General features: G+C 40.0%; 1 protein-coding gene across 2 annotated transcripts; it reads right to left on the minus strand.

Moving 5' to 3' along the window:
* Nucleotides 1–8,732: 8,732 nt before the first annotated feature.
* Nucleotides 8,733–100,422, minus strand: mtmr2 (myotubularin related protein 2). 2 transcript variants are annotated; one of them, XM_078545801.1, is made up of 15 exons: nt 100,089–100,422; nt 83,877–83,952; nt 75,131–75,225; nt 69,050–69,160; nt 54,511–54,612; nt 51,271–51,354; nt 47,857–48,006; nt 42,741–42,929; nt 35,648–35,833; nt 34,620–34,826; nt 26,758–26,850; nt 19,648–19,761; nt 17,090–17,266; nt 10,368–15,229; nt 8,733–10,217 (listed from the first exon to the last, which is right to left on the minus strand). In XM_078545801.1, the coding sequence occupies exons 1-14, from the start codon at nt 100,131–100,133 to the stop codon at nt 15,068–15,070; spliced, it is 1,791 nt and encodes a 596-aa protein (XP_078401927.1). In that variant the 5' UTR covers nt 100,134–100,422; the 3' UTR covers nt 8,733–10,217; nt 10,368–15,067. The 2 variants fall into 2 exon arrangements, with proteins under 2 accessions (XP_078401927.1, XP_078401928.1); XM_078545802.1 differs by lacking the exon at nt 26,758–26,850.
* Between the last annotated feature and the right edge of the window lie 9,546 nt (nt 100,423–109,968).

Here is a 109,968-nt window from a genome sequence, read left to right on the forward strand (position 1 = left end):
GATGGTAGATAGGTTTGGGGAGTCAGGAGATGAGTTACTTGCTACAAAATTCCTTGCCTCTGACCTGTTGTTGACTCCTAGGATATTAGTGGGTCGGGGGGTGGGGAGGATGTGGATTTAGGGATGATAATACTGTTGAATGTCAACAAGAGATAGCTAGGTTCTCTTGGAGATGGCCATTGTGAATATTACTTACTACTTATCAGTCCAATGTTGTCCTGGTCCTGCTGAACGTGGGCGTGGACTGTTTCGGTATCTGAGGAGTCACAAATGGTACTGAAAGCTTCAATTGTCAGCAAACGTCCCCACTTCTGACATTATCTTGGAGGAAAGGTCATTGAGGTAACCTAAGATGGTTGGTCTGAGGACACTTCCCTGATGTCCTGGGGTTGAGATGATTTCCCTCTGACAACCACAACCATCTTCTTTTATTCTAAGTATGATTCCAAACAGTGGAGAGTTTCCCCCCTGATATTCCGTTGACTTTGTAGCAATTTGGATACAACTGAATGGCTTGCCAGGCCATTTCAGAGGGTAGTTATAGTCAACCACATTACTGTAGGTCTGGAATCGTATCACATGGAGGCCAGACCATGTAAGGATGGTAGATTACTGAACCAGATGGGTTTTATGACAATCTGGTAATTTGTCATTATTACTGAGGTTAGCTTTTTATTCTATATTGACTAATTGAATTTAAATTCCCCAATATTGTTGGGATAGGATTTGAACTTGTGCTCCCAGAGCCCAGAAATCCAGGCCTATGGATATTACCACTATCCTATCATCCCCCTCAGAAATTACATAGAAATGTTGGTTTGTAAGACAATCCGTATTGAAACTATACATATTACATGAGTCAGTTTTTTGACTATGAAAGCTATGACCATCTAACTTCTAATATCTCCTCAATTAATATGAACTCTCATGACTTTTTTCCCACATGTCATTTAGGATGGTAGCTGAAACCGTAGTTATGCTCAAACTGAGAAATTCCTATCTGGTTTAGAAAACTTATTCCTTGATTAAACCACCTGTATTAAGAGGGTGTGACAGATGTCTTTCCTCTTTGCCCTTTCTATTGCTTTTGTAATGAGGATGCATTCTCAAAGTTTAAGTTCCTGCTTCAGTCCCTAACTGAATATTGAAGCTTTGGATGCCTCAGACTTTTTTGTCAAATTTTTTTGAGACTGCAATTGTTTTTTGTCTTTTTGAAGTATGCTTCTCAGTTGAGTGAGAAAGGAAATGGAACCTTACTCTGCCACTACACACAATATTGTCATATGTTTTGGGGTATGAAGAGATGACTTTAGGGTATGAATTTTCAATAGATGTGCAAAAATTGTTTGGAATTGTTGTCTTGTGATTATCATGTCTGAAATAACCTGGGTTTTCTCAACTAATTATATAGCCCTTCAAAATGTGGAATAACCTAGTCCCAGTAGGTTCACGTAATTGATCTATAAAGACATTTTGGCTTTTTTTTTTGAACAAAGAGACCAATCTTACATCAATTGTAAAATAGATGAAGTTGATTTCTAATGGAACAGGTCACCAGCTGTTAAAATCTGCAGGGCATTCCCAAACCACTGCTGTAAGCGTGCAGTTATTGTATTTAAATAAAGGTCATTGTCAGCTAAACCTTTTATCCAACTATTTTGCTCAGTAGCATTTTGAACTGTGGCAATGTTTCACTAGCAATGCTAGGTTTGGGTTGATACAGGATTATAACCTTCTGTTTTTCTGAGAGCAATGCTCCAATTTTGGTTTTAACAATGATTAGAAGAGGCCCCTACATTTTTTATGGTGACTCAGTATTTCTGATCATGTTTTAGATGCACGCTTTTCTGAACCAGCATTGTTTTAATATTCTTCCAGGGAATGTAGGTGTCACTGGCTAGTCATGGATTGTTTATTGCCCATCCCTAATTGCCCATGAGAACCGCTGCAGTCCATATGGTGTAGGTACACCCACTATGCTGTTAGGGAAGGAGTTCCAGGATTTTAACCCAGCGACAACCAAAGAACAGCATTTATGGTTCCGTTGTCCAGATCTTGCTGCTTATGGACACGGACCGCTTCTGTATCTGAGGAGTCATGAATGGTGCTGAACATTGTGCAATTGTGAGCGAACATCCCTACTTCTGACCTTATGATGGAGGGAAGATCATTGAAGCAGCTGAAGATGGTTGGTCCTAGGATACTACCCTGAGGAACTCCTGCAGCAATGCTGTGGGATTGAGATGATTGACTTGCAACAACCACAACCATCTTTCTTTGTGCTAAGTATGACTCCAACCAGTGGAGAGTTTTCCCCCTGATTCCCATTGACTTCAGTTTTGCCATGCTGCTTTGATGTCAACGGCAGTCACTCCCCCTCACCTTTTGAGCTCAGCTCTCTTGTCCATGTTTGCAGCATTGCTGTAATGAGGTCAGGAACTGAGTGGCCTTAATGCCAGAACCCCAAACTGAGCATCAGTGAGCTGGTTATTTCTGAGTAAGTGCTTTTTGATAGCACTGTCAGGAACCCCTTCCATCGCCTTTTGCTGATGATCAAGAGTAGACATGGGATTTGCCCTGCCTTCTGTGGACAGGACATACTTGGGGAATTTTTCCCTTTGCCTGCTAGCTGCCAGTTTTGCAGCTGTACTGGAACTGCTTGGCTAGGGGTGCAGCTAGTTCTGGAGCACAAGTCTAGTAGTAGTGCTGGAATGTTGCCAGGGCTCAAGCCTTTACAGTATCAAGTGTCTTCAGCCATTTCTTGATCATGCAGAATGAATCGAATTGGCTTTTAGCCTGGCAAAGCTATTATGGTGCTGAGGACTTCAGGAGGAGGCCGAGATGCATCATCCATCTAGCGCTTCTGGTTGAAGTTGGCTGAAGTTGATTGAAAATGCTTCAGCCTTGTCTTTTGCATCATTGAGGATGGGGATATTTGCAGAGCCTCTTCCATTAGTTGTTTAATTGTCCATGACTTCGTGACAGGACTGCAAAGCTTAGATATAATCTGTTGGTTGTGGGATCTCTTAGCTCTATCACATGCTGCTTTTGCTGTTCAGCATGCAAGTAGTCCTGTGTTGCAGCTGCACTGCCTAATTTCACCTCCATAATATTGCCCAACTTTGCCTGTGTCTGCTCATCTGCTGTCTTTGTTACCTCTTGACTATTCAAATGCAGTCCTGGCTGATCTCCCACATTCTACCTTTTGCAAACTTGAGGTCATCCAAAACTCTGCTGCGTGTCTTCAGTTGCACCAAGTCCTGTTCCCCTATCACCCCTGCGTGATGACCTCACCGCTCCCCATCTCTGTAAACTTCTGCAGCCTCACAAACCCTCCGAGATCTGCACTCCTCTAATTCTAGCCCCTTGAACGTCATGCCTTTATTTGCTCTACCATTGTGGTCATCCTTCAATTGGCTTGGCCCTAAACTTTGGAATAGCCTCCCTGCCTTTCTACCCCACTTTCCTTCACTGAGACATCTAATGTAATATCTCCTCGTGGGGCCTAGTGTCATTTTTTTGTTTTGCAATGTTCCTGTGAAGAGCCTTGGGGCATTATATAATGTTAAAGGTAGTATATAAATTGTTGTTACAATATGGGATAACAATTAGTTATATTCTATGTGAACAGAGAACATAGTTGTTTTCTGTGCAGCCATGGCTCAGTTGGTAACACTTACCCAAGGCAGAAGATTATGGGTTTTAGGCTCATTCAAGATCAAATTCCCCTCGATAAATCCCTTTAAAACTGGCCATGCCACCTAGGTCTAAAATGCAAGTTTCAGCCGATTGTGCTGATTCAGGAAGGCTCTTCAATTTGCATACATTTTCTAAAATGCACAGGCTTTAGTCAAACATCATTAATATTTATAGCAAAACTACTTACTAAGAAACTGACTAGTGTACACCAATGAAATTGAATTGTTCACAATTTTTGTAGGTCAGTTTCCATGTTTTTAAATCAGGTTAATCAAGTTGGAGGACTGGACACCTTTATTAAAATGCTTATTTTTGCTGATCATCTTTCAATAAAGTATATGCCCAATGTTTAATAGATTTTTTCATACAGCTGAGAACAGTTTTAAATGTATTAGGAATACTTTTTAATGGAAAGAAAAAGAAACACTGCCTGATTAACATTTGTGATTATGCTTTTAAAAGAAGATTGAAATGTACCTTAAACTTGCAATTTCAAGCACCGTTTTGGGAACAATTTCCCAATTGTGCCAAAAGTAGAAACTGACCATTAAACAGCCGTTGTGCAACAGATACTGCGGCTGTTTTAGTAATGTACTGGTGCTTAATGTAGATTTAAATTAATTTGATTTTGATAGATTGATTTTAATATATTCCTTAGCTTACTGCAGGCAATGCTGCAGGAAATTTACAAATATATATATTAGAAATAGCAAGTCCCACACTTAAATTTATATTTACTGCCTGCAATATTTTTAGGGTAATCATATGTTTGAAAGATATTAGGAGGAATACTATACATTTTTTATTAACTTTCTTTTGCGGTTTCTTTTAGCATATTTGTACCTCACAAATAAACTCAATTATTTGTTTTCTGCACATTGAAGACTGTATTCCATTAGCCTGCCAAAAATTGCACTTTTTCAAGTGACATAACCCATCGAAAATAAGTCCATTTTAAGGAAAGTAAAATTTGCTCTCTGCTTAGAGTGCCAGTGCCAAACCATCTATTTATACAATTAGTGCAAGGGCTGACAAAACATCAGTTTTTCAGTGATAAAATTCGCCTCAAAATAACATTGTTAGCTATTATGTTGGATGCTCAAAAAGTTAAAGCACTTGAAGTGATGTGACCTCAGGGTGGTTGTATGGACATGGAAACACCATAGTAATCATGAACTCGGGTCTTCCCAAAGTTTTTCAAAGTCAACATATTATTTGTTGTATAATCACAGTTTTATGTGCGAGTGCAGGATGTAGCTAGCTATGTGTCGATTTTAGTACAGAACTCAATTGCAAGATGAGTGTGTAGTGAACTTTGTAGAAATTATGTTAAGGCTGATGAAAGATGTGCTAATGAAGGGAGACTTAAATCAGTAGTGCTAATCGTGGGATTAGGGTCATGAACAGAATAACAATCTCAAAAGAAATTAAATGTTATGCAGAACTAGTGATTTTTTTTGCAGCATGAAAAGATTGGGCAGTTATTGACTCAAGTGAATAAATTGAGTATTAAGGAGGCAGTTTGCTTTGTAGATAACCTTTCCATAGAGAATGAACATGTAAAGGAAACATAAACATGCCTTGAAAGGAAGAATTGTGGGAAGTGGATTTGCATGTTCCATAATATTGGCCCAGGCTTTACTGTCAAAGTAATAGTGAGGCTAATGACACTTATTTATTTGTAAATGGTACAGCAACAAGGGGGGCAGATGTTGGCAAGGTCAAATATCAAAATTTGCTTCAAGTTAGCTTTGCAAAAACTTGTCTGGCTCATCATTGAAATGGATTGAATGGCACAGTAGATACAAACTAAATTTGCCACTGACAATTTTCTGACCCATTTGTCTAATTATTCTTAGTCATTTGGTAGTACAGAACTTGAGTATTGCTGAAAAAGACATGTTGTCAAAGCTTTTTGTCTTGCGCTCATCAGGACAATTTGCAAGAATACCAAATGTTAAAGAAACAACAATTTATACTGCATGAGAAGAATGCTGATTGGTTAGCAAGTGGACTCTGCTGGAGGCATTGCCATGGAGAATGCAAAATTAATCTTTTAAGATGTAGCAAGTGTTAATTACTACCAACTGTTCTGGCCCCAAAAATTAACTCTTACAAGTGTGGAGTCCCATTCCTCCAGGTTTTAATGATTGAGATTTTTACAATGTACAATTTTAAATTACATTTCCTTTGTGTCTTTTTTTAATTTATTCACAGGATGTGGGTGTTGCTGGCTATGCCAGCATTTATTGCCCATTCCAATTGCCCTTGAGGAGGTAGTGGTGAACCACCTTTTTGAACCGTTGCAGTCCCAATCTTATCTTTCCTTATTTCCTTCTGTACTTGAATTTACACTTCCTTCTTAGTCCTTGTACTGCTATTTTCACAGACCTTCAGTCTCATTGGTTGAGGAGATGCACAGTTACTTGCCCTGTTGACTAAGATTACAGGTGCTATTTCCCTCACTGACTTTACCAGCAAGCACTTTCAGCAACTTGCCACACAAAACTGAAAAATCTTCTTGTGCAAGGGCAAGTCTAATTAACAGTAGACGTCATTAAGATTTCTTCTGACAGCAAAATCTGGTCCTCATTTATTTTTTGTCATTCTTTTCAACACTTTAGTCTTTTAAAAATGTATCTTTTTGAAGAACAGGACTAATACCTGAATAAACTTATGAAAACAGATGAAGTACAATTTTTTTTTAAACTTATTGAATGTCCGAGATTGTGTTAATTGAGGACTCTTTAAAGGATATATTGAACAAATGTATTCATGAGGATTCCAGTTTAGTAAAAAAAGCGGAGAGTTAATCTTTCCTATTTTGTCAGAATAAATACTCCATTGGTGGTACTAACTGCTTTTATTTCCTGACAATCTAGAGCATTCCAGTCCAATAACAAAGGAATACAAAAGAAATTTAAATGCCTACTCACGCTTTCAAGACCTAGGCTAATTACATTGGATACAGTTGTGTAATGATTGATAGTGGGCTAACAACCCAGGGCTCAAGAATTCAAATCTATGACAAGTTAAAAGAACTGAATTCTTGAGCTGGTAAATCATGCTAGCACTAGAAAATTACCACAAATACAGAATTATTGTAAAACTTCAATTAGTTTAGTAATGTTTTTCAGGAAAGGGAATTTGCTGCCCCAGCCCATGACTCTGCACTAAGTGGTTGTGCGTAATGTCTTCTAAGACCTAGCTACCCACTCAGTTGTAACAATCACTACAAAAAGGTGGTAGCTCACACAACCATCTTCTCAGAGCATCCAGATGCAGCTATGCCAGTCTTGCCCACATCCTGAGGGGAGGATTCTTAGTCTCTGACCTGCTCTTGTAGCCACAGTTCAGTCTCTGGTCAATAGTAACTCCCAGGATGTTGATAGTGGGTGATTCAGTGATGTTATGCTATTTGTCAAGGCGAGATGATTGGAGTCTGCCTTGTTGAAGATGGTCATTGACTAGCACTTCTGTGGCACAAGTGTTACTTGCCACTATCAGCCCAAGCGTGAATGTTGCTCAGGTCATGTTGCATATGAATTGCTTCAGTATGAGTTGCAAATGGTATTGAACATTGTGCAATCAGCAAACATCTCCAATTCTGACCTTATGGAGGGAAGGTCATTGAAGTAGTTGAAGATGATTGGGCCTAGGACACTAACCTGAGGAACTTCTGCAGCAATGTCCTGAGACTGAGATGCCTGACCTCCAACAAACACAACCTTTGTACTAGGTATGACTCCAACCAGTGGGGAGGTTTCCCCAATTCCTGTTGATTTCAATGTTGCTAGGACTCCTTAATACCACACTCAGTCAAATGCTGCTCTGATGTCAAAGACAGTTACTCTCACCATCTCTCGAGTTCAATTCTTTTATCCATGTTTGGACCAAGGCTGTAATGAGGTCAGGAGCTAAGTGGCCTTGGCAGAACCCAAACTGAGAATCAGTGAGCAGGTTATTGCTGTGCAAATGCCACACGGTACCAGCGTCGATGACACCTTCCATCGCTTTGCTGATGATTGAGAGTAGGCTGATGGGGCTGTAATTGGTCAGATTGGATTTGCCCAGCTTTTTGTGGACAAGACATACCTGGGCAATTTTCCACATTAACATTTGGTACTATCTTTCTCAGTCTTTGAATATAGTTCAGTATTCATTGACTGCACACTCAAGGCTAATTTTTAGTTTTAAAATTCACAATGGGAGGACACTGAAGGAGGATAGTGGAGCTGTCCTCTGCAGCTGATCATGGTTGCTAATGACTCTCCACACCAAAGTCCTTCAACTTGATTAACAAAGCTGAAAAAGGGAGCAAAAAAACCTACAAATCATTACTTCTCTCATTCACACTAAATAGGAAATTTTGACCACAAAAACTTGCTTTATTATAAATCTATAAAAAACCTCTGCAAAAACACTACTAGATAATTATTTATGGAATTTGCACACGTATTCCAAGTACAACTAGCTTTCAAGTCTTACTAGGTTGGATTGTCAACTTGATCATACATTTAGTTTATTAGAGGACAGAACTTTAGTCAGGTTTTTTTATTGGGTCAGTTTGTTGAAAAGAAATGTAGCAAAAGACACCGCATTATCTACCACCTGCAAGTCTTTATTTGAATACTCTAGTAGCACAAGGAAATGCAGTTTAAAAATATACAGTGCACTTTTTAAAATATTTCCTGCTCAGATAATTCATGGATATCTTAAACTCACCAATGGTATTAGCTTTATTATCCTTACAGCTCTTGATTTTGGGAACATATGAAAGAAAGACCTGCATTTATATTGCACTTTTCATGATTAGCAGGCATCTCAAAGCACTTTAAAGTCAATGAAGTACTTTTCAGAGTAATTTCATCCGTAGCCAGTGGAATTCTAATGATATATACTCAAGTGTTAAGAACGATGTGTAATAAACTAGAAAAAACTAAACAGAAAAGGTGATTTTTTGCTTCTAGAACAGTCATAAACATCAGCACAAGTGTATCTAAACTTTCCATATAAGCCCCCAAAATACACAATGTTGCATAAAGATTTATTTCCATCATTCGTGAGAATTTACCATTCAGCATACTAAGTGGAATAAAAAATGTTAATCCTGAACTTTACTTCATTAAACATAACCGAAGGATGAGAGAACAGTGTGCAAACTGATAAAAGGCAATTTTGAGTCTAATGAGGGAAAATGCTTCATATAAATTGTGATTAATAACTGGATTAAATGTGCACTTATGGCAGTGGAGAACTTATTCAAGAGACAGTTGGGCAGGATGATCGCAAATTTCTATGGCAGGTTGCGCAGAACTGAAAGTAGCAACTTTCAAGAATATTTAAGATGATACTCAAACAATGCCCATTTTGATTTAGCTGCAGCACAATTAAAGGGCTAATGTTTTATGAACCTACAATGAACCTACAGAGATCATGGCCTCAGAATAAAAATATTTTGGCACAATGCATTTGGTTAGGATTCAACTATACAACAAAAGACAAAAGAGTAGGCTTTACGATATGACAGCACTAAAAATTTAGATAGAATTCAGGTTCAATTTAGGTAATTAAGTAGCCAGCACAGTAAGTGATGAACTTGAACTTCATGAAGGATTATTGTGGAAAAAATGCCTGGACTAAGTTTCTGTCTTAGAGCCAAGACAACTTCTTAGCTCTTACTAAACCTGCATGTTCAAGGAAAATTCAAGAAAAAACATTGCTCTACATTAATTTTACTTTTCTGACAATACATATCACACTTGCACAGATGAAGTACGTGTTTCTTATTTAAATGCATAGATAATTACCCAGGGCATTACTATGAATCACATCAATCTTACACTACATTACAATGCAAGAAGCCAAGATGCTATTTTATGTCCATTCACCAATTAATGACAGATGATGTTTTACAGGTGAGATTTTCAAACTTAATTATGCAATTTTGACAGGATCAGACATGTAACAAAATTATTACTTTACTGCAATATTTTGTTGATAGAATAAAATCCATGTTTTTTATCTTTTTCAAAACTCAGTTTCTATTTTTAAATTATCTTCCATTCTCTACAACCTGCATGCCCATGTGTAAGTTGTATAACTGCTGCATAATTTTCAATCATGCTCTTGAAAAATAAATCCATGGATTTAGTACTGTTTGATATGCTAACATATGACAAACTTCAGTGATAGCTCCCCCAATCCCCAACAATTTTCTTGCCTCTATTAACATTTCCATCGGCCAAAGTGACACTGCTTTCCCTTGTTCAAGAGATTATTCATTTGTGTTGGCAAACTATCTGTCCATCACAATCAAATGCAGGTTCTCACACAGAGTCTACTTATGTGCAGTTCTAGTAGGGATCATTGGGTAATGATTAGCAGATGTGATCCTGACTAATTTAACCAACATTAACTCGAGGATAATTGCAATCACTTCAATGTTCTGCGTCAAATCAGACTAAGAGCAGACAAGGGATTATCCTAGTCCATGTGAATGCTACTCAAGGATGAAACTCTTTCGAGTTATCAACAGTCACAGATTGCAACTCTTTCGAGTACAGTTCTTGGTTTCCGGGAGTGGGACGTGAACCCACAACCCTCTGATTCAAAGGCGAGGGTGCTATGAACTGAGCCACAGCTGACACCTCTACTCAAGGATGAACTTGCAGAGTAATCAGTGGATTCTTTTTCCATAGATACATCTAATTAATTAGAATTGATCATTAATAAACAAGTACATTATATTGACTTACTGCAGATTCCTTTCAGGATTTCATAGAATATTAGCAAACCTTCAATAGTCCTTTCATTTGAATCAAATCTGTAACTTACGGGTCTTTCACATACACTTTTGTAATGTGGAATGACTGGATGGATATAAGTTTAGGAATATTAAATTAGACAGGTCTTAATACTCTGCATAGTATTAAATGATATTAATATAGTGAGTTCAAATGAACCTTAAGTCTTCCAAATATATAATTTAAGTAAATGTTGTGGCATTTACCTGGAACAGTATTTACTCAAAAGCATCAATTGCCTAGAAATTAGTTTTGATCCAAATCTTAAATAGTAAAGCAAAGGAAATTTGATTTGTTTTAGTATCATTAGCAATGTTGATCCAGAATTAATACATCCAAAGGTACAAATCATTAATAAATAGCAACTGCAAACTGCAATATGCCAATAAAAATGCCAAACACTTTACAACATTGAAAATTGGATTTAAACTTATTTCCATTTAGCCCTGCAGTCAAGGAGTTTCATTATGTTTGTAACCACACAGAATTGTAGGAGATAATTTTAACCTCCAAAAACAGTAAACTTGTGTCAGCTGGAGTGCTAAAATGTAAAAAATCTCAAACCTAAACCCAAAAGGCCTCAAACTACGCACTACTGGCTTTAAGAGGCAGACAGCCAACCAGCTTCCAGGAGGGAAATTGCTCATTTCAATATTTTAATGGTGTTCCATGGCTCAGATTTGATCTCTCTTCTAGCTTTAATACTGGCCACCTGGGTTTCTTGGGTCTTAAGAAACATGGCAGCTATAGGGAGGTGAGGACCACTGTGGATCAGAGGCAAGTGCTTTTCCAGCACTCCTTGTGAGCCAAAGAGGAGCAGGAGTGCTTTTTCCTGGCCCACCAACTAAACCTGTTCAATCGTAACATCTGGCAAGCACACCCTCCTCCCCCACCTGCTCACTGCTCTCTTTCTGAATCCCTGACCATCACCCCAACTCTGACCCTCCAAATCATAATGTTCCCTATCCCTCCTCGCAATCTCCACCTAAACAGAAAGAAAGCTACCTGTTCGTTGGTCTCTTCTGGCACGATCCCTACCTAACAAGGAGCCAAGCCTGTCAACAGGCTGGCTTCCGGTTGGCAAACCTGTTTAAAAAAAAACACCAACATGCTATGGAGTTAAAATTCCAGCGTTGACCAGAACGTCGCCCCCGCTTGGAAATCACATCCTACTAAATATTGGGGTAGCACTTGCCAACACCAACTCAAACTTGATGCCAGGGTTCAAGTTCAGTTTTCGTCTTTTCTCCTTCCATTCTCCTTCTTCCTATTATGTTTAAAGATAGCTTTCACTGGCAAAAAAAAAATTGAAACACGTTGACAAGAACAATAAAACTAAATAACAAAGTCTAATGCACGGGGATTTGTGAATCTTTCTTGCAATATTTTAATAACACAACACAGTATATCTACTAGCATCAGGTGCGCTTAACTAAAAAGTGTAGGAAATGAAGTTGAAATGTTTCAAATTTTTGACCCTTCATTCAAATACTTAAGTGAATTACAACAGTAATAATAAAAAATTTGCAAGGCTAATGGGAAAAGGTAGCAGTGTGAGGCTAATGAGTTGCTCTTGTAGAGGGCCGACACAGACATGACGGTCTAAATAGCCTCCTCCTGTGCTGTAACCATTCAATGCTTCTATATATTCTATAAGTAGTTTAGAAGACACAGCTGAACTAATTTAGCACATTTGTAAGTTTTTTATAACCCTGAAATGTTCTGGTTAGTAGAGTGTTTTACCAAGGCAACAATAGAAGTTATTTGATACATTAAGTGTAACATCTTCACAAAAAAAAAGGAAACTTTTGATAACCTTTAAAGAAAAATACAGATGAATTATAAATGCAAGTGTTTGTTAGTGCTTGCTCCTACAAGGTATAAATACAAAAGAACTCCTCCACCTTGGATTGTGTAATGAACCTCAGTCCTTCTATTTTAGAACAGTTAAAATCAATTTCTGGCACAAGACACATTAGTCTTCCAAATATATCATTTAAGTAAATGTTGTGGTATTTACCTGGGATAGTATTTACTCAAAAACATCAATTGCCTAGAAATTAGTTTTGGTCTGAAAAATTTCAATACATTTCCCCATCACCTGCCAACCAATAACAATGCATGTTGAATAGCCTAATCTATATTGCAACATGCAAATTATGTCCTGAATATTGCACTCTTTGAAAATAAAAGGCTCATCTAGCCAAAAAATATCAATTTTGTTTTTCCAATTTTAAATATGTTTTAGCATCAATAAAAGGCAAAATGCAGGAAGCCTGTACTTCAAGTATCTTAAGTTATTTCTTTGCCACTAACAGCACACTAATACAGCTTGTATTAATCATCTAGCTAATTACATTGAATTACATTAATTTGAACCATTAGAAAAGCCTGTATCCCTGAATCACTCAGATATAATCCTGTCTGAGTAAGATCCAAGGGAATGGATACTTAAATGTTTTTTTCTGGTCTAATTTAGCTGAATAGCGATTATAATCCTTGCATCCATGTCAATGAAGTAAAATATTAATCTGACTAAAAATTTGGATTGAATATTCAGAGAATTTTAATATTGTTATAGCAATTAAAATGATCCTAAAATGTAATTAGTGGACCTGCAGAGAGGATACAGATAGATTACAACATATATTTATATAGTGCCTTTTATGTAATAAAACACCCCAAGGTACTTTAAAGTAGCAGTATAAAACAAAATTTGACATAGAGGCAGGCACATAAGCAGGTATTATGGCAGGTGACCAAAAGCTTGGTCAAAGAAGTAGGTTTTAAGTAGCGTTTTAAAGGAAGAAAGAGGTAGAGAGGTGGTGAGGTTTAGGGAGAGATTTCTAGAGCTTCCAGTTGCTAAACAGCTTTCATTATTACTAAATCATCAGCAGTGTAATGATTAACCTATAAAATTGGTAACAGGTTTCACAACAGACTCATACCAGCTGACTAAATGCCAGAATTATGTAGAATATACAAACTTAAAAGAAAACTATGCTAATCAATCTTGTACCTAAAATGTGAAATTAATGTTTTTCATGAAGCAAGCATCTGTAACTTGGCATCAATTTAATCTGAAACCTAAGCATTTGGAGAAGGCATAGTCACTCAGTTCTAACATAGACTGGTTTGATTTGAATAGTTCCGAACAATTGGATCACTCACCAGTGCCCCACTTTTTTGAAGTACAGTACAGATGCACACAAATGATACAATATTGCATTGGATAGGTTACTAAATTTCATCAATAATCCCTGAAAGCATGATTTCTGCATATGGTATTAATCTGGTTAGAAGCTGCAATATGTTATGTAGTCTTTTTGTCTTTGTTGTGCCTGAAAAATTGTGTTCCTGAATTTCAGGTTTGGCTTTAAGATTTTGAAGGTAAGTAGTGATGAACCAGTTAGACTTTTAAAAATACAAGCAGTTTACTTTCTATACTGAAAGCTTTGTGTTCTTATAAATTTTACTTCACCATTTTCCAGTTTATTCAGAAGATACCAAAACACAGCTAAATAATTTTCTAACTTCAAAATGTATAATTGGAAAACTACAGATAACAAGAAAGCGCAAGTCTTTTTTTAAGCCTTGCTTTAGAAACACTTCTGTTCAAGCATGTTAAATGCTCAATGCCAGATTAAATAGAGGATTCAAGGAGACTGGCAGTTAACAGAAATAAATTATGAAACTAGTTGCATACCTCTAGAGCACTGCAACCATAACAAGCAGCTTACTCTGTGAAAATCCAATCTGCACTATTTATTTTTATAATATGTTTACACTGTTGATTAGAAAAATAGTATACTTTGTCTTTCATCATTTCAGCTGGATCAACCTTACCAGTGCAGATTTGTTGCAGTGCAAAATTGGTGGCAATATTTAGTGAGAATACCAAAGTGGAAATTTGATTTGGATAAATATAAATTTAATAATGGCCATATTAAAATAAGTTCCAGTGAAGAAAACAAATCTATACAGCACATATTGGGTAAATGACCATCTCTAACCTCAATTAATTGCCCCGTTTAATAGTCATTCCTGTCCTTTTTAATAGCTTTTCATTTATATTTAATCGAATATATGCATCAATAATTTCTTACCCAGCAAGTATTTTAATATCCTCCTGGTTAAGGGGAGGGAGTGGGAAGAAACCAAGTAAATGCAGCTGACTATTAGGAGCTGTAGTAACAAATTAAAGAAAGCTAACCAGTTTAAAACATACAAGCATACCGGTTATTTCCCTGTAAGGTTTAGTGTTAAACCCATAATTAAGGTCAAGAGTAGTTAAAATTTATCAGTGCAATAAATAATATCCATTTGCAAATGGACAAACTACGTCATAGTATATTCATTTGGAACAGTTGAATTACTTGCCTACAATTGGCAAATAAGTGTTATAACTGCTGATACAAAATAAAGTTGTAAATACAAGTTATAGTAACCGGTTTACATATGATTGCCTGTGTATACAAATGAATTTTTCTTCAAGCATGAGAAAACATTGGCTAAAATTGTCTTTAACAGCTATTAAATCCTTTAAAGAATGAATCTGATTTTCAGATGATAGTCTGTACTGGTGTAACTGAACGTGAAGGCGAGCCAGCTTTCTCTGATGAGGAAGCTGACCTGTTAGAAACTTCTCGCTGTAATTCTTCCACCTTTTTCTGAAGCTCTGCTCGTTTTGCTAAAAGTTCCTTGTAACGTTGATGAATAGGCTCCTGCATTCAGGAAAAAAAACAATTAAAATGGAATATAACTTGGTTTTATAGTCACCTTTTGATAATATAAATATGTTAATCATTAACCAGAAAGGCCCTTTTTATCCTTCCAAAATTAAGAGTGTGATGTATTGTTTAAATGAGAGAGATTTAAAACAGCTTTTTATTAAAGGTATTCCATCACTCCAATCATAGCATATTTTTGCTGTAAGCTATTCAGTCCATCAAACCTGTGCTCATTCTTTGAAAAAGTTGTCTAACCAGTATCACTTCCCCATAGCCCTGCAACTTTTTCCTTTTCAAGTAAATGTGCAATTTCGCTTTTGAAAGTTACCAACAAATCTGCTTCTGTCATCTTTTCAGGCAGTGCATTCACAGTGTACTCTCCTACACTATACATGCATGAATGTGAAAATTGCTGTAATATTTTGGGCTACAAGACATTCTAAATATTTAAAAGTTTTAAGAATATAATTATTACGCTCAAATAGGAAGTTCCTATATTTAATATCAAATTCCGTGAGAAAATCTTTGACCAAACCATATAGGCTTTTCTTAAATTTAACAGCAGGCTAGCTTGTTAATTTAACCAGGTCTGATGAACTTAATTCATTCGTAGTTCATATTATTTCCAGTTTTCATTCCAAATAATTAGTATTAAGTTTTACTGGATTATGAATATATTAAGTTACAATGTTCTATCTTGGCCTCAAACTAATAACTGGCTACCAAACTAGCAGATTTGAGCACAAAATTGATTTTTTTGCCAGTATGTACAAGTCGTAATGTGAATTTAAGTAGCACCTTTAAAGAAGAAAACCGTCTCGAGGTGCTTCACAGGAGTACAATCTGACAACTGCAGAAGGAAGTGTCAGGGAGGGACTAAAAGTTTGGAAAAGGAGGTGGGCTTTAAAGGAGGAATGAGCGATGGAGAGGTTTCAGAAAAAATTCCAGAGCATAGGGCTTAGATGGCTGAAAGCAAGATTGTCAATGATGGGGTGAGATAAGTGGGGGAACGACAAAGGCCTGGAGGAGATTAGATACGGAAAGGCAAGGTCATGATGAGATATAAATCTGTGGATGAGAATTTTCAAGTTGAGGAGCCAACGTAGCTCACCGATCACAGAGGTGATGGATAAAAGGAGCTTAGTGTGGGAAAAGATTAAAGCAGTATAACTTTGGATGAGCTAAAATTTATGGGGGATGGAGGATGGGAATCCAGCCAGCAGTGTTGGAATAGTCAAGTCATGAGGTGACAAAGGCATGCATGAGAATAACAGCCGTAGATGGGTTGAGGCAGGGCGATGATAAATGATCTTATAGAAGTGGACGTAGTTGATCTTTGCATGGGGTCAGAAACTCAGCTCAGGATCAAACTGGATGCCAAGGCTGTGAATGGTCTGGGACGATGGCTGATGAGGAGGATGGAATCAGGGGTGTAGAATTTGTGGCATAGCTTAAAACGATGGTTTTAGCAAATTGTACAGCTATTCTGCCATTGTTTTACATATTTTAGACTTTTTAAAAGTTGAGAATTTAAAAAAAATTATTTGTAACATCTACCATTTGGCTTTAAATGTGTAAAATGCAAAATGCCTTAATTTGATGATTTCCCTTTAAAAATGAAAATTAGATCAATAATTAGGATCCAGTTTTTGAAATGCTTTTGAACATAAAACTCTCAATTTTCAAACCTTATGTATCTGCTTTCATACAGCACTCTGTTTTTATAAACATTCCAGATAGAAAATGGTTCAAAATAACTTAGAATAACCTCCACAAGAAGAACTGAAGTATTTTTGACTTGTGTTATCAGTTTCAATATTCACACAATTAAACCAATACAAGCAAAATGATTACCTGTGGTCTCATCCTTGGGTTCCAGCGGATGTAATAGCTAATCCAGAGCTCTAGGTGGCGCATGCTTGCCACAGGATACAGCACATGGTTATAGTAATTCACATAGAGGGGATTGACAAACTCCTCCAGCTGGCTGTTTATGTAAGCCCATAATGAAACAGTACTTCTTTGCAGTCCCTGTAAAATAAATTCAGGTTAAATATTGATTTTGCAGGAAATAGATTTCATATTGTATGTTTACATCACATATTCCCTTTGTTTCTTTATAGACTACTGCTATCTCAAATGAGAACATTGTAACACTGTTGCACACATTAGTCACCAACAGAAATTTTCTCTGCTAATTGGCTGCTATGTTCCTACATTTCTAAAGTATTTTGTTGGCTGTGACTCATTCTGGGACGTCTTGAACACATGAAAGGATGAGTGTATCAATGCATTTTTTGTTACACAATAGTCAGCTCAGTATCCAAGAATTAACTTGCAATTTTCTTCTCAAGTCAAGTGGTTACGCCTCATGAAGCAGCATGGACAGTGAGTTGAAACCAATCATAAACACGCCTGCCATCCACACACATGCACTTTCTAGCAGAGATCAACAGGTGGTGACCAGCAGAGTTATACACAATGGCAAAAAGAACAAAAGGAACGATAAATCGTAATAAAATGTTAGGTAGTCCACAGCTAGGGTACTGGATGCAGTTTAGTTTAATTTACTGCATCCATTATAGAATGGGCAATAAAGCCACAGAGGATATACAGCATAGATGCACAGGAACAATGCCAGAGATCAGAAACTACAGTTATGAGAAGTGTTTTGAGATACTGGGACTATTTACTTTGCAGCAGAGAAGATAATGACAATATTTAGAGGTTTTAAAAATGTAAAGGTTTTGATAAAAGTAATGGGAACCTATTTCATCTGGCTGGGGAGTCAACAGCAGGGATCAATTTAAACTCATCACTTTAAAGAGGAAAGACCAGGAGTAAATTCTTTATGTGGGGAATTTCTGGAGCATGGAATGCTTTGTCATAGGGAGTGACTGTAACAGAAACTATTGCATCTTCCAAGGGTAAATTGGAAGTACAGGAAGGTACAAGGCTATGGTGAGAGCAGGATTAGTTTTAAATTGTTCTTTCAAAAGAGCCAGCATGATGGGCCAAATAGCCACATTCTGTGCTGTAAATCTCTATGATTCTATTGATGTTGACTGATTTACAAACCAAGGTCAGCAGGAATCAAAACTAAGATATGGATCTGCAGTGGTAATTGGCTGAAGGAAAGGAAGCTTGGGTGGTTTAAAGGAAGTTAATGAATGGGGTCCCCCATGGTCCATGCTGAGATCCCTCCTGTTCTTAGCACATATAAATAACTGATTCACAGTCACAATGCAAGGTAATTAAATTCATAGGGCCACACCCTCCCAGCTGGGTGGGAGGTTGAGTGGGGGAGGGGTGTGAGGGCAGTGTGGAAGACTGTGGCTGCTGCTATTAGTATCACTCCTGTTTTCCTTTTACTATAGGATTATAAGTATAAAGTAATTGGGAATCCCTTGATGGACTTCCTCAGGGACATGTACAAATTTGGATCTACAAAATCAGGGTTCAACAAATTATTTAATGGATGAATGAATAAAAAAAAGCATTGTTCTATTTTTGTAAATAGTAAACCTATTTTGGAGTATTGTATTATATGCCATAGTGGGACTATCTGTGATAAATGTTACAAAGAGGAATCCAGTTAGAACGGGGTTGTCTTCATAGTATGGAATTCCCTCCATGAGAGTGGCGGCTCCATCGGTGCTGCAAAAACAATCTATCAATCAGGATTTTCCACGGGCTGAGACACAAAAAAATCATGATTTCTTGAGGGCAGCCATTTCTTATTCTTGGCATAATATTTTAATTAATCTAATGACTAAGCATATTCCTTCGAGTTTATGGTGACACAGTTTGGAAATCCAAGGAAGTGGAAACGGAGGGTTATTGCTTCTTGTCTAAATGAGTAGGGCAATTTTCAACTATTTTCTGTTTTACTTATGCTGGAAAACAAGGTAGAAGAAAATTAAACAAAACTTGTCTACCTGTTGGCCACACAAGGCTAGCCCACCCACCTGAAGTAGGTAGTAACCTTATTAAAATATTTACATAAGGATCCTATCTGTGTCAGTTGTAGAATCCATAATGAATCAAAGGGAAATTGGATGGGTATTTGAAGGAGATAAATTTGTGGGGTTATGGGGATAGAGTGGGTTAATGGGACTGACTGGATCACTCTACAAACAGCCAACGTGAACTCGATGGGTTGAATAGCCTCCTTCTGTGCTGTAATAACTCTAAGAAAAAAGACCAAATTAGTTATAAATTTATACATGATGAACTTGCATAGTAGTTATTCAAGAAATATCAAAAACCCAATACAACTGAATACAGTATACGGAATTTTGGTTTATATTATTATATAGTCTACGATTTCATTTTATCACACTATTACAAAGATCAACAAGTATTACATAACTAAACAACACACAGAATTTGATTTTACTAATCAGACTCACCTCTTTTACTCTTTGCTGTTCACTGTTAAAAAGGAATGTTCCAAACAAACAGCTATACAGATGGTCAAGAATGGTTACAAGGAAGAATTCATTAAACTCAAAGGCTGTTGGGAACTGAGGAAATAAAAAAATGATCAGAAATTCATTTAAATTTGCTAATCTAATGGACAGCAAAACAAGTCTGTATCACACTATTATTGCATTATCCTTCTTCTGTTTGCTTCAGAACAAACACAAAATCCATTTCAGGTTAAGAAATCTCAATCATCTCTAAAGTTCCCTTTCAAGTTTCAGGTTTTTAATATTTTGTTCCATTTAGCTGTTTGTTTTTTCAAACTAGTTGGGACAGTTCATAGATTACAGCACGAATAGATACCCGGCTTTAAAGAAAAGGGAGAATATTTTGCGTACAAATGATTTTCCTCCATCTTTTACCATAGCATTATATCTTATAAGAATTTTACACTCCCCCCAGCAGGTTCTGATGCAGGGGTGGAGGCAAGTGTGAAATTGCATGGACGGGATTCCCTCCAGGTTTCCAACCGTCCTGACCTTGGAACAATTTTACATTGGGGCAGGCAGGATGACAGCTCGGGGCGGGGAGGCCAGAAATAAAGATAGTTGGATCTCGGGCAGCAAGGGAGGGTGCGGGGGGATTGCCTCTATCAGGAGGCCTATCCCAGAGATCCCAATTGCCCCCTTTGCGATCCCCCAGCTGTTCCCTAATGTCCCTGCCCTGGGACCCCTGCCACTTACTTTGTCCTCCAGGTCCTGAGACTTAGTGCCAGGCAGCTCCCTGCAGTGCTTCTTCCAGACACTGTAGCACTGTGCCTGGAGGGACTGGAGAGCTGCCAACCAATCTGATTGGCCTGCAGCTCTCCAAGGTGGGACTTCCTCCTAAATGAGCATAAGAAGTCCTCCCTTATGCCAAGCAATACTCGTTAGAGCATAATATTGCATCCAGGCTGCTGGAGTCAGTGAGGATGTGTTCCCCATCAATTCTTCGGATGGCGGGGTCTTGCCCCCGCCATCCAGAAAATTCAGGCCGATGTCTACTTTTACTAGGTTAAAAAGCCATAATTTCAAGCTGCTCTTGTCATATGGGTTCCATCAATTTTTACACAGGAATATAGGAAATAGGAGTGGAAGCAAGCCATTTGGCCCCTCCAGCCTGTTCAGCCATTGAACTGGATCATGACTGATGCTCTACCTCATAGCCAATTTGCTGCACTATCTGCATACTCCTTTATATTTTTAATATCTAGAAAGTTATCAATCTTTATCTTGAACATACTCAATGACTGAGCCTCCACAGCCCTCTGGGGTAGAGAATTCTAAAGATTCACCACCCTCACAGTGAAGAAATTCTTCCTCATCTCAGTCTTAAATGGCCTAATTCTTATTCTGAGACAAAAGCAAAATACTGCGGATGCTGGAAATCTGAAACGAAAACAGAAAATGCTGGAAAAAATCAGCAGGTTTAGCAGCATCTGTGCCGAGAGAAACAGAGTTAACGTTTCAAGTCCATATGGCCCTTTTTCAGAGCCTCTGTCTCCATTTCTAGTGATAGACTGTCCACCAATATTCATTACAAGTCCACCAACTCCCAGGCAACTTCGACTACAGCTCCTCACACCCTGCTTCCTGTAAGAACTCCATTCCATTCTCTCAGTTAATTCACCTCCGTAGTATCTTTCCAAAACGGCACTTCTGACACATCGTCCTTCTCCCTTAACGGAGGTTTCCCCCCCACTGTGGCTGACAGGGCCCTCCACCGTGTCCGACCCATCTCCTGCACCTCTGCCCTCACACCTTCCCCTCCCACCCAGAGCAAAGGGTACCCCTTGTCCTCACCTTTCACCCCACCAGCCTCTGCATTCAAAGGATCAGCCTCTGCCATTTCCAGCATGATGCCACCACCAAACACATCTTCCCTTCACCTCCCAACGCCCCCCAAACCCACACATCAGCATTCTGTAGGGACCATTCCATCCGGGACACCCTCCTCCACTCCTCCACCACCACCCCAACACCTCATCCCCTTCCCACACAGTTGTAGAAGATGCAACACCTGCCCCTTTATTTCCTCCCTCCTCTCGGTGAGGGCCCAAACACTCCTTTCAGGTGAAGCAGCACTTCATTTGCACCTCCTTCAATTTGGTCTACTGCAGTCGCTGCTCCCAATGCGGTCTACTCTACATTGGGGAGACCAAACACAGACTGGGTGACCGCTTTGGGGAACACCTTCAGTCTGTCCGCAACCAGACCTTCTTGTCGCTTGCCATTTCAACACACCACCCTGCTCTCATGCTCACATATCCATCCTTGGCCTGCTGCAATGTTCCAGTGAAACTCAACACAAACTGGAGGAACAGCACCTCATCTTCTGATTAGGCACCTTACAGCCTTCTGGACTTAACATCGAGTTCAACAACTTCAGACCATGAACTCTTTCCTCTATCCTCTCCCCTTTTCTTAATCTCTTTTCTCAACATTCATTTTTATTTTTTTATCCACTTCTTTTTATTTATTTATTCATTGTTTTATCCCCTTTTTTTTTATCTCCCTTCCATCCCATTTATCATCCTTTTCCCCCCACCACTGCCCCACCAAACGGCCACTTGTTATTTGTTCCATGCTGTTCCTTCACACAGTGCTTACTCTTGTTCTGCAATTTTCCCATTATGCCACTATCAGTACCTTTTTTTAGTCCTTACCACTACCATTAACACTCCCTTTGTCCTTTTGTCCATGACATCTTTGTCAATCTCTCCTTAGCACCCACCTATCACTGACCTTCTATCCAGCTTCACATGCTCCCCTTAAACAGTATACATTTCAATAAATTTATTCTCTTTAGCTCTGAAGAAGGATCATATGGACACGAAACATTAGCTCTGTTTCGCTCTCCACAGATGCTGCTGGACCTGCTGAGTTTTTCCAGCATTTTCTGTTTTTGTTTCTTGTTCTGAGACCTTGTCCCTGGTTCTAAATGCCCCAGCCAAGACAATCATCCTTCTTGCATCTACTCTGTCGTGCCCTGTGAGATTTTGTATGCTTCAATGAGATTCTTCTAAACTCTAGAGAATATAGGCCCCGTCTCCTCAATCTCTCCTCATAGGACAATCCCAGAGATCAGTCTGCTAAACCTCCATTGCACTCCCTCTATGGCAAGTACATCCTTCCTTAGCTAAGGAGACCAAAATTGTACACAATACCCCAGATGCAGTCTCACCAAGGCTCTATACAATTGCAAGACTTCTTTATTCCTGTACTTAAATCCTCTTGCAATAAAGGCCAACATAGCATTTGCCTTCCTAATTGTTTGCTGCACCTGCATATGTTCGCTTTCAGTGAGTTATGAACAAGGACACCCAGGTTCCTTTGGACATGAACACTTCCCAATCTCTCACCATTTAAGAAATACTCAGCATTTCTGTTTTTCCTACAAAGTGGATAACATCACATTTTTCCACATAATATTCAATCTGCCATGTTCTTGCCCACTCACTTAATCTGTCTAAATCCCATTGAAGTCTCTTTGCATCCTCTTGACAACTCACATTCCCACCTAGTTTTGTGTCATCAGCAAACTTGGAAATGTTACATTTGGTCTCCACATCCAAATCATTGATATAGATTGTGAATAGCTGGGACCCATACACTGATCCTTGTGGTACCCAATAGACGCAGCCTGCCAACCTGAGAATGACCCATTTATTCCTACTCGATTTTCTGTCCATTTACCAATTCTCAATTCATGTCAATATCTTACCCCAATCCCATGTGCTCCAATTTTGCTCACTAACCTCTTGTGTGGGACCTTATCAAAAGCCTTCTGAAAATCCAAATACACCACATCCACTGGTTGCCTCTTATCTATTCTGCTAGCTACATCCTCAAAAAACTCTAACAGGTTCGTCAAACATGATTTCCCTTTCATAAATCCACGTTGACTCTGCCCGATCCTATTATTTTCTAAGTATCCTGTTATCGCATACTTTTATAATAGATTCTAGTATTTCCCTCCTTATGATGTCAGGCTAAAAGATCTGTAGTTCCCCATTTTCTCTCTTCCTCCTTTCTTAAATGGTGGGATTACATTTTCTACTTTCCAATCTGCAAGAACCATTCCAGGATGTGGGTTTTGTGCCTCAAAGGAATGTAAATTTGTTGTCAACCATGTATTAATGCTTTAAATTGCCTGTCTACCATCATATCTTTTAATGCAGTTTCCCAATCTACCACAGCCAATTTGCCCCTCATACCTTTCATAGTTTCCTTTGTTTAGATTTAAGACCCTAGTTTCAGATTGAACTATATCACTTTCAAACTTAATGTAAAATTCTATTATATTATGGTCATACTTCCCTAGAGGCTCCTTTACAACAAGATTACTTAGCCTTTTCTCATTGCACAATACTAGATCTAAAATAGCCTGTTCTCTAGTTGGTTCCTCAACATACTGTTCTAGAAAACCATCTAGTATATAGTCCAGGAATTGTCCTCCACAGCATTAGTGCTAATTATGTTTACCCAGGCTATAAGTAGATTGAAGTTCCCCATGATTACTGTATTACCCATCTTACATGCACCTCTAATTTCATGATTTATACCATGCCCCACATTACTACTACTGTTTGGTAGTCTATAAATAACTCTACCAATGTTTGTTGCCCCTTGCTGTTTCCTATCTCCACCCAAACTGACTCTATCAATTTAAATGATCTTCCAATCCAAGATCCTCTCTCACTAATGCACTGATCTCGTCTTTTATTAACAATGCTAACCAACCTTCTCCTCCTTTTTGCCTATCCTTCCTAAATGTTGAATACCCTTGAACATTCAGTTCCCAGCCTTGGTCACCTTGCAACCATGTCTCTGTAATAGCAATTAGATCATACCGGTTTACTTCCATTTGTGCCTTCAATTCATCTACCTTGCTGCGAATGCTGTGTGAAGTCAGATAGAGTGCCTTTAATTCTGTCTTTTTATTATTTTCACAACCTCTAGCCTTATCTGCTGGCGCACTCAAGTTTGAATGCTCTGTCCCCTTCTTGCCAGTCAGGTTATCAATTCTCTTATTGCTACCTTGCTCTCTTGCCTTGACTTCTCTCTTTAATTTACCACATCTTCCTTCGTCTGCTCCCTCGCACTCACTGTTTAAATTAAAGCCCTCACTAACGCCCTAGTTATACAACTTGCCAGAGTCCCAGCACAGTTCAGGTGAAGACCACCCCAACGGTATGCTCCCACTTTCCCCAGTACCAGTCCCAGTGCCCCAGGAATCGAAACCCATTTCTCCCACATCCAGCCACGCATTTAACTCTCTAATCTTATTTACCCTACTCCAATTTGCTCGTGGCTCAGGTAATAATCCAGAGATTTTTACCTTTGAGGTTCTGCCTTTTAATTTGGCTCCTAGCTGCTCATACTCCCTAAACTGAATCTCTCTCCTAGTCCTACCTATGTCAATGGTACTTATGTGGGCCATGACAACTGAATCTTCCCCCTCCTACTACAAGTTCCTCTCCAGCCCAGGGCAGATGTACTGAACCTGTCACTGGGCGCGCAATACAGCTTTCTGAACTCATGCTCTCGGCTGCAGAGAACTGTGTCTATTTGGCTGACTATAATGTCCCCTACTACCACTACATTCCTATTAACTCCCCCTGCTTAAATGGCTTCCAGGACACAGTGCCAATGGTCAGTTCGCTCATCCACCTTGCAGCCCCTGCTTTCATCCATACAGGCCGAATGAAAGGACCTTGAACCTGTTGGACAATTGCAAGTGCTGAGGCTCCTCAACTTTCTTTTTCTTTATTCTTTTATGAGAGGTGGGCATCACTGATTTTGTAACCCATCCCTAACTGCCCTTGAACTGAGTAGCTTGCCACACCATTTCAGCGGGCAGCACTTTTACCTTCTCGTACCCATACCTGCTGCACTCGTAGTCACACCCTCCTGTCCCTGACCATGGACCAAATCAGATGACCCTATCCTAAGCCACGGATGATATTATCTAAGGAATGTGATAATAAACGTACATTATCACATTCCTTAGATAATATCACCAGCTTCAACACCTCTTTGTCCTCTTGTCTATGACATCTTTTGGTTATCTCCACCTATCACTGGCCCTCTATCCAGCTCTATCTGTCCCACCCCCTCTTAAACCAGCTTATATTTCACCTCTTTTCTATTTTTCCTTAGTTCTGTTGAAGAGTCATACGGACTCGAGACATTAACTGTGTTCCTCTCCGCAGATGCTGTCAGACCTGCTGAGTTTTTCCAGGTATTTTTGTTTTTGTTAAAGAAACCCTTTGTTCCCTAAGCAATAAAAAAATTTAGGGAATGGACTTAAGCAGAGGGCAGAGAGAAGAGAGAATATCATCAGTCCAACATTAGAGTCTGAGAAATAGGAAACAGTAGTAGAATGAAGTGTTCTTATAAACAAAACAGGGAGGAGGAAAGTTTAAGACAGGCACCAACCATTCAATTTACTTCAAATATGTTTAAAATTCTGCAGACATGACTTGCTAAAAATGGAAGCAAAATTCAGAACTTAATGAGGCAACAGTAAAGTCTTCAGGGGTATGGTTTCCATTGTTTATTTAATCTTGCATACTGTTTGACTAAATACTGATGATAAATCTATACACAAGGGAGATAGTGACAGTCATTGGACTGGTAATCCAGACGTCCAGGTTAATGCTCTGGGGACATGGGTTCAAATCCCACCATGGCAGCTGCTTGAATTTAAATTCAATTAATAAAATCTGGAATTAAAAGCCAGTCTCAGTGATAGTGACCATAAAACTGTTGTCAACTGCCATCTGGTTCGCTAATATCCTTTAAAGGAGGAAATCTGCCGACTCTCAGCAATGTGGTTGACTCTTAACTGCTCTTTGAAATGGTCTAGCAAGCCACTCAGTTCAAGGGCAATTGGGGATGGGCAACAACTGCTGGTCTTGCCAGCAACACCCACATCCCATGAAAGGATAAATTTTAAAAAACACATAATTGAAGAAACAAAAGAAATCTATAGGTAACATGATTGCCAAATTCTTCAAATGGTTCAATTATTGAATTATGAAATAAAAATAGCACCTGTCTTGTCATCTGCCACACAGAGTCAATGAACTGCAAGAAGACCGGTGACCTGTCAGCATCTGTATGGTTCTTATCTCCATGTCCGACTCTCTGTAAAAAGATGTCTGCACTAAGCATCTGTGTTTCATTAATGTAGAAACATAATGGAATACATGCTGTAAAACATGGCGTGTAAGTCTACCTCGCGTATTAGACGACCCCGTTTTTCCAGCCCCAAGAAAACATGTTTTTGCATATTGTTACGATCTTATTAGGGATCGTTAATGTTTAAAGAAGAAATCAAATCAGCAATTAACCAACAGTACTATGCCACAAGATTTCAATTTTTTTTTTAAACAAAAACAAACTTTATTGTATACATAAAGAGAAATTAAACAAAGTAAGCACTATTAACAACAATATAGCTTATAGAGACTGATGCTATAAACTCAGTTCTACTTTGTTTCCCCCAAGAGTTTCTTTATCTTACAAAACCTTTAAAATTCATTCACTTTCCCTGGGACCAACTCAAAAATTATATCACTGCTCTCCAGAATTCACTCTGACTTCTCTTCAGTGTTCCAGCTCTTCACCAAAGGTACAAGATTTCATGGGGGCCCTTCCATTAACTTTTGGCTAAGCGACCCTCCAATTTCCTTACCGACCTCACAATTCTGGATTCCTCAGCTCCAGGACTGGCCTTCCTGCAACTCCTGCGCAGGGGTTTAAGACATCAGAAAACATCCTTGGTTTCCAATAGCCTGCTGATGTGGTTTTAAACTACAACCAAACTGATTACTTCAGTTTGCAACAGGTTTAACTGTCTTTTATTGAACATTACTGCAGATGTCTTCCTTTAGCTTCCAACTAAACAAATCTTTGTCATTTTTCCCCTTTCCAACTTCGTTTCATACTGAATACCAACTCCCATTGGTAGACTGTACCATGGATGATAGATCCAGCATTTCCCCTACTTCAGGTGTAGGTTTGGCTTATCTCTTGACTTCCAAGCAGCTACAAGCTACACAAGACCAAAGCTGACACAGTCTCTCAGCTGCTTTTCCAAACATCAACCAGTCTTGACTGTTTGCTATGCCCTAACTGAATTCAGAGATAAACTCAAAACAAGAATCTCACTAAGCTCCACCAATCTCCATGGCATTGTGATACACATGGCCTGTTCCCAGGTAAAAATGCAAATTAAGTACCTTTTAAATCCAAAGTTTTCCTTAATTCTGGGAAACCACATAAATAATTTATCCTTTCCAAGATTAACTACAAATGTCATGTTTCCATTTCTTTAGCTAAGTAAGGCCACTTGCTGTTTATGATCTTAACTTTCTAGCTGTTAACCTCGCTAGTCAATATGGCCTCAACCTTGAAGTGTAATAAACTCCAAACTTGTTTGAATTGCATTTACTTCAGGGTTGCTTTTACCAGTTTCTCAACTCGATAGCCCTATTTTCTACAATTAAATTTTTAACTCAAAACTAATAGTTATATTCTAAAACATGTGAATTATGAACTAGATATTCACAATATATTCGGTGCATAGGTCGACACCCCCATTTTCAGCCATAACATGCAACACTCACATTAGTAGTCAACCTCAATTTTTCAACCCACAAATCTGTGTTTTATTGACTGGCATTTTATAATGAGGTGCAAGGGATCAAACAGACAATACAGCCTGGGTTGGGAAGATGTGCAAGAGTTTAAGGCACACCCAATCTTTGCATCAGATGCCAATGCCATTTTAAAATTGCGACCACCCAAATTTACACCAACCATTCATTTTACACTCAGTATACAAGTCGACAAGTTTTTGAAAGGATTTTGAGACTTCAAAGGTCGACTTATATGCTGACATCTATGGTAAGTTTAATCTAGGGCACTATTTCCAACAGGATAACAAGAGGACACAGATCCAAGTTGTGAGAACAAGTATAAGACAGATGCCAAGAAATATTTCTTAATGGAGAAAATATTTAACAGTTGGAACAGTTGCCAGGGAAGATGGATGAGGCAGCAACATGGTATTTAAGAAACAACCAAACGGGGAAACATGTATTTTTATAGAATTTTTAACATAATAAAACATCCCAAGGCTCTTCACAGGAGCATTATGAAACAAAATTTGACACCAAGCTATTGTATGAAATATCAAGGTCAAGACTGAGTCAAAATCCTGGAACTCCCTTCCTAACAGCACTGTGGTGTACCTACACCATATGGATTGCAGGGGTTCAAGGAGGCAACAATATATTCTCAAGGGCAATTAGGGTTGGGCAATAAATGCTGGTCCAGTCAGTGAAGCCCACATCCCATGAATTAATAAAATAAAATGACCAAATGCTTGGTCAAAGAGGCAGGTTTTGAGGAGTCTCTTAAAGGAGAAAAGAGAGGCAGAGAGGTTTAGGGAGAAAATTCCAGAGCTCAGGACTTTTGAAGGAGTTATTTAAATTGGGGCCAGAAGAGGCCAGAAATGGAGGAACACAGGCATCTCTAGGGGTTGGAAGGCTGGAGGATATTAACGAGATGGGGAGAGGCAAGGCCGTGGAAGGATTTACAAATAAGAATGAGAATTTTAAAATCAAGGTTTTGTATATTGTTGAAAAGAGAGACATGTTGCCAAAGCTTTTCATCTTGCACTCATCAGGACAAACGCAAGAATGCCAAATTTCAAAAGATCAAAATTCATACTATAGGAGAAAAGAGTGCTGATTGGTTGACAAGTCGACTTTGACTGGACAAGGCATTACCATGGAGAAAGCAGTGGGGAACTACAAGCTCCCCAAGTTCCTGGAATAGTCAAGATTAAGACTTTGTTAACCAGGAACCTGTGTAGGTTAGCAAGCATAAGGGCAATGGGTGAACGGGGTGTGGTGCAAGCTAGGCCGCAGAATTTTGGATGACCTAAAGTTTATGAAGAGTAGAATGTGGGAGACCAGCTAGGAATGCATTGGAATAGTCAAGTCCATAGTTAACAAAGGCATTGATGAGAGCTACAACTGCAAAAGAGCTGAGGTGGGGAGGAGTTGGGCAATGTTATGGAGGTAGAAGTAGGCAGTCTTAGTGATGCCACGGATATGTGGTTGGAAGCTCATCTCGGGATCAGACATGACACCATGGTTACATACAGTGTGGTTCAGCCTCAGACAGTTGACAGGGAGTACGATGTAGTCAGTAGCTAGAAAACTGAGTTTGTGGTGAGTACCAAAGACAATGCTTTTGGTTTTCCCAATATGTAGCTAGAGGGAATTCTACTTATCCAGTTCTGGATGTCAGGCAAGCAGTGTGATAACTTATACACAGTGGGGGTACCAAGAGAGGCAGTGGAGTAGAACTAGGTGTCTTCAGCGAATATATGGAAACTCACTCTATGTTTTCAGATCATATCGACAAAGGGCAACATGTAAATGAGATATGAGGGGTCCAAGAATAGATACTTGGGGAAACCAGAGGTAATGGTCCAGAAGTAGGGAGAGGAGCCATTACAGGTATTCTCTAAGATTGGATAAACAGGAATGGAAGCAAAGTGCAGTCCTACCCAGTTAGATAACAGAAACTAAAGAAAATAGAACATAGGCAAAAACGTTAATTAAGCCACTAATAGATGCTCCAAAGATAGTATGCAAGATGTATTCAAGATAAAACTCTCCCTTCTAGTTAATCATTTTACAAATCTACTCTGCAACACTTAGTTGCAACTTAATGGTTTTCCTCGGCATTCATTTGATGTCAGCAGCAAGCAATTCTACTCATGTAACATGAACCAGCATCAGTAAAATTTCTAATCTTATGCAGCACTTCAAGTAGGCATCTGAATGCATAACACTCTGTGCCCTTGTTGAAAATAGAGGGCCAGGAATAGTTGGGTAAATTATGACAATATAAACTGCACTCATCAATATCCATTAATAATAAATCCATAATAATCCATAAAAAAATCCAGAAATACCCCCACCACCAATTCCAATTTTCCCCAAACAGAGCTGTACGATTTGCACTACTGTCAGCATCACCAAAACCGATAAAATTACTTGCTCTGTGGGGCTCCCTTTTGAAGTTTATTGCGATCATGAAATTGCTGGGCCCAAAACATTAATGCATATTCTTCCAGCTGCAATTATTTAGGGCTGGTAATTCATGTCATAAGGAGCTTGTCAATGATGTGATTTATGATCCTTACATGACACAACCTTGGTGGGCCATTAATGGACCAATGAAACTCACCCCAACAGGTAAAGAATGGTTCCTAGAAGTTCTCTTTTAATCATTTTTATCTCAATTGGTAATATTTATGTGCCAATCTTGCCATTCACACACATGTTAGTGTTTTCAGGATAAAAAGATTTCTTGGCACTCAGAAAAGCAAATTAGATCAATTTCTTTCAGGAAAAGAAAAGCATGTTACAGCACATAAGCAATATGAGACATAACTTGGTTAAGTGTAGCACCCTTGAGAGAACTACAGTTGACCTACAGTTCCCAAAGACTCCACCACTGGAGTTTCTGCATCTGTTGTAAACTAATTGATAGAGATTGATTGCTATGATTAGTTAATAATGCACTCCTTGTTTTATCATGCAACTACGATGGTGGAAGGCCAACTAGATGGCCCTCGAGTTTTTTGTTCTTTTCCTTCTATTCTCCCTTGATCCACCCTCTTTCTTTCTCTATTTGCATGACATTTAGAGGAATTCTTGTAATTTTTAGATGACGTTCTCAAGTTGAGTATGTACAGTTGATAATTGTATGTGTTTTAAATGTTTTTCCCCACCTTGCACTTGATAACATTGTTGGGAATCTGAACTTTTGTTTGGTCCTGGACTTATGTCGTAGTATACAATCAACCTCTGTTAAGATGGTATAGGCCAGCATTTACTGCATCCCTCAATTGCCCTTGAGAAGATGGGGTGAGCTGCCTTCTAGAAGTGTTGCAGTCCCTGTGGTATAGGTACACCCGCAGAGCGGTTAGGATTTTGACCCAGTAACAGTGAAGGAATGGTGATATATTTTCAAGTCAGGTTATTGCTAAGTATGTGCCACTTGATAGCACAGGTGATGACCCCTTACATTACTTTACCGATTATCGAGAGTAGACTGATGGGGCAGTAATTGGCTGGCTTTGATTTGTCCTGCTTTGTGTGTACAGGACATACCTGGGCTATTTTCCACATTGCCGGGTAGATGCCAGTGTTGTAGCTGTACTGGAACATCTTGGCTAGTGGTGCAGCAAATTCTGGAGCACAAGTCTTCAGTACTATTTCCGAATAGTATCAGGGCTAACAGCGTTTGCAGTATCATGTGGAGTGAATCGAATTAGCTGAAGACTAGCATCTGTGATGCTGGGGACCTCTGGAAAAGGCCAAGATGGATCATCTACTCGGCATCTTCTGGCTGAGGATTGTGGAGAATGCTTCAGCCTTATCTTTTGCACTGATGTGCTGGGCTTCTCCATCATTGAGGATGGGGATATTTGTGAAGCCTCATCCTCCAGTGAGTTGTTTAATTGTCCCCATCGTTCACGACTGGATATGGCAGGACTCCAGAGCTTAGATCTGATCTGTTGCTTTTGGAGTTGCGTAGCTCTGTCTACCATTTGCTACTTACGCTATTTTGCATCCAAGAAGTTATGTGTTGTAGTTTCACCAGGTTGTCACCTCATTTTTAGGAATGCCTGGTGCTGCTCCTGGCATGCCCTCCTGCACTTTTCGTAGAACCAGGGTTGATCCCCTGGCTTGGTGGTAATGATGGAGTGGGGGATGTGCCAGGCCACGAGGTTGCAGATCGCGGTCGAGTACAATTCTGCTGCTGCTGATGGCCACAGTGCTTCATGAATGCCCAGCCTTGAGTTGCTAGATCTGTTGGAAATCTATCCCATTTAGCACCGTGGTAGTGCCAAACAACATGATGGAGGGTATCCTCAATGTGAAGACGGGACTTTGTCTCCACAAGGACTGTGCAGTGGTCACTCCTATTGATACTGTCATGGACAAATGCATCTGCGACAGGCAGGTTGGTGGGGATGAGGTCAAGTATGTATTTCCCTCTCGTTGGTTACCTCACCACCTGCTGCAGACCCAGTCTCTCAGCTATGTCCTTTAGGACTCAGCCAGCTCGGTCTGTAGTACTACTACCGAGCCACTCTTGGTGATGAACATTGAAGTCCCCCACCCAGAGTACATTCTGTGCCCTTGCCACCCTCAGTGCTTCCTCCAAGTGGTGTTCAACATGGAGGAGTACTGATTCACCAGCTGACCAAGGGGCAATACGTGGTAATCAGCAGGAGGTTTCCTTGCCCATGTTTGACCTGAAGCCATGAGGCTTCATGGGGTCCGGAGTCAATGCTGAGGACTCCCAGGGCAACTCCCTCCTGAATGTATACCACTGTGCCGCCACGTATGCTGGGTCTGTCTTGCCAGTGGGACAGGACATACCCAGTGGTGTTGGTGGTGGTGTCTTGGACATGATCTGTAAGGTATGATTCCGTGAACATGACTATGTCAGGCTGTTGCTTGACTAGTCTGTGAGACAGCTCTCCAAATTTTGGCACAAGCCCGCAGATGTTAGTAAGGAGGATTTTGCAGGGTTGACAGGGCTGGGTTTGCCTTTGCCGGTGCCTACGTCAATGCCGGGTGGACCGTCTGGTTACATTTCTTTTTGTTGGCTTTGTGGCGGTTTGATACAACTGAGTGGCTTGCTCAGGCATTTCAGAGGGCACTTAAGAGTCAACCATATTACTGTGGATCTGGAGTCACATGTAAACCAGACAAGGTGAGGACGGCAGATTTCCTTCCCTAAAGAACATTAGTGAACCAGATGGGTTTTTACGACAATTGACAATGGTTTCATGGTCATCATTAGACTTATAATTCGAGATATTTTTTTTTAAAAAACAAATTCCACCATCTGCCATGGTGGGATTTGAACCCGGGTCCCCAGAGTATTACCCTGGGTTTCTGGATTGCTAGTCCAGTGACAATACCACTACACCACCTCCTCCACTTTCTGTAGCTCATTTTATTCTAATTCACCCCATTTCCTTCCCTCCATTATTCACTCTTTCTTTCTTCAACCTTGTTTTCATTGTTGAAGGCGATAGATCATTGAGGTAAGACTTTGAGGTTCCACATGCGACATTAATACTGCTGTTCCATTATCTTTTTGCAACATACCAGAAACTTGGTTAGCAATGTGAATGCTAACCAAAAAGCCTAACTAATGTTAATTGTGAGGTCAGTCTTTGCAGCAACTTATAGCCCAAAGTCTCAGTTGCAACTAACTTGCCTAAACATTGTTATAAGAACATTCTGCTTTGTACACGGCGGAAGGAAGAGCAGAAAACGTAAGATGCCATCTTAACTGAGGCTGCTTGTATACTAGGCTTAAGTCCAGGACCAAAACAAAAGTTCAGATTCCCCAAAATGTTAAGTGCAAGGTGGCAGAAAAACATTTATAACATATACAATTAACTGTATAAAACCAACTTGAGAACCTCATTTAAAAAGTACAAGAATTCCTCTAAATGGCATGCAAATCTTCATTTAAAAAAACTTGCCTTTATATAGCACCTTTCACAACCTCAGGATGCCCCAAACTGCTTTATAGTCAGTGAAGAACATTTGAAGTGTGGTCATTGCTGTAATGTCGGAAATGAGGCAGCCAATTTGCATACATCAAGATCCTACAAACAGCAAGGTAATAACAACCAGTCTGTTTTACTGATGTTGATTGAGGGTTAAATCTTGGTCTGGACACAGGGGATAGCTCCCTTGTTCCATATCAGAATAAGTTGATAATATTGTGTATTTCTTTCACACATTTCTAGTGGGGCTAGAATTAATGCTGCTTTAAGCTAATGTATACATACTTACAAGTTGAAATCTATGGCCAAAGCTAAGCCATTCTTTTTCAATAAGTACTTCGAAGCCTCTAATTGTACGGTAATAGCTGTCCAGCATAAGCATCGCCAGAGATGTCAACTGTGCAGTTCGGTCCCAGCCATCACTGCAGTGCACCACAACTGATGTCTTTCCAGATTCAACTTTGTCAGCAATCCTCAAAGCACCAGCAAGAATTAGCTGTAAAACACAATTGCATTAGTTTATGGAACAAGTGTAAATCTAGTGACATTATGTTGCTAGGGTAATTTAATAATGGCAAAATTAATTTGAAGTTTTGAATTAGAGATCATGTAAACCTAATTCAACCTGTAAGCTAAATATCATATCTGAAAGCATCCCATTCTATTTAATAAATCCTTCGAAAGAATTCATGATCAATAGTAGACCAGTTTCTCTTCAATACTAAAGATACCATTTGGCATTATGCCAATTGAGTTTCTTCTGAAAGCTTTCAGAGAAATTTCATGCAGTTTTTAAAAAGGAAATATTTCACTCATCCTTCGTTACACTACTAAGTAGAGCTGCACTGCAATTTGCTTTCTTACAAAGTGTCAATGCACAGAATCAGACCACTTCTGATCAATTTCTAGCACTTAGCTTTAGTACTCTTGATTTCAATAATTTGTGAATAACAAAAGTAATGAAGTAATACTCAGGTTAATATCTCATCACTAAGTTATGGTGATACTGTATAGCAGTATTAACTTAAGGTATTAAATAAAACTGACAGGAAAATAAATAACATTGTTGTGTATACATGACAAAAATATTGCCAAATATTTAAGAAAAAATAAGCTCTTCCACTGTGCTGAAAACATTCTTGTGTCACCTGAAGATGGCACATTGAGTGGATAAAGCCCAGAAGAGGATGAGCCAGAACTTTCCCCAGGTCAAGGTTTTTAGAAACTCTGTATCATAACCCTCAATTGCATCTCCCACATGGTTGCTAGCTTAGGTTGAACTGATAATGCACAAGCATAGGAAGAACTCAAACTTACTTTTATGTGTTCCAACCAGTGTGTTGATTCTAAGTTGGATAACCAATGGGATTCTTCTATGTTGGGGTAAACTATCTCTTTCAATTTTCGTAAGGATTCCCTCATTACATGGATATTATGGATATCGAGAAAGACCAGCTCTGCATTCTGATAGGCATCTTCACTTTCATAGCCACCTCCCTTTGCCTGAGCAAACCAAAATATAATTAAAGTAAAAGAGTCTCACATTTATAAATTACAGTATCTCCAAATTCCAACTAACAACACGGACTTAACATGAATGCACTGGCATCTCAAGCTTCAAAGGCAAGAACCATTATCATGATGCAAGTGTCACCTTCTAATATTAACTATGTCACAAAAGAAAAAAAAATGCCTGGGAACGCCTTATGCAGTTTGAAGGACAACTGCAGTCCTTGTGAACTGCTGCTACAGTCCGTAGCAGAATCCAACTCCACACAATGATGCTGCTGATGTGAGGAGAGTAGCATTATCAATAAGTAACAAAGACATTGGGTACATTTAACACTGCATGAAGCCATAGTCGTCAGTGTCAAAAGGTAAAGATCATTAGGGGCTGCATTTTACATTTTTCAGCGGGGTGGAAAGCAGAATGGAAACTAAGTGGTATGCTCCCTTCCCTTCTCAGCTTGTCAAATCAATGTTGGATAGACAATTAGGTGTGGTCTGGCAGAAAGGAGGCCAATTCAAGGTGCAAATAGAGGGCCTCCACGTCCATTCGGTACTGCAGGCCGGGACATCATGCAGCAGAGGGGTAATGCCATGAACAGGAAGGCGCTCAAGGCTACAAGTTTAAAGGCCCCCTGCTCTCAGCCTTCATCTTTTATTGAGGGTTCAAAAAAGCTTAAAAAAAAGTTAAAAAAACATGCAGGCACTGCAACCTTCACCAGCAGAATCTGCTGCTACATTCAGCCATGGCCCCATAAGACCAAAAGACATAGGAGCAGAAATTAGGCCATTTGGCCCATCGAGTCTGCCCCGCCATTCAATCATGGCTGATAAGTTTCTCAACCCCATTCTCCCGCCTTCTCCCCGCAACCTTTGATCCCCTTACCAATCAAGAACCTATCTATCTCAGTCTTAAATACACTCAATGACTTGGCCTCCACAGCCTTCTGTGGCAATAAATTCCATAGATTCACCACTCTCTGGCTAAAGAAGTTTCTCCTCATCCCTGTTCTAATAGGTCTTCCCTTTACTCTGAGGCTGTGCCCTCGGGTCCTAGTCTCTCTCCATTAGTAGGAGAGGCCTTTCAGTATTCTGTAAGTTTCAATCAGATCCCCCCCTCATCCTTCTAAACTCCATCGAGTATAGACCCAGAGTCCTCAAACGTTCCTCATATGTTAAGCCTTTCATTCCAGGGATCGTTCTCGTGAACCTCCTCTGGACCCTCTCCAGGGCCAGAACATCCTTCCTGAGATACGGGGCCCAAAATTGCTCACAATATTCTAAATGTGGTCTGACCAGAGCCTTATAAAGCCTCAGCAGCACATCCCTGCTTTTATATTCTAGTCCTCTTGAAATAAATGCCAACATTGCATTTGCCTTCCTAACTACCGACTCAACCTGCAAGTTAACCTTAAGAGAATCCTGGACTAGGACTCCCAAATCCCTTTGCACTCCAGATTTCTGAATTCTCTCCCCATTTAGAAAATAGTCTATGCCTCTATTCTTCCTACCAAAGTGCATGACCTCACACTTCCTCACATTGTATTCTATCTGCCACTTCTTTGCCCATTCTCCTAACATGTCCAAATCCTTCTGCAGCCTCCCCACCTCCTCAATACTACCTGTCCCTCCATCTATCTTTGTATCATCTGCAAACTTAGCCAGGATGCCCTCAGTTCCTTCATCTAGATCATTAATGTATAAAGTGAAAAGTTGTGGTCCCAACACTGACCCCTGCGGAACTCCACTAGTCACCGGCCGCCATCCTGAGAAGGACCCCCTTATCCCCATTCTCTGCCTCCTGCCAGACAGCCAATCTTCTATCCATGCTAGTACCTTGCCTCTAACACCATGGGTTCTTATCTTACTGAGCTGCCTCCTGTGCGGCACCTTGTCAAAGGCCTTCTGGAAGTCCAAGTAGATAACATCCATTGGCTCTCCTTTGTCTAACCTACTCGTTACCTCCTCAAAGAATTCTAACAGATTTGTCAGGCATGACCTCCCCTTGATGAAACCATGCTGACTTTGCCTGATTTTACCATGCACTTCCAAGTATTCTGAAATTTCATCCTTAATAATGGACTCTAAAATCTTACCAACGACCGAGGTCAGGCTAATTGGCCTGTAATTTCCCGTCTTTTGCCTCACTCCCTTCTTAAACAGGGGTGTTACATTAGCAATTTTCCAGTCCTCTGGGACCCTCCCTGACTCCAGTGATTCCTGAAAGATCACCACTAACGCCTCCACTATCTCTTCAGCTATCTCCTTCAGAACTCTGGGGTGTAATCCATCTGGTCCAGGTGATTTATCCACCTTCAGACCTTTCAGTTTTCCTAGCACCTTCTCCTTGGTAATGACCACCATACTCACCTCTGCCCCCCGACTCTCTTGAACTTTGGGGATGTCACTCGTGTCTTCCACTGTGAAGACTGACGCAAAATACCTATTCAGTTCCTCCTCCATTTCTTTGTTCCCCACTACTACTTCTCCAGTGTCATTTTCCAGCGGCCCAATGTCCACTTTTGCCTCTCTCTTACCCTTTATATATCTAAAAAAACTCTTGCAATCTTCTTTTATATTACTGGCTAGTTTACCCTCACATTTAATCTTCTCCCTCCTTATTTCTTTTTTAGTTGTCCTCTGTTGGTCTTTGTAGGCTTCCCAATCCCTTGGCTTCCCACTGCTCTTTGCCGCATTGTATGCTTTCTCTTTAGCTTTTATGCTGTCCCTGACTTCCCTTGTCAGCCATGGTTGCCTCGTCCTCCCTTTAGTATGCTTCTTCTTGCTAGGGATGAATTTTTGCTGTGTCTCCCAAATTACTCCCAGAAACTCCTGTCATTGCTGTTCCACTGTCTCTCCTGCTAGGCTCATCTCCCAGTCAATTCTGGCCAGCTCCTCCCTCATGCCTCTGTAGTTGCCTTTATTCAACTGTCATACCGTTACATCTGATTCCAGCTTTTTCCTCTCAAATTGCAGGGTAAATTCTATCATATTATGGTCACTTCTTCCTAAGGGTTCCTTCACCTTAAGCTCCCTTATCAAATCTGCCTCATTACACATCACTAAATCTAGAATTGCCTTTTACCTAGTGGGCTCCACCACAAGCTGCTCCAAAAAGCCATCTCATAGACATTCCACAAATTCCTTTTCTTGGGATCCACTACCAACCTGATTTTCCCAGTCTACCTGCATATTGAAATCCCCCATGATCACTGTAACCTTGCCTTTCTTACACACCTTTTCTATCTCCTGGTGTATCTTGTGCCCCACATCCTGACTACTGTTCGGAGGCCTGTACATAACTCCCATTATGGTTTTTTTACCTTTGCGGTTCCTCAACTCTACCCACACAGATTCTACATCATTTGACCTTACATCATTTCTTGCTATCGATTTAATTTCATTTCTTACTAACAAAGCAACCCCACCCCCTCTGCCAACCTGCCTATCTTTTCGATAGGATGTATATCCTTGGATATTTAGCTCCCAGTCCTGATCCCCTTGCAGCCATGTCTCCGTAATGCCCACCACATCATACCTGCCAATTTCAATCTGCGCCACAAGCTCATTTACCTTATTTCGTATACTGCGTGTATTCAGATACAAAACCTTCAGTCCTGTATTTCGTGTCCCCTTTCTCATTGTTGTCCCTTTATCTGATGTGCTTGAAGTTAGATTCCTAGCCCTTTCCAAACACTCTGTTCTATTTTGTGTTCTGGAGACTTTAATAGCCTATCCTGGGCTCTCCCTTCTTTTCAGTTTTTTCATAATTTTCCATGAAGTTGAATCCACCCCCCGCCCACACGCTAACCTGCTGCTTTGTTTCCCCCATGGCCTTTTCTTCCACCCTTGTGCCGCCTCATCATAGCTGTCATAAAACACTCCCAAATATTTTCACATCTGAAAATGCAGCGGCCAAAGAAAAGTTGCTGACGACTGGGGTGTTAACAAACTCAATAGCTTGTTCATTAACAAGTTTCAAAATAGTGGGCAGGCTGCCAATTTCCACGCCAGCTCGCCTTCTGTAGATGATGTATTGCCAACTGACGTCATCATGCCCTATTTTACAATCGTGCACGGGGTGGAGGTGTGGGGGGGTGGGAGAAGGAGGGAAGCAGCCTACTAAATTTGCAGCTGTAATGTCCAACCCTAAGAATCTCACCAATAGAAAAATGATTCTCAAACTGTATTTGATAGGTATGAACCTACATGATTAGACTAAAGATTGCGTTATTTGGTTAATGCTGACAGTGCATTAATACTGTTATGCTCTTGGTATAGACCATAACTTTTTCTTGTTTGCAAATCCGAAAACTCAGGTATTTACTAAAAGAATGAAGCCACAAGCTTCACTGTTTAAAACAAAAGAATTTTACTACACAAAATTCAAAGAACATGAATACTAACTATACTCTATCTTAAGTAGTCAGTTACGTTAAAGATATTACAAGTACAATGTACATCGTTGCTTATACTCTAAACTGAACATCTTAACTCAAATCACCTTCTACACTCATCTAATCCAAAAAACTCACATGATATACTTATCAGAAATTGGAAGATTAACCACTTGGTTTAAGTACTGTTTCAAAGATTTGTATAAGGGTTGAGATTTCTTGGGCTTTCCATTCACTTAAGGTAAGGTTGTCCCTTCAAATCTCCTCCAACTGTCCCATGGTTGTAGACTCCCAGTTCAACACAGGTATTGCTAGCATTTTGAGCACAGCCACCTTGGATCAGAACTCTCCTGGTTCGAATGTTCTTTAACTCTGGAGTCTTGCATCTTGGAACTCTCTCTTGATTTCGTCAGCTTGGCTATCCTAGAAACTCAACCCACTGTTAGTAGAGTTCTTCAGTTATCAGGGGTTTTAAACCCTTTCAGCCAGCCCACAGAATTTCAGTTGAATTCTGCTTCAAAGAGATGCTCCCTGCAGCCAACTTGTTCAAAAACTAAGCTGCTTGAAAACAGAACTGCACACAGGAATCTAGTTCTCCCTGTAATTAACTTCTTGTTTAACCCTTTGCTTTACTATTGTTTATCTCCGTGGCAGCTTGGTTACATGATCAATAACTAGAAGCAAGTTATTATTTTTTTTACAAGAAATCCTTCATAGAAACTTAATACTTAAAGGGACAACCACCCCAACATAAAACAGAGTTATTTTCTCCCCAAAGGTACGTGGGCATCGTAATACCATGAACATAATACTGAAAATAAAATATTACCACATATCCCTCAGGGGAGTTGAATACAGCTGTTGAAAAAATGGCATACACCCAAAATACCTTTTTACTTTAGGCGATAAGCATTAAAAAATAACATTTTTTGATCATTTATGTTGTCTAAAAGCAGTTTGTTTGGGTTCATCACAATGTAGCATCCGTTAAATTAGTTCTAATATGGTCTAAATGCTTCTTCTCAAATACTGTTATCCATAAGCATGAAGTCAGCTATTGTATGAATGCTGATAATACCCAAACCTAGCCCTGTGTCACTAGCCTTGCTGACATTGGGCTGTTTGAAAGTTAAGTCACTAATCAAACACATTGTTGTCTAGTTTAACACATGGCATTATGTTTAACTCCAACCAAAATGTGACTCTATTGTCCACTTCTAACCCTACCATGGCTACTTGCTCAGGTGAACCTGATGGTGTGTAGCAAAATCCTCTTTGACCCAAGTTAATCTTCAAAGCCCACACCCTAACCATCACATCTACACCAGCTCCTGTGTATTTTTTTCGACCCTAACTCATTGCCACAAACTCTTCATCACCTTTAGGTCTGACTTTCCCAATGCCCTCCTAGTTCCAATCTGCATAAAATCCAACTTATCCAAAACTAAAATGCATCAATTTGAAAATCCTTATCCTGGTCTAGATGGCTCTGCCCAATAGTGCCCCTGCTGATTCTTCGAGTCATATCTCCTATTCTGTACTTTATGCTCTTCTGCCTCTTTGCATCAATCCTCCCTATGCTCTATTCGGCACCAGGTCATTAAGTCATAATTGTTTTTTTTTAAAGAACTCTGTTCCTAGACCCTCTGCCTTGCACCAACTCTTCCCACCTTCAAAATTCTCCTCAAAATATAATTTCTTGGATCCTACCTTCAGTCATCTTTCCTAACTCTGCTGTAGTTATTTTCAAAGCCTTTTCATCCTCTCCTAAAAAGCCTTGAGACATATTGCTACATTAAAATTTACCATAGAAGTTTTTTAGTCCTTTAATTTTCTCCCCTATTCTTTTCCTTCAACAATATTTTCCTACTTTTGAGCTATTTTCTTTGGTACATAAATCTTTGTTACTTTTCCCACCTTATCCTTTAAAACTTCCTAATTTATTTTAAACTGTCTTTCATTTCACAGCCTTATAACTTTTTTTAAAAAGTAACCTTGAGTTTAAAGTTTTATATTCATTTCCTCTTCATCAGTCCATTTTCCCACTTAGTTTCATCTTGCTTTTGATTCTTGTATTTCCTTTTTACTCTTTACACTTGTTTTTAAACCTCATTATCCCCTAGAATTAATCTAATTACTTTCTTGTTCTTTAAAAACTATTGAATATTTATCTAACTATACTAAAATGGTCTAATCTAGCCTCAACAAAGTAAATTATTCACCCAGAAGGTGGGAACTATTGTATCCATTTGAAAGGGATTGAAAATGCTTAAAAGTGTCTCTTAAAAAGACTTGCGTCGAAAGTTCAATGGTGAATTATCGCCCATTATGTATTTACCAATACCCAGTGGTCTTTTAGTGAATCAGTAGTTGGACCATGACACTCAGCCGAAGTCCAGTCAGTGCTCTGACAAAATGAAACAATGCAAAAATACAAAGTTCTCAATTAGTATGACCTGAAAAATACACATGTCTAGCTCACAAGAAAATTAAAGTTTAAACATTACCTTGTTAGCCACAGCATTAACACTTGGCCTAGCATCAAAGATAAAGATTTTGTGAGATTGTGCATTGGAATCCATAATAATTTGGAGATATTTTTCATCATCTTTGCTACGCTTGCCACTCATACCAACCAGAGGCTGACTGCAGCGAGTGATTGTTGCCTGGCTCTCTGGATGTATCCATGATATTACCTGTCGGGAAGATGAAGTGATTATAATACTAATATCTTATAGATTCAAATCTGAATTTATTTACTGCTGAAGTGGAAGTCAATCACTACAGGCAGATCGTCTTTGAAATGCAACATTATGGCAGGGTTTCGATTTAAATATGTCCAAAAGTAATTGCCGCAATTGTCACAACAACCTCCAATTGCAACCAAGTACTTCTCCGAGCAGTAGCATAACTTATATCATGAATCCCACTGCTTATTAGAAATATAGCATTTGCTAATAAGCCCATTCAACTCATCTTCTCATAGTGAGATTTAACATAACATCTGATTACTCAATTCATTGCGAAAAATGTATCATGGTTATGCAGTATACCTCATAATCCAAACTGCTATTGTATTAGATCTCAAAACAGCATTCAACTCATTATTCAAGCATAGATTTGTGCCAGCTTTTTAGGTGGACAGAAAAAATTTGGACAGGAAGAAAAAAACTTTAGAATACACAGAAGGTAAATCCAGTTGATTTGAGATTTTTTTTAATTCACGGGATGTGGGCTTCACTGGCTTGGCCAGCATTTATTGCCCATCCCTACTTGCCCTGGAGAAGGTGGTGGTGACCTGCCTTGAACTGCTGCAGTCCCTGTGGTGTACGTACACCCACAGTGCTGTTAGGGAGGGAATTCCAGGATTTTGACCCAGCAACAGTGAAGGAACAGCAATATATTTCCAAGTCAGGATGGTGAGTGACCTGGAGGAGAACTTCCAGGTGGTGGTGTTCCCATCTATCTGCTGCCCTTTTAAGAGAATGGGGATACTGAAGCAGAGATTTACTTCCCACCAACAGCACAAAGATTAAAGCAGGAATCAAGAAAGGAAATAATTGCTGGGAATCTGAAAATCTCAACTTGTAGCTGCTTCAAGTTCAATATCAAAATTTTAACAGTCTAATTTCATCAGCTTTGATCTGCAGATGAAAACTTTTAATTGTACTTAGCCTCAATTAATAAAGATATTGTAAAATAGAGATCTGTTATATAATTTTCTTTCTTCGCCATATCAATATTTCCAACTACTTAGCTTTTCCTGAGGCAAATACCAATTATCAAAATGAATGGGTAGTTTAATTGATAATCTAATTTTGCTACCCTAACCAGCCAGTGGGGAAAGGCCCATTGGTTAATTTCACTTAAATTACTTCCCTCTATCCTTCTGTGGAAGGCTCTTGCCTTAGTTTAGCTACTCCTCATAGTCTAACTGATTAAGAACTCACCACAGGAAATTGCTTGCCTAGCACTCTGAAGTTCAGAATGGCTGTAATCCTCAACCAATGTCATAGATATATAATAGACATAGTATAAACACATGAAACAAACCAAGGGAAGCTGATGTACTATTGCAAAATAAAATACTAAGGCACTAGGAAGATGCCATTCCACAGAATTATGAAATCTATTCCAGGGATTCTTATCTAACATCAAACATTTTCAAAAATAGTGTCATGCCCAGAACACATGATGGAAAACATACATGTATTTATATCAAGTTGGCTACTTTATTATATTATTTTTTTAAAATGGACAAAGGCTGAAGCCTAACTAACACAAAAGGAATTTCTAGCCTTCAGAAAACAGCAGGGACGTTATCTCTGAGGTGGTGCTAACCTCTCATGCCTGCAGAAATCAAATTCCAAAGAACTGCACAAAGACTTTTTACATTTCTAAGGCAGAGCTCTGGCCAACACAGACGTTACATCTGTGAGGACAAAGGGACCCTGTAATCTCTGTTAAACTTATTAATGGATGAAACATTAGCCATCTCAAGAATGCATATCAGGAATATTCATCCTTTGTCCAAACCAAGGGGAAGAAGTGAGAGTTATGTCAAATGACCCCCCCCAAACCAAAAGTTGCTAGAACCTGTAATATTGCCTTGTGGAGCTGAACAAAGGCAGTCTGCCATCTTCCATCAACAAGCAGCAGCAGAACCAGAGCTCTGTCTAGGTTTAAACTGCCTGGCCCTCATCTACACTGTTTCAACTAAACGCCTGAACTTCTGTACCAGTGCCTACTACAAGACTAATTCATTTCTACGCATTACTCCCATTGTGGAAGTCGGCACTCCTGGAAAAGTGGATTACCCAACACCAGATTCAGCCTGCTAACCTCTCTGAGGAAGCACACCATTGGACTTTTGCTTCTGGACTCTGGACTCAACGTGAAACAATAATTCTTATTTTATCTGGTTTTTTTTTTACCTGTACCTCTTTCTTTCCCTTATCCCTCCTTTACTGTGTGAATGTACTGGGATTACATACCGACACTCCTTCCCCGCATTTTGAGCATGTATAAAATAAACTAACCTTCTGATTCTACTCTATCATGGCTTTGCTGTGGGGTCATTAAAAGAAGATTGGATCACTCTAAAACTGAGGGGTTGGGGGAAATACGCCGCCACTTATAAACAGGGAAATCAATAGTCAAAAACATCTTTCTGTTTACAGATAGGTGGTGATGGGAGAAATCAGGGCTGTTTAAAAATTAGTGACAAACCCAACAAGAGATGCAATTCTAGACCTAGTCTTGGGGAACGAAGAAGGGCAAGTGGGTGAAGTGACAGTTGGTGACCATATCGGGGACAGTGATCACAATTCAGTTAGATTTAGCATTACCATGGAAAAGGACAGAGATAAGGCAGGAGTAAAAGTCTTGAACTGGGGGAAGGCAAATTTTGCAGAAATGAGAAGGGACTTGGCTGGGGTGGACTGGACAGCACTGCTGGAGGATAAAACAGTGGAAAACCAGTGGGAAGCGCTAAAAAGCGAGATCCTAATTGTACAAAGTAGACATGTCTCCTACAAAAATATGAGTGGTAATGCCAAATCTAGACCCCCCTGGTTGTCGAGAGGAATACAGGGGAAGATCAAACAGAAAAAGAAAGCGTACAATAGGCACAAAGAACTAAGCACTGCTGATAGCCTAGACGAATATAGGAAGTGCAGGGACGACGTAAAAAAGGAAATAAGGAAATCAAAGAGAGGGCATGAAAAAAGATTAGCAAGTAAAGTTAAAGATAACCCAAAGATGTTTTATCAATACATTAATGCTAAAAGGTTAGTTAAGGAAAAAGTGGGACCTATCAGAGATGAAGATGGAAACTTGTGTGTAGATGCAGAGGCTGTGGGAAGGGTTTTGAATGAATATTTTATCTCAGTGTTTACAAAGGAAAGGAGGGATGTAGATATAGTAGTCCAGGAGGAACACTGCGAGATATTGGACGGGATAGTCATAAAGAGAGAGGAAGTGCTCGAAGGGTTGAAATCCTTGAAAGTTGATAAGTCACCAGGGCCAGATGGATTGTTTCCGAGGCTGCTGAAGGAAGTCAGGGAGGAGATAGCAGATGCTCTGAGGATGAGGATGATTTTCCAATCTTCACTAGATACAGGGGAGGTACCAGAGAACTGGAGAAATGGAAACGTAGTTCCATTGTTTAAAAAGGGATCAAAGGAAATGCCAAACAATTATAGACCAGTTAGTCTTACATTGGTGGTGAGCAAATTAGTAGAATCAATCCTGAGAGATAGGATTAACTGTCATGTGGAAAGGCATGGACTAGTCGGGGATGGTTAGCATGGATTTGTTAAAGGAAGGTCTTGCCTCACAAATTTGATTGAATTCTTTGAGGAAGTGACAAGAAGGGTTGGTGGAGGTAGTGCAGTGGATGTTGTGTACATGGATTTTAGCAAGGCATTTGACAAGGTACCACATGGTAGATTGGATGGGATTCAGGGTAATGTGGCAAACTGGATAAAAGGTTGGCTTTGTAACAGGAAACAGAGGGTAATGGTCCATGGATGCCCTTGCAAATGGAAAGTTGTCTCAAGCGGTGTTCCACAGGGCTCGGTGTTGGGACCCTTGCTGTTTATGTTATGTATTAACGATTTGGACGTGAACGTGGGGGGCACGATTGGAAAATTTGCAGATGACACAAAGATTGGCCGAGTAGTGGATAGTGCAGAGGATAGCCATAATCTCCAAAATGATATAGATGGGTTGGTGGAGTGGGCAGTAAAGTGGCAGATGGATTTTAACACAGAGAAGGTCATACATTTAGGGAGAGCAAACAGTTACAGGAATTACAAAATAAATGGGAATATACTAAGAGAGGTAGATGAAGTGAGAGATCTTGGCGTATAAGTGCACAGGTCCCTGAAGGCAGCAGTCCAAGCAGACAAGGTTGTAAAGAAGGAATATGGAATGCTCTCCTGCACTGGCAGAGGTATAGAATATAAAAGTAAAGATACAATGTTGGAATTGTGTAAAACACTGGTGAGGCCACAACTGGAGAATTGTGTGCAGTTCTCGTGGCCACATTTCAGGAAGGACGTAATAGCTCTGGAGAGAGTGCAGAGGAGGTTTACAAGAATGTTGCCAGGGTTAGAAAAGTGTAGCTATGAGGAGAGATTGGATAGGTTGGGGTTATTTTCCTTAGAACAAAGAAGGCTGAGAGGTGACTTGATTGAGGTGTACAAAATTATGAGGGGAATAGATAGAGTGGACAGGATAAAATTGTTTCCCTTGGAGGAGAATTCTAGAACCAGGGGACATAGATTCAAGATAAGTGGCAGAAGGTGTAGGGGGACATGAGGAAGAACTTTTTTATGCAGAGGGTAGTGGGTGACTGGAATTCACTGCCCAAGCTGGCGGTAGAGGCAGAAACTCTAAACTCTTTTAAAAGGTACCTGGATCTGCACCTTAAGTGCTGTAAGCTGCAGGGCTATGGGCCAGGTGCAGGAAGGTGGGATTAGAAAGGGCACCTGGGTGTCCTCGGGCTGTCATGGACAAGATGGGCCGAATGTCCTCCTTCTGTGCAGTAACTTTTCTATGGTTCTATGGTTCTAACTTAAATACCCCTCCTGTCCATAACAGTAGAATTTTTGTACTTACTGGTATACGGTTTCTGGATCTGAAAGTAGCTACCTTCTTCAACTCATCATCTGGGACATTCTCTGGCACCACCAATATAGCAGGATAAGTATCACAAAGTTCATAATTATCATTTATCCTACTTATTTTCCAGCTTTCATTGGGTAGACCCTGAAATAATAGGCAGAAATAAAAGATGATCCTTTTTGGTGAAGGCAACATAAAATACATTACTACATAGTTGGGTAATAGCCAAGCTGCATTTATAGAATTCCTTTAACATAAATAATATCCCAAGTTGTTCATAGCAGCATACAATAAAAAAAAATAGCAAATCAAAGGAGGAGGGGTGACCAAAAGCTTGGTGAAAGAGGCAGGCTTTAAGAACAATCTTAAAATTTTCATCAGTTCTGATGAAATGTCACAGACCTGAAACGTTAACTCTGATTTTCTATCCACAGATGCTGCATGACTTGCTGAGTGTTTCCAATACTTTTGGTTTTTATTTCAGGTTTCCAACACCCTCAGTATTTTACTTCTGTAACATATTTGCCATAACCTTGTGTTTCTAAAAATAGACTTTGTGACAGGCACAAAGCCACACAGTAAAATGTAGTAGGCAGAATGGTGGCAGTTCAGTGAGTATGAAATGTGTTTGGGATTCTCTATTTAACGAGTTACTGGAAGCATCTGCAGTGTATTACATATTGCAGCTCCCATTATTACTCTCCACTGACTCCATATTCAAGTATAGGATTATTAGTAGATATGTTACAATTTCCATTAGCGTGTTACACTGTAAATAGTAGCTTAATTGGCAGAAATAATTTCAAACATATTGTAAATTTACAATTGACAAGGAGGTGGCGTTAGAAAGGCTATCTTTACTTAAAGTAGATAAGGTACCAGGACAGGGTGAGATGCATTCAAGGGTACTGAGGGAAGTAAGTGTGGAAATTGCAGAGGGATAATCTTCCAATCTTCTTTAGACACAGGTGTGGTGCCAGAGGACTGGAGAATTGCATATTACACCCTTGTTCAAAAAGGGGTGCAAGGATAAAGCTAGCAACTAAAGACCAATCAGTTTGGTAAAAGATGGTAAAAGAAACTTCTGGAAACTATAGTTCAGGACAAAATCAATAATCACTTAGACAAGTGCAGGATAATTAAGGAAAACCAGCATGGATTCATTAAGGGGAAATCATGTTTAACTAACTTGGAGCTTTTTGAGGAGGTAACAGAGAAGGTTGATAAGGGGAACACTGCTGAAGTGGTAGATATGAAACTTTCAAAAGGCATTTGATACAGTGCCACACAACAGGCTTGAGAGCAAAATTCTAACTCATGGAATAAAAGGAAAAGTAGGCACTTGGATAAGAAACTAACAGAAAACAGAGAGCAGTGATAAATGGTTATTTTTCAGATTGGAGGAAGGTCTGTAGTGGAGTCCCTCAGGGTCAGTGTTGGGACCCTTGCTTTTCCTGATGTATATTAATGACCTAGACTCAGGGCATGATTTCAAAATTTGCAGATGATACAAAGATTGGAAACATTGTCAACTGTGATGAGGATAGTCTTGAATTTCAAAAGGACAGAGACATGTCTGTCCAATACACCAAGAGGAACAACAGTAATATCACTGTTACCTCTGAGGTTCCATTCTCAAAGAGGTACCCGAAATACCTCATCAAGAAGTACCTCAAGAAAAACAACCTGCATGACTGGCTTCATGTAGTTGCAAACAGCAAAGAGAGCTATGAGCTCTGGTACTTCCAGATCAATCAGGATGAAGAGGAGGAGGAAGATGAAGACTAGGCTGGTCTGGACTTTTGTACAAATTATCTTCAATAAAGTTGACGAACAGGAAAACACAAAAAAAAAGTGGCATATGAAGTTCAATGCAGAGAAGTATAAGGTGATTCATTTTAGAAGAAAGAGTATGGAGAGACAGTACAAAATAAAGGGAGAACTCTAAAGGAGGCGCTGGAACAGAGGGACCTCGGTGTATATGTACGCAAGTCTTTGAAGATGGCAGGACATATTGAGAGAGAAGTTAATAAAGCATTTGGTATCTTAGGCTTGGTTAATAAGAGCATTGAGTACAAGAGTAAGAGAGTCATGTTGAATTTGCATAAGGCACTAGTTAGGCCTCATCTGGAGCACTGCGTTCAGTTCTGGACACCATACTTGAGGAAGAATGTGAAGGCATTGGACAGAGTACAGAGGAGATTCACAAGAATGATTCCAGGGATAAAGAACTGTAGCTATGAGGATAGATTGGAGAGGTTGGAATTGTTTTCCTTGGAGAAAAGAAGGCTGAGAGGAGACTTGAAAGAGGTATTCAAGATGCTGAGGGGTATGGACAGGGTAAATAGTGAGATACTGTTCCCACTCAAGGGAGCATCAAGAACTAGAGGGCATTGATTCAAAATAATTGGCAAAAGGAGTAAAAGTGATGTGAGGAAAACTTTTTTCACCCAAAAGGTGGTTGAAGTCTGGAATGAACCTCCTGAGAGGATGGTGGAGGCAGGTTCGATCAAGGTATTCAAAAGGCAATTAGATTGCTATCTGAAGATAGAGAATGTGCAGGGTTACAGGGATAAGGCAAGGCAGTGGGACTAGATAGAACGCTCTTTCAGGGAATCAGTGCAGACTCAATGGGTCAAATGGTCTCCTTCTGCACTGTAAAGATTCTGTGAAATTATACCACACAAACATTTTTCTTGTGCCAAAATATAAACATTTCAGGGCTTTCAGCAGCCGCAGTAAAACTCCAATTCAAGTAGGGTGAGTTTCCTAACTTTGTAGCTAAACCTCTAGACTTGACCATTCCAGTGCACTCCTGGATGGTCTCCCACATTCTACACTCTGTAAACTTAAGTTCATCTAAAACTCTGCTGCTGTGTCTTAACTCGCAGCAAGCCCCATTCCTTATCACCCATGTTTGCTACCTACACTGGCTCCTTGTCCATTACCAATCATAACTGAGCCATGATTGGTGGCTGAGCCCTCAGCTGTCTAGGACCCAAGCTCTGGAATTCCCTCCCTACGCCTCTCCACCTCACTTTCCTTCTTTAAGACACTCCTTAAAACTTACCTCTTCAACCAAGCTTTTAGTCAGCTGTCCTAACATCTCATTTCTGGCTCAGTGTCACACTTTGTTTTATAATGCTCCTGTGAAGCACCTGGAATGTTTCATTACTTTAAAGGCACTATATAAATATAAGCTGTTGTTGTTATTGTAACATGGATACAAAACATCATTAATTAAAATAGACTCAGTTCCACATGGAGACCAAGAAAAATTACCTTTGAAATTTTGATCCCATCACAAACATACATGCATGTTTTGACCTAAGTTCAAAGAGGTCAAAAAACTTCAACAACTTGAAGTGACAGATTAAAGAAAGTAATTCATTAGAACATGGTGCTTACCATTCTCTTATACTCCGCAATTGGGTCATAAACCTTCCAGCCATCCTCTGGAAATATTTCACTGTAGTCATAGGCAAATAATGGCTGAAAAACATTTTAAAAAATCTCAGATAAAGAGTGACAAGATTACAACTCGTTTTATAAACCATGATGCGAAAACTGTTGATTAAATTCAATTTGCTAGTTTTGTACTGTCCATCCATGTTTTACTGTCCTGCAAAAATTAACTCTGACGGATCGTCATAGACCATAGGCTGCTCAGTAGCTCATGCACGAAGGCCAAATGTTCATTCAAATCAGAGATGAAAGGTCAGAGACTTGAAATGTTAATTCTGTTTCTCAATCAGAGATGTGCCAGGCAAATCACTATGTTTGCTATCATTGAAGCTTTCACTGAACAGTTTAACTAGTTCAGATATAGCACTGCAACAACAGTTCCATGTCAGACACAGTAAACGAATAGAAATCAATTTTGCTTCACATCCTGTTTGGGGGAAAAAAGTGACACTAATTGGTGGCTGCAGTGATATCTGCAGCTAAGGCAAACTAGCGCTTCTGTTAAGAATCCTGGTGACAGACAGACAGCGAAGGAAAGGAAGCCAAGAGAAAAGAAATCGGAGGATAGCTTTCTCTCCCCACTGACAAAAAAACCTACCAATGATCATCTTAAATTCACTTGTTGAAGGATAATCTAAATCTCTTGGGTGGAGAGGGAATTTACTGAGATTGCCCCAAGGCTCTCAAATCCTGCTCAGATTATTGCCAAAGGTTGTCCCTGTATATCAAACAAAATACTGTGCATCCCAGTTATGTTGCATTGTAAAACAGCTCTACCTCTTATTATTGTGACTGTTCCTTGATGGCCAACATGAGCACTGGTATTAGTTGAAATCAGGCCAAGATGAGATAGGTGATAAAAAAAATTAGAAAAGAATGCAGGATTTTGAAGATGAATGGGGTTTGAAACAAATTAGGTTGTGATAGCAGGGTTGAGTATTTTAATCACCAAAATTAATGGCTCTACATGCCTTATTTTCAAAATGATATACTTCCTAAAAACTAAATACAAAGGCAAATAAAAATTGCATTACCATGTCCTTCCTAACATTTCAATCCTCTTTTCCCATGCAAACCACAGCTGAGCGTTTTTCTATTGAATTCTGGAATCATGTTTACAACAATGTTCCGTTTACGGTTTAATTATATGTTACAGTCAGGGAAATGTACCACTGGAACATTCCAAACCCACAGCCAGCTGTGATGCTGTAACATAGGTTAATCAAAATTGGTTACAGTCTAAAGGGAAACTTGGAAAACTTGCACTCAATGCAAACAAATATTGGCTTGGATTTTGCAGTCATCAGTGAAGGAATGGCGCTTCCGTTCACTATGCCTACAGCTACCAACAGACTTTTAGCAAGTTTTTGAGTGGCAATTTGTTGCCCTGTATGTCACCCTCTACAGGGATCTGTGTCATGTGTAACCAGGACAAGCAACAGCATGACTCTTCAGCCAAATTGAAGAATCCTCACCAAGACATGCAGAGTCTAAACCAGTGAGTATAAACTAGAATATTTAACTCATTGTAAAATCGTGAACAAAAAGCAAAATAATTGGAAAGAAAACCCGTCTCTTTATCAACTCAGGGCTCACTCCATCCTCACAAAAATCTGAACTTTAGTCAGTTTCCCACCAAAGGCGGGTTTCTGACACAAAAACAGACCCGCCACCTGTTTCCTGCCTCCATGGCGAAAACCCGGCCTCAAGTCTCTCAGCAAGGTAGAGGTATAGTAAAAGCTCTGGAGTAGCAGGGCAAATCGGACAGTAACTTCCAGATTCCACATTTAACTTTGCATGCGCGAAAGACAGAAGTTGCTGTCTGATCTATTGCATAACACTGTTAGCTTCACAGTTATTCTTAACACAAAATCTGGGCTATTGTCGCCAGAGGGGAGAAAAAGTATTGTAGCATTCATCTCATTAAATTGGAGAGTCTGATTCAAGTCACTGGACATCATACGAGCTAGGATTTCTCATGGACGCCTTGACAAAGGGAATAAAGTCCAAGATATTGGAACCGAAATGCTTATACAACTTCAAAAATAAGTCATTTCTCATAGCACTGTTTTAATCTAAAAGTTGGCCTATCAACATTAAATCTAGAGTTAAGACCTCAGAGATCTAAGGATTAATAACAGTAGGTTTATATATTCATTTAGCGTAATAGTGAGGAGGGCATTAAATCTTACAAGTGTAAGTGTAATTTGTGCAGAGTCTGACATTGAAAACACAGCTTAATTTATAAATTAAGTTGGTAATTTCTCTTAAATTAATGTTACTTTTGTGCATTGAATTTGTGTGCTCATCAACTTAAGGAGGATCACTATTGAATTATTTTTAGTTCCAAGCTTTCTACATCATTCAAAGCAAGTAAAGCTTCCTTTACTTGGCCTCAATTTCCAATTTCAGAAGAGCACCTACCTCTGTGAATTTTTCTATTTCTCCATTCTGCCATCTTTATGGTTTGAGTGATATTGCTACATTAGCGTTGATTTGTAAGTAGTTTTGCAGTGTGAGACTGATTTCAACTGCAAATGGTTTCAAACTATCCAAATTCATTTCACATAAGACCCTTACAATCAGCAGAGAAATGATGCCTAATCTTATTTAGATTGGTTGGATTTGACTTAACTCTAAGCAGTGCGAGGGAAGTTCTCACTTGGCAACCTAGTCTTCATCATTACTCTATTTATCATAAATTTTTCATTCATTTATCAAGGTTAACAGAGTTGGCTTAAGGCAGTTTTAAATTTAATCCTGGAAAAAAAGCAACCCAAACTTTCATGAGTTACCTTTCCAAGTTGGTTTTTGGATCATCATTCTTCACTCACATCACAGGTCACTACAGCTACATACATACCCCCATGCAAACAGTAACATATTCATCCTGCTAAAATCACACACTGTAGGGCTTTGCACACTTAGTAGTGAATATTCTGGAACAATAGAACTAGTCAGCACAAATTTTAGTACAAAATTAAATCTGTAACTCTGCTGATATATGCCCTATTTAAAATTTTATTTTAATAGCACAAATAATCACTGCAGAGCAAATCACTTAGAGATATACTTAGCTACTCAGAAATATTTTAGAGCCAAATCTCCTTTCCACTAGATCGCATATACTATGTTTTTTAAAGTATGCTAAGTGACTACCATAGATTAAATACAAGACAATACCAAGTTGTTGGATATGGGAAAAGCAAATTTCATCAAGTTCTCAAAGATAGATCGTCTGGTGTGTCCTTCTTGTTTATGAGCAAATCTGATGGTCCGAACATCCTGTAAATGTAAAAACAGATTATTGGATGTTGGAAAACTATTGTTAAACAGTAGAAAGATTCTTTAAAAGCAGACATTTATTCCCTTTGCTCAATAAAAAATAAGACTATACTAAATGTTTTATGTACTTTTAAACTTAACAAAAATGCAAGCGTTTTGCAAACTGCATGAAGCATTTATGCTCACACATACAATTGTGTAAAACATGCAATACCAGTGCATAAATATTAGTGTATCCTTTCTTCATGCCATACTTAAGATGCGACTCTGTTTACTTTACCCATATTACGCATCATTCTCCAAGTAACTCATCCCAAGCAATGCTACTCTTGAATCTACTAGAAATATATCCAGAAAATACCTCAAGGTGGCTTCTCGTGAATTTTTCCTTACTTTAGAAAATGCATCTCTCTTTTCTTTGGTCCTCCAAGATGATGGGACCAAGGACAGGAGAGCCACCAAATTAAAAATTACATATGTAAGCCTGAACCTTGCTATGATGAGTAACCGTGTTGAATCACAATGTGACGTACAATGCCATTGCAAGCACTTATAATTTTCAAAATTTTGCCTTAGTTAGTATACTGAAAAAAAGTGGAAAAGTCATGAATTGAAATCAAAGCTGTAAGACCCTACACACTTTTATTGTGAGTAATACAAATTGGCTACACCAAAAAATAGAATTTCAAATCAGATTAACTATTAAAGTGGATAGTTTACTGAATTGAAAGTCTGAAGTATTATTCATGGATTAGCTAAAGCATTTGCCTGCATTTTAGAATAATAATTAGTTGTTTCTTGTTTAAAAAAAACTAACGATAATAGCAGGAACAGTGCACAGCAGGCTGTTCCTGCTTCAGTTTCCAGTTCTGAGTCACTGTTCCCAGTGTTCAGTCCACCTGCTGTAAATTCAGAGTGAGCAACAGGATATCTGGTGCTGTTGCAGCAACTTCAAGGACTGTAGTATTTAAATGAAAAGAACATTTTTCCCTGAAAAACTCTATACAGCCTTTCTGCACAATCGATAGACTCATAGCAGTAAAAACGCACTGCCTCACAGATGCGACTGTTGCTTCAGAAAGTGGGTGAAAAGTAGGTTGCACAATTCAGTATTCCAGATATGCTCCTCATAGCAGATTGGTGCAGTTTTCTGGGAAGAGATAGTGTAAAGAATCAATGCCATTTTCAAAAAGGAAGGAAACAAGAACATCTATTAAAAAAAAGTATGCCAACTGATAATTCTGCCAAGGCTACCCATCAGTACCTTTTACAATAGGACAAAGTATGCATGCCATTAGGTGTTTCCTTGCAATGTCTTGTATATTGATTACTACCCACACAAAGCATTCAGAGAACCTTAAAGCTTTTTGATTGTTTAGCATGCAAGGTTGTGCTGCAGTACCCATCCAACAATATTTGGCCTTTGTACTGTACCTTTAACGCAGTTAAACATTCTGAGGTAGCTCACAGGATCTACTTAGCATTGTGGGAGGACCACCATTACAAGGACTGCAGTGGTTCAAGAAGATGGCCTTTCTAGACTGTCTCAGGGCAGTGAGGGGTGAGAAATAAATGTAGCCTTGTCAGCACTGCCCACATCTCAAAAATAATTAAGAAAGAAATATTCTTTACAAATGAAACTGATCAGATGATCAAAATGTAGAATCAGTTTGGGCAGAGATAAGAAACAGCAAAATAAAGAAATCACTGGTGGGAGTGGTTTATAGGTCCTCTGACAGTAGTTACACTGTCGGAAGGAGTATAAATTAAGAAATAATTGGAGACTTACAAATCAAACTGGTAAAGGTAACCTGGAGGATGAGTTCATAAAGTGTACTCAGGATAATTTCTTGGAACAATACATTCTTGAACCAACCAGGGAACAGGCTATTTTAGGACTGGTAATGTCTAAATGACCTCATTGTAAAGGATCCTCTAGGCAAGAGTGATCATAAGCATGACAGAATTTCACATTCGGTTTGAGGGTGAGAAATTTGGGTCTGAAACTACTGTCTTAAATTTAATTAAAGGCAATTACAAGGCTATGAAGACAGAGTTGGCTAAAGTGGAATGGGAAAATTAGTTAAGAGATAAGAATGTAGAGAACCAATGGCAGACATTTAAGGAGATATTTCATAACACTCAACAAAGATATATTACATTAAGAAAGAAAGACACTGCAAGAAGGATGCACCATCCGTGACTAACTAAAGGAAGTTAATGATGGTATCTGTCATGAAGCTATTAATGTATATAATATTGTTGGAAAATATTTCTCTTTTAAAATAGAGGTTCAGTTTGTGAGTGTGTCGTAATTGGATTAAAGCCAGCTAGTCTGGGTGCTTTGATGTGTGTTAGTTTTGAGATGTAAGAGAGATAGAGTGAATTTGCATTTTTTTGAAAAGAGCATTCAAGAAGTGCGGTGAAATCTGGCACCTAGTGAGCAGAGACCAAGCAATATGTTTATGTTGCTAATAAAATTGGTACTATGAAAGGGGTTTTATTGTTAGAAGAGGTGGGTTCAAAGAGGCTGCTGATGCAATGAGAATTTACATTCAATGAGCTACGCTACGTATAACTTCAGCAGTTTGTGTGCGCGTGCAGAGTAGAGGCAATGTAAGATCAAAGCAGCTGTAAGCCTCCAACTGACTCCACAGGAAACAAAGTGAAAGGAACCTCATTTTGAATTTGTACGGTGAAAATGCTTTGCCTGGTGTCTGCTTAAAAATCTATGGGTTACTGTTGCCTTAATGGAGATTAGTTTAGGAATTTGTTTAAAGTTATGATAGCAGTAATTTGTAGCCGTGTATATGTATTTAACTTGTGTAAATTAATAAAATGTTTCAATTAGTTTAATATAAAACCTCTTGAGAACTGGTGGTCTGATTCCTGAATTTAGAGTTGCATCTTAAACATACTACTTAAAATACAGGTTATGATAGTTGTTTAAAGTTTCCCTCTGGGATTTTTAAATAACTCATCTTTACCAAAAGGCTCTCTCAGTTTGGGGCTCGTCCAGGAATAAAAATATTTCTAATTCCTTGGTTAGTCTGGAGTTGGTGAATCTTAAGGTTACGAGTACGAGAAGCGCTTTGAATTCAGGAGTTGGCGAGGTATTTTAAAAGTGGTGAGACTGCAAGATGGCTTTGGCAATTGGTAAGACTAGTCTGGGAGTAGATAACTCTGATTGGGTTGGAGAAACTAACCAAAAGTAAGTTAACAGAGTTGGCAGGTTAAGTTAAAATGGGGGTTACCCAAGGGTGCTAGGAAATCAGACATGATTAAAAGTATAGCACAGCATTTACAGTTGGAAGTGAAACCTGACACTACTGAGTCGCAGCTGGAGGTAGTGAGACTTCGGTTGCAAATGAAGACGCTTGAATTTGAACAAGCAAAGGAACTGAAAAAGCTTGAATTTAAAGCAAAGGACAGAGAAATGGCTTTTAAAAGGGAATTGGGAATTTTGAAGCTAGAGAAGGAGGAAAGAGAAAAAGAGAATTCCAATGAAAATGTTGGCAGTTTAAAAAAAGATGCCAGTAGGTGAGGAAGGATTTATCTCTAGAGTGGAATCCATTGGGGAGGTGTATATATTTGTACAAGCTCTTCCAAAGTTTGAAGAAAAAGATTTTGAAGCATTCTTTATTTCATTTGAGAAGCTAGCTAAACAGATGAAATGGCCACAGGAAAACTGGATGTTATTATTACAGTTTAAGTTGTTAGGTAGGGCCCATGAGGTATATGCTTCACTATCAGAAGAAATATCAGTGAATTATGATGTGGTGAAAAAGGCTATTTGAGTGCATATGAGTTGGTTCCTGAAGCATACAGGCAGAAATTTAGGAATATGAGAAAACAGCCTGGGCAAACATATCGAAGTTGAAAGAGTAAAACAAAGTAATTTTGACCGGTGGATACGGGTGTTAAAAATAGAAACAACCTATGCAGCCCTTGGGAAGTAATTCTTTTGGAAGAATTTAAAGATTTACTCCCTTCAGTAATGAGAACTCATGTGGAAGAACAGAGGGTTGATTCTGTAAGACAAGCAGCAGAGGTAGCAGATGATTATGAGTTAGTTCATAAGTGTTAAACCTTTTTTTTGTCACCCTTTGAAATTGGAAAAGGATAAAAAGTGGGAAGGTGAAAGGTAGGTAGGTACTCAGGGAAGAGGAGTAGCTGGAAGTTCCCAGGAAGTTTTTTCTCAGAATAAAAAGGAAAGCGCTGAAGCTAGAAGTGACATTTGAAAATTGAGGTGTTTTCATTGTAATAAAGTAAGGCACACTAAGTGTGTTGGAGATTGCAGGGAAAATCTGTTGGAAATTTTGGGTTACAGAAACGCTCAGGAAGTAAAAATACTGTGGGTTCTGAGATTCAGGCACAGGAGAAACCAGTGGTTTGTGTATAGATAAAACAGGAAGAATCAATGAAAGGTAAAGAAGTGAGAATGTGTTCACAGTTTACTCAAGAGAATTCTGAGGAGCATGTTGCAGAAATGTTTAAAGACTTTGTATGTGAAGGGAAAGTCTTTCCATGTGTACAGGGTGGAGGAGGTAAAGATGTTAAAATTTTAAGAGGCACAGGGGCTAGTCAATCCTTAATGTTGTGAGATAGTGATATTTGTTGTTCATAGGGAGGGTTCATGGAGATGCTAAATCAATTCCATTGTGGAAGGTAAATTTAAAGAGCAAATGGAAGACAGGTGAAGTTGTAGTTGGAGTGGTGGAAAAATTGCCCATTGCAGAGGTTCAGTTTATTCTGGGTAATGATATAGCTGGATCGCAAATGTAGGGGATGCCCGTTGTAGATGAGCAGCCTGTAGAAGTGCTTTCAACAGAAGTGTTACAAAAGGTACATCCTGGATTGTTTCCTGATTCTGTTGTAACGAGATCAAAGGCTCATCAGGAAGAACAAGATCAACAAGATAAACAAGATAAGCAGGCAGTTCAAAGGCAAGAAGGTGGTGTCGAAATCTAATTACCTGGCACTGTGTGTGATAACATTATTCAAGAGGAAGGAATACAGGACAGTTCAGCTGAAGCATTTAACTCAAAGAGGTTAGTGGAATTACAGAAAATTGATTTGCAATTAAAACAGTTATATCAGAAAGCTTATTCAGAAACAGAAGCAAAATGTATTCCAGTATGTTACTATCTTCGGGAAGATACTTTAATGAGAAGATGCAGGTTGGATCACGTCTCAGCAAATGAAAGCTGGAGTTAGGTGCATCAGATTGTTATCCCATTAGGGTATAGAAATGAGATTCTGAGGATTGCTCTTGAAATTCCAATGGGGGTACATTTAGGAACTGGAAAACACAGGAAAAGATAGAGGTTTTTTTTGGCCAGGGTTGCATAGGGATGTAGACAAATTCTGTTGAACCTGTTATACATGTCAAATAACAGGAAAACCACAAGCCGTGATTAAGCCGGCACCTTTAATCCCGATACCAGCATTTGAAGAACCTTTTACCAGGGTCATCATCGATTGTGTAGGACCCCTCCCTAAGACTAAAAGTGGAAATCAGTATTTATTGACAATAATGGATATGTCTACCAGGTTTCCTGAAGCGACACAGTTAAGGAATATTACAACTAAGAAGATTGTGGAGGAGTTAATTAAATTTTTTACAAGGTATGGTTTACCTTAGGAAATACAATCAGATCAGGGGTCAAATTTCATGTCATAGCTGTTTAAGGAAGTAATGAACAGTTTGGGACTAAAACAGTTTAAGTTAACAGCTTATCATCTGGAGTCACAAGGAGCTTTGGAAAGATAGCATCAAACTTTAAAAACTACGATAAGAGCATATTGTCAGGATTATACATAGGATTGGGATACAGGAATTCCATTTTTGTTATTTGCTGTTAGAGACACTCCAAATCCATAACTGGTTTTAGCCCTTTTGAACTAGTTTATGGTCATGAGGTAAGGGGAACACTGAAATTGATTCATGAGAAATTGGTGGGTCAAAATTTAGAAACTATTTTCCTGGATTATTTATCAAATTTCAGGGAAAGATTGAACAGAGCATGTGAGTTGGCTAAGGAACATTTAAAGACAACACAGCACATGATGAAAGTGAAAGCAATTAAGAATGCTTAAACTTACAGTTATATTTCTGGGTAGAAAGTACTATTTTTGTTACCAGTACTAGGTGATTCATTAAATGCAAGATTTAGTGGGCCTTACAGGAATGAAGAGAAATTGAGTGAAGTAAATTATTTAATAGATACTCCAGATAGAAGAAAGAAGCAGAGGGTGTGTCATGTAAATACGCTCAGAAAGTACTTTGACAGGGAAGAGGAACAAAAAGAGGTATTCGTGATTGTGGATGATGAGAAAGAAGTAGAAGTGCAGGACTCTGAAATTGATTTTCCTCTAATCAAATTGGATAATGAGTGCTTGAAAATTTAAATGAAATATTGAGTTACCTTCCAAACAAGTGTCAAAGTGATTTGGAAAAGCTATTGCAGTCACACAAACCTATTTGTGGAAATAATTTGGGAAAGACACATTTAGCTTTATATGATGTATGTATAGAAATATCATCTTCTATAAGGCAACATCCTTATAGATTTAAATCTGGCAAAGTTATCACAAGTACAAAAAGAGATTGACTTCATGCTTCAAAATGATAGAATTGAAAATGATATCATTGAGGCTAGTTGCAGTAACTGGAGTTCACCAATTGTACTGGTACTGAAACTGGATGGAACGCAAAGACTGTGTGGACTATTGAAAGGTAAATGCGGTGACAAAAGCAGATTCAAATCCCATACCACGGTTGGAAGATTGCATTGAGAAAGTGGGACAATCGAAATTTATCACAAAGATTGACTTGCTAAAAGAATATTGGCAGGTACCATTGTCGGAGAGAGCAAAGGAAATATCAGCATTTGTAACGCCAAGTGGACTATATCAGTTTAAAGTCATGCCATTTGGCATGAAGAATGCACCTGTGACATTTCAAAGACTGACAAAGTAATTGCAGGTCTAAACAAATGTATGGCTTTTATTGTTGATCTAATCGTTTTCAGTCAGACGTGGGAGGAGCATTTACAGTAACTGGAAGAATTATTTACTCGATTACAAGAAGCTAATTTGTTGATGAACTTGGCTAAAAATGAATCTACAAAAGTGCAAGCCACATATCTAGGCCATACTATTAGACATGGAAAGGTGGCTACAAGAGATACGAAAGTCAAGGAATTCATAGATTTCCCTGTGCCTACAACAAAACAAGAAGTTTTGAGATTTCTGGACATGAGTGGGTTTTACCGGAAATTTGTACCAAATTTTAGCCAAGTGGTTGCTCCACTGACTGAACTATTAAAAAAGAAAATGAAGTTTCAATGGACACTGGAGAGTCAGAAGTCATTCGATAGTTTGAAAACTGTATTAACTGCAACACCAGCATTGGCAGTACCCAATTATGCCAAGAAATTCAAGTTGGCCGTTGACACAAACGATATAGGCACTGGGGATGTACCATTACAAGATGACGACACTGGAATTGAAAAACCGATAGGGTATTTTTCACAAAAGCTGAATGTATAACAGAGAAGATATTCAACGATCGAAAAAGAGACTGAGTTTGGTGTTAGCATTGCAGAATTTTGAAATGTATGTTGCAAACAATTCATCAGGAACAATTGTTTACACAGACCATAATCTTATGAAGCTTTTGGACAAGTTTTGAGACAAAAGTGCAAGGCTTTTCAGATGGAGTCTATTACTACAGCCATTTCATCTACAGATTATATATATTGCTGGAAAAGAAAATCTGTTTTCAGATATGTTATCAAGAGTTTGAAGCTTAAAGGAAAATGGGACTTTTTTAAAAAATCTAGACACTGAACTGGAGTGATTTCTGTTGATACCAAGGACTTGTGTATATATATTGTTATGCTCACGCATGCATCTCTGAAGGCGGAGGAGCATGTTAGTGGGGTGGTGAAAAAGGCATATGGGACACTTGCCTTTATCAATCGAGGCATAGATTACAAAAGTAGGGAGGTCCATGTTGGAGTTGTATAGAACTTGGGTGAGGCCACAGCTGGAGTACTGTGTGCAGCTTTGGTCACCACATTATAGGAAGGATGTGATTGCACTGGAGGGGGTGCAGAGGAGATTCACCAAGATGTTGACTGGGATGAAACATTTAAGTTATGAAGAGAGGTTGGATAGACATGGGTTGTTTTCATTGGAGCAGAGAAGGCTGAGGGGCGACCTGATCGAGATGTACAAGATTATGAGGAGCATGGACAGGGTGGATAGGGAGCAGCTGTTCCCTTTAGTTGAAGGGTCAGTCACAAGGGACATAAGTTCAAGGTGAGGGGCAGGAGGTTTAGGGGGAATGTGAGGAAAATCTTTTTTACCCAGAGGGTGGTGACAGTCTGGAATGCACTGCCTGAGAGGGTGTTGGAGGCGGGTTGCCTCACATCCTTTAAAAGTACCTGGATGAGCATTTGGCACGTCATAACATTCAAGCCTATGGGCCAAGATTAGGTAGGTGTTTCTCACATGTCGGTGCAGACTCGATGGGCCGAAGGGCCTCTTCTGCACTGAGAGATCCTGTGATTCGGCAATGTAATTGTAATAAGTATAGGAGATAGTGTGAGATGGGTTATTAAAGTGAAGCAGTCTTTTAGAATTATGACGGTTCATTTTTCAATAGGGAGGGGGAGGTCATGAAGCTATTAATGTATATATTACTGTAAAATATTTTTCTTTTAAAATAGAGGTTTAGTCTGTGGGTTTGTCTTAATTGGATTAAAGCCAGCTAGTCTGGGTGCTTTGATGTGTGCTAGTTTTGAGATGTAAGAGAGATAGAGTGAATTTGCATTTTTTGAATAGAGCATTCAAGAAATGGGGTGAAAACTGGCACCTAGCAAGCAAAGACCAAGCAATATGTTTATGTTGCTAATAAAATTGGTACTATGAAAGGGGTTTTATTGTTAGAAGAGATGGGTTCAAAGAGACTGCTGATGCAATGAGAATTTACATTCAATGAACTGTGCTAAGTATAACTTCAGCAGTTTTTGTGTGTGCAGAGTAGAGGCAATGTAAGATCAAAGCAGCTGTAAGCCTCCAACTGACTCCACAGGAAACAAAGTGAAAGGAACCTCATTTTGAATTTATACGGTGAAAATGCTTTGCCTGGTGTCTGCTTAAAAATCTATGGGTTGCTGTTACCTTAATGGAGATTAGTTTAGGAATTTGTTTAAAGTTATGATAGCAGTAATTTGTAGCCATGTATACATATTTAATTTGTGTAAATTAATAAAATGTTTCATTTAGTTTAATATAAAACCTCTTGAGAACTGGTGGCCTGATTCCTGAATTTAGAGTTGCATCTCAAACATACTACTTAAAATACAGGTTATGACAGTTGTTTAAAGTTTCCCTCTGGGGTTTTTAAATAACTCAGCTTTACCGAAAGGCTGTCTCATAACAGTATCAAATTGAAAGAAAAGATGTACAATGCTGCAAAGAAAAGTGGCAGGCCAGAAGATTAGGAAAATTTTAGAAACCAGCAAAGGATGACTAACAAAATGAGAGAAAATTAACAAGAAATATAAAAACAGACGTAAAATCTTCTACAAGTATACAAAAAGGAATAGAATAACGAAACGGAGCATTTGTCCCTGAGAAGGCGAGACTGGGAAATTAATAATGGGAAAAAGGAAATGGCAAAGACTTTGAAGAAGTATCACTAGAGAAAAGGTACTAGGAAAATTAACGGGACTAAAGGCTGACAAGGCCCCTGGACTCGATGGCCTGCATCCTAGGGTTTTAAAAGAAGTGGTTGCAGAGATAGTAGATGCATTGGCTACAATCTTCCAAAATTCCCAAGATTCTAGAAAACTGCAAATATAGTACAACTACTCAAGAAAAGAGGGAGGCAGAAAGCAGGAAACTATAGGCCAGTTAGTCTAATATCAGTCATTGGGAAAATGCTAGAATCTATTGTTAAGGAGGTAGTAGCAGAACATTTAGAAAATCATAATACAATCAGGCAGAGTCAACATGGTTTTGTGAAAAGGAAATAGAGTTTGACAAATTTACTGGAGTTCTTTGAGGCTGTAAACAACAGGATGGATAAAGAGGAACCAACAGATGTAATGTATTTGGCTTTCCAAGAGGTATTTGATAAGGTGCCAGATAAAAAGTTACTGCACAAGATAAGAGCTTATGGTGTTCAGGGTGACATATTAACATGGATAGGGGATTGACTAACTAACAGGGAACAGAAGCCATATTTTCATGGAGTCATAGAGACTCCACACCTTAGCCAAAATGGCACCAGGGCCCTGGATTTGGAAGTCCCACCCCCATTTCTGACAGATCCTATTTTTGCCTGGGGTAAAGGGAGTGGAATGTGATTCATACATGGGGGAAGCATGAACCCTGCAGTACAGAGGGCTTTGGGTGTCTTTGTACACAAATCACAAAATTTTAGGAACATGGCAAACAGAATCAGGTGTAGCCCACATGGCCCCTCGTGCCTGCTCCACCATTCAATTAGATCATGGCTGATCTTCTACCAAAATGTAATTTTTACACATGATTCCCATATCCCTTAATATCTAGAAAGCTATCAGTCCCTGTCTTGAATATACTCAATGGCTGAACCTCCACAGCCCTCTGGGGTAGAGAATTCCAAAGATTCACCACCCTGTGTGTGAAGAAATTCCTCCTCATCTCAGTCCTAAATGGCCTACCTTTTATTCGGAGACTGTCCTCTCTGGTTCTAGACTCCCAGGCCAGGGGAAACATCCTTAATACATCCACCCTGCCGAGTCCTGTAAGAATTTTGTATGCTTCAATGAGATCACCCCATATTCTTCTAAACTCTAGAGAATATAGGCCCAGTCTCCTCGCCATCCCAGGAATCATTCTGGTGAACCTTCATTGCATTCCATCTATGGTAAGTATATCCTCTTCCTTAGGTAAGGAGGCCAAAATTGTACACAATATTCCAGGTGCAGTCTCAGCAAGGCTCTATACAGTTGCAACAAGCATGGCTGATCTGATTGCGGTCCTTAACTCCACTTTCCTATCTGCTCCCCATAACTTTTGAGTCCCTTGCCAATCAAAAGTCTGTTTAACTCAGCCTTGAACATATTCAATGACCCAGCCTCCACTGCTTGCTGGGGAAGAGAATGCCAAAGACTAACAACCCTCAGAGAATAAATTCCTCCCCATCTGTCTTAGGTGGGAGCCCCCTTATTTTTAAACTTTGCCCCTAGTTCCAGACTCCTCCACAAGGTGGCAGACATTATACTGACACACAGGTACTACTCGAAGGGTACCTGTGGTGAACACTTTAATCACAGAAAATGGTTCAGCTTCAAGGACTAAAAATTTTCTGAAAGAATGTGTGTTTTAAAAGACACTGTTCCTTAATGCAAGAACTATGGTTGCTTCTCTTAGAAGAGGCACCATTTACAAGAAAAGGTAATTAAGCAGTGTAAAGAAGCTGGAAACCTATTGATCCAGGCGGACAATGTACAAAAGGTGGTTTATGGCTCTGAGAAAAAAACACCAGTCCCAACTGCTTCTGAAGGAAGATAGCAGCCTTTTTGCAGTCCAGAGCCAGTCCACAGCTGGAAGTGAATACAAGCTGCTTCTAATTTGCTCTACTTGCTGGAATTGAGTATTTGCAGGTTCAAGTCCACCTGAAAAGCAGTGCAAGAGTCATGATTGTTTCAGATTAGTGCTGAGGCGCCAATCGCATAACATGGACGCCACATCAAGGACTCCATCATCTTTCCTTTTCCCTTGAATCATTGACTCTTAACCTTTGGCAGAATTCCTCTTTTTTTTGGTGTGTGTGCATGTGAGAGAGAGAGAAAGAAAGAGAGAGAGAGACTTAGGGTATCTCAAAAGAGTAACTGGTATACTTTCATATTTCATACTGTGTTAATAAACTTTGTTTTTCTATTCAACAAGAGTGGTTTTATAATAAACTAATAAGTTTGTTGTTAATTGAAAGAAACTTGGTTAAAGTCTCTTTTATTCTGGGTAACAGTAGCAATTTGGTGAGTGAATCAAACTTATAAACTACAGGGGCAATCTGTGGAGCAGTAGGGCTAGTCAAACCACGTACTCTGCCCACCCTGGTTGTAACGTGTTGTGCAATTGGCATTCCAACATATGCTTATCCCTCTTCTATTTTCATAGGCATTCGTAAGAATTGCCACTGGTCGCAACATCTTCATTCATTCCACTTGTTCTAAGTACCAGCACAAACATAGCCATTTAAGTAGGGTAACAACATGAGAATTAAGGAGTACTGGATGAATCTTTGAGAAGCAAATATTGTCAGTAGGGCCAAAGGCAGAAATTGCTAGCCAGAAAATCAGCTTATGTCCTTCCTCATCCAAGGGGTTCAATCCGCAAATAATAGAGCACTATCTGTGGAGTAACTTGAGGCTGTCCAAAGCACGTTCTAAGGTATGGAGCAATCTGACAGCCTTATCTGTATAGTAAGGCTGACTAGCATTGTGGTCCCCAATGAATTCATGTCAAATTCATTGACACTGCTGTAGGGTTCTAATGAAATAGATTCTAAAGCACAGTGAAAGCACCTGTCATGAATGCTCACATTGTTAATTTAGAAGAGCTACATTCAAATGTACAACAAGCTCTCTTGTCTGGCTTAGTCATGCTAGAGGTTTTTTTCAAGCTCATCACTGTCCATTGAGGGGTGTACTTGCTAAGGAAGTGCTCGGCAGCTGGGAGAAGACTTGAGTCAGGAACAATGAGGCTGCTGCTTCTCAATTAACTTGTCAACATTGCTGGACTCTAGCTTGGAGTTACATGCTCAACAACTTGGGAGTAATGAGAAACAATTGGGCCTGAACTTCCTCGGAGTGGGAATCAGAGTTAACCTAGTTTCTAACCTTAATTTTTGTTTTCCATCCTGTCTCGCCTGACCTTCTGATTCAGGTCGGGCAGGATCCGGGCAGTGCAGCACGTCCCTGGGGCCTGGCGTCAAAGAGCAGCTCGGTTAATGCAAAGAGGCCATGCCCCATTTTTACAGCACTAGCCTACATAAACCAGGCCAAGTTAAATGCCAGTGAAGGTTAGAGGTCCTTGACAGACCAGGAAGGTGGTAAGCATATAATAAATTGGGTAGGATTTGGGGGGTGGGTGTTAGGGTTAGGGTCAGGTTGGGTAGGATCTCGGGGGTTGGGGGGAGGGGGTTAGGCCTTGGGCATTGGATTGGGTCGAGCCTGGGAGTGGGGGGAGGAAGTGAAAGTTAGATCTGGTGGTCGGGGGGTGAGAGTCCCAATGGGTGAATCCTGTGGGTTGGGGAGTTCCGGGGGGGGGCGCTAGTCAGGTGGTTGGGGGAGACCGCTGGGGGGCATTGGGGGTCGCTGTGGGTCTGTACAATAGTTACCCAGAAGTTAGAAGAATTAAAACCTCTTCTAACTGTTTCTGGGTAACTATTGCCGTATAACAGTTGGAACCATCCAAGTAAGATAGCAACCATGCACTAAATATGCTCACTGGTGAGGCACAAAATAAAAGAGATGAAACAATGCATGTTATGGCATAGTGATTTAAGGAAAATCAAATGTTAAAGTAACCACCTATCGTTATTGCACAATATCCACAGAATAGTAATGAGTAAAAGAGATAATGTAAAGAAAAACAAATTGTAAGCTCACCAACATTGTCAACAAGTACGAATCTTACAAAGGTTTCAAGACCATAAGTTGCACCACAAACCAGCTGTCCAGCCAACTAAGCTAATCGATGTAAAGGGTGAACTCATGCTGTGTAAGACATGCACCCTAAGATTGGGAAAATCATTCATTACAGATAAAGGCCCTTGTTTTCATGTAGGGGTTTAATGATGCTTTTCTCATTTTATGTAATAATATGTCTGCGAAGGCTAACCTGAGTGGGGGGAATGTGAGGGCTGAAAGGGAGCGACCATGGAATATCCAGTTTTGCAGTTACTGTACACACAAGTCGCGATAATGAGAACCTTTCCACTGGTCAGGTATTCTGCCCATAGGAACAAATTTGATGCTAACTAATCCACTAAGTGATGCAGAAGATTAATAAAACCTGTATTCCAAGAAATTGTGTCAACATATGTTCTATGTTGAAGAAGTTATATAAATCCCAAGTTGCTGTTGTTTGTGCTGTTGCAAATTATTTCATAAAGCAGCACATATTTCTCAGAAACAGCACTATGAAGCAAGTAAGATAGCAACCATGCACTAAATATGTTCACTGGTAAGGTACAAAATAAAAGAGATGAAACAATGCACGTTATGGCATAATGATTTAAGGAGAATCAAATGTTAAAGTGCTCACCTATTATTACTGCACAATATCCACAGAATAGTAATGAGTAAAAGAGACAATGTAAAGAAAAACAAATTGTAAGCTCACCAACATTGTCAATACAAGTACGAACCTTACAGAAGATTTCAAGACCATAAGAGTTTTCCCCTCGACTGGATGCCCCACCAATCTTTTCAACACGGCTGACCATGCCCAGAGGAACATCAAGAACAAAAGGTGGGTCCTATACCAATTATAAAAACACAGATGTCAAAAGTACTTGAACAAAGCCACTTCAACTTTAATAAAGTGGTGAATATTTAAAACACTACAAAACAGCGAGGGGCAAAATTTAGATAAATTATCACACACAAGCCACCAATTATTTAACAAGAGCATAACACCACGTTGTTTTATCACCTTGGGATATGTGCAAATTATTCAAGAATTTAAACGTAGCATTGTTGCGCCATTCTGAAAAATATATTTAAGAGCTTATTCATAACACTGTCATCAGACTGGATTCTTAGAAGCTATGTTCAGGTTCATTTTACAGCAAATTAGGATCAGGGTAATGCATTCTCCAACATACAGGCTGATGGTCTTTGCAATCATCCACAAGGCCCTTGCCTTCCGTGAACTTACTAATATCTCACCAGGAACAGAAGGATACAGCCGAAGATGCTGAGGGAAGTTAGAGTGAAAATTGCAGAGGTACTGACCATAATCTTACAATCCCCCTTAGAAAGAAGGATGGTGCCAGAGGACTGGAGAATTGCAAATGCTACACCCTTGTTCAAAAAAGGACATAAGGATAAAGCCTGCAACTATAAGCTAGTCAGTTTAACCTCAATGGTGGCAAAGCTTTTCGAAACAATAATCAGGAACAAAATTAATGGTCACTCAGTCAAATGAATTAAGGGAAGCAAGCATGAATCTGTTAAAGGCAAATCATGTTTAACAAAAGTGTTTTTGATGAGATAACAGTGTTGGACTTTCAAAAAGCATTTGATAAAGTGCAACATAATAGACTTGTCAGTAAAGCTGAAGCCCATGGAATAAAAGGGACAGTGGCAGCATGGACACGAAGTTGCCTGAGTCACAGGAAACAAAGGCTAGTGACGAACAGTCATTTTTCAGACTAGGGGAAGGTATATAGTGGGGTTCTCCAGAGGTTGGTAATAGGAGCACTGCTTTTCTTAATATATTAATATATTAAAGACCTAGATTTGATGTACAGAGTACAACTGCAAAATCTGCAGGTGACACAAAACTTAGGAATATAGTGAAGCGTGAGGAGGATAGTGATGGGTTAAAGAGGACACAGAGACTGGTGAAATTAGCGGACACACGATAGATGAAATTTAATGCAGCAAAGTGTAAAGTGGTATATTTTGGTAGGAAGAATGAGGAGAGACAATACAAAAATAAAGGTACAACTCTAAAGGGAGTGCAGGAACAGAGGATCTGGCAGTATATCTGCACAAATTGTTGAAGTTGGCAGACCAAATTGAGAAAATGGTTAAAAGACATAAGGGATACTGGGATAGACGGAGTACAAAAGCAAAGAAATTCTGATGAACCTTTATAAAACACTGGCTCGGCTTCAACTGGATCATGTTCAATTCTGGGCACTGCACTTTAGAAAGGATATGAAGGCTTTAGAGATTTAAAAGATTGATGAGAATGGCTGCAAGGATGAAGGGCTTCAGTTACCTGGATAGTTTGAAGAAGCTTGGGTGGCTCTCCTCAGAGAAGGGAAGATTGAGAAGAAATTTGATAGAACTGTTCAAAATCATGAGGGGTCTACACAGGGTAAATAGAGACATTGTTCCTATTGCCAGAAGAGTTGACAATAAGCAGACACTAACTTGAGGTGACTGACAAAAGAACCAATGACAATTTAGGAAAAGCTTTCTTACGCATCAGGTGGTTAGCATTTGGAATGTACTGAGTGTGTGGTGGAGGCAGATTTAATCACTGCTTTCAAAAGGACTTGGATAAACATGTGAAGAGAAGCAATTTGTAGTCTCAGGGAAAGGTCAAGGGAGTGGTTCTAACTGAATTGCTCTAGCAAAGAGTCAACATGGACATGATGGACCGACTGGCTTCCCTCTGTGGTGTAACCATGCTATGATTAGAATAAAGGTTAATAGAATCTGTTAAGGTCCATCAGCTTTGCACTATACCATGTGGATGGGCAAAGTAAGCAGCTCAGTTTCCTTCTGACCTGTTACACAGAGGTAGAATGCCATCTGAGAAAATAGTTGTTTCCAAATTTCAGATGTATGCCAATATTACAGTAAAGCATATTCTATTATTGCCACTTTCAACTGGAAATGTTGCTGCACGATCTGTGACAAAAACAGTTGAAGTTCAGCTTGGCGGCTGTCCCTCTAAACCAGTCACAGTACAAAGCAGCTCAAAAGTTAGCTCCTACTAGAATCTTGTGCCAAGCTTGCATTTTTAAGCGCACGATATCCATAGGACTTTCCACAGTTCACTTGTGATGCCACTTCCTCAAAAAAAAAATCAGGAAGATTAGTCAGGCAGAACATTCCCCTTCAGAAATGGCTATTTACTGGGGTATTGGGCAGGTAATCTCAGTTTATTCCTGATAATATAAATCATTATTTTACCAGTATGCAAGACTAAATGACTTGTAGATGCCTGCATTAGCTTTGCCACTTTTTTGGGAACAGGCATCACGTTAGCCGGTTTCCAATAAACCGGGAACACCTTGCCTGGAGCAGCAATGTCAGAATGTCATTACAAAGATAATGGAAAACTTTGTGCACACGGATGTCATAATAATCATCCAATGCTGTTTTCTTGCCTAATTTAAGACTGGCAGCAACCACAAAAATTCTGGGTAGGAATGCAGGATGTAGTTAACAAGTTGGAACATGTTTTAGATCTGTAAGAAAAGCAAGATACAAATGCAAGATACTCTATATTGGGGGAGAAAAAAACTAATTATACATTAAAATTAAGAAAATTTATGAAGGTATCTGGGAGCAAAGCCAAATTTGCCACTTTCAAGAACGAGACAATGTGGAGAAACAATTAAATAAAGCACAAAAATGTTGGAATACATAGCCAGAACAGAGAGTATAAATTTGTAGAAGTTATGCTGAGGATTTTCAAAACACTGGTCAGACTACACAGAGTACCATGTACAATTTTGGTTACCACACTTTAGAAGGGACATGCATGCACTAATAGAGCATCTATTCAAGCTATACAATCCTGGATTAAGGTTAAAGGGATGAGTGAATTCTTCTGATATTTATATTTTATCTTCCTTTGATGATGAATAATTTATAGTCACTTGGTAGTAACAGAACTTGAGTATTGTTGAAAAAAAGAGACGTGCCGTCAAATCTTTTCATCTTGCACCCTTCAGGACAGACGCAAAAATACCGAATCTCAAAGGGAACAACAATTTATACTGCACGAGAAGAGGGCAGAAAAGCAAGATTAGTTGGCAAGTAGACCCTGATTCATAGAGGCATTGCCATGGAGAATGCACCAGGGAATGGTTAACTGCCAGGCTTTTGTTTAAATTCAAACCAGGCAAATTGACCGATTGTCAAGGCATTGTTATGGGGAATGAATCAGGAAATGGCTGCCCCCAAACTTCTGTTTAGTTGAAAAAGTTTCAATGCATGGACATGTTCTTTTTGTTTGCAAAGGACAGAGCCCAGCGTATGAATATATGCAGCTTCTAGCACACATAAGTAAGGCACTTTTTTCAACTAAACACCTCTACCAGAGTGCACTTGCCAACCAATCTTGCTTGTCCTGATGAATGTAAGATGAAAAGCTTCGACATCATGTCTCTTTTTTCAGTAATGAATAATTTGAGTTTCTTGCATTGCACTTGTCTTAATTGTTGTGCCTGATGAATACATTTTATATGGAATTACATATACAGGTACAGCGTGCCAAATCCAGCTATCCAAAAACCAGAGCTGTCTGAAAACCGGACATTCTTAGAATGTGCCATGCATTTACCTGGATAATTGGCACGGTGAAGAGCTAAATTAGTTATCCACTTTGCCTCTAGTGCACCGGTCTATTCCCATGCTCCAAGCAAACCTTGACTGACCCGACCCAGCTTAGCACAAACCACCTGACCTGAAATCCACAAGATCTGAAATCTGGCATGGCATCAGTGCCGAGGTTGCCCGTTTTAGGATATTACACCTGCATATGCAGCCCAGAGACAGATCATTCAGTCCCCTCAAGCCTCCTCCCATACTTCCTCATCTAACTATCAGTGTAACCCTCTATTTCACTGTCCTTTGTATGCTTATCTAGTTTCTCCTTAAAATGCATCTATGCCATTTGCCTCAACTACTTCACCACTTTCTGGATGAAGAAGTTTCTTTTGAATTCCTTATTTGCTTTCTTGCTGACTAACTTATATTAATGGCCCCTCATTTTGCTCTCCCCAACAAGTGGAAGCACACTGTCTACTGTATCAAAACCCTTTAATAACCGTAAAGAGTTCCATTTACATCACGCCTCACAGCTCTCAGCCGTTTTTTTTAAAGAAAAACAAGATGAGACCCCCAGAACTTTCCTGATTAGTATAATCTTGCAGTTCTTGTATCATCCTTATAAATCCTTTTAGCATTCTCTATATTTTTATATCCTTTTTATAATATGTTGACCAAAACTGTTACACAGAACTCCAAGTGAGAACTAACAAAGGCTCGATACAAGTTTAGCATAACTTCTCAATTTTTCAATTCTATCTCTCTAGAAATAAAGTCTAATGCTTTTGTTACGGCCTACAGAGCAATGTTGCAACTTTTTGTGATTTGTCTACTGGTACTCCCAGACCTGTTTGCTCCTCCATTCTATTTAGATTCTTAATTTATAAGTAATAAATGACGTAGAAACATAGGAGCAGGAGTAGGCCATTCAGCCCATTGAGTCTGCTCTGCCATTCAATATGATCATGGCTGATCATCCAATTCAATGCCTTTTTCCCCACACTATCCCCATATCCCTTTGTGTCTTTGGTATTTAGAAATCTGTCAATCTCTGCTTTAAACATACTTAATGACTGAACTTCCATAGCCCTCTGAGGTAGAGAATTCCAAAGATTCACAACCCTCTGAGTAAAAAGATTTCTCCTCATCTCGGTCCTAAGTGGCTTCCCGCTCATTCTGAAATTGTGTCCCCTGGTTCTAGACTCCCCATCCAGGGGAAACATCTTACCTGCACCTACCTTGCCTATCCCTTTAAGTATTTTGTAGATTTCAATGAGATCACCTCTCATTCTTCGAAACTGTAGAGGATACAGGCCCAGTTTCCCCAACGTCTCTTCATAGGGCCTCCTTACTTTTCTTACCACCATGTAATATCTCATACTTATCTACATTGAAATTGATTTACAAAGAATATGTTTATTCTGCAAGTTTATTAATGGGTTCTTGTACTGACTACCCCACACACCTCCTGCACCCTAACTCCCAATTTGGTATCATTTAGAAATGTTTTTTTGATTCCAAAATCTTTATTATTAATTTAAATTGTGAAGAACAGTGGTCCCAGCATTGTCCGTTTGAAACCCCACTTCCCACCACTCCAATGAGCTACCTTTCACCCTATTCTCTGTTTTCTGTCTTGCAGCCAGATAGTTATCCATTCTATCTGCCCTCTGGCTTTGCATGCACTGAGCTTATTTATTAGTCTATAATGCAGTATCTTTTCAAAAGCCTTTTGAAAATCTAGACATATAACATCTACTGCATCACCCTTGCCTACTCTCTGTAACCTCTTCAAATAATTCAATGAGGTTGGTAAAACAAGCCTTTCTCTTTTGAAATCCATGTCAATGATTTATGGTATATTTTTGGTTTCTAGACGTTTTCCTATTTTCTCTTTTAGTAGAAATTCCATGTTTCTGCTACTGATAATAAGCTGACTGCGCTTATGGTCCCCGAGGAAGGAATTTTACCACATTAATTCATCAACTTTAATTAAATAACAAAGGGGCCATTCAATTTCAGCATATTAACAGAAGTTCCACTGTGACAAAAAAAATCATATTTCCTCTTCTGAGTTTTATTTTCTGTTGAATTTTTCTACCCAGTTTTAGCTTTTGCAAAAGGTGAAAACTCCCCAAGTTAAAAAGCCCTGGAAATAAAGACTGACCACTCCCAACTTGTGTGTAAAGGAATTTGTTTTAACATATTACCCGTTCCAAGCTTTTGAAATACAGTCTGTAGTTTGTAACAGTCAGTGTTCCCTTCAGAGTGCCAGTGAAAGGGCAAATGTAAGTAACATCCTTGGCTGTGAAGACAAAATAAGTGGGTGATTGTTAAAAAATTGCATGCAAATTTAACTACATTGAAAAATTAATAGATTACTTTTCACTATGCATAATACACTACAAGGCATTTTCACAAACTAATTGCAATAAAGTCACCTTCAATATATGATCTTCAAATTAAAAATTTGCCAATAACAAGTGAGATGCCGCCACAGAATAAATTATTCTAACACCACGCTCGTGAATTTCCAATTACAATCACAAATCACATTATAGGGGAAGACAATATTTTACTGCACAACATTGTTTCAAATCAGGAGTTCCAAACATGTCCTCAATTTTTTGAATAAATGATCTAACTATACAAGTTATAACAAGACTACAATAAGCTGTTTTAGATTCCCTTTCAGTATTACATTATTTTTCAGCGGCTGTTGAGCCATTGGGTTGAATATACAGGTGTTACCATTCTTTCTCTAATTAAATGAGAACAAGCAAAAACAAATCTCATGAAAATCTTTAGAAACTTCCTATCCAATCCTCAAAGACATTTAAGCAAGTTATCCATAACATGTCATCTGATGTACCGAACTAACCAACCCAGCCTTCTTCTCCAAAATATTCAATTCAATATCTTTAGGAATTATAGCCCTGCATTAGAGCCGAGAAGATCACTTCCATCCAACTGGACTAGACACAAAAGATCAGACTTCCTCACCAAGTCCAAAATGTACCCTGTGGTACAGTGTCCAGAAGCGTACACAATACTCGAGATAGGCATGATCAGACCAAAATGCAAAAATCATTTCCTCAAAAGCTGTACATCCCAAAATCCATTTTGTCTTTAATATTTGAGGTACAATGTAGTTTTTCCATCAAAACCATCATCACTTATCACTTAGGTCCTTTCTTATTTATTTCATGGTTTGTTTCCTTTCCTCATTTTCAAGAATTTGGACTATGTTTAGCGTCTCCCCCGAACCCTGAAACTAACCAGCTTCTTCCTACTGTTTACAACTCATCAAAGTTTGATATCACAGAATCACACAGTGCAGAAGAGACCCTTCGGCCCATCGAGTCTGCACTGGCACGTGAGAAACAATCTCATTTACCAGCACTTGGCCCATAGCCTTGAATGTTATGACGTGCCAAGTGCTCACCCAGGTACTTTTTAAAGGATGTGAGGCAACCCGCCTCCACCACCCTCCCAGGCAGCACATTCCAGACCGTCACTACCCTCTGGGTAAAAAAGTTTTTCCTCACATCCCCCCTAAACCTCCTGCCCCTCACCTTGAATTTGTGTCCCCTTGTGACTGACCCTTCAACTAAGGGGAACAGCTGCTCCCTATCCACCCTGTCCATGCCCCTCATAATCTTATACACCTCGATCAGGTCACCCCTTAGTCTTCTCTACTCCAAAAACAACCCAAGACTATCCAACCTCTCTTCATAACTTAAATGTTTCATCCCAGGAAACATCCTGGTGAATCTCCTCTGGTGCAATCACATCCTTTCTATAATGTGGCATCCAGAACTGCACACAGTACTCCAGCTGTGGCCTTACCAAGGTTCTATACACCTCCAACATGATCTCCCTACTTTTGTAATCTATGCCTCGATTGATAAAGGCAAGTGTCCCATATGCCTTTTTCACTACCCCACTAACATTTACATATCATCTACAAACAGGGTTTTATTAATTTCCCTTCCTCAAGTTATTAATATATATCTAACTAATCCTGGTGTTCCATGCTGAATGCCGCTTTCCTTGTTTCCTTAACTACTTGTTGAAGTCATACCTAGCACAAAGGAAGACGGTTGTGGTTGTTGGAGGTCAGTCATCTCCAGGACATCACTGCAGGAGTTCCTCAGGGTTGTGTCCTCGGCCCATCTTAGCTGCTTCATCAGTGCCCTTCCTTCCATCATAAGGTCAGAAGTGGGGATGTTTGCTGATGATTGCACAATGTTCAGCACCATTTGTGACTCCTCAGATACTGGAGCAGTCCATGTCCAAATGCAGCAAGACCTGGACAATATCCAGGCTTGGGCTGACAAGTGGCAAATAACGTTTGCACCACACAAGTGTCAGGCAATGACCATCTCCAACAACAGAATCCAACCATCGCTTGATGTTCAATGGCATTACCATCGCTGAATCCCCCAATATCAACATCCGGGGGGTTACCATTCACCAGAAACTGAACTGGACTAGCCATATAAACACTGTGGCTACAAGAGCAGGTCAGAGGCTAGGAATTGTGCGATGAGTAACTCACCTCCTGACTCCTCAAAGCCTGTCCACCATCTACAAGGCACAAGTCAGGAGTGTGATGGAATACTCCCCACTTGCTGGATGAGGACAGCTCCCACAACACTCAAGAAGCTTGACATCGTCCAAGACAAAGCAGTCCACTTGATTAGCACCACATCCATAAACATTCACTCCCTCCACCACCAACGCACAGTAGCAGCAGAGTGTACCATCTACAAGATGCACTGCAGGAATTCACCAAGGCTCCTTCAACAGCATCTTCCAAACCCACAACCACTACCATCTAGAAGGGCAAAGGCAGCAGATAGATGGGAACACCACCACCTAGAAGTGTCCCTCCAAGTCACTCACCACCCTGACTTGGAAATATATCGCTGTTCCTTCACTGTCACTGGGTCAAAATCCTGGAATTCTCTCCCTAACAGCATTGTGGGTGTCCCTACACCACATGGACTGCAGCAATTCAAGAAAGCAGCTCACCACCATCTTCTCAAGGGCAACTAGGGATGGGCAATAACTGCTGGCCCAGCCAGCGAAGCCCGCATCCTGTGAATGAATTTTTAAAAAACTATGATTCAACCATTTGCAAAGCATGTCCTCTAATTTGTGTTGTGCAACTGTGTGAAGAAATGTCGAAGTATTGTGTTGAATACTTTAATACAACTAAAATATATTAAATTTACTTAATTCCCCTTGTTAACTGGCTCAGTTATATCTTCAAAGAACTCTGGTAGATTTGTCAAGTAAAATCAATCACCTAGCAAGCCATGCTAACGATTTATAGAGTGTTTTTTCTATTGTCTCTATTCTCGTTCAGTGTGCTTTCTATTTTGTCCACAACTAATGTCAAACTTGGTCAACATATCCCTGGATTATCCTCCTGCTTCTTTTAAAGTGGCACCATATTCTCCTCCCTCCAGTCCCTTTCCACAGCTCCTTTATTCAGCAAATTCCTTAAAATATCAAACGTCAACATGGTGTTCTCTCAAATTCTGCAAGAGAACACAGTCTCAAATGTAGAAGAGAGTTTAGATTTAACTACTTCATGCAGGGAGATGAATGAATGGAATGGACTGCTTGTTTCAGCATATCCAAGAGCAGATTGAAAAAAAATTAATAGAAGGATAGACTAAGTATTGTAGGGTGATATTTCTGGTTAGATGGACACAACCTGCATATATTGGCCGGATTGCTAGGGTGATGGATTAAGGTTACCCTGGAATGCTTTTAAAAAAAAGAGTATTCCTTTTGGCCATAGTTGTGTGACAAGTTTATGATCAAATCTAAAATCTCAGGTTTTCATTCAACTAACTGTTTAATGGTCTTTTCTGGTACTGCAGGTTCCAATGTAGCCTTCAATCAGACATCAGGGAGACAAGAGTGAGCTAAAAAATTATGGAAGCCTCAAATAAAAATTAAATAAGAAACATACATACTCTTGAAAAGTATTTTAATTTAAAAACTGTTCCACAAATCTTGAAAGTAAACACCATAACTGGTTACTTAGCATAATGACAGCATTTCAAAAATAACGTTGAGATTTCACTTCTGCACTAGGCATACAAGCAACAGATATATCTTCATGATATAGAAAGCAGGCCTGGGGAAATGCTAGGTTTATTTCTACAGAAGTGCTCCTTGAACAGAAAACTACATTACTATAGGGTCAGTGCCTGAAGATACTAATTTTCAAGTTCACACAGACATTCCAATAAATACATGCCTAATGCAAACATACAGAGGGGTTCTCTCAGCTGACAAGCGTATGACACAGAGACCCCAACAAAAAGAGATACAAAAACTGTGTAGCTTGTCCAAAGATATCTTCAACTGCAGTACTAAACTACAGAGGCAGGATGATGCCAGGTTAGATTTATAGTCTATATTGCATTCGCTGACCACAGCCAGTTAAAGTATTCTAATTAACCTTGCCTTGCTAGGAGAGGGTGGAGATAAGCCAGGGATTCCTCTTCTGAATTCTTAACAATGACCTCCGTGTTCAAAGGTGCAATCCAGACTTTGTGAAGAGAAGACTGGGCAGGAATATAATTCATCCCACAATTTGAGTAGCCTTCCAACACATAACATCTGGATTTACATGATGAACGATTTGGGCAAGGATCCAAAGGGCTGCAGGCACTTGTGGAAATGTTCTCCAATTGTTACTGTCTTCAGGAACGAAGAGGAGTAAATTGGTAAAAATTTAAATCTTACTAAAATGCTACATTTATGCATATTACTTGGTGTCAGTTATTAAAAATTATACTTCTGTACCAATCTTTTACATTATCTTTCTTATAAATTTTCTGCTGCTCTATTTTTCACTTCCTCTTTTGAATGGGAAATAGTGAGTTGCAGGTCAGGGAAATAAGCAATCAATGGCTACAAGTTGCGTTTGATGTAGGGACTGTGAGGAAGCGTAGCCCTCATTGGTTCCTTACTCAACCCATCTCCTAATCACTTGCACTTCCCCCATCCCACGCCCCCATCATGACCAAATATCTATTTACTTCCCACTACTCCATCCCTTTCTTAGCATGCCAATCTACAGTCCCTAATTCTCCCTTCTGTGAACTGTGTCATACCCTCTCCACAGTCTCAAACCTAACTTTTAATCCTCCATCAACAACCCCCTTCCATTGCAACCCCCCGAAAGGTATGTAGATTGCAAGAAGCCAGAAGCCCAACTCCCCCTTAATCTGTTGCACTGCTACCTTCTTTTTTCATTTGTTTCCCTTGAAGAGTCTTTGTTTGCTTTCAAAATTCAACTTACTGGTGTTCAAAAATAAATCAAATTTGAACGAGAAACTTCATATCTCACTCCATCTCAAAGACTTCAGCAAGTATAAACAATTAGCATTTAGCTTTTCTAATTGTCAAAATACAGGTAAGATGCTTGGCTGGTTTTAGAATTCCAAATTTATTTTAATTAAACATTAGACTCATTCCCTCTCCAACTTCTCTTTCTCAACCAAAAAACATTTTCTGAAGTTCTTACAACAGAAAACAAAACCCCATAAACTGTCACCTTCTTTTACTGCCACTCAAACATTGCCTTCCACATTTGAAAATTGTTGTTGAGTCTTTCTACAAATAATGTAGAAAAACTAAGCAGAAACTGCTAGAAACTAGAAGATAAATATTCCATTGCTACAGTTGACTGAACATTAAGAAACTAAGCGCAGAAGAAATAGCAGGGATAGACCATACAGCCCTCAGCCTGCACGACCATTCAGTAAGATCATGGTTGATCTGATCTTGGCCTCAATTCCACTTTTTTGACTATTTCCCATAATTATTGACTGCCCTAATTCTAAAACTGTCTATCTCAGCCGTGAATATATTCAATGACTCAGCTTCTCAACTCTCTGGGAGTAGAAAATGTCAAAGATTTATTACCCTCAAGAAAAGAAACTCCTCTGCATCTCCATCTCAAATGGGAGATACCTTATCCTGAAACTATGCTTCTTAATTCTAGATTTTCCGATTAGGGGAAACATTCCCTCAACATTAACTCTGTCAAGTCATCTCAGAATCCTGTATGTTTCAATAAGGTCAACTCTCATTCTTTTAAACTGCAATGAGCATAGGCCCAATCTGCTCCACCTTTCCTCATAATACAAACCCTTCACACCAGGAGTCAGCCTAGTGAACCATCACTGAACTGCTTCCAATGCATGTATATCCCTGCTTAAATAAGGAGACTAAACCTGTACACAATACTCTAGGTATGGTCTCACCAATGCCTTGTACATTACCCTACTTTTATACTCCATCCCCCTTACAATAAAAGGCCAACATTCGCTTTGTCTTCTTAATTACTTGCTGTACATGCATGCAAACTTCTTGCGATTCATGCATAAGGACACACAGATCCCTCTGTACTGCAGCATTTTCTAGTCTCTTTCAATTTAAATATTTTGTTTTTCTATTCCTCCTAACAAAGTGGATAACCTCACAATTCCCACATTGTACTCTATCTGCCAAATGTTTGCCCATTCAACTTATCTACTTCTTTGTAGACTTGGTTTTACCCACAACTAGCTTTCCCATCTAAATTTATATCAACAAATTTGGTTATAATGCACTCAGTTCCTTCATCAAAATCATTAATACAGTATAAAATGTAAATAGTTGAGACTCCAGCACCAAGACTCGTAGCACCCCACTGGTGACAGTTGGCCATCTTGAAAAGTACTCATTTATCCCGACTGTTTTCTGTTAGTTAGCCAATCTTCTACCCATGCTAATATATTACCCCCGACACCATGAGTAAGTAACCTTTTCTCTGGCACCTTATCCAATGCATTCTGGAATTTCAAATACACTACATCTACTGGTTTCCCTTTCTCCAACCAGCTCATTACATTCTCAAATAACTTAATAAATTTGTGAAACATAATTTCCCTTTCATAAAATCATGTTGACTGTGTGAATGTATTATGATCTTCTAAATGTCCTGCTGCTACTTCCTTAATTAATTCCAGCATTTTTCTAATGACAGATGTTAGGCTAACTGGCCTATAGTTTCCTGTTTTTTGTCCCTCTCCTTTCTTGAATAGCAGAATTACATTAGTAGTTTTCCAATGCGCTGGGACCTTGCCAGGACTTAGGGAATTTCAGAAGATTACACCAATGAATCCACTATCACTACAGCCCCTTTTTTTAAGACCCAAGGATGCAGGCCATCGGGTCCAGGGGACTTGTCAGTGCTTAATCTCATTAGTTTGCCTATACTTTTTCTCCAATGATAATGATTCTTATAAGTTCCTCCCTTCCTTTTGTCCCCTGATTATCTACTATTAATGGGACGTTTTTAACGTATTCTACTGTGAAGACAGATACAAAATATTTGTTCAGAGACTTTGTCATTACTTCCCATTATTAACTCCCCAATCCTAAAGGACCAATGTTGACTTTAGCTATTCTCTTCCTTTTTATATTTTTGCAGAAGCTCTTACCATCTGTTTTTAAATTTCATTACTTTAAATTTATAAATCCTGAGAAATTAGGTGCACTGCACATGTTCAAATTGCTTATAAGTGCAGAATTAAGAGCAGTGTTTGTGCTATAGGTCCATGCCTACAAACAACTGGGTTAAGACTGCCCAAACTCATTTTACATAGGAACCTAAAATAAAAGCAAAATACTATGGATGCTGGAGATCTGAAATAAAAACAAAGTGCTGGAAAAACTCAGGTCTGGCAGCATCTGTGGAGACAGAGACAGAGTTAACTTTTCAAGTCCAATATGACTCTTCATTGGAACTCCGATGGGATTTTCCAGCACTTTGTTTTTACTATATAGGAGCCTAATAGCCGAGAGATAGAGAAGGCTTTCATCCCATCTGTTTAGATTGGATCTAAACCCAGGTTTCAGATGTGAAGACCCAGTGTTTAACCAACTGCACAACCTGTTCCCCATACCTATTAAATCTCATCAATATTCTAGGTTAACATTAGGACAAACATTTGACCAGTGTGACTCATAGGTTTCTAAATCTTGTTCTGTTATGTTTCCATCAATAAAATAACAGAGTTTGTTTTATAAGATATTATGAATATAGATTACTGTTGACATCCATTTACACCGTCTTGAATACAACAGAATGGTTCAGAGGGTAAAGAGCTAACCACATGTGGGTGTGAAGTCACGTGTCAGACCAGCTAAGGACAACAGATTTCCCTCCATAAAGGACATTAGTGGACCAAATGGGTTTTTACTTCATTCTGGTAGTTTCATGGTCACCATTACTAATACTAGATTTTTTATTCTAGATTTTATCTCATTTTTGCCAGCTTCCATGGTGGGATTTGAACTAGTGACCGGATCATTAGTCAACGCTTCCGATTACTACAAAAAGCTAAAAGCTACTGCCAGCAACACAATGCCACCATTTACCTGTTTTTTTTTTAAATGTGGGTGAAAGGCACAGAGGGCTGAAAAACTCTGCACCACCATTATTTTATAGGGTGCATTGACTTTAAATATTGTGAATCAGAGGTAGATAAATTTAACTAAAATGATTCAGGACTTTCACAGGTGTTGGAATATGACATCCCAATTGTCAAAGGCTATTCAATCTTTTCTGAAATTTATTATTTAATATCACATCATTTAAATACTTCTTATAAAAACTTTTAATAGGTTTTACACACACAAAATCAATACTAAAGTGATTGTCCTTTAGCACTTGTAAGAACACTGCATTAATTACCTATACATATAGATACCAATAATCTCCCTACTGGCTAGTTTAAACATTAAAAAACTAAAAAAACAATGATTTTAAATGGTTAATAGTAGTTAATCTAAGTCAATTTTCCATTCTGGAAATTCTGAAAATTTGAACACACTCAAATTGCCCTGGGGCTGTATATCTGGATTGTTCAGACATACCCATATCTTTCATGGATTCTTCTGGTAGCAATGGTGGTTCTTCCATTTGAGCCAGCTTATTGCCATCTTTTAAAACCTTAAAGCAGAACATAAAAACTAATGAGCTAATAGAACAGAAAGAATATTTCTGCTACTTAATGTCAGCACAAGTTTTGAGAACCTACATATGCAATTTTGTTTACTAAAATGAAAACATTTTTATATTGTTAGGAGCCCAAGAAATGAACTGGAAACACATACTGAACGAAAATTGAAATGTTAAAACATATGATTAAATTACCAAGATACAGATCCAAGATATAAAAAGGCCAAAAACGCAGGTAGAATCACAATATAAGCTGGAGGGGTAAAGTATCCTCAGGAAGAAATAATTAGGTGTCTTGGCATACACAGTTACAGACAAAGGTCATGGATTGCAAAGGGAAGATGGTAATTATTGATCATTATAGTAGATCCTGTTTAAAAAAAGAGAAGACTGTAAAACAGGACAACAAATCATAACCTTAACCAGAGAATTTCAATTAACCAGGTACAGAGTTTGTGGCAAACGCCGGAAACAATGGCCTTACCAACATTTACCTCGAGGTAATTGCGGCTCACCCAAGGCCGGCTGGGGCATGTGGTATATAGAACTTAAATTAAAGACCTTTTGGAAGTCCAGGTACTTTGTATGGCCTCCCCACATCAATTAGGAATGTTTCAGATTTTGTGGGATATCCCCATATTCTAGATTGGAACAGCTTTACTGAAATTTATTCCGATGTAGATTTGTATGCTGGGTATTTTCTTGGAGTACCAGGACACCACGGTATTGGCAGAGCAAACTCCAATGGCCAGTTCTTTCTCTCGAAGTGCAACGAGTTTGAATTAACCATCACAAACAGGGTCTTTCAGCAAGCAAAAAAACTGAAAACATAGATGCACCCTAGATCCAAACACTGGCACATGATGGACTACGTTTTGTACGACAGAGAGGTCTCAAGGGCATGTGCTCCACTCGCTCCCTTAGAGATGCTGAATGCTGGCCTGACCTTTGGCTTGTCAGGAGGGTTGTGTCTTTGAAGCTGAAATCTAAGGTGCTTCAGGACAGAGTCAAGCCACAAAGGAAGCTTGATGTAGCTGTTCGTAAAGACAAGGCCAAGAGACAAGAACTCAAAAACAAACCAACCATAGCAAATGCTGATATCGTGCAAGACAATACTGCCATTAAGGCTTCATGAAATACATCATGGCATCCAAGTTCCTAGCATTTGTTAACAGAAGCACCAATACTGATTCAACAACAATGATCAAGAGATAGGCACATTTCTAGATGAAGAATGCAACATTCACAGATCTTACATACCTGACAAGAAATCACCAGCAAGGAACGCCAGATACCAACACGCAAACACGTGCTGCAGGCCACAGTAAAAGAGAAGAACCAATGGTCGGAAAACAAGACTGATGAGCTTCAAGCGGCTGCTGATAAAAACAACCTGAAGGCTCCACATAATGGTCTGCAAGCAGTCCATGGCCCCAAAACCAACAGTCAGCTCCTAACAAATAGGCATGAGATTTCTCTTTCATTGGACAGAGCACTTCAGCAATCTCCTAAACCAACAATTCAGTTTTCAATGATACTATTGAGTCACTTCCACAGCACTACACTTCGGAAGATCTTGTTCTTGATCCTTCTCAAGCAGAAGTCACAAAGGCCATAAAGCAGCTTTCTATGATAAAGCCCCCGGGATCTAATGACATCCCACTGGCCAACAAAATGAACTGATATGCAATGGGAGAATCCATAATTTTCTTGGCCATAACTTCACTTCCTGCAAGAGGAGCTCATCATTCCAACAATCTAAGTCTTTTCTGCCCAATATCTGGCTAAACAATAGTAAGGCCTAGAAATAATATAGATCCCTTATTGTGTACTCTGGAATGCATTACATGCCATTGTCTGAATTTTCCTATGACAGACTGTACATACTCTAACCAAATTGAGCCTTAAGTTCTGAATCAAGTGGTTTAATTTAAAAGACAGATTAATAACAGTAAATACAGTAAAACATGTATTCCTCTTCCCCAATTTCAAAAATTAATCTGTAACTCTCATTAAGCTCTTCATTAAAGTTCAATTTTTGCATAATTTTTTTTGTATCATATTCATTCTTGGGACATCCGTGTTTTGTCCATTCTGAGTTGTTCCAAGGTGATGGTAGCGAGCAGCCTTCTTGTACATGTCATCTGTTTGTTACCAACTTTGCAAAAGTAACCCCGATCTTTCTCATTTTCCTTTTCTTCCATTTTGGAGCATTTCTATTTACTTTGACATTGTTGTTCTTAGGTATCTACTTATTCCACTTAATGTTTTTGAAAGTCCTATATTTATCCTCCACAGGTTTGCATGTCTCTTACTAAACCTGGCCCACATACCACTGGAGTTTCATACTAGAGTTTTATGTTATTGTGTTATCTTCCCAAGTCAGACTTATCATACTATGATCACTATCTAATGACTTAAAAAAATAAACAATTTGATTAACTCAAACTGAATTAATGGTTTTTTAAAAATATGATCCTTCCTGATCTATTTTTCAATGAATCAGTACTGATGACATAAATTAACCCATCAGTATGGCACATATAGTGTGTGATTTACCATACACAAGATTTACAGAGAAATTAAAGGGCAGAATACATTATTACAGTACTTCTTTGGGCCTCTATGTTTGGAAGGAGTGACTAAAATAAATTTTATGTGGATCTTATTGATCTATTTTAGATTGCGCTTCTTGAATTTAAGTTTATCTTTCCAATTGCTGCCTTAGTCAGTATTTCAATGTATAGTTAACTAGGGCTAGATTAGATCTCTGTGTAATCATAGATATTTGTGCAAAAATAAAAGTATGACTTTAGAGCGATCAATATTGGACATTCTTTGCCTCTCATCTCTTCAAGTACAAAGGTTCCATTAATCTATTTCAATATTAAATTTCTTGGCAACAGTTTAATATCAGCAACAAATTCAGGCATTATGCTTATAATCCTTTTATCATGAGTGACCCCTATGGAATATCACTGATCACAGCTTCATAAACTCATTGATAAATTCTTCCCCCCTTCTATAATGAGCAAGATGCAGCAAAAAGAACCAAGCCAAACATAATCTGAATGACTGTTAACCTTCTGTTATTGTGCCACATTCCAACAATTTTTTTGAAGATTTTTATATACTGCCACAAATTTTACTGTAATCTAGTTCAAATCCATTTTGCACAAGTCCCATGTAGAAGAGCCCACGAAATATTAGATCTGGTGACATTAAGACAACTCAAATGGACTGCAGGAAAAAATGCTCATTTCACAGAAATTCTAGCAATAATTGGTCCTTGACATATAACTAAAATGGGCCATAATTTTAGTCAGGATAAAGGAAAGGAGAGCAGAGCAACAGCACTGGATAAAACGAAGCAGATTAAATGATGCCACTCACAAGGAAACTGGGTCAAAAATATGCCTCGACCAAAATGTAGCAAACACTCCTAGGTCACTATTAGCACAAGTTGACGACAGCTGCATAAAGCTCCCAAGAAACAGCACAAGTAACGTACCAACTGAATACTTACATACAGAACAAATAGGAGAATTAATCGTACTACCCGCTACACAAATTTGTGGTGAACTAGCAGTTTAACAATGGCCTTCCCAGACTATCACAACTGCAGAGAGTAACATTCAGGACTTTGAAAAAGTAATCAACAAAGCCCAAGTAATACAATGCATTACACAACAGTGCCAATTTAGAACATTCTATAAGAAATTAATGTCAGAATCACAACCAACTTCTGAAAAAGTGTTGAAATCCAAATTAGACTGATAAGTTCATTACTTTTTTCTCCTTTTCTGACTGCAAGGGTACTAAATAAAACAATGATGTATTCCCCAGCAGGAAGCGTGTATCAAAGATTTGGCTAAGACACTGCAGTATCAGTTCACCTACCTGCTGAGAATTGGCAAATTAATCCAACTTTTCTTGAAGTACTGATGGACAAAGATAATTGACTTAAGTGCAAATTAGAAACCAAATCACTAGCCAACAAAATGAACTGGTATGCAGTTTCTGCCCATTCTTAGCCAATGGTTGGAAAATCTGAAATGGAAACTTTCACTTCCGAAAGGAAAATAGATACTTAAATTTTATGAAAAGGGGACACAGGAGATATATGGCCAGCACAAGGGCAAGTTTACATATATTGTTGCAATCCCAATGGAGGCCGATAACTTTTTAAAAGAAATTTGAATTCCCAGTGACCGACTAAAGGATCACACACCAAGACCTCATGTTTTAAGATTTTTACTGCAACAAACACTTAAATTAACATCGGCTAAATATTACCGCATTAATGCAACTACTGCATTAAACTATGGAAAAGGTAGCCCTTAGAAACTTTCTGACACAACTGAAAATCCCATGCTGTGTTTATGCATTACAGCATGCTCTCAGCATAAATGTAGCCTAGTGGATTCAAGGCCAAATCCCTCCTGGCGTTTCAGCAGGCTCTCTTCTCCCTGCCATTTCAGGATGTCTTCCAGTGTCCTACTTAAACTAAGTCCCCTTCATTCAATCTGAGTGTAGTCAAATGGACTTCCAGCTGCAAGATCCACTTTGAGGATTCCTTGGTTCTTAAGTCTCTATAAGTTCATTCTTTCTAAATAGAAAAGCAACTCACCCAAGCATCCTGATTCCACAGCTGTAGCTTCCCTTCTTTGCACACAAAGCAGCATCTCTCTCTCTTTCCAAGTCTGGCAACAACCAGACTAGCTGCTTTTTCCTTCATCTCCAGGTGTTAAAGATTTGCACCTAGCTTTCAATAAGGCTAAGACTTGACCTAGGCTGCCTGTCCCCATGGACTTATTGCCGTGCAGCACCAGTAGGAGTTCACATGTCCCTCCCTACTACCCCCTTTTATCTTGAATTAAAAGAGACTGTTTAAAACAACCAGCTTATAAAGCCTTGCATTCAAAATAGCATAAAATATATATTTACAATTACTGGTGCTTTACATTCAACTAGAAAATTTACATACAGTATAGGATTATGATGTATAGATGAGGTGAGACTGACTGCCCTGGACATCAAGGCAACATTTGACCAAATGTGGCATCAAGGAGCCCTAGCAAAACCGGGGTCAATGGGAATCAGGGGGAAAACTCTTCGCTGGTTGGAGTCATACCTAGCACAAAGGAAGATGGTTGTGACCATAAGACATAGGAGCTGAAGTAGGTCATTCAGCCTATCAAGTCTGCTCCGTCATTCAATGAGATCATGGCTCATCTGATAATTCTGAACTCCACTTTCCTGCCTTTTCCCCATAACCGTTGATTCCCTGACTGATTAAAAATCTGTCTATCTCAGCCATGAATATACTTAACAACCCAGCCTCTAGAGCCCTCTGCGGTAAAGGATTCCACAGACTGACTACACTCTGAGAGAAGAAGTTCCTCATCTCTGTTTTAAATAGGTGCCCCCTTACTCTGAGATTATGCCCTCTGGTCCTAGACTCTCCCACAAGGGGAAACAACCTCTCAGCATCTACCCTGTTAAGCCCCCTAAGAATCTTATATGTTTCAATAAGGTCGCCTCTCATTCTTCTAAATTCCAATGAGTACAGGCCCAGCCTACTCAACCTCTCCTCATAAGAAAATCCCTCCATACCTGGGATCAACCTAGTGAACCTTCTCTGGACTGCCCCCAATGCCAGTATATCTTTCCTTAGATAAGGGGACCAAAATTGTTCACAGTATTCTAGGTATGGTCTAACTAGTGCCTTATATAGTTTTAGCAAGACTTCCCTATTTTTATACTCCATTTCCTTTGAAATAAAGGCCAACATTCCATTTGCTTTCCCTATTACCTGTTGAACTTGTATGTTAGCTTTTTGAGATTCATGCACAAGGACTCCCAAATCCCTGTGCTGCAGCCTTCTGCAGTCTTTCTCCATTTAAATAATATTCAGCTCCTCTATCTTCCTGCCAAAGTGTATAACCTCACATTTTCCCACATTATATTTCATCTGCCAAGTTTTGGCCACTCACTTAACCTGTCTATATCCCTCTGAAGACTCGTGTCATCCTCACCACTTGCCTTCCCACCTATTTTTGTGTCATTCACAAATTTGGCAATAGTACATTCACTTCCCTCATCTAAGTCATTTATATTGTAAACAATTGAGGCCCAAGTACTGATCCCTGTGGCACTCCACGAGTTACAGGTTGCCATCCCGAAAATGCCCCCCCTTATCCCAACTCTCTGTCTTCTATTAGTCAGCCAATCCGCTATCCATACTACCCCCAACACCATGGACTCTTATTAAGTAGCCTTATGTACGGTACCTTTTCGAACACCTTTTGGAAATCCAAATATATTACATCTACTGGTTCCCCTTTACCTATTCTGCTTGTTACCTCCTCAAAGAGATAATAAATTTGTTAGGCATGATTTCCCCTTCATGAAACCATGCTGACTCTGCTTGATTACATTATGTATTTCTAAATGCTCTGCTATTACATCCTTTATAATAGACTCTAACATTTTCCCAATGACAGATGTTAAGCTAACTGGCCTATAGTTACCTGTTTCTGTCTCCCTCCTTTTTTGAATAAGGGTGTTATATTGGCCATTCTCCAATCCTCTGGGGCTTTTCTAGAATTAAGGATTCTTGGAAGATTACTGCTTTCCCAGTCCACTCCAGCCAACTCTGCCCTCATTCCATTGAAATTACCCTTATTTAAGTTTAGCATAGTTGATGCCAACCCAAGTTTTTCACTCTCAAACTGAATGCTAAATTCTACCATATTATGGTCACTGTTTCCTAGGGGATCCTTTACTCTGAGATCATTTATTAAACCTGCCTCATTACACATTACCAGATCCAAAACAGCCTGATCCCTGGTTGGATTCACAACATATTGTTCTAAGAAACTGTCCCGAATACACTCCATGAATTCTTGCTCATGTCTACCTCTGCCAATTTGATTTTCCCAATCTACATGAAGATTAAAGTAACCTATGATTAATGTACTGCTTTTTTTACATGCCCTCATTATCTCAAGATAGATTCTCTGTCCTACAGTACAGCTACTGTCAGGGGCCAAGAAACTACTCCCACCAGTGTCTTCCTCCCCTTATTATTTCTTACCTCCACTCATATGGATTCTACATCTTCCGATCCAAGATCCTTTCTTGCTATTACACTTATTCCATCTCATACTAACAAAGCTATCCCACCACCCTTTCCTTCCTGCCTGTCCTTTTGAAAAGTCACATACCCCTGAATATTTAGTTCCCAGCTTTGATCTCCTTGTAATCATGTCTCCATAATGGCTATAAGATCATACCCATTAATCTCTATTTGTGCCGTTAATTCATTTATTTTGTTCCGAATACTACGTGCATTTAAGAAAAGGGCCATTAATTTTGCCTTTTTACCAACTTTTCCCCCTTTGACCCTATTTGCTGTTTTTTTTATGTTTGTACACTCTGTCCCTTCCTGTCACACTCTGGTTATCATCACCTAAATAGCTGCCCTGCAAGGCTGCCATATCCTTTTGCTTTGTAAGCCTACGTATCCCCTTTCCAGAACCCTCCCCCCCACCATTTTATTTAGTTTAAAGCCCTCTCTATAGCTCTAGTTATTCGGTTCGCCAAGATACTGGTCCCAGCATGCTCAAGTGAAGCCCGTCCCACCGGAAGAGCTCCCTCTTACCCCAGTACTGGTGCCAGTGCCCCATGAACTGAAACTCATCCTCCCAAACCAAACTCTGACCTTTGATTTTATTTAGCCTATGTCAGTTTGTTCGTGGCTCAGGAGGCAATCCCGAGATTATTACCTTGGAGGTTCTGCTTTTTAATTTAGCTCCTAACTGTTCAAATTTTTTCAGCAGAACCTCCTTTCAGATCCTTTCAATGTTGTTTATACCAACATAGACGACAACAACTGGATCCCTCGCCTCCCACTCCAAGTTCCTCTCCAGCCCTGAGGAGATGTCCTTAACCCTGGCACCGGGCAGGCAACACAGCCTTCGGGACTCGTTCACGGCTGCAGAACACATCATCTATCCCCCTAGTTATACTGTCCCCTACCACTACTACGCTCCCATTTCCTCCCCCCACTTGAATGGCTCCCTGTACCACGGTGACGTGGTCATTCCCCGCTCTCATCCACACAGCTTGCAAGAACATTGTAACTGTTAGACAGTTGCAGGGACCGAGGCTACTCAAACGCTAACCCCAAGTCCCCATGTCTGCTTCACTTAGTCACACCCTCTTGTCCTTGATCACAGACCAAATTTGAATTACTTAATCTGAGAGGTGTGACCACCTTCTGAAGCAAAGTGTCCAGGTAGCTCTCCCCTTCCCTGATGTGGCACAATGTCTGCAGCTCGGACTCCAGCTCCTTAACTCAAGTCTGAAGTTCCTTGAGCTGCAAACACTTGGTGCAGTGATGTGTTCAAAACTTGAAGTGTTCGCTCTGGATCACCTTGGTGTCCAGCAGCTCCCACATGCTGCAGCAGCAACACATTACCCATCCTGCCATCACTATCGCATTTTATTCAATTTATTAATTACTCTAGTATCCCCACTCTTTACACTATTATTTAATCATACACACCAGTATCGATCTTGTACTTTACAAGCTATCTTTAAGCTCCTCTTGCACTTGCTCCCTGTAAATGACCATGCTGTTTCTCTCACACTCTCATTGTAAATGACCACACTGTTTCTCTCTCACTCACTCACTGTAAATGAGAGATTGTAAATGGTTGCTGCAGGTCAAGAATCTCAGTTCCAGGACATTAGTGAGCAGGAGTTCCTCAAGGTAGTGTCCTAGGTCCAACCATCTTCAGCTGCTTCATGTTCAGCACCATTTGCGACTCCGCAGATACTGAAGCAGGCCATAGAACCACAGAAAAGTTACAGCACAGAAGGAGGCCATTCAGCCCATCTTGTCCATGCCAGCCCGAGGACACCCAGGTGCCCTTTCTAATCCCACCTTCCTGCACCTGGCCCATAATCCCTGCACCTTACAGCATTTAAGGTGCAGCTCCAGGTACTTTTTAAAAGAGTTTAGAGTTTCTGCCTCTACCACCAACTTGGGCAGCGAATTCCAGACACCCAATACCCTCTGTGTAAAAAAGTTCTTCCTCACACACCTTCTGCCACTTATCTTGAATCTATGTCCCCTGGTTCTAGAACCATGTCCAAATGCAGCAAGACCTGGACAATATCCAGGCTTGGGCTGACAAATGGCAAGTAACATTCGTCCCATACAAGTGTTAGGCAATGACCATCTCCAATAAGAGACAATCGAATCATCGCCCCTCGACATTCAATGGCATTACTATCGCTAAATACCCAACCATCAACATCCTGGGGGTTATCATTTTCCAGAAACTAAATTAAACTAACCATATAAATGCTGTGGCTACAAGAGCAGCTCAGAGCTTAGGAATTCTGTGTCAAGTAACTCACCTCCTGACTCCCCAAAACCTGCCCACCATCTACAAGGCATAAGTCAGGGCTGTGATGGAATACTCTCCACTTGCCTGGATGAGTGTAGCTCCAACAATACTCAAGAAGCTTGACACCATCCAGGACAAACAGCCTGCTTGATTGGCATCCCATCCAGGAACATTCACATCCCACCACCGACACATAGTGGCGACAGTGTGTACCATCTGCAAGATGCACTGGAGAAACTCGCCAAGCCTCCTTAGACAGCACCTTCCAAATCCACTAAAGCTACCAGCTAGAAGGGCAAGGGCAGCAGACACATGGGAACACCACTATCCCCTTCAAGCCACTCACCATCCTGACTTGGAAATACATCGCCGTTTCTTCACTGTCACTGGGTCAAAATCCTGGAACTCCTTCTCCAACAGCACTGTTGGTGTACCAACACCACATGGACTGCAGCAGTTGAAGAAGGCAGTTCACCACTACCTTCTCAACGGCAATTAGGGATGGGCAATAAATACTGGCCTAGCCAGCGATACCCACACCCCCATGAACAAATAAATTTTTAAATATTGAAGTAGAATCCACATCAAGTCAATAATTAACTATTTCTGAACTGAAGGCATTTGGATTTTACACAATAAGTGCCATCCATTATTATGTTCTGTCCTTATTTTATTTTCATGTGTGCTCCTTCTCATTTTGGGAATGGAGCATTATTGTTAAACATATGCTTAGTCCTGCAAATGTGGAATGTTCTGGTATTGCATGATTTGGTGCAATTGCATACCATCAATACTTCTAGTCTTGTGTTGGAATAGAATGTGAAATTTCATTTTTGTTCACCTATGCATAAGCATTATACTCAAAGGATTTAAAATATAACTATATATTTGTGACTTAATCATTAGGCTTGATGAGATGAGTCATGCAGGTTTCGCCCCATTATTTCATGTAGTTTTTATTCTACGACAGGTAGCTGAATAATTTCATTTCTGTGCTGTCATCATGCCGGAAAGCACCTATTCATTCAAGACTGTTGGGTTTTTATCTGGGTAGGCACTAGTATGTTTGACACTGATGTGAAAATGGTATTTCTGCTTCAATAAAAAGGTTCAGGAGTTGGATCCTAAACCTGGTACACATCAGGGAGTGATCTGTATCACAGTCAGCACTGTGGTAGCTGCGTATGTTGAGAATGCTGTGAGAGTCATGTCTGGAAATAAGGTCCAGGTGGTGCCAATGTGCTGATCTTGGTTCTCCAGGACACTTTGTGGCATGGTTTGTTCTGAAAGCAGATTGAGTTACACAAAGCTCATAGTAGCAGTAAAACTCAAGTAGTCTCTGCCCATTATTATTTATCTTTCCCAGGCTATGATGGCAGGAGGGCCAAGTCTTGTGATCCACACCCACTCCAAGACACCATCCACAACAGCGCACTCTCAACATATGGGAAGCAAGGGTGGAATATTGCTGACTGGTTTGATGTTAATATCACTGTGATGGAATCTGTAATTAAAGTCAAGTTCTCATTAACTACAACAGGGATCCAAGCGAGAGAAGACAATGAATGCACAAAGAGCCACTCAAAGTCCAAAAGACTGCTAGGCAGTGTGCCAATGACTACTGATTACAACTATGCCAGAATATCCTGATGTCCTTCGACACAATGCTAAGGGCATGTATAAAGGGATCAAGAAGGCAATAGGTCCATCAGCAAAGAAAATAGCTCCAATGTAAACAAAGTCAGAAGATCATCACCAACTGCAATAAACAAAGAACAAAAGAACAAAGAAATGTGCAGCACAGCAACAGGCCCTTCGGCCCTCCAAGCCTGCGCCGATCATATTGCCTGTTAAACTAAAACATTTTGCACTTCTGGGGTCCGTATCCCTCTATTCCCATCCTATTCATGTATTTGTCAAGCTGCCTCTTAAACACCACTATCGTACCTGCTTCCACCACCTCCTCTGGCAGCGAATTCCAGACACTCACTACCCTCTGCGTAAAAAACTTGCCCCGCACATCTCCTCTAAAGTTTTCTCCTCTCACCTTAAATCTATGTCCCCTAGTAATTGACTCTTCCACCCTGGGAAAAAGCTTCTGACTATCTATTCTGTCCTTGCCACTCAAAATTTTGTAAACTTCTATCAAGTCACCCCTCAATCTCCGTCACTCCAGTGAGAACAATCCGAGTTTCTCCAATCTCTCCTCATAGCTAATAACCTCCAGACCAGGCAGCATCCTGGTAAACCTCCTCTGCACCCTCTCCAACGTCTCCATATCCTTCTGGTAATGTGGCGACCAGAATTGCACGCAATAGTCTAAGTGTGGCCTAACCAAGATTCTATACAGCTGCAGCATGACTTCCCAGTTTTTATACTCAATACCCCTGCCGATGAAGGCAAGCATGCCTTATGCCTTCCTGATTACCTTATCCACCTGCGTTGCCACTTTCAGTGACCTGTGGACCTGTACACCCAGATCCCTCTGCCAGTCGATGCACTTAAGGGTTCTGCCATTTACTGTATAATTCCTACCTGTATTAGACCTTCCAAAATACATTACCTCGTATTTGTCCGGATTAAACTCCATCTGCCATTTCTCCGCTCAAGTCTCCAACCGATCTATATCCCATTGTATCCTTTGACAATCTCCTTCACTATCTGCAACTCCTCCAACCTTAGGGTCGCCTGCAAACTTACTAGTTAGCCCAGTTACATTTTCCTCCAAATTATTTACAGTTGCAGAGATGGATGAAACACTGCCTAGAGGTGCACTCCAGGAGAACACAATCACAGAGGGAGTTCTAGATATTATAGAGAGCCTGCTCGTCATGGCAGAGCCAACTGTTGAACCCACAATAGAGGAGCTTAGCAAAGTTATTGACTCACTTGCCATGAGCAAAGTTCCAAATGCATCAAGCACAGGAAACCCGCACTCCTGCAACAACTGCACAAACTTTTCTATCTCTGCTAGAGAGGGGAGGGAGTGCCCCAGGATGAGAGAGATTCAAAAATGTGTGCCTGTTCAAAAACACAGGCAACCACAACAACTGAACAACTAACGATGCAACACCCTGCTGAGCATCATGGGAAAAGTATTTGCCAGTGTTGCCTTTCTCAGACTGTAGATCTTGGATAAACGCATCTATCTGGAATCTCAGTGTGATTTCAGAACTGGAAAATTAACAGATCTTCTCAGTCCAGCAGCTGCAAGAGGAATGCCAAGAACAAAGGAGACCACTCTATATTGCCTTCATCGATCTCACCAAGATATTCGACCATGCGAGCAGAAACAATCTATTTAGGCCGCTGGGATAAAATTGGCTGCCTGCTGAAGCTGCTCAATGTGATCTCCTCTTTCCATGACCACGTGAGGGGTAAGTTGATCTATGACACGGCAACATTGGAAGTCTTTGAGATCCACAGTGGGGTGAATCAGGGTTGTTTTCCAGAACCGACACTCTGGCATATTCTTCTCTTTCCTGCTGTCATATGCCTTCAGGTCATCTACAGAGGGTGTCTACTTACATTCCAGAACTGATGGAAATCTGTTCAACATTGCTCACCTGAGATCTAAGACAAAAGTGCACCAAGTCCTCATCAGAGTTGCTTTACACTGACGATGCCACAATAGCATTCCACACTGAGGAACGCCTTCAGCGGCAAATGGACAAACTCTCTCATGCCTGTAAAGAGTTTGGTTTAACCATTTGCATCAGAAAAGCAAATATCAAGTTCCAGGGCATTGTCATACTGCAATCTATCAGAACTGACAATGTGGTATTGGAGGTTGTTCACAGCTTCAACTATTTAGGCTCTACAATCGCCAAAAATCTGTCACTCCATGCTGAAATCAACACAAGCATCGTAAAAGCTGCAGCTGTTACATCCAAGCTAAGCAAGAGAGTGTGGAACAACAGCAACCTGATTGAGAACACCAAACTGCATGTCGACCAACCCCGCATCCACAGCACACTTCTCTCCAGTGATGATACCTAGACAGGAGGAAAGGCTGAACAATTTCCACCTTCGCTGATTCAGACATATCCTTAGCATCTTTTGGCAGGAAGAGGTCTCCAACGAGGTCCTGGAGCATGCTAATTCCATCAGCATACACTCATTGCTAAGCCAACGACATCTGTGATGGCTCAGCTGCATTCATCAGATGGATGGTGGCCGGAAACCCAAAGACCTTCTGTACAGTGAACTGACAACTGGGTCACGGCCTCGTGGATATCCATACCTTCGCTGTAAGGATACCTGCAAGCGAGACATAACGATAATGGACACTGAAAATTGGGAGACAGTCACCAACAGCCATGATCTCTAGAGGCTGACTAGAAGCACATTTGAAGAGGCAAGCAGAAACTGAAAGCTCAGTTGGTCGAGAAGAGGACCCAAATAGAGGCCAGTGAATCTTGCATCTTCCCAGCCCACCATTTTTCTCTGCAGCAAATGTGGCAGAGGCTGCCATGCCAATGTGGGGCTCCTGAGTCACACCAGGCAATGCTTAAATAAAAAGTCCTAGATGGTGTCAACCTTCTTGAGTGTTGACTCATCCAGGCAAGTGCAGAATATTCCATCACACTCCTAACTTGTGCTTTGAAGATGGTGGGCAGGTTTTGGAGAGCCAGGAAGGGAGTTACTTTTTGCAGAATTCCCACCCACTGACCTGTTCTTGTAGCCACAGTATTTATATGGCTGGTCCAGTTCAGATTCTGGTCAATGGTCACCCCAAGGATGTTAATAATGGGAGACTCAGTGATGGTAATGCCATTGAATATCAAGGGCAGATAGTTCGTGTGAGGGACTAAGATCTCAATGTATATATATATATAAAAAAAATATACATACATACACACACACTGCTATTTCTAAAATTAAAACTGGGCCTTGGCTGAGCAAGATCCTTAAAGTAGCTGAATCTATGTCAGTCTGTGACCCCAGAACAAAAGAAGCCCCTATGCAGCTTCGGGAAAACTCACACCTCGTTATCTTCGAGGAACCACTAATGATCACCTGGGGACTGCACAGCCCAACTTCAAAGAGAGGTATACAAGGGCAATTTGCATTTGATAACCCAGCTTGCCAGCACAAAACACTACTGATGATCAAGAGTAGACTAATGGAGCGATAATTGGCCAGGTTGGATATGTCATGCTTGTTGTGGACAGGATATACCTGGGCAATTTTCCATATTGCTGGGTAGGTACCAGTGTTGTAGTTATCCTGGAACAGCTCGGTTAGGGGGCAAGCTAGTTCTGGAGCACCTGACCCTAGCTCAGAGACACAAGCAGGGGGTCCAGGGAAGCAGGAAGTTCAAACTTCCCTGGCAATTCCCACGGACGTTAATGCGTCAGGACTTCACTGGGGCCTGACACACATCTTCATTCGTACGTCCAGTTTCTGACAATTCAGAGACAAGGTGATTTAGGCCAATAGTACATCCATAGCAACTCACCCTCCAATAACAGTATTTTTTTTAAATGGACCTTTACAAGTGCAAATAGAAAGTAGAAGCATTTTGTCCAGAAGAATATGTATTCAAAAAATATTAACCTGCATCTAGGATAACGAGATCACTCTGTAAATTGAAACAAACATCAAGTAAATGTCACAATTTTCACAACTGTCAACAGGAACCAAGTCTTCCCAGCTTTGGCAAACACCACTGATTTTGAAAGCAATCAGGCAGGGGTCACATACTACCCACAGTGGTTTGTACAGTAAAATCCAGTCAAACGTAACTGGATGTATTAATTTTCCCCTCCTTTAAAAGTATTGCATTTATATAAGAAAATGTTACTGTTAGCCTTGAGAGATAAATGTAAGACCATGTGCTATCAGGAGCTGCAGATTGAAAGTACAAACCAATTTATTAGTCAGCAAGTTTACAAGTACTGTACTTTGAATGGGACTATCAACACTTGCACTTGCTTTGGATTATAGCTACTTACCTATAAAAAAGATAAAAGGAAGTTGACGGCTAGTAGCAGTAGTACATATGCAACCTTCAAGACTATTTTATCTCAAAGCCTCTAGCTTCTGAACTATGCAAGGTGAAAAAAAACTACTGTACATTTCCCACAACACTTCACAATTAATGAGTAGTTCTAAACATCAAACTCTACATGATAATTTTGGTTACAATTATGTACAAAAAAATGCTATTTTGTTCAAATCTTAACACAATTTTTTCTATATATTTGCTTTACATATCCTTAGGCCTATACATAGAAATGGTTTCCTGATAGTATATCACTGAGCCTAATCAACCATTACAAATCTAATTTAATTCTGCAGCATGGAACACCGAATTAATATTCTTTGAACAAAAGGATTTTGCATACATATTTCACCAGCAAAAGCATGAAAAGAGGGCACCCACAACTAAATCATGCAGAATCTAGAAAAAATAGCTACATATTTAAAAGTATTTGATTTGGCATTAATCCTATACAACTCTTAGAGGACATAGTCATGACATCTAAATTCTCAAAAGACACTCACTAACCATGCAGACAGTACTAAACAATAATAAAATTATGTGGTTCTTTATTAAATGCTCCAAATGAATTGTGATCACTTAACTGCTAGGCTACTACAAATAACAGTTCATCGAGCATTTAGAACAATTTTGTTGGCACATATATGAATTTATCAATCACAATGGCAAAGGAACACTTTTAAGGCACAGTTACCTACCCTGAAATCTGTAGAAAAATCTGAAGAAATAGAATCAGAGGACATAACTGCAGTAGTCTTGTACACAGTTTGCTCAGATACAGATGAGGTGGTACTATGGAAGGAAAGGGCAAAAATTAAAGTGCAAATTTACACTGAGGTGTCTAAATTCATATAGTATCATTCAGTTGTGTAAATTAATCCCCAGTTCCAACTGACCTCAGTTCAATGACATGTACTGCAACTACAGTACATTGTAACAGTCTTCAATATAGACTCACCTGTGATCAACTGTCTCAAAATTACGTGCATGCTGAATTGTAGAAGCAGCATGCTATTAGATAAAGCTAAGCAAAAGTATAACCAAAGATTCACAATTCATTTATTTAGCGAACGATCAAGTTCTGCAGTCCTTTCACGTCCAGTGACAAATGGTCAGGGGCAATTAAGCAATGAGTGGGTGGAGAAGGTCCCATGAACATCTTCAATGATGGTACAGCCCAGCATAAGAGAAAAAGACAAAGCTGAGGCATTGTCAACCATCTTTATTCAGAAGTGCCTGCTCCTTCTCTGCCTCTGCCCGAGGACCTCATCATTACAGAAACCAGTCTTCACCCAATTCAATTAATTCCATGTGATATCAAGAAAGGGCTATTCACAGAGGATCTAGCAAAGACTACAGCACCTAACAACATCCCTAGTGAAGACAAACTCCAGAAATAGCTGTGCTTCTAAACAAGCTGTCACAGTACATCAAAAACACTAGCATCTACCCAATGTGGAAAATTGTCCATATGTATCAATCCCACAAGAACAAATCCAGCCCAGACTATTACCATCTAATAAACCCATTCTCAATCAGCCAAGAGTTGAAGGAGTGCTATCAAGCAGCATTTACTCACAACTAAATTGCTCACTAATGCTCAGTTTTGGTTCCGTCAGGACCACTCAGCTCCAGAGCTCATTATAACCTTGACCCAAACATGGCCAATAGAGCTGAATTCCAGAGGCAAGGCAAGTATGACTGCGAGGAGTCCTACTGCTGCCCAAAGGAGAACACCTGGAAACTGGTATGCTCCCATTGTAATAAAATAGACCATTCCAGACCAGAGTGCTGGAAATTGTGAGGAAAGCCTGTAGGTCTAATAGGGCTCCATGTAAGTCATCCCCCAAAGGATGCCCCAGTGGGTAGTGTGGCAGAGCAGAAAAAGACCCTCGCTGCAGAAACCTATCCCTTGGAGGGCAAGGGACTGTGCTTGTCTGAGCTGGACAACCTGAGAGCTTCTGAAGTTTTGTCATTTCAGGAACAGTGTTCCCCCTATCCATCCCAAAATGTGAGCAAGTCCATTATATTACTCCAGGACACAGGGGCCACCCAGTCCTTAATGTTAGAGGGAAACATAAACCTACACCAACCGCACCCCCCACCACCACCGAGTCCTCCCTGAAGGCCAAAGCACTGACAAATGAATTGGAAGGAGGATCTGTGTTTGCACCCCTCTATAGGGTCCACCTAGAGCGTGACCTTGTTTCAGGCCCAGCAATTGTCCCTGAACTACCAGTAGCAGAAATCGATTTCCTCCTCAGAAACTATTTGGCTGGCAGCAAAGTGTTAGCCAGCTAAGGAAAATAGGCAAATGTCAGCCAGCAGAAATCTGCAGCAGTGCAGAAGGCTGGGAATGTTAAGAGGTCCAGAAGGGTGAAACAAAACCCATAACCATTGAGTGAGGGCTGCTTGAATGTAAGAAGGCCAAAGCCAGGCCAGGTAAAATTAAAAGAGATCCAGGAAGGGCCAATAGAAATTAAAATAGACTCTTAGAATATCCTAGAATTAAACAGGGACCAGAGATGACCCAGAGCAGGGAAAGAGAGAGTGAGGGAAATGCCCAATGTAGTCGAAGATCCTGAAGGCAGGCAAGTTAGTAAACCACAATAGACTAAATTTAAGTAATTACCTGAAGTATGGCTTGCAGAAACCTTCTTTCCAAACTTAAATAGGGACAAAGGGAGTCACCAAACCAACGAGCAGATAGGGAGTGAGATGCCTCCTCCAGTTGAAATGCCGCAAGGGAGTGTACCTGGAGCTGCACCTCCACTTGGGGGCACTGGCGTTGCAAGGGACAGGGAACAAGTTAGGAGAACATCCACTCCCAATCCAAATGCACCAGCTAAGAAGCTACTGATTGGTCTTGCCAGCAGCTTTATGGCAGATTTAAGCAGGGGCCAGGAATATTCCCGAATTGGCCCAGAAAGAGTGAGGGTGATGCCTCACTTAGTTGAAAAGCCAGAAGGAGGTACAGCAAGAACTGAGCCTCCACCAAAGGGCAGTACTGTTCCAAAAGACCTACAGCCTGCCACCCAACTGACTGGAGAGATTCTAACCAGATTGGATCCCATACCCACCCACCTGACAGGGCTGCCCACTGCATTTAAAATGATTCAATGTAACAACCTACCAGGCTACTGTAGCCCTACCTGGTACGGATGCAGGGAAGGCCCCTTACAGAAGGCAGTCTTCCTATCATTCAGGAGCAGATTGCCCACCTGAAGCCGTGCCAACCCATAGCACCTAGCAACAGTAACTGGAACACCCCAGTGGTGCTAGCACCCGAGCCAGGCACTAAACTGGAATCCCCGAAAGATGGCAAAGTCCCATTAAAACACATCAATCTCTTGACAATCAGCATAACCACAGTCCCTGGATTTGAACAACTGAATCCACAGGTTACCAAGGCAGACAGGGAGGAGCTAAGCTGGACCAGAGCCAATCAGCCCTATGATCAAAGGACCTGGTTTTCAGAGTGTGACACCTGCATTCCCCTGAAGCTGGTCCAAAATGGCTGGGCCCTTACTCAGCCTGTGTGCAAACTACCATGTAAAACTCCCAGACCCTTTAGAGGGTACTTAATCAGGAGTTGGACAGGCAGTGTTCTGAAACCAATGGTTTTGCTTATACCTGATCCCTAACAGAGGAGAATTCAGAAATACAGCCCCGACCAGGCTTCCCATGAAGACAGATTTGAATCTTCCCAGGTCACCTAATCATTCCACGTTCCAGGAGAGGACTATGTCCTGGCTGACGCACTAACCCAGATTTAAACCGCAAAAAAAATACAGCGGGAAACTGCCATTGCCTCTGATTGTTGTGTGTCTGATGTGCCAGTGTGAATTAGAGGATGAATGCATACTTCTTTACCTCCTGTTCTTCCTTTATCAGACCACATTAAAAAAAAAAAATTTTTTTTTCTCCAAGATCACGAGGATTTAAGACCTCACACTGTATATTTTTATTTTATACTCTAAAATTTTGAAACTGAACCAAGACCTTTAAAATGTCTGAACTTATGTCTGTCTATAACCCCGAAACAAAAGAAGCTACTTGGCAGTTTTGGGAAAACTCGCCCCTCGTTATCTCTGAGGAGCGCTAATGACCCCTGTGGACTGTACAGCCTAACTTCAAAGAGAGCTATACAAAGGCCATCTGCATTTAATAACCCAAACTGGCCAGAAGGGTATGGATTGTCTGCTAAGGCAAAGGCCCCGCAACTTCCCTTTCCATTCCCAATGGCTAAGGCATTTAAGTCTCTGGAACACAGACAACGGATACGTATCCTTTGTCAAAGATGGTGGAAAGGTGGGAGTCATGTGACATGGCCCACTGGCTTGTGGAACAAGTAATATTGCCTTGCTGAGCTGAAAAGCTCAGTCTGCTGTTTACCATCTAACTAGCAGCCTCATAGGCGAGGAGCTCTGCACAGGTGGAATACCTGGCCCCATCTACACTGCTTCTGTTAGAAATTCTGTACCATCACTTACAAGACTGATTAATCTCTGCACACCTATCTCATTGTGTGAAGTCAAAACCACTGGTAAAGTGAATTATCCAGCATCAGTTTCCAACCTGCCGACCTCTGTGAAGGAATACCTCGTTGGACTTTGATTCTGGACTCCGGAACTCATGTGAACCAATATTTATTTTCTCTGTGGTCTCTGTACTATAAAGCCGTATTTTATCTATCCCCTTCTTTATTGCCCAAGTGTGGAAGCAATGTTGCAACCTCCCTTTTGCATTTTGAATGTGTGCAATAAACTAACCCTTTAGTTCATCCTATCTCAAGTTTGCTGTGGGGTTATTAATAAAACATTGGATCTCAAAAACCAAGGGCGTTGAGAAATATGCCACCGTTTATAAAGTGGGAAACAAATCAAAACACCTGTTTATGGATGTTGGTGAGAGGAGAAATTAGTGCTGGTTAAATTAACCTCCCACCTGTCTGTAACAAAGAGAACATTTCTGAATGCATGATGCCTTGGGCCCTATTTACAAGGTTGCTCTGGTCTACTGCAAGCTTACCTTCACTGGTCAATACACATGTTGGGGTTCTTACAGTTCCACACACTATAAGGTTGGCCTTATTGGCAACCTCATAAATAGGGTCCAAGCCATTTGCTCACCATGCAAGCTTGATGCTGAAATAAGGCACACCAAAGACATCTTGCGGGATAATGGCTAGCCTGATCAGATCATTTTGCTAATATATATATCACACAAACTCATGAATGGGCCTAAGGCCTTCACTTTCGGTCCCGAAAAGTGCACAGTTTACCTCAGATTACCCTGGAAGGGCAAGGTATCTCAAAAATTTGGGCAACAAGTGAAGCTCTTTCACACTGCTACTATGCAGTAGCAACACGAGTGGTATTCGTCACTAACAGGAAGTTCTGCCTATCACACAAATGAGTAATGTGGTATATGAATTTCAGGGCTAGTGTGATGCTAGGTATGCAGGCCATACATCCCAAAGACTGGCAGATCATATCACACAGAATATCCTTTCTGCTGTTTGCAATAGGCAAGGTACAAACCATACCCAACCAGTTCATGCTTGCAAACTCAAAACACAGTGTCCAACATTAGATGCGATTCCGCGACTGGACTGCATTTGCTAAATAATCCTGTGCGCGCTAAATTGGTTGTCAGTGTAATTTTTAAGATTGTCAAGTCAGGCTCACAGTGTGGCGCATTTGTGTGTACTGGAAGCTACATATGTTAATACACTGGGTCCTGTTCTTTGCGGACAAAAAGGACATCTGCACACATTGTGCCTGTTTTCAGTTGAACAAGTGACAGCCATTCGCAGGTTCATTCCTCAGAGCAGTGCCTTGACCAATCAAGTTTTAAAATGCCTGGTTTAAATTTCAAACAATGCTTGGCCGTTAATTGTCAGTCACCATTAGCTGGTGCATTCGTCATGGCAATCCTTCTGCCAATCAAAGTCCACTTGCGAACCAATCAGCACTCTCTTCTCATACAGTATAAAGTTGTTGCTTCCCCTGACATTGGTATTCTTGTGATTGTCCTGATGAGTTCAGGACGAATTGCTTTGACAAAATGTCTTTTTTCAACAATACTCAAATTCTTTCTGACCTTGTAAAGTTTATTTGATTCAAAAACCATAGAATGTTTCGCTTTATTCTCTTAGCAAGGGTCTTAGATCTCAAACTTTGCCTATTTTAAATAAAATGTTACTAGTCCCTAGCCGAATTGTACCAAAACCTTGGGGGCTTGGTCTAGGATCATAACAGATTTCATCTGAACGTACAGATACTTCAAATATGAAGACAAATAAGTGAATTATAAAATTCTCCAAATCTGAGCCACAAGAAAAAAACATCATGTTGAATAGACTGCCACAGCCTCTCCCTGAAAGGAAACAATCTGTTCTTTGAAAAGAAATGTCAGGCAAGTGCAATTTCAAATGCCATGCTTCATTTTAGGAACAGAAAATTACCTCACCAATATACCACAGGGAATACTTCAGTCTTCATCAAGCCAAACAACTAGAGATGTAAGCTCTTACCGGAACGACAGCAACGGACTTAAATTCTTCTTACAAGCACTCATGCATCCTCTTATCACATCTCCCCAAAGTATCTCAAAGTGCTTCCCGCACATTTATTTACTTTGAAATTCCTTACGAAGGCAAGCACCACAGTGACAACAAGATCCCACAAACATCACTGGAATAAATTATCCATTCTTTTATTGATCATGTTGGTTGAGGAAGTTGTGTTCAATAGGATACTAGCAGAACTCGCTCTTCCTATTGTTAACTTCTACCCAAACCACCAAAAGAGATTTTTAACTCGGTTTAATTTCTGACCGGAAAAAAAGCACATGCAATATTCCCTCAGTACGTGCTCAGCTGTTGGACTAGACTTTGTGCTCAAGTCCTGAAATAGGGATTGAACCAATAATCTTCTGGCAAAAGAAAGCAAAGCTGACAGTATTGCACATTATATCAACACCGCTAAAAAGAACGACCAACGATGCTTAAAAAACAGAAAACCAGCATTAGAAATGCAATTACATCCAATGAGGGAGAGTAGATCTACAAAAAAGCCACATGGTTACAGTTGTTTTAATTAAAACTTTACACACAATAGTGGTGCTCATTTGTTGAGCAGCAACTAATGCTGCAAGACATAATAACAATAGTTTTTTCAATGCTGCACTTCTAAATCACTTGTGAAATAAATAGGTACTTCACAGTCATAAAAAAGCTATTAATATGTTACAGTTGTGTTGTCCAATAAGTTAACCAGCAACATGGCTAATTGAGAATCCAGATGTGGCTAATTGCATTTCTGATGAGTAATTTAAAAATTAGTTATAGCCACGTCATTAGGGAAAAATGGTAAAATGAAAAACCAAGAATGCAAGTCTCTATTTGATTGGGGTGTGTTTAACTTCCTTGGTTACTAAATTTACCAGCATTGTTCAAGAACATGTCATACATTTTCTGCTAAAATTAATACATGGTTGAAATGCATCACCGTGGCTACACCTTTGGCTTGTAAGGGATTTCTCTTGGACAACAATGGTTTAAGATTTAGCAATACATTCACAGTTTCTCAGTATGCTACAAAGATATAGGTACAAACATCACATTTAACAAGGCCAACTAAATAGCTCACAGACGCAAAGATCTTTATGGAAATACAAGTGTCAAATCAGTTTCATAATCACAATCTATGAAATCAGCAATGTCTGTAAAAGGGATGAAATCTGGGTGTAAAACAAAGTATAGTTCAGAATGGAGAAGCTGTATTTCAGGTGAAATGCTACAGAGATCCAAGAAGTCACTTGAGAAAGTACCAACATGTGACAAGTATATTACAGTAATACAAAAGGGAAATAACTTACAGAAGACGGGGCAAATCCACTTGACAGCACAAGAGAATTCAAGCCAACAGGAAAAGCTAATAAGAATTTGTAATCGGAATGCAATTGTCGATTCAAAGTTAAGTGATGTAAGGTAAATAGAAACGTTCAAATCACAACACTAACACACATGGTGAGGGGTTTTTTATTTCTTCCCAATCACTTATTCAGCTACAAACACATTGAAGTCGGCTCTAAATGGCAGCATTACAAACATCTTGAGCACATCCTTCCATTGAATGCATGAGTTTGTGAGCTCTGTAAAATACAGAAAGCTACTGCTTTTATGTCCTAGCACCCCAATCAAAAGCTTCTATTTTTGACCATTCCAGATATGAGACAATAGGAAAGTATCTCATATGTCACCAAAACCAATAAAAACACCTCACACAATTCAAAGCCTTCCACTGCCTTTCAAAGAACAGTCAACACTCAATCAATTCAAAGTATTAAGCATTGTGTATTACATAAAGTTACTTGAGTCAGGAGCAAATTATAGGCTAACCATCTTGTGAAGATTACAACATTCAAACTGCTCCAGCTTCTAAACTTTTCTAGTTAGAAAACTGTAAGACATTTCAACACTATTGTTCTATGTAAAATATCAATATAGATACATACGACCAGCCACATTCAATAAGTACACCAAAATTAAATCTGGAGTAAATCACAGGATTCAAGTACTATTTCACTCCAAAAGTTGTCTTGTAATTTTCCATCATGTGCGTAGCTCAGTTTATTATATGCAACAGGTACACTTGGAAACCTAATCAGATCATCTTTACTGTGTCTCAGACTGTCTCTCAGGTCAGTTGATCTTCCACCAATGACTGGGTAGGTAAACCCATCCGGCTCTCCTGCTATGCTATACAAATCTAGATAGTTTCATTGCTGCATTCATCTGAATTAAGCACATCTCAGCAGGGCAATAAAACAGACACTGCAATGAATTCTCACACCTCAAGTGAAGGAGGTGAGTGGACTGAAGTTACCCAAATAAATATAAGACTGTAACAGGCAACCACCAAGCTCGGCAAGAAACTTATATTCAATCAGAGCATAAACAGAAATACCTGGAAAAACTCAGCAGGTCTGGCAGCATCGGCGGAGAAGAACAAAGTTGATGTTTCGAGTCCTCATGACCCTTCAACAGAACTAAGTAAAAATAGGAGAGGGGTGAAATATAAGCTGGTTTAAGGTGGGGGGGTGGGGGGAAGAAGTTGGGGGGGGGGGGGGGGGGGGGTGGTAGTTGTAGGGTCACGCAAGCAGTGATAGGAGCAGATAATCATAAGATGTCACAGACAAAAGAACAAAGAGGTGTTGAAGGTGGTGATATTATCTAAACGAATGTGCTAATTAAGAATGGATGGCAGGACAGGCAAGGTACAGATAGCTCTAGTGGGGGTGGGGTGAAATAAGACTAGAAGGGCATAAAAGGTATAGATTTTAAAAGAATGGAAATAGGTGGGAAAAGAAAAATCTATATAAATTATTGGAAAAAACAAAAGGGAGGGGGAAGAAACGGAAAGGGGGTGGGGATGGAGGATGGAGTTCAAGATCTAAAGTTGTCGAACTCAATATTCAGTCCGGAAGGCTGTAAAGAGGCTAGTCGGAAGATGAGGTGCTGTTCCTCCAATTTGCGTTGAGCTTCACTGGAACAATGCAGCAAGCCAAGGACAGACATGTGGGCAAGAGAGCAGGGTGGAGTGTTAAAATGGCAGGCGACAGGGAGGTCTGGGTCATTCTTGCGGACAGACCGAAGGTGTTCTGCAAAGCGGCCGCTCAGTCTGCGTTTGGTCTCTCCAGTGTAGAGGAGACCACACTGGGAGCAACGAATGCAGTAGACTAAGTTGGGGGAAATGCAAGTGAAATGCTGCTTCACTTGAAAGGAGTGTTTGGGCCCTTGGACGGTGAGGAGAGAGGAAGTGAAGGGGCAGGTGTTGCATATTTTGCGTATGCATGGAGAGGTGCCATAGGTGGGGGTGAGGAGTAGGGGGTGATGGAGGAGTGGACCAGGGTGTCACGGAGGGAACAATCCCTACGGAATGCCGCCGGGGGGGTGAAGGGAAGATGTGTTTGGTGGTGGCATCATGCTGGAGTTGGCGGAAATGGCGGAGGATGATCCTTTGAATGCGGAGCTGGTGGGGTGATAAGTGAGGACAAGGGGGACCCTATCATGTTTCTGGGAGGGAGGAGAAGGCGTGAGGGCGGATGCGCGGGAGATGGGCTGGACACGGTTGAGGGCCCTGTCAACAACGGTGGGTGGAAAACCTCGGTTAAGGAAGGAGGAGGACATGTCAGAGGAACTGTTATTGAAGGTAGCATCATCAGAACAGATGCGACGGAGGCGAAGGAACTTAGAGAATGGGATGGAGTCCTTACAGGAAGCGGCTGCATCTCCCCTCTTCCCTCTGTCTCCATCTCCCCTCTTCCCCTCTGTCTCCATCTCCCTCTTCCCCACCGTTTCAACCTCCCCTCTCCCCCTCCGTCTCAACCTCCCCTCTCCCCCTCCGTCTCAACCTCCCCTCTCCCCCTCCGTCTCAACCTCCCCTCTCCCCCTCCGTCTCAACCTCCCCTCTCCCCCTCCGTCTCAACCTCCCCTCTCCCCCTCCGTCTCAACCTCCCCTCTCCCCCTCCGTCTCAACCTCCCCTCTCCCCCTCCGTCTCAACCTCCCC

The sequence above is a fragment of the Cetorhinus maximus genome, chromosome 7, assembly GCF_964194155.1.
Source record: "Cetorhinus maximus chromosome 7, sCetMax3.hap1.1, whole genome shotgun sequence".
Classification (NCBI taxonomy): domain Eukaryota; kingdom Metazoa; phylum Chordata; class Chondrichthyes; order Lamniformes; family Cetorhinidae; genus Cetorhinus; species Cetorhinus maximus.

Coding starts and splice junctions, on each gene's coding strand:
- mtmr2 (XM_078545801.1), bottom strand. CDS start 100,133: ATGTCCTCTGATTCTATTTCTTCAGATTTTTCTACAGATTTCAGG. Junction 83,953..100,088: donor ATTTTTCTACAGATTTCAGG/GTAGGTAACTGT, acceptor TTCTGCTTTAAG/GTTTTAAAAGATGGCAATAA. Junction 54,613..69,049: donor GTCTTGAAATCTTCTGTAAG/GTTCGTACTTGT, acceptor TTACATTTACAG/GATGTTCGGACCATCAGATT.